Genomic DNA, 144,179 nt, shown 5'->3' on the forward strand with positions numbered 1-144,179 from the left:
GCCAGCAAAGCGCCTCCTGGAGGAAGTAAACGTTTTATCTCAAACACATATATCCAACGTGTGCCTTCCAATCTTAAAAAACTCGCATGTTTGTGCTAACAAACGTAAACGCACTGACACAGTTTATTTAGGACTAAGGGGCTATCCAACTTAACGGAGTCAGGAAGTGCGGATGTGGGGCACACTTTAACATTTATGTAACATTTTTGTACTTTCAGGATTATTTCAAGACATTTTTCACTGTTATGTATCACTCTGCAATCTCTAGAAGCATAAGCGGAGGGTGAACCAACTCCAGGCTCAAAGTGGCCTAATGTTTGTGTAATCTTTTAAAGGGATAGTACACTCAAAAATTTATTCTCTCATTAATTACTCACCCTCGTGTCATTCCAAACCCGTAAGACCTTCCTTCATCTTTGGAAACAAATTAAGCTATTTTTGATGAAATCCGAGAGCTTTCTGACCCTGCATAGACGCAACTACCGCGTTCAAGGCACAGAAACGAAGTAAGGACTTTGTTAAAATAGTTCATGTGACAGTGGTTCAACCTGGAGTTTATGAAAGTATGAGAATTCTTTTTGTGTGCAAAGAAAACAAAAATAACAACTTTATTCAATGCTTTCTTCTGTAAAGGGACAGTGTGGTGCCATTATCAAGAGTGCACAAAAAGTATTCTCTTAGCTTCTTAAAGGTCTACTTGTTTTATATGTTGACGTAATTTCAAGTGAAACCGGAAGAAAGTCCCTTTTTAAATAGCTAATAGTATTTAGTTTATATCACAGCATGGGACAGACTGTTGAACTGGTTAAAGCCACATTTGACAGCATGCGACAGCCACAATCTCATCCATATCACGTTTATATAAGGGTGTGTTCACACTTGCCATGTTTGGATGATGACAAAATCTGTCCTTTTAAAAACATTGTAATATTACAGATGTTTTAATGTTGTTTTATTTATTTCACAGTCACTGGATGCTGAGAATGAACCAGAAGTGCTTGAACCTAGCAGTAGGTTAATGTGGGCATTTAATAAGCGTTTGTCACTTTTAATATAACACAAATTGTAGCCTTTAAATTCTGTCAATTTTATCACAAAATACAAACAATAATTGTGTTTTGTTGACAGTATAAATGCTTGGAAATAATATTTAATGGTTTCAAGTCTATTCATCCTTTGTATCATGCCAGCCACCCAATAATCACAATAAAAGTTTGTTACTTTTAATTTAGTGCAAATCATATCGTTTAAATTCTGTCAATTTTATTATGAAATACAAACAATGAATGTGTTTTGTTGAAGGTATAAAAGCTTGGAAGTAATATTTTACATTTTCAAGCCTATTCATCATTTGTAGTGGGCCAGCCACTCAATAATTGCAATAAGCGTTTGTTACTTTTTAATATAGTGCAAATCGCTTTTAAATTCTGTCAGTTTGATCATGAAATACAAACAATAAATGTGTTAAATTGAAGGTACCATAAATGCTTATAAGTAATATTTAACGTTTTTAAAGGGATAGTTCACCCAAAAATGAAATTTTGCTGTTTATCTGCTTATCCCCAGGGCATCCAAGATGTAGGTGATTTAGTTTTTTCAGCAGAACACAAACGAAGATTTTTAACAAAAACCGGTGCAGTCTGCCAGCCATATAATGGAAGTGGATGGGCACCAGACCATTGAAAGTAAAAAAAAAAAACATGCACAGACAAATCCAAATTACACCCTGCGGCTCGTGACGATACATTGATGTCCTAAGACAGGAAATGATCAGTTTTTGCGAGAAATTGAACAGTATTTATATCATTTTTCACCTTTGATACACAGCCACATCCAACTGTCATGAGCACGAGCTTTTCATCCGGCACATTACATGTGTACGCGCTCTGGCGTAGAATACGCAAACACCGGAAGGGGAAATTGGTGAAAAGTCAACAGTCCCGGATGAGTTTGCACAAGCAAACGTAATCTTTTAGCTTTAAATCAGTTTGAACAATCAGGATAAGTGCAAGTCATTACCATTTTGAATAGCCGCTATACCCACAATCACTGTGCTCTGTGTAAACAATGAGTGTTGTATACACGCGACAGATCGCTTCCGGCGTTTGCGTATTCTACGCTAGAGCGCGTACACATGTGACGTGCCAAACTCATGCTCATGACAGTTGGACGTGGCTGTGTATCAAAGGTAAAAAAATGATATAGATACTGTTCAGTTTCTCGCGAAAACCTGCTGGACAAACAAAGCCACCTACATCTTGGATGCCCTGGGGGTAAGCAGATATCAAACTTTCATTTTTGGGTGAACTATCCCTTTAAGTCTATTCATCATTTGTAGCATTTGTGAAATACAGACAATAAATGTGTTTTTCTGCTCTTTAATGTGGCGTGAGTTCATTGTATTCGCCTCAGTTCAAATAGCATGTGAAACAATTATTATTTTTCTCTTTTCTACTAATTATAGTATGAAATAAACAGGAATTAATATCAAAAGACAGGTTAAAAAGAATCAAAACAACTTAAAACCAATGTCTTATGTAATCAATCAATCAGTGTTTGGAATGTGTCAATAAAACATCTTGCAAATATCATAACAGTTGTAACATAACCTCAGAAACGCCAACAATATAACTTTGCTAACATTGTTTTATTATTTATTATTTATTATCTGCCACAGACCTTTTTTATTTTATTTTTTATCTTTTTGGAGTAGGTGAACTTTTCAGTGATTAACTTTATTCAAGCAATATAACAGAACTGTAATCTCATCATTTTGACTTTATTCTAAAAATATGGAACTAAAACACAGCCACAGTGGCCCAAAATGTGAAAAGAAAGAAAGAAAACAAAAATATCCCTACTAATTAATTTAATTTCATTCTTTTAGCAAATTTCAGAGTGGTTGAGTCTTTTGTCTGGCAGGTCTCCCAAACTGTCTTAAACACGTGAACTAGCATCTTTTTTAGTAAATCCTTTACTGTTTATTTTATAGCAATGAATACAACTCAGAATTGTTGAGTTTTCTGTATAATTCTCTGTCCTGGATGTTTCATGTGTTTCAGGTACTTGGTATCTAATGACTTTGTGCTAAAATATTTATACTCTCATTAAGTTTGTAAACTATTAATGTGTCTGATGGATGTATTTTGATGTAGACATTTACTTATACATAGTAACTATATTTATTTACATTCTATGAATGTAATATTTGTTTTGATGTGGATTTATTGCTTAATACTTGAACTTGTCCAGGCATGCTCTGTTGTCTTTCCACTCCGTAGCGTAAGAGGGCGTCGAAGATTTCTAGTCAAACCGTGAAAAAAGAATAAGCATAGAATGGGGATTAGCATAGCTTGAATTATATGGGCGTGGCTTTGGCCCAGTCGCTGGCTGCCTCTTATTGGTCAGGTATGAGTGTCCCAATTGTCTAATTCTTGATTGCGTGTTTTTAAATCAATTCATATTAAATGTCCCACTGATATTGTTTATAAGTATTTTTATTTTAATTTTGAGGAAAACAGGTGCATCAGTTAACCGTTTTACAATTAGAGCAGGCAATGATGCTATTACAAGAAAAAGAGTGCTTTCTTCATCATGGATATGCAGTATACAAAGAAAAATAGAGAAATGTGTACGTGCATTCGAGTGACAGCAGCCAGTTTGGTACAGAGGAGCATCCGACCCCATTCAGCTACAAAACTGCTGCTGAAAAAGACAGTCACTTCCTGTATCGATTCTGTCCAATGTAAGACCACTTTTGTCATCCACAAGACCAGCCACACAGCCCGAGAAATAAACGCACCTTTTTCAGAACGATACCGAAGTAATGATAAACGGTCATGTGGTAAATGTTACTTTTCTCCGCGCTGATCAGATTGCACCAATTATAGCGCAATATGATTGCATCGTAACGCTTTTTAAAAATTCATTTAATACAGATAGCTCAGGCAGTTGTTTTATATGTCTGTTTGGTATGCCAGATTCTAGTTAATAGATTAAAACGATTAGACTTTTTGGAGTGCAAATGTCTTCATTGATGCAAAAACCGTTTTGAGATTTAAACGCGGATACATTAAGAATTAGACTTTGTGAGCCAGCAAAGCGCCTCCTCGAGGAAGTAACGTTAAGCGTTTGTTTTAAAAAAAAAACATATATGTTATATACCTCCCAATCTTAGAAACTCGTGTTCGTGCTAACATAAACGTAAACGCACTGACAGACAGCGACAGCAGTAAGCATTTAAGTATTGGACAGTTTACATTGACTACAAGGTGCTATCCGATCTAATGGAGTCAGAAAGTGCGGATGTGGTGCAGGTTAGTGGCTATCTCTGTTAGGTAACGTTAACACCCACCACAAATATCCACCAGTAATTTTAATCAGAGTTTTAACACATTGAACAACATGAACAACATTGTCAGGTCCAGTTAGCCCACCTAAACGCCAACATAAGTGGACCAAAACAATGTGGCAGTTTAATCAGTCGAAATATAGTTTAGTAGGACTTCCTGATCACACTGTACAGTGCGTGTTTAGAAATGTTCGATTCGTCAATGAATTCTGAATCGAATCTTTTCGGTGAATCAGTTTGATATGGTTAATTTAAGAAGGTTTTATTAATAAAATGCAATTTAAAGCGTTAGTACGTATCAGAATGAACATAAGTGATGAGATAAATTAGTATGTGTGATATTCTGAATCCAATTTAGAAATTGCTTCGCAAAATGATTCAGTTTCTGAGAAATCGAAACACTGTGTCTAGCGGCACCTGCTGGTCAAAACGGAATAAATTCCAAACCCAAACGTATAATTACGTGATGTTTTCATAAAAGTGATATCTCCTAAATTTATTCTAAATTAATGTAGTAGAGAAAGCACCTTTCACTAATGTTCTTACTGGTCACCTCTAAAGTCACCTCTAAACCAAGCAGTTTCCTGTTGGTCAACATTGCAAATTTGCATGAACAAATGAACCTGATGTGACTGCACCTTTACAGTTTTAAAATAGATATCGAATCACTATTGTGAAGCTTCACTGAAACAAACACAAAACACACTTCTAGTACATAGTACATGGTTGTGAGTGAGTTCAATGTTTACTTTTAGATGTTATGTAATAGCAAGTTCACAAGGAAACCCGTGGTATTTTAAGGTACAGTGTAACAGTAATTGCATTAATCAGGGTTAGTCTATGCACAAATACACTAGTGTTTTAGTGTTGAACGATTACAAATCATTAAACTTCTGTTTATTTCAATACCCATTTTTAGCTGAACTGCACTTGACCAGAATTATACGAAGTTTGTGACATTTGATTTTTGTGAGCAGGCGGTTTTAAGAATCAAAGGCCTCATTCATTTACTCACAGTCAGGATTTAAACACAAAAAAGATATTTTGAAGAATGTTGGTAACCAAAATGGCTGCTGGAAGTCATTGGAAAAAATACTATGGAAGTCAGTGGAATGAATGATAGAAATTCATACAGTTTTAGAACATCCTGAGGGTGATTAAATGACAAAATCTGTCCCTTTAAAAAACACTGAATTGCACGTTGAAACATTGCACATTGTTTTATTTATTCCACAGTCATTGGGTCCTGAGGATAAACCAGCCTCTTCATCTGTGTCAGCTGATGCTGAAAACGACAGCTCAAGCCAAAACACTGAGATGACCAGTAAGGACACTTCACAGAAGGCCGGTCAGACGCAGCAACTGTGTCGCTTCTATTCTCAGGGCAGGCGATGCTATTATGGAAAAAAGTGCCGCTATCTTCATCAGAGAGCTGCGGGTGCACAGAGGGATGGAGAGAATGGCCCAGCTCACAAAGAGAAAGAAGGAAATTTGGATGGTCACCCATCAGACCCAAGTGAAAACAGCCAGTCTGGTACAGAGGAGCATCGACATCCATCCAGCTACAAAACTGCTCATGTGAGGCAAGAGAGAGCCAGACGACCCTGCCGCTACTTCCTGTCTGGGTTTTGTGCAATGGAGGACCGGTGTCGCTTCTTGCATCCACAGCAGTTTCCGCCTGTGGAGGACCAGCCTCATGGCCTTAAAGAGTGGAGCAGCTTCAGGCCTTCAGCTCCAGCTCCACGACCAGCTAAAAGTCAAGAGCAGGTCAAACTGGCCGATCTCACTGAAGAGGTCTGCAAGCAACTCAGAGCCACTGAGATCGCTCAGCTCATGAAGAGATTTCCAAAAGACAAACTCATCGTGCAGGAGCGAGAAGATGGACAGCTGACCTACTACAGAGTCACGGTTGAAGCCACGGACCCTGATTGGGTAAACACTTGTTGTATGGTCCAGGGGTGTCCAAACCTGTTCCTGGAGTTCCAGTTTTTGAGTTTAGCTCCAACTGAAACATCCAGGCATTTGTGTTGGAGATGGTTGGAGCTAAACTCTACAAGGATTGGATACCCCTGGCATAGACCACAGAGTGGATTTAAGTACAAAATAGCAACCAAAGACCAACCATGTGCCAAATAGCAAAGTTCTTGTTAGTATTAATAGCAATTAGGAAGCACAAACATGTTTGCCAATCCTTAATATTAGTATCATACAGCTGATTGAGCAAAACTAAATGAAAGAAGATCAAAGTAGATGTTTTATGTACCGTAATCATGTTTTCAGTTATTACTGAAGAATTTCGTGATTACTGCAGAAAATCCAGATTTGCCATCACAGGAATAAAATAAATGTTAAAATATATTCAAATAGAACTATAAAACTATAAAAGCCTGCTTCTGCCACTGAAATTGAATTGTTATTGCAAATTTTTATCTCCCAGATAAAAATCTCATCAGAATTGTGAGATACAAACTTGGAATTGTGAGAAATAAAGTCAGAATTGCGAGATAAAAGTTCTCAATTCTAACTTTTCTCACTAATGCGAGTTTGTATCACGCAATTACGTTAAAAAAGTCAGAATTGGGAGTTTATATCTCGCAGTTCTGACTTTATAACTCGCAATTGATATAATCTCACAATTCTAACTTTATTTCTCAGAATTGTGAGATTATATCAATTGCGAATTATAAAGTCAGAACTGGGAGATATAAACTCCCAATTCTGACTTTGCAGTTTTGTATTATAAAGTCATATTTGTGAGATATAAACTGACTTTTTTTTTCACAATTGCAAATTTGTATCTCACAGTTCTTATTTTCTCGCAATTCGGACTTTTTCCCTCGGGAATTGTGAAATATAAACTTATAAACTCGGAAAAATTACTGTTCTCAGAATTGCAAGTTTATACCTCACAATTCTGACTTAATAACTTGCAAATTCTGAGAAAAAGTCACAATTGCAAGATTCTGGGAAAAAAAGTCAGAATTATGAGATAACTCACAGTTTAGATTTTTTTCTAGCATTTCTGATTCTTTTCTCAGAATTGCATGATACAAACTCGCAATTCAAATGTCAAGATATATATATATATTTTTTAAATTAAAAAAGTCACAATTGCAAGATATAAACTCGCAATTCTGAGAAAAAAGTGTAAATTGTGAGCTTATATCGTAATTCTGACTTTATTTCTCAGAATTGCGACTTAATTTCTTAGAATTCTGACTTTAAAATTTGCAGTTCTGAGAAAAAAGTCAGAATTGTGAGTTTATATCATGCCATTGTGAGAAAAAACTCAGAATTGTGAAATAAGAAGTCGCAGTTATTATTTTTTTAATTCAGTGGCGGAAACGGGATTTCATAGAAGACAGTTATTTTAAACTGTAATAATCTTTTAATAAGAGAGTATAAGAGAGTGCTTTCCAAAAAAAATCTTAAACATTCCAAACTTTTGCTGGCATGCTGGATACAGTAATGCTGAATTTAAATACTGATATAGCTATGCTATACTGATAATGTCAGCTATTATGTATTTATCTTTTACTGTGACTTTTGCACCACTTTACCTATGTAAAACAAAAGTACAAAACTACATATGTGACCCTGGACCACAAAACCAGTCTTAAGTCGCTGGGGTATATTTGTAGCAATAGCCAAAAATACTTTGAATGGGTCAAAATTATTGATTTTTCTTTTATGCCAAAAATCATTAGGAAATTATGTAAAGATCATGTTCCATGAAGATTTTTTGTAAAATTCCTACTGTAAATACATCAAAATGTAATTTTTGATTAGTAATATGCATTGTTAAGAACTTAATTTGGACAACTTTAAAGGTGATTTTCTCATTATTTTGATTTTTTTGCACCCTCAGATTCCAGATTTTCAAATAGAAGTATCTCGACCAAATATTGTCCTATCCTAACAAACCATACATCAATAGAAAGCTTATTTATTGAGCTTTCATATGATGTATACATCTCAGTTTTGTAAAATTTAACCTTATGACTGGTTTTGTAGTCCAGGGTCACATATATAGATCAGAAAGCATGAACACTTTTGACAAGAACTACATTACTTCTATAGTCATCATTTTTTTCTGTTTTTGCAGCCATTTGACCTTAACGAAGTGGACATCATGGTCAGCTTTCCTGAGCGTTACCCTCAAGAGGTGTGCATTTGTAAAATGTTTCAAAATTTGGAGTTAAAACATATGCTATGTTTTTGCTAATGAAAGCTAACGTATCATAGGTTTTCACTGTGGACATCCCTGAAGATCAGGAATTGCCATCAATCATGGGGAGGTGAGAAGAACTGTTACTGGTTATTCACATGCAATGTGAATGCAAATCAGTAAGTGTATTTATTTTATGCTGTGTTAATGCAGACACGTGCAGAAGGCCTCAGAAGATTGGCTAAAGGCTAAACATGCCACCAATCAACTGATGGGGAGAGTCGAGCTGCTCTTCAGGCCGTACTTGCGCTGGCTAGACCGTAGTATGGAGAAACTTTTTACCGAGGGAGCCAGGCAGGTGAGACTTGTGCTTATCTGTGAATAAAAATCAGCTGGTCATATAAGAATAGGGGTTGACCGACATGTGTTTTTCAGGGGCCAATACGGATTATTATAGCTCGAGTAGACCGATAACCGATATTTTGAACTGATATATACAGTCAAGCCCAAAATTCTTCATACCCCTGGCAAATTCTGACTTAAAGTTACTTTTATTCAACCAGGAAGTTTTTTTTTTATTAGAAATGACAGACGTCTCCCAGAAGATAACAAGACGATGTACAAGAGGCATGATTGAGGAAAAAATTATTACTCATCTTTTATTTACATTTGAACAAAAAGTGGTTTGTCCAAAATTATTCATACCCTTCTCAATAATCAATAGAAAAGCCTTTATTGGCTATTACAGCAATCAAACACTTCCTTTATTTGCTGACCAGCTTTTTGCATGTCTCCACTGGTATTTTTGCCCATTCATCTTTAGCGATGAGCTCCAACTCTTTCAGGTTGGAGGGTCTCCTTGCCATCACCCTGATCTTTAGCTCCTTCCACAGATTCTCAATTGCAAAACGTTAGTGTTTTTGTCTGCCAACCATTTCTTCACCACTTTTGCTGTGTGTTTTGGGTCGTTGTCCTGCTGAAATGTCCACTGGTGCCCAAGGCCAAGTTTCTCTGCAGACTGCCTGATGTTGTTGTTGAGAATTTTGATGCATTGCTCCTTTTTCATGGTGCCGTTTACTGTGATTAGCTTCCCTGGTCCACCGGCTGAAAAACACCCCCAAAACATTAGGTTCCCACCGCCATGTTTGACAGTGGAGATGGTGTTCTTAGGGTTGAAGGCTTCTCCTTTTTTACACCAAATGAAGGCTAAATCATTGTGGCCAAACAATTCAATTTTTGTTTCATCTGACCATAAAACAGAAGACCAGAAGTCTTCTTCTTTGTCCAGATGAGCATTTGCAAGTGGTCTTTTGTGTGCCTTATCTGGAGAAGTGGTGTCCTTCTTGGTCTGCGTCAGTGGTGTGCAGTGTCTGTTGGACTGTCTGCCTTGAGATGTTGCCACAAGTAGAGCCCAGATTCAACAGGATGGCCTTGGTCGTGATCCTTGGATTCTTTTTTTTTACATCTCTCACTATCCTCCTGGCCAGCACAGGTGTCACTTTTGGCTTCCGACCGTGTCCTCTGAGATTTTTCACAGTGCGGAAGGTCTTGTATTTTTTAATAATACTTTGCACTGTAGCCAGTGGAACTTAAACATTTAGATGTGGTCTTATAGCCCTTTCCTGACTTGTGAGCAGCCACAATGCGCAGCCACAGGTCCTCAGTGAGCTCCTTTGTCTTAGCCATGACTGTCCACAAACCAACAGCAGAGAACTTCTGTTTTTCACCTGTTGAGTTGATTAAAACAGCTGTTCCCAATGAATCAGGGTAATTAGGATGCTTTAGAACAGCTTGGATAATTTGAAATGGTATAGAACTTTGGATTTTCCCATAGAATGTGACAGTTTTGCAAAGGGTATGAATAATTTTGGACATGCCACTTTTTTCAAATGCTTAATGATGCTTAATGATGCACAAAAATGCTTAATATTGGTGGTGATAATCGGTCAACCCCTAGATTAGAGCATGTCCAGTTGAGAAAGTCTTTAAGGTTTGTGTAAATGGACTAGCTGTGGTATTTATCAATCTCAAATCTTTCTTCTCAGTTGAAAAAAGATGTTGACCTGGAGAGGGCTGGAATACAGTTTGTCCCCTATGAGCAACTCAAAGTCACCGTTTTCAAGAACACATCCAAGAAATCAGACACTCCTCAGCGTATAGTGTCACTCAGCATGGCTTCAGGGGAGGAGGTGGAGGAGGAAGAGCAAGATGAAGCTGCAGTGGAGGAGGAGGAAGAAGAGGATGAGATTGCTCTCGGCAGTGATGGGGAGGAAGGCGGCCAAAAGGTGGAGAACATAAAAACAAGAGAGCGACGGAGAGGCACCGAAATCAAACTGCTGGGTCTGACACTGGGAGAACAGATAGCTACTGTGGCAGCCAAACAGATCTCAGTGTCCCTGAAGTGCAACAGGTACATTTATTAAACTAAAACTAAAGCATTTCATTATGATTATTAATCATCTGGTATTTATGTCTATCTTCAATAATCCTATCGCAAATAGTGCAGACAGATTGCTTTTTAAGGCCTGTTTAGATCAAGAACAATAACTGTTACTCTGAGGTTTTAATAATTGTTTAATTCTATAAAAATAGGGTCCATACCACAGCTATTATGGCACAAAGGAACAATATCATTTGGAATCACTTTCACAACGATTTGTTCCAGCTGATGAACAATAAAAACGCTGACAGTCAGAACCCACCTGGCTTTGAAGAGTTGAGCAGTTAAGGCACCAGACTACATAACTGCAGTGTGTGCGTATAATAAACAGAATGTTATTGCCTGTTTGCGTGGACGCAGTGTTGTTTTTGACAACCATCTTAGAACCGTCTTAGTCTTTTGGACTAAAATGGTTATTAGTTTTAGTCAAATTTTAGTCACTTCTATATGTGATAGTTTTAGTCCAATTTTAGTCGACGAAAAGTCAAAAAGGTTTTAGTCTAGTTCTAGTCAAAAAAAAGGGGAAAAAGTAGTCTTTTAAGAAATTAATGTAGGTCAGTAAGTATTTTGCTGTTGGGTAGTGTCACTTATAAGTTCTGAAAATAGCAGATCTATAGTTCAACACAATGTGAGCTTCCGGATCGACTATTTTTACCAATAATTACAATAATGAAGGAATGTTTTAAAACATAAAAGACAAACAAGGATGGAATGCTAAAACGGCTTGCCATAGTAGTATGGCAAAGAGAATTTAATGCTAAAACGGCTTGCCATAGCGGCAGATATTTTCCGGTTTTAATTGGCATGCACAATAAGCAGAAATGTCATGCATTTTAAACGCCTGACGGACCACCCACTAACATTTTCGTCTATTCTCGTCTCGTCAACGAAAACTCACACACGTCTCGTCATGTTTTAGTCTTCAACGAGCCAATTTTATCTCGTCAACGTCTCGTTATCGTCATGGAAAAAAGTGGCGTCAACGAAATGATTTCGTCATCGTCAACGAAAACAACACTGCGTGGACGCTTATATGGTTATCGTTGTAGATTTCTTTATAGGTATCAGTCATTAGTAGAAACAGGCCTGTTTTATTGCGTCTATAATCTGTAGAGACAAATTTAAAGGGATAGTTCAGCCAAAAATGAAAACCCTGTCATTAATTAATCACCCTCACGTTGTTCCAAACCCATGAGACTTAAGATATTTTTTGAATTTGATGAAATCCGAGAGCTTTCTGACCCTGCATAGACAGCAACACAACTGACATGTTCACAGATTGTTTTTTAAATGTTTCTAAATGCACTCGTCAATTACTGATTTTGAATTTCTGAAGTTCAATGTCAATACCAGGTCCAAATGTGGCCTCTTATTTTTTTGATGGCTGATTTATTGCAAAATGCCTTCAGGCAAGGGTTCAAATTATCTATGTGCTTCTCCTTGTAGGTGTAAAGTGGCTTCTGACCTGACCCTGAGCGGGCGTCTGCCCTGCACTGCTCAGTGTGAGACATGTCAAACAGGGATCAGTGCTGCCTTCAGACCCAGTATGCTGCACCACTACAGTGATGTTTTGGGCTATCTGGACCTTAATGCAGTTGTGCCTGTAGATCTGGTACTAAAGGACTCTGTATTCACTGTGGGTTGCCTTAACTGCAACAAGGAGGACACGATTCAGGTTTGACCAAGATTCACTAGAGATGACAATTGACATATTACATTATTATTACTTCATATAGATATATTTCATGTGCTTTTTTAAAAAAATAAATTCATACATTTATTCAGCAAGGACACATTAAAGGATCAAAAGTGATAGTAAACACATATGTCTACATTTTTCGTTTAAAGTCTATTCATTAAGGAATCCTAAAAATTTATCAGATATTGAAGACTGCAGTAATAGCTGTTGAAAAAATTCAGCACATGAATATATTACATTTTTAAATATATATAACGTAATTGATATATATTTATAAATTTAAAGTGCTTACACAACAAAAGTCTTTTCAATATTTTTTTGAAGCACGTTTCCGCCGCCAAATAAAAAAAGGACTATTTGTTTTCTTACAGTTTCGAGTTTGCATCTCGTGATTCTGACTCTTTTTTTTTTTTCTTTTTTAAAAATGTAAGATATAAACTTGCAATTCTGACTTTTTTCTCAGAATTGCATGATATAAACACAATTGTGAGTGTAAACTCATAATTGTGAGAAATATAGTTAGAATTGCAAGATAAAAACTCAGGTCTTACTTTGTTCTCGCAAATGCAAGTTTGTATCTTGCAATTCTAATGATTTTATCGCAACTGCAAGTTTATATCTCGCAATTCGGACTTTTTTTCTCAATTGCATAATATAAACTCACAATTGTGAGTTATAAAGTCAGAATACCAGGATATAAACTCGCACCTGCAAGAATTTTTTTTTCAGTCTTGCGAGATAAACTCACAATTGTCAGTTTGTATCTCAATTCTGAAGTTTTTATCGCAATTGCGAGTTTATTTCTCACAATTCTGACTTTTTTTTCTCAGAAATGCATGATATAAACTCACAATTGTCAGTTATAAAGTCTGAATAGTGGGATATAAACTCACAATTGCGCAAAATATAGTCAGAATTGCAAGATAAAAACGCACAATTCTGACCTTTTCTCACAAATACAAGTTTATATCTCGCAATTCTAAGGTTTTTATCGCAATAGTGCATTTATATCTCATAATTCTGACTTACAGAATTTAAGTTTGTAAGTTTGAGATACAAACTTACAGTTGTGAGTTATAAAGTCCAGTTCTTGGCAGGAAAAAAGACTGATATGTTCTCAGAATTGCAAGTTTATATCTCACAGTTCTGAACAATAAATTGCATGTTAGAATTGTGAGAGATAAATATTTCACGGAATATGAAATCTTACACATGTAAAGATGACTTCTGTAAAGCATTCCATCAGTGACAACATTAAAAATAATCAACAGAATTAAATATACATTTAATTATTTACATGCTGTAACAAGAACTTTGACAGCCATACAATTTGACACTGTCAGATAAACATCTCATCACCGAAAAAAAAAAATTCTGGAGGATTTTAAAAATGGAGAAGCATTTAATATTATTGTCAATTTCTCTCTCACTTTTCTTTTCTTTTTTTTCTCTAGAATCTGGCTTACGGGCAAAACTGGGAGCAAAACTGCCAACATTGTCACACCAAGCTCAGCATTTTTATAGAGGCGACACGTTTCCATTTCATTCAGCCGGAGCCCAGAAATCAAACAGGTCTGAACCCTGTCCCATATCCTCACTGATTCTGTCCAGTTCTTGTTTCTTGAGCACTGATGTCCCAGAGTTCGTCTCGTGAAGGATTATTTACCGCCAGCCCCAGGTTTCCCAGTGAAGCTTAGCGAGGTTAAGTCTGATCAGACCTGGAAAGGGAGACCCCCTGGCACAACAAAGGTTGCTGCTAGAATTATGTGCTAGTAATGCCAGCCAGACAAAGGTCTGTGTGGGTCCTGCTGCCCCATATAGGAACGCTATACTGTAAAAAGGGACTGTTATTTGGCTTTAGATTAAAGTCTGGACTCTCTGTGGTTATTAAAAGTCCTAAAGTGTAGAGGAGATTCCTGACCCTCTCTGTAAAGTGAATTGGGTGTGAAAAGCAGCATAAACAGTCAAGCCCGAAATTATTCATACCCCTAGCAAATTCTGACTTAAAGTTACTTTTATTCAACCAGCAATTTTTTTTTTTATTTAGAAATGACACAGACGTCTCCCAGAAGATAATGAGACGATGAACAAGAGGCCTCATTGTGGAAAAAATTATTACTAATCTTTTATTTACATTTGAACAAAAAGTGGCATGTCCAAAATTATTCCTACCCTTTGCAAACTGTCACAGTCTATGGGAAAATTCAAAGTTCTATACCATTCCAAATAGTCCAAGCTGTTCTAAAGCATCCTAATTACCCTGATTCATTCCAAAACAGAAGCTCTCTGCTGTTGGTTTGTGGACAGTCATGGCTAAGACAAAGTAGCTCAGTGAGGACCTGCGGCTGCGTATTGTGGCTGCTGGTTGAATAAGTTACTTTAAGTTACTTTATAGTTAGTAATTTCGGGCTTGACTGTAAATGTAACAAATGATTATTACTTGCTGAATTTAACAGGTGCAGCAGCCCAATACCCTCGACGCTACAGAGACCCTGCAGTTCAGCAAGGGAAACCTTTACCCGATAAAGGAGCCTGCAGGCATTTCAAACAAAGTCACCGGTGGCTAAGGTAACTACCAGGAGCATTTTCTGGGTCCGTAAGAGGTTTATTTTGTAGCAGAAACCTTTGTGTACCACGACGTCCTCTTGTTTGACCTACAAAGTGCCTATATTTAGGACATCCGTCCTGTATTAACAGTCTGTCCTGTTAGGTTTCCGTGCTGTGGTCGGGCGTACCCATGTGATGTGTGCCATGATGAAGATCAGGACCATCCAATGGAGCTGGCCAACAGAATGATCTGCGGTCATTGTGCCAAAGAGCAGGTCAGTGGCAGAAACTCCATCCGGCTGACTGGATGAGGATTATTTTCACCTCAAACCCCTTTAACCCAGATACTGTGTTGAAATTAGAGGCAAATTAGACAGGTTTTTGTTTGTTTAAACCTTAGGTTTGGAAATGTTACAACACTGCGGGTGCAGCAAAAAGGATTTGACCCAAATTTTGCTGAGACAAACAAAAACACAAGACATTTGTTCTCAAAACAAGAACAAGTCAGCAACAGGTTTTGCTTTAGGATCTAGAATTTTCTTCAGACATCAAAAGATGAAACAGGTCCAAACTAGTTTACCCTTCTCAAAGCATTTAGAATCTAAAACATTTCAAATTAAAATATTTTCCTATCAAACTGAATAGAATTAAATATGAAAATAGATTTTTTTAATATCTACAGATTAGGGATGGCGAAAACTAAAAAATTTCTTGACCGACCACCGAGCCTCATTAGCCGGTTGAAACCGGTTAACCGATTAGTTTAATATGGTACGCTATTTGAAATAACAGTCATTTCGAGCCGCGCCTGTCGCAACTCTGTCGCATCTCTCTGCCGCTCTGCCTCCCGCACACACACACACACACACACACACACTGCCACTCGCGTCACTTTTTTAAAATCCACTACAGCGCGAAACACGAGTCCCGCAAACGCGGCGCCGAAGAGCTTGTTGTATGTAATCGTAGGACAAATGGCTCCTTAGTTTCAAATGGTTTGGGTACAAGGTGATCGCTTTGAAAATAAAGACGTTTGTTTTGGTTAGAAGCTCATTTGAAACATTGCCACGGCTCATTTAAGAAAATGACAGCTCCGAAGAGACGCCGCTTTAGTTGAGGTAGTGCTAACCATAATAAAGAAAGATGATGATCATCATCACCTTATCGGTTACCACTGAAATGTAGATGTAATGTATTTCCAAATCTAAGCCCATCTTATGCGGAATGTTGCCTAATAGACTGCAACATGATAAAACCAATGGATAAAACAGGCACCTTCAGAATGCGTAAAAGACGCACCGGCACTTTTTTTTTTAACCGACTACCGACAACTTTGACCGGTTAACGTTGATACGGTCAACCACCGGTCAAACGGTTATCGGTTAACATCCCTACTACAGATTATTTTTTAGAATCTACAGAAGATACTTACATGTTTCCCAAAAGACAAAAAGTTTTCACCCCCGGCTCTTAATGCATTGTCTTTTCTTTTAGAGCAGGGGTCTCCACACTCGGTCCTGGAGGGCCGGTGTCCCTACAGAGTTTAGCTCCAACCCTAATCAAACACACCTGAACCAGCTAATCAAGGTCTTAATAGGTATACTTGAAACTTCCAAGCAGCTGTGTTGAGGCAAGTTGGAGCTAAACTCTGCAGGACACCGGCCCTCCAGGATCAAGTTTGGTGACCCTTGTTTTAGAGCATCAGTGAGTGTTTGAACCTTCTGTAATAGTTGCATATGAGTCCCTCAGTTGTCCTCAGTGTGAAAAGATGGATCTCAAAATCATACAGTCATTGTTGGAAAGGGTTTAAATACACAAAAATGCTGCAAAGCCAAAGAATTTGTGGGACTTGAAGGACTTTTCTGAAGAACAGCAGTCAGTTTAACTGTTCAGGATAAACAAGGGCCTCATGAACAGCTTTCATTATTATTATTTTGGTAAAATAATTCACATTTTGCAGATTCTGCAAAGTGTATGTAGACTTTTGACGACTTCTTTTATTTTCTTCTTCTAGCCATACTGCAACAGTAAACCATGTATTGGTTGTGGAGGTATGATGACAAGAGGAGCCTTCACAAGTCACTGGGAAGGTGGACAGGGCTGTAGAAACAAGGCTAAGATGAGCAGGTATGTGCTGATTTTCCTATACTTTATAAACTCTGTGGCAGTGAAATATAGCATAGTATAACATTTACCTACTGCAACATGTCATATATTTTTTTGTACACTGTCATATTTATCCTTAAACTAATAGTTGCTAACAAGCCTAGAATATAGTAGGTTTAGGTTTAGGTTTATAGTAGGTTTTTTTGCACATATAAACTGTTGGGTTGAATTGGATATGATCTGATCAGACCTCATCTTTTTTTGTCTCTAAACTATATATGAACAGATTATTTTTTATTTATTATCTTATTTATCTTTACAGGAACGACCGGCAAAAATACTCCAATACAAATAAAACGGTGGCAAAGAAAAAGGTTAAAGAAAACAGTAACTAAAGACACCAGAGGATCTACTAATACAGAGATAACTAATCATGTTTACGTTAACAAATCACATTTTTAGATTTTCTTTTCACATGATTTCACAAAATTGCTTTATTTGCCATGTACAATGACTTTATAATCAAATACATATGACAAATTTTACATATATTCAGCATAAAATGTAAACTGTTTCCACTTTCTGTACATCTCCTCTCTTTTTGTTTGCTAGCAGAAAAAACATACTTAGTTTAAAACATTTTTAGTTTACGATTGCTTAAGAATGCCTGAAATGATGCTAGTCAAGAGTCATTCAGATGTCAGAAGTTTGCTAAAGGATACAATCATTATAATGTGAAATTTTACTTTCTTTTAATTAGTCACTGAATATCATCTCACTCTCTCATTTTTCATTGTCTCAAAATGCAACCAAATCAAATTATGGACACTTGTATCCAAAATGTAGTAGTGCAATACGCAAATTAACGAATGCTAAATATTTCTGTGTGTTTTCTATGATTGCAATTGAAATAAAATTATGTACAAAACTATTTTTGTTGTTATTATTATTAATAAAGAATGGGATATGCTAAATATGCATACTGCATACAGTTGTGGTCATAAGTTTACACACCCCTGAATCTGCAAAATGTTAATAATTAAAAAATATATATTAATATGACTGTAGCCAGGTTTCCATCCAAAGTTGCGAATTTAACTTGTGTGCAAAAAACATTTTAAAGTAAGCACCGTTTCCATCCAATGAGTCAAAGAGAAGAAAATTGTCACTTCCTGATAAACTGCCAAAAATAAAAAGTAGGGGAAACCACTGAATTTAATAATATTTAGCCTCAGAGAGATTTGATGTAACACAACAAATGCGGCCATTGTTTTTGGAGGTGGTTGCCATGCTGTGCAAGATTGGTCTGCTGGTTAGTTAAGTTATCCAGTCCCATAGCATGACATGACTTTTTTTCTTGGTGCGCATGGCAGAATTTATTCGCAAAATGCGTTTCCATTTTTCAATGATGTGAGTGAGCTATTGGTGCTACCTGTTGCTATTTTTACTTTAGAATAAATACTGATACAAAACCACACTGTGTGGCTTTTCTTGTAATTTTCAGTCAAAGGGCAACAAGTGAAGCGATGCAAGTCTTCACTGCTTTCCTAGCAATAGTAAGAGGTGAAAAGAATGGGAAGATGCCTATGGATTAATAAAACTTCCTAAAGACCTGCGTCTTTGTTCTTTACACTTTAGCCTTGATGCTTTTGAGGCTTTTAGTAGACCACAGCTACTGAAAAAGCTAACAAACAGCAGAGACAAGAAATGCTAGATGCCATCCTGGCAGTACGTAAACATCGTCCTGGGGTGTTTAGAATCATTATGGTGAAAAATCGATTGTATGGCATTTGGTTTAAGCCTATGCTTATATTCACCACCACCTCTTCGAGTAGCTGTGGTCATCGTATCAGTATTTTATTTTCCGAATTGTGTATTCCGAGTAAAAATGGCAACAGGTAGTGGCAATAGCTCACCAAGTGCAACCATTTCACTTCATCAAAATAATAGTGCCCCAATATGTCCAAAATACATAAAACGTTGTGGTTTTTTTAAAATAAAGTAAATCTTTCATGAGTTTTCAACTACATATTTCAGTAAGAGACATCATTTATGTTATACTAAGCAATACAAGTCTTAAAACCCAAGGTTTTAGGGACAAATGCATTTTTTATTGATTATTTGGTTGTACCAAAGCTACCAGCTGTAGACTTAGAAAAATGGAGAAAAATAGTCCACTCATTAACCCAGACTCGAAAGAGAGTGAGAGACTGAGCTTTTCTTCTGCGCCAGGATTTGAAGGAAGTAATCCAGCATAACTTTTGTTTACTAGCGGTCTCGTTTCATGTCTCGGAAAGGTTGGAGGGTTTTGGCCGAGGAAACCGCAAAGAAATTGCCCTAGCCTGCCTTGATAGGAGGTCCAAGTCTGGCTTAGTGGTATAAATAGGGCTGGGTTACTCCCCATTAGCATTCACTTGCCATTGCTCAATCTAGCAGCAGGATGTGGAACATCACAGAAGTTGCTCTCCAGCTCCCGACCTCCGCGGCTTCAAACCGTCTCCTTCAGCCTCTGTGGGACTACATGATGTTCCGGCACTACGCCGTGGTCTCGTCTCCATTCTTCCCACTGCTGCTCGCCTTCTCCTGCTACTTCATCTTCAGCCTACCCTTCGCCATCCTGGATGTCTTGGGAGAAAGATCTCCTCTTTTCAAATACAAGATCCAAAAGTCACGCTGTCCCACAATTGGGATGATGCTGAGGACTCTGGGAACGGCGGTGTACAATCACCTGGTGTACGTACTTCCGGCTGTTTTGATCACCAATGTGGTGATGCCTGCACCTCCACTTCCGGCAGTTGCTCCAACAGTCTGGGAACTGATCTCTGGTGCCTTGGGTGTTTTGCTCATGTTTGACACCCAGTACTTCTTCTGGCACCTGGTGCACCACAAAAACCCTCACTTGTACAGATGGGTCCATGCCATCCATCACGATTACATCTCGCCGTTCTCCTGGTCCACTCAGCACCTCAGCGCTGTGGAGTTGATGACGGTGGGCTTCTGGAGCAACATCAATCCCATTCTGCTCAAGTGCCATCCTTTAACCATATGGACTCTGAGTGTTTTCAGCATTTGGATGTCTGTGGAAGACCACATTGGTTATGACCTGCCTTATTCGCCTGGCCACCTGGTTCCTTTCGGGCTTCTTGGAGGAGCAATGGCACATGACATACATCACCAAAAACCCAGCAGCAACTTTGCACCTTTCTTTAGTCACTGGGACAGACTCTTTGGCACTGCTGTAACGGTGAAACCGACTAAGAAAACTGATAAAGTCAAGTAGACTGCTTCATTGGTTTTAAACATTTAATCTGTGTAAATATAAAGCATTTCAATTCTTGTATAAATATTGTATTTTTCTATTCTTCTTGTATTTTTGTCTACATTCTGTATGATTGAAATAAAAGACATTTTTGTATATTTTATTGTTAATTTCTTGCAGTGAAGTTTCATTTTATATATATCTGAAATTTGTTCCAATACACAGCAGCCAGAAGGTGGTAGCACATAACAACCCTCATCTTCGCATTAGTTACAGCCAATGGTCTCATATTTTACAGCTTTACAGTAGTTATGTAAAACAACATAATATCTGGTAACTAACCCGATTACTGAGCCAGGGAGGTTTAAAGAGAAAGGCATTTTCGATAGTCTCAAAGCTAGTGCTTTCCTCCAAATCACTAAGAGTTTATTACAGATTAAAAGGTCAAGTATTTCTCTACTGGATATGAACCTTGAGAGAATTTCCTTGCAAATCTCTTTGAAATGGGGATGAATAAAAAATAAGTAACACTTGTATAAGGCGTAAACACTGAAGTGCTTTAAGCTCTATTTTTGGGAAGTGGGATTTGTTTAATGTGGATTAATGTGGCACTAGATCTCAACCAAAAAAAAAAAAAAACGAAAGGAAGAGAAGTTTGGTCATTCCAAATCTGCGATTTCTCAAATATTGCAGGTAAACAATGAAACAAATTCATTTAAGTCCTTCAAAAAGGCTGGTCGTCCACATGAGACAAATGCCGCGAAGACAGGATAATGCAGAGACTCTGATTGGGGAATGGGTTTTACACTGCAGCTAGAATTGTTTGCAGTTTGAAGGAGGTGCATTGAAAGTTCACAGAAGCATGTAGTCTCTGTTACCCTTAATAGAAGAAGTTTGAATCAACCAGGACTCTTCCTAGAGCTGAATCAAATGATGGAGAAGGGCTTTGGTTAGGACTGGTGACCAAGAACCTGATGGTCACACTAGTTGAGCTCCATGATCATATACAGTACAGACCAAAAGTTTGGACACACCTTCTCATTCAAATGAATGAGAAGGTGTGTTCAAACTTTTGGTCTGTGCTGTATATTTTTCTGTTTATTAAAGTTTTTACTCTACATTTGTGCAGTTTTCAGTGGGTTAGTGATATTTTTTTAAATATATATAAATTAGTTTTTCTCCGTTGGTTTGGCTCATTTCTTGAAACAGAAATTACATTCTCAAAATTCTAAGATCATTTGGCAAAACAGTGTTACAGTTTAGCACAACACTATAGCTCACTTGCAAAAGCTTCAAAAACAGTTCACTCATGCATCAAAACTAAATTCCTTTCCCATATAAAAAGTCAGTGCCACAAAAATGGCAAATATCCTTCTCAATTGCTTTGGCTCATTTCTTGAAACAGACCGGACATTCTCAACACTCTTGGTGCTTTTGCCAAAATAATGTGGATGGTTCGGCACAACACCATGGTTCACCTGCAACAGCTCATACCTTTCCCAAAACAGTTCACTCATGTGTCAAAACTAAATTTCCTTCTCATTTAAACAGTCAGTGCCCCCAAAATGCTTCATCCCTTTGGCATTGTGTAAGCACTGCAAGTCAAAATGTTTAGATGTTTTGTCACTATGGCAAAAGGACCACTAAAATATCCCTCATGTCCACCTTACAGTCTTAGCCCAGTCCTTCATTGACAATGGTTACTGTACTGTTTTTGTCTAGCTAACAGAATACAATTGTGTATAAAACTGAAAAAAAAAAAAGAAATAGGATTTTAGGGTAAGAGTAGCCTCCAAGGCTTGACGTCACACATTGCACTCATACTGCCAATGAAATGGTAACTCCTTTTTTGTTGTAATGATCAACCACACACAAAGTAACATCCATATATCCGAGCAAAAAAGCACTATACAGCATAATAAACTGTAATATAAACACACAAACAAAAAACTAGAGTGCTATAAATAAAGCTGGAGTTTCATAACAGTTCTTCACTGCCCGCCGTCCTCACCCTCCTGACCATCCACACGCTGCAGTCTGTGTGGCCACAGATTCTCGTCCACATCACAGCGTATATTCTCCCTTGCGATGCAACGAGGGAAAAAACGGCGTGAATGTACATACACAACAGTTACAGACAATTACATAGGAATGTTCTATGTTCTCCAAAAGTTCAGTATACTAGAGGCCACTACTCCAGTGGTTCCAAACCTGGGGTACATGTACCCCTGTGCAGAGGTAGTACAGGGGGTATTTGACAGAAAGGGGAGGGGGGAAATCTTCAATGATATACTTACTGAAATGTTACAGTAAAACCCACAGTATTAGATTTACATGGGTGGCCCTAATTGCAGCTCTTTAACCCTTTTTCTTATTTTATGTAATGTTCCTCAAAATAAGGATTATACTGATAATTGCATCATATAGTAAGCTGCAGTTTTTAGGCAAAATGTTGAAGTCACATAAATCAAATACTTTCATCCTGGATGACCTGGATACACAAATCGGGTAAAGTGGGTACTGAAGCCAAAAAAGTTTGGGAACCACTGCTTAAATGTAAAAAGGTTATAATGATGGACAACCAGTAACTGAGATGTGTGAAACTCCTCCTTCATTAGTCAAGTTCTAGTTTCACCCGACTGTCAATTGCTGTAATAATTGTTCAATAATTGCAATAATTGTTGCTGTAATAAATGCTGAAATCAAATGTTCCAAGGATTCAACTACTGTATGGTATTCATGGTATTATGGTCTTGACTAATTTTGACAATCGAACAGAGTATTGTGCATGTAATGACTTATACAATGAAATGATGCTGACACATTGTGGAGAGAACAACCATTAGACTGAGAATTAACAATCAGTTTAGATCGACAAGATCTATTCACTTGGAAATTGTGCTAAATGTAGGCTATCTGTACTTAATCATTTGCAAAGATGTACTTAGACATTTGCAATTTGATGAAATGAATGAGAAATTCAATTCTGTTGTGAACTATTGCCAAGTGGTTTGGAGGTTTGTCCATGTTGTTTTGAGAATGTAATTTCTGTTTCAAGAAATGAGCCAAACCAATGGAGAAAAACTGTAATAATTAAATATTTTTTAAATTGTTTTTTATAAAAAACTGTTTTTTATGTAAAATTTACTTCATAAAAGACTCATATTTCTAACTTTAATTCATGGGGATAACATGGATAATTTCAGATGGTTTCGTGTAAGATTTTTGCCCATTTTTTGGAAAATCCAGTTTTAAAAGAAAAAAAAAAACACTACAAAAAACTTTTACCAGTAGGTGGCTGCAGAGCTCCACTATTTGCTATTTGACCACCTGAAAGATATTTTTTCACAAGTTTTTTCAGTTGAATTCATTTAAATGAGAAGGTGTGTCCAAACTTTTGGTCTGTACTGTATGCAGATGGGAGAAACTTAAAGAAGGACAAATATCACTGCAACACTCCATTGATCTGGGCTTAATGGTGTTGTAGCAAGACTCAATCCTCTCCTCATTGAAAACACATGAAAACACACTTGGAATTTTTCAAAAAAAAAAAAAAAGCACCTAAATGACCCTCAGACTGTGAGAAACAAGATTCTCTGGTTTGATGAACCTCAATTCCAAGCATCATGTTTGAAAGAAAGCAGGCACTGCTCATCACCTGCAGAGTACCATTACAAAACTAATATGTGACCCTGGACCACAAAACCAGTCATAAGTTTAAATTTTACAAAACTGAGATGTATATATACTATGAAAGCTCAAATAAGCTTTCTATTGATGTATGGTTTATTAGGATAGGACAATAGTTGGTCGAGATACATCTATTTGAAAATCTGGAATCTGATGGTGCAAAAAAATCAAAATCCTGAGAAAATCACCTTTAAAGTTGTTCAAATTAGGTTCTTAACAATGCATATTACTAATCAAAAATTACATTTTGATACATTTACAGTAGGAATTTTACAAAAAATCTTCATGGAACATGATCTTTACTTAATTTCCTAATGATTTTTGGCATAAAAGAAAAATCAATAATTTTGACCCACGCAATGTATTTTTGCCTATTGCTACAAACATACCCCAGCGACTTAAGACTGGTTTGTGGTCCAGGGTCACATATGTGCTGAGGCTGTTTTTCAGCAGCAGGGACTGAAGGACTCATCAGAGTAGAAGAAAAGCTCAATGCACCAAAATATTGAGATAGCCTTAATGTAAACCCAGTCCAGAGCATTAAGAACCTCAGACTGGGCAGAAGGTTGACCTTCCAACAGGACAATGACCCTAAGCACACAGCAAGAGTGGCTTAAAAAAAAGTCTACCAGCCCCTATCCAACATGACAGAGCTTGAGAGGTGAAGAGAAGAATGGCAAAAAATTGCCAAATGCAGATGTGCAAAGCTTGTCCCATTATACCCAAAAAGAATTGAGGCTGTAAAGGTGTTTCAGCCAAGTAATGAGTTAAGGATATGAATACTTATGCAGTGTACTTATTTCACTTTTTTATTTGTAATACATTTACAGTTGTGACAATTCCATTTTTGCTTTTTATGGTGTATAGTGTGTAGATTGATGTGGAAAAAAGTAATTCAAAGCAGTTTAGCATAAGGCAGCAATATAACAAAACATGAAAAAATGAAGGGGTATGAATACTTTCGCAAAGCACTCTATTTTGAATGTGGAGTCACAGTGCCAAAAAAAAAGACTGTGGACCGGCAATGCAAACAAGTCTAAGAGGTCATGACAGAAGTTATTGGAGTGCATGTTTCTTTAAATTATATTACACCAGATTATAATTTCACACACAAACAGCTGGCTCGATTCTCTAACGGAAGAGTCAATATGGCTCTCCAAACGTTTACATTTGCCCAGAGGCATAAACAAAAGACTTGCATGAAAAACACTTGTAGTCAGCGTCTCAATGAGTTTTATGGTTCATTTCATTAGCCTGCCCAAGTCTAAAGCATGGAAACATCTGTACGTATGCAATGACGACTTTAATCAAATCTTACACTCATTTCAAGGTCTGTGAAGCACTGAAGACAAACATCCAGACAACAGCTGAACGCTTCTCAGCATGTTAGCTGTGAGCAAGGAAAATGAAAGAGAACATAACCTCTGAATAAACTGCACTACATCACTCTAAAAGGTGATGGGTTCATAGGTGATAAGAGTTCCCTTTTATTTTATCACTGGACTAATTTAAATGGATAGTTTACCCAAAAATGAAAATTCTGTCATTAATTACTCACCCTCATGTCGATACAAAGCTGCAAGACCTTTGTTTGCATTCACAACACAAATTAAGATATTTTTGATGAAATCCAACAGCTTTATGACCCAGCATAGACAGCAAGAGTCCTACCACGTTCAAGGTCCAGAAAGGAACCAAGAACATCAACAAAATAGTCCTTGTGAAATCAATGGTTCAACCGTAATTTTATAAAGCTCTGCATCACCCTAGTGCCATTTTGAAGAGTACCATGACGCATGTCACATGGACTATTTTGTTAATGTTTTTGGTACTTTTCTGGACCTTGAACATGGTATGACACATTAGAAAGCTCTCGGATTTCATAAAAAATATCTTAATTTGTGTTCTGAAGATGAGCAAAGGTCTTACAGGTTTGGAATGACATGAAGAGAGTGAGTAATAAATGACAGAACTTTCATTTTTGGGTGAACTATTCCTTTGAGTTCATATCAAGGATAACGCACATTAAAGAATATACAAAGACATTAAAAGAGTTCTAATTTTATTGCACTCAAAACATTGTTAAAATGCTTGAAACTTGAAAACAATAAATATGACCTTAAGAATTAGAAAAACATAAAAGAAACAACACCTGTTAGTGCATACTCTTATTAAGATACTGCACAAACATGTTGGCAATCTGTCCAATGTTCTCTGTTGGATGCATCTTGGTGTAACTGATGAACTGACGTCTGAGTTTCCTCAACTCCACCATGTTAAGACTTCTTGTGAGTTCTATGTGTTGAAGAAGTTAAGGAAACTAGGCAGGTACAGTAATCATTTCCATACACAGTTATGATTATAGCTCCATATGTTTCACTTTCCGGACAGAACAAGCTTTCTCGGTAGCTTAGCTAGCACGGAATTGGATTTAGGATGGGGAATCCTTGGGTACCAATCCCGTGAAAAACATGACTCAGAATGAAAGAGCTGAAAAATGAGAGATCGAAAAACAAGGTAGGTTTAGGTAAAGTGCAAATGGTATGTTATTTTAAAACGTCACAGAGCATTAGAGTTGTAGCACCACTCAAAGGACATTTCAACTCCGAACTACGATGACACGTACAAAAGATACGTCACATTAAAAACTAACTCTTTAAGCACCACTCACTGGACATTTCACATCAAATTATGTCACGAAACGGACATGGCAGTATGTAATAGTATGTAATCTGCATCTTGTGAAAAAGTTCCCACAGGCACGTTTTGAGAGAAAGGTTGAGATCAGGTTTGTGTTAAGTCTCTTGAGTAGGGATGGGAGGATAAATCAATTTGTGTAACGATTCTGAAATCTTCCGAATGCATCGAGAATTGATTCTGAGCTTAGATTTTAACAGCAGATGATGCTCTAATCTAGTTTTTATCCAAACACAAACACTCAAAGAAGAGTGCCGAAGAGCATGAGTCACGTAATTTCACCTCGGCTCAGAATGCTTTTATGACGAGATTAATGTAAACACAGCCCACTGTGAACACCCATGTAATTTGCTTCAACCTTTTCGAAATTGTATGAAAGATTTTTTTAGGTTCAAGTACATGTGAAGATTTGGAAACAAGCAGAGCACAGCTGGTTCTAAAGCAAGCAGCGCCATCTGCTGTTCAAAACTAAGAATCAGAATCGTTTTGAGAAAGAATCGGGATTTATTTGGAAAATCTCAGAATTGATGCAGAAATTTTTTTTTTTTTTTTTTTTTTTACAAATGGCCGGCGCCGATAGACTTGTGGGCAGCGCAGCAACATACAGCGCCGTTGTGCTCTGGGCGTCCCGATCTTTTCAATTCCGCCTCGAGGACCTTTCCCGATCCTGCCCCCCGTCTCTCTCCCACTTCGCTTCCTGTCATTACTAATCTGTCCTTTCATAATAAAGGCAAAATGCCAAAAATAAATCTTAAAAAAAAAAAAAAATGTTTTTTAGAAATGTAAAGTAATCTATTGGATTACATTTATTAGGTAATGTATTTAAACTACTTTTTGATTACTATAATATATTAAATTCTTTGTTATCAACATTATGAAATGTATTAAAGTACACAAGGGTTACCCAAACTGGGGTTCATTAGTTAATGAAAAGCTAATAATTATTTCAAGTATGAACATTTTAAAGTGTAATATAATTAATTAAAGAGACAGTTCACCAAAATGAAAATTCTGTCATTAAATACTTACCCTCATGTCGTTCCAAACCCGAAAGACCTTTGTTTATTGTAAGAACACAAATTAAGATTTTTTTGATGACATCCGAGAGCTTTCTGACCCTGTATAGAAAGCAATGCAACTGACATGTTCAATGCCCAAAAAGGTAGTAAGGACATCGTTAAAATAGTCCATGTGATATCAGTGGTTCAACCAGAATTTTATGAAGCTACGAGAATACTTTTTGTACACAAGGAAAACAAAAATAATGACTTCATTCAACAATTTCTTCTTTTCCGTGTCTATGGAGGGTCAGAAAGCTCTTGGATTTCATCAGAAATATACTTATTTGTGTTCCGAAGATGAACGAAGGTCTTACAGGTTTGGAGCAACTTGAGGGTGAGAAATTAATGACAGAATTTTCTTTTTTGGGTGAACTATCCCTTTAAGCATTTCATTTCTGGAATCTGATTACATAATCCAGATTACATGTAATCAATTACTAACCATCACAAGACAAAATTATGTTTTAAAAATATGGAAATTAAAAATAAATTAAATATATCACAATATTACTACATTTTGGATCAATTTATATGCAACCTAGGTGAGTATTAGGGCTGTCCCCGACTATGAATTTTCATAGTCGAATCAGAATTTTCGAATCTTTCTATAGTCGACCGATAGTCGAATCATCTAGGCTTATGTGCGTGTGTGAATGGGTTGGGAGGGCCACGACACTATAGTCAGCAGGAGGGTAAAACTATTTTTATTTTATTTTATAAGCGACCAAAACTGCCTGCCAACTGACAGACAAACTTATTTAGGTTTAAATAAAAACACAGAACGCCTCTTTTAGTTCTAAAAACGCGAGGCGCACAGCACTGCCTTTTTTGGTGACTTTTAATGAAAGAGCAGTGTGCTGCGGTTTTTTTATGTTGCTAAGCAACGACCAAAACAGCTGTCCTGTCAGTCAATTCAAAGGATTATAGCGCGAGCGCTCTAAAATCTTAGTTTTTTGCTGTTAAGTAAACTGTCATATTAGCAGAAACCCTAAATAATACAGCTCCGGGTTACCCACGATAGACACCAAAGGTTTCTCCTCCATTTCTTGGAGTCTCCGGACATTTTAAGCAACGGTAAACTTTCGCCATCACAACAGAAGGCCCGCCTCTCCATTCATTCGATTGGACAATGGAAAAGAACGCGAATGACGTCGGGCGTTTTTCCGCTCAGAGTTTTTTTTTTTTTCAACTTCAGGCGCTCAGAGCGCTCCTGCAAAACGCGAGGCGCAGCAGGCGGCGAAAACGCGAGGTGCCCTGGGCGCATAAACAGCGTGCAGAACGCTCACTGCCAACAGAAAACCATTAAAAAGAGGCGCCTCCAACTGCAAAAACGCGTTCGGTGTGATCGCCGCCATCCCTGCCGTCAAGATGGTCCTCATCTCGTCATGCATCAGGGAAAGTGAAAATTAAATTAGTCACAGGGGTGGTTGGATTTATTCACAAACACGTTAAAAATATTTATTGAACGCTTCTTTCTTTTCACTTTTGTTTTTACTGCATTATCATAATCAAAGGCTGTATATAACTTAATATAACCGTACAAAACCAGTAGTTCTGTGTGCAATTAGACATTGAGCACCCCCGTATTGGCAAAATGGTATGATGCTCGTTTCACCCGCGAAGATTCGACTGTGAGATCGGTGGTCGAATCAGGCTCCGCATATCGATGCATCGAATCTTCGACTATTCGGGGACAGCCCTAGTGAGTATAATAGAATTTGTTTAAAAACAAAAATCTTACTAACCCTAACTAAACCTTTGAATGGAAGTATATGCTGCAGACCTAGCTGCGAGACAAAGACTTTAAGTGAATTTCTAATAACATCCCATTTAAATCATGCATTATTTCAAAGGGCCACCTGCACTGGTTCATCTGTGTATGTGTCTAAATGCTAAAGCAGTTACAGACAGCCACCAAATTGCAATTGCATCAGAAAGAAATGGCATTCTTTGATGTTTGTGTATTCATTACATTCATATAGGTCCAACTGGTCCTGTTTATTACTACAACGCATCTTCAATTAACATTAAACAGATCAACTTTCTGTCAGGAAGTTGCAGTTGAGCTTATTAAAATTCCAGACTTGATCTTGGTTTCATGTTGTAAGCGTTTCTAATGCTTTCCCCGTGTATGGTAGGACATTTCTGTGCTGTCACAGTGAGAAATACCAAATAGACAGGTGGCTCAGCAAAGCAAGACAACAGTTTTACATTTCCTCGCACTAAAACGGAAAAAAAAAGAAATTCAAAGCTAAAGACATGCTTAACATACAAGAGTAAAGGATATCTTTTCTGTGGCTCCAGGAATGGAAATGAGATCTCCAGGGACGCTGGTCTTCTGTGACTCGAGAACAGCCTGAGACATAAAACAACTCTTATGAAGACACATACCATTGATACTGATGGTTTTGCTATGTAAATGCAAACTATAAACACTCACCTGTAGGCAATGAAACAGAAATAATGATTTTAAATGCTTTCTATTTTTATAACAGAACACCTAAAGGTGATGGAAATCGTACCATTAGGACATCTTGAGTAACTTTGTCCAACTCGTACAGAAAGTTTGTGGATGAGAGTGGTTGCTGTAAAAGGCATAGAGAAACAGGTTCTAATATTCATTCAAAGGCAATAAAAAGTACATAATGTTGCTATGTTCATGCATAATGCATTACTAGCACTCTTACGCTCTGCGTGGACTGATTAGGTGGTGGTGCTTTTCGTTTGAAAAGCGCATCGCAGATGGCTTCAAATGGAAGAGAGTCTTCTTGCTGAATAGTAAAGAGTGGACTATCCCATCTATTCCTGGAATCAGGGGCTTCAAAACGCAGTATTAGCCCATCCAGACTGTTATTTAAAAGAACAGAAGAGATTGTTTCATTTAGATCATATAGACGGTACAAGTTTTTAATTGTCTCTTATGTTCAATAAGGCTGCATAAGTAAAAAAATTAGTAAACACAGTTGTGAACTTTTTTACATATTGTGAAATGTTACAATTCAAAAGAACTTTTAATTTTTTTCTCTTTAACAAAAGATTTTTCTGTAGAAGGCCGTTTCCACCACAGAAAAAAAAGTTATTGCGACTATCTCACAATTCTGAATTTTTTCTTGAAATTGCATGTTTACATCTCACTATTCTTTTTTTTTTCTCAGAATTGCATGATATAAACTCGCAATTGCGAGACAAACTTCCCCTCAAAATTGTTTTTTGCAACTTGTGTGAGTTTATATCTCACAATTCTGACTTTATAACTCTCAATTGAGTTTGTATCTCACAATTCTAACTTGTGAGAAAAAAAGAATTGCGAGAAAGTCAGAATTGCAAAATACAAACTCACAATTGTGAGAAAAAAAAAAAAAGTTTATCTCACAATTCTGAATTAAACCAAATTCTGACTTTATTTCTCACAATCGTGAGTTTATTTCACGCAATTCTAAGTAAAAAAAGTCAGAATTGTGACTTTATAACTCACAATTGAGTTTATATCTCACGATTCTGAGGAAAAAAGTAAGAATTGCGAGAGAAAAAAGGCAAGAATCACAAGCATAAATCTTACAATTCTGACTTAAACCAAATTATGACTTTATTTCTCGTTAAGCATGATTTTTTTTTACACAATTCTGATTTTAAAAAGTCAGATTTGATTATAACTCACAATTGTGAGTTTGTCTAGCAATTCTGACTTTATAACTCGCAACTGAGTTTATATCTCACAATTCTGACTTAAACCGAATTCAGACTTTATTTCTCACAATCTTGAGTTTATATCACGCAGTTGTAAGTAAAAAAAGTCAGAAGTGTGACTTTATTTCCCAGAATTGCGAGTTTATATCTCACGATTGTGAGAAAAAAAATCTGAATTGTGAGATACAAACTGATGATAAATTCTGATAAAAAAAGTCAGATTTGTGATTATAACTCACAACTGAGTTTATATCTCACAATTCTGATTTAAACCGAATTCTGACTTTATTTCTCACAATCGTGAGTTTATATCACGCAATTGTAAGTAAAAAAGTCAGAATTGTGACTATAGCTCACAACTGTGAATTTATATCTCGCAATTCTGACTTTATTTCTTAGAATTGTGACTTTATTCATCAGAATTGCGAGTTTATATCTCACAATTCTGACTTAAACTCAATTCTGACTTTATTTCTCACAATCGTGAGTTTACAGTGCCTTGCAAAAGTATTCATACCCCTTCATTTTATTCACATTTTGTTTTGTTGCAGCATAATGTTAAACTGCTTTAAATTTGTTTTTTCCCACATCAATTTACACTCCATACACCATAATAATGACAAAGAAAAAAACAGATTTGCTAATTTTACAAATTTATTCAAAATAAAACACTGACATAAGTACATTGCATAAGTATAAGTAACTCAGTGCATAGTTGAAGCACCTTTACAGCCTCAAGTCTTTTTGGGTATGATGTGACAAGCTTTGCACATCTGCATTTGGCAATTATCTGCCATTCTTTGCCTCACCTTTTCACCTCTCAAGCTCTGTCAGCTTGGATGGGGGCTAGCAGACATTTTCTAGAGTCCTAGTTGTTCCAATCATCTTCCATTATGGATAATGCTTCTGTGAACCTTCAATGCAGCAGATTTTTTTCTGAACTCTTCCCTAGATCATTGCCTTAACGCAAGTCTGTCACTGAGCTCTACAGGCAGTTATCTTGACCTCAGCACTTGGTTTTTGCTCTGATATGAATATTCAGCTGTTAGACCTTTTCTGAGAGGTGTGTGCCTTTCTAAATCATACTCATTCAAATGAATTTGCCACAGTTTAACTCCACTCGAAGTATAGTAACATCTAGAATCAATAGGAATGCTCCTGAGCTAAATTTCGAGTGTCCCAGAAAAGGGAATGAATATTTATGGAACGGGATCTTTTCAATTTTTTTTATTTCTAATAAATTTACAAAGTTGTTACAAACCTGTTTTGTGCTGTCATTTTGGTGTATGAGATGTAGACTGATGTGTGAAAAAAGGTAATTTTAATCAGTTTAACATAATGCTGCAACAAAACGTGAAAAAAAAAAAGAATGGGTATGAATACTTTTGCAAGGCACTGTATATCACACAATTCTGAGTAAAAACTTTATAACTCACAATTGAGTTTATATCTCACGACTGTGAGAAAAAAATCTGAATTGTGAAAAAAAAGTAAGAATTGCGAGATACAAACTCGCAATTGTGAGAAAAATATCAGAATTACAAGTTTATATCTCACAATTCTGACTTAAACCAAATTCTGACTTTTTATTAAACAGCTGATTTATCAGCTGTTTGAACTCTTATTCTGACGGCACCCATTCACTGCAGAGAATACACTGGTCAGCAAGTATCGCTGAATTTCTCCAAAGCTGTTCAGATCTACAAATGTAGAATGCATTTTCAGCAAATGTTCATGTTTGGGTGAACTATTCCTTTAATATAAGTACACAGAAACAAAGCAAACAATGCTTACATTTCCTGTGTGTACTGAGAATCAGCCTCTCTGCCTTTATTCCATTCTGAGCTCACATCAGCTGACGTCAAACAGTACACCTGCAGGGGTTATAGATTTAGGTGAACTAGTACATGTAAAAATAGTCATTTAAGTTGACTTTTAAGAGTTTACATACCAAGCAATGGGGTGTTTGGGTGTGTTTGATAAGACAGAACAGCTCATATCTGTAGCCTGGAAATGTAACAAAATGATTCTTCAATCGAATGACAGATGGAAATCTAGAGTGCCGTATGCAACACCAGTTTGCAAGTCTGTATGTCAATTAATACATTGTACAGGATCAATCATTTTAAATGTCAAACTAAATTAAACAGCTAACTTCATATAAATATCAAAGGCACAGATGTATTTATTTTAACAGAACATTGATTTACCTTTAATGTAATTCAAGGAATCAAGAAGCACAATGTCGTCTTTACTGACTTTCCTATAAACAAAGAGAGAGAAGTACAAAGGGAAATTATTTAAATCAAAAGTAGGTCACTCTTATGCAAGTGCATAATTACAATTAGCATATAGTTATAATTATGCAAATGTATTATTAAAAGAATTATACACTTATATGTAACAAATATAATTATTGGTGTAAACTTCATCCCAGCAGGATCTGTAAGAGCACATGTTTTGTCTTCATTTTTCTACAACACGTGATATTCCAACTTTAGACCAAACAACACATGAACCCTAATTATTTTCTTAGAATCCATCATGTTAAACATGTAAATATGATTAGACATATTTCCTTTCTATATTACAGGGCTGGTGCTTTTTGGTGCCAAATCTATGGAAGCTTGTTTCCGCCAATGAAAAGAGGGTAATTGCACGTTTTTTTTCTCAGAATTGCGTAATACAAACTCGCAAATCTGACTTTTTTCTCAGAATTGCATGATATAAACTCGAAATTGCAAGTTATAAAAGTTGTATTGTTTTTATCTTGCAGTTATGGCCTTTTTCTGACAAATGCAAGTTTATATCTCACAATTCAGATTTTTTATTTTCTCCTGATTGCGAGTTATCTAAATATCTAGGATATTTTTTCATAAAACTCACAACTCTGACTTTCTTCTCAGAAATGCACGATATAAACTCACAATTGCAAGTTATATATAAGTTATATAGTTTTTACCTCACAATTCTGACCATTTTTCTCCAAATTGAGAGATATAAACTTACAATTGCAAGTCATAAATATCTCACAATTCTTTCTCAGAAATGTGTAATACCAACTCGCAAATCTGAATTTCTTTTCTCAGAATTACATGATATAAACTTGCATTTGCAAGCTATATATGTTAAATAGTTTTTATTTTGCAATTCTGACATTTTTATCTCACAATTGCAAGTTTTTAGCTTACAATTCTGACCTTTTTTTTTTTTTTTTTAGAACTGAGAGATATAAACTCGCAATTCCAGGTTATGAAGTTTGAATCTTATGATTTTTACTTTTTTCTCAGAAATACATAATACAAAACTCACAAACCATAATTGCGTGATATACTCACAACCGCAAGCTATAAAAAAGTCACAATTCCAACTTTTTTCTTAGAAATGCAAGTTTGTATCTTGCAATTCTGACTCTTTTTCTTGCAATGCTAAATTCTGAGGGAAAAAAGACTGATATGTTCTCAGAATTTCGAGTTTATATCTCACAATTTGGACTTTGTAACTCGCAATTTCAAGTTTATATCTCACAATTCTGGGGGAAAAAAATCAGAATTGTAAGTTTGTATCACACAACTCTGACAAAAATGTCAGTATTTTGAGATAAGTCACAATGGCCTTTTCTTATTTTTATTTACTGGAGGAAACTGGTTTCCATTAAGTTCAAATCAATAAATAAAAAATCAAGAATATTAAAAGAAAATTTAATTCTGGACAACTGTAGTAATTCAGAAATCCTAAAATGTTTTTTTTAATTCATGATTCACTACTAGAGTGTGTTCACCACATGTCACCAATTGGCAATACTGGTGCCACTGAATGTCAACAATGCCACTTGTATCAAAACTTGCATATTTTGCTGATTACTGCTGCTGAAAATGGTCAATTATTGTCATGTTTTTGGGCAAAGAGTGCAAAAAAAATGCACTGTATGCATTTATGTATTTAGGTACATTGTTCTAACGTCATCTTTTTTAACATGCTTATTTGCCATTGGCCATTGTCTTTCTTGTGTTTGAGTGACACTTTCACATCTTTAAACGACAGCAGAGATATTTTAAGAGAAAAAAAAATCACCTCTCCACTGCAGCTCTCAATGCTCCTCTCAGATTTTTCTCTTTCTGTGAATCTGTAGTCAAATATCATTATTGCTGCAGTTAGACTCAGATCAATTACACAGAGCTGGAAGCATACATTTTATAATGAAAACCCCGACAAACCAGATTAAACCACATACAGGTAAGACAAGCAAACCATCTCAGGCAGGTTTAAGAGCTTTGTTTTTCTACCAGGATAGCACACATAGGACGTGTTTCTCATTAAGATGTACCCTTGGCTTTATTACTGTCCTAACACACACTTATATCAATACATGACTTTAAACCGCGATGCATCATGAACTTCCCAGCAGCTTCTCACCTGCATATACAGAGTTCTTGTCAATTCCTTGATCTTCTTCTCCGACTATATGAACCTTTCTTTCTGTATTTTGCGTGAAGTACTCTTTCAGTTCACGGGCTCGTCGGGTTTTACCACTACATGGGTAACCACACATTACAATTAAAGGCATTTTAACGCTAAAGTTTAGATGACGGATGGAAATTCATACTTCTCTACAGAGCAGCATGGAAGATTTTCTTCTTCTCGTTCATGTAGTGTGCTGTTGTGGTCAGTGCATTGCTGCCCTCTACAGGTCAGTGGTCAGATAGTCAGAATGCAAAATGTTCCAGATAAAGTTGGAGTGTCAATGTTTTAAACAGTCCCTATAACAGACTACTTGACGACTTGTAATTAAAATGATTTTAGTGGTTTGAGGTGAGTAAATCATTTAACAGAAATGGGTAAACATAAGATCTGCTGTGCTCTCAGGTTTATTATTAAACATGTAAATGCGTTATCACATATGGTCATCTCTGTAAAAAAAGCTAAACTGCTGAGATTTGCTCATTTAATGACTTTTATAACTGACTTTTTAGATATATTTTGATAGCCTTTCTGTTCATCAAAATTGTAAATTAAATAAACACTCGTATATTAAAAGAATGTAAGTTAATTGTATGTCATATATCCACCTTATTTTTCGTTCTCATTGAATATGCGAGACTTCCGCTTTAGCCGCAGTAAAGAAATAACGAAAAAAATAAGTACAGTAAACGCAAAACTGTTAGCAGTACAAACCAGTGTGTTCATAGTTAAGATAATACATCAAAATAATATGATAAGACTCACAAGTTTGCAATATTACGCAGCAAAACGAGTTGTTTACAGCTAAAAAATAGCTGGACGCTGATGAGACCGGAAGCCGCAGACACATAAAACTTACAAATGGCGCGCCCGCTCTTACGATAAAAATAAGGTGAATACTGCACGAATGCAGCATCCATAAATGTGCACATACTCACACAACCACCACACACATTACACACACTCATTTTATTACAGCTATTATCAATTAAAACTTACAACTGCACATTAATTACAATTTATATAATTACATTGTAAATCCAGTTACGTTTTTATTTGTCGAGACTGTTTACAAGGATCTTTCCCTTCACACACACACACACACACACACACACACACACACACACACACACACACACACACACACACACACACACACACACACACACACACGTGTCTGAATTGTGAATAAAATAATGCATATCCATGTTAATGTTATATTAATGTTCATTTATGTATTCTAATAGTCCAAATCAATCTCAATACTGAACTATAATGAAATAGTAGATGAAATAATTGTTAACAATAATAATAAACATTTTGTTCACAGTTAATGGTGCTCTATATTTTACCAAAAAGTGGCCATTGTACCCAACCTCATTACTGTTCAGGAACAATTTTAAAGGTTATCAAGATTCGAATGATCACACACACACACACACACACACACACACACACACACGCACGCACGCACGCACGCACGCACACACACACACACACACACACACACACACAAAATCTTACCATGTAAATGCTCCAAAGCCATCAATCAGGGAAACCTCAGTGCAAATCCAAAGGGAGGATAAGCTGCTCTCAGAGGGAGCTTTTTACTGTAATTAGAGTATGATCCTTCCACTTGTTTGTTAGTTTCTATGAGATGTCTGCTTAGTCATAGTTGCTCATTTAAAAAAAAAAAAAACGTAGGTGCAGTTTCATGTTATGTTTTTTAAAATACAGATTAGATTTTTTAATAACACATTCATTCATCCATCAGTCCATCCACTCGTTCACTATTCTTTGAGACATCCAGCTATAGTCACAGCAGTTGAATGAATAAAATACATCTTAATAATAATAAGCCAAACATATAGATTGCGTACACAACTGTAAGGTTTGTCAAAATAACATTTTATTACAATTATATCAACAGCACTGTCACTATAGGTTCCTTTTTTCAATGTAGTTTTTCAAAAGCTTTACCATGAAGTCCGTATCCTGAAAACAAACGAATGAATAAAATGTATAATCACAAAGCATCGATGTACTATTTTAACTCTTTACCTTTTAACTGACCAATTCCATAAATAGCGCTAATCACCTGATTATAAACATCTCGTGTCCTCTTTGGATCTTCAAGCTGAGCCTGAAGAGCAACTTTCAGCACCTCCTGAGTTATCAGCTCCTTCAAATCCTCCGAACTCCCTGATTCTCCCATAGTATTCCTGGGATGCTTTGAGGAGAATGGAGAGTCTTGGAACTGGCTGTTTGAAAGACTCTTCTTGCCCATGAAATGACCTGTAAGAGGACCAAATATTATGCTGGAAAACGGATTTAGCAGTTTTACAGTAAGATTAAATAACAACATACCTGTCGCCCAGAGATTTCCACGTGGATGCACTTTAAGTTTGGAAACTTTATTTCGCAGCTCCGTTAAATCGAGACTGACTGCGGTGCTTAACGATATGTTAAAAAGCACAATGAAAGCAAATAGTCTATATTTGCAATGTCCATCTTCAGAACTCACAGCCATCTTCTTAAGTAACTGTAGGTGGATTCCTCGGTTCAGATTCAACTGGTCCGATCGCTCTTCGTTCTTTTGCAGGCGGTATTTATACCAGCACAGTGGGGTGGGATGCCAAACGCCTCTGAGGTCATAGTTTTAGTCACTGAACTCCGAAAACGACAGCGAATGCTTAGTCTGGTTGAATGAAGATGGGAAACACTATCTGACGTGCGTTGGCTGTGCGTATGCAGTTTAATTGAATTAATTTAATGGACAAAACGTTTTGAGGCGTTGCGAATTCATAAAGCTTACATTTCAATAGTTTGTAATCGCATGTATTAGCCTACTATGTAGGGGTCCGAGGAACTACTATATTACTTTATAAGATTTTGTTTTGGATATGATTAATCCATATGAATCGTAAGCTGAATAAAACGTTATAAGCTGTACATTTTCTGAGCTCACACAAAGTGTATTATGTCATTTTTATATTTATGATACACATCTGGCTGCAGTATGAAAACTATATGGGCTAATCTACAGAATTGTTGCAAACTGCTGTCCCACAACAACAACAACAACAACAACAACAAAACACATTTAAAAAGCATTTAAGTATTCAAATCTAGATCCTTTTAGTATCTATTGAAACCCTGAATAATATTTAAAATATAGGTAAGCTTAATATATATAAAATCATCATTTAGTTGGTACTTTCAATTGTGAGGTGGCTGTCTTGAACTCCAACCCCTAAATGCCAATTTATGAAAATAATATAAATAGTTTTTGCATTTTATTCTACTGTTGTTTTAAAAAAATATGTTTGATTTAGTAAAGTGAAGTTTTTATAATTAAACACTTTTTGGGGGAGTTATTCCATAACATTAGTTTTTATATGTGCACAGCTGTTCAGAACTGTGCTAGCTAACAATGTGTTGTCTAGCATCTTTGAGCTATGTTCAGAAGTATCTAAAATTGTCAGTAGCAAACCAGTCATGACCAAAACATTTAGTGGCATTTCGGTAGTGACATCTTCATTTTTTTTTTTTTTTTTTTTTTTGAGGGGGCGGGGGTTATCCCATAAAATTGTCACTAAGGAAACTTCACCAAATGCTTCAGTTGTGACAATTCTAATGGGATAACACCCAAAAAAAGCAAAGATGTCACTACCAAAATGCCACCAAATGTTTCTGTAGTGACAATTTAATGGGATAACACCCAAAAAACAAAGATGTCTCTATCAAAATGCCACCAAATGTTTCAGTTGTGACAATTTTTTTGTAATAACACCCAGTAAAACAACTACCGAAGCTTCACTAGATGTTTCAGTTGTGACAATTTTATGGGATGATACCCCAAAAAACAAAGATGTCACTACGTAAATGCCACCAAATGTTAAGGTATTGACAATTTTATTGGGTAACACCCAAAAAAACAAAGACATTTTGGTAGTGACATCTTCATCCCATAAAATTGTCACAACTGAAGCATTTGGTGAAGTTTCCTTAGTGACAATTTTAGTTTTTCTGGGTGTTATTATGAAAAATTGTCACAGTTGAAACATTTGGTGGCATTTTGATAGAGACATCTTTGTTTTTTGGGTGTTATCCCATATAATTGTCACTACCTAAATATTTGGTGGCATTTCAGTAGTGAAATCTTTGTTTTTTGGGTATTATCCCATTAAATTGTCATTACAGAAACATTTGGTGGCATTTTGGTAGTGACATCTTTGCTTTTTTGGGTGTTATCCCATTAGAAATGGTCACAATTGAAACATTTGGTGAAGTTCCGGTAAGTGACAATTTTTTTGGGTGTTATCCCATAAAATCGTCACTACTGAAACAGTCAAGACTTAAAGATTTGGTGAAGTTTCGGTAGTGACATCTTTGTTTTATTGGGTGTTATTACAAAGATTTGTCACAACCGAAACATTTGGTGAAGTTTCGGTAGTGACATCTTTGTTTTATTGGGTGTTATTACAAAGATTTGTCACAACTGAAACATTTGGTGAAGTTTCGGTAGTGACATCTTTGTTTTATTGGGTGTTATTACAAAGATTTGTCACAACTGAAACATTTGGTGAAGTTTCGGTAGTGACATCTTTGTTTTATTGGGTGTTATTACAAAGATTTGTCACAACTGAAACATTTGGTGAAGTTTCGGTAGTGACATCTTTGTTTTATTGGGTGTTATTACAAAGATTTGTCACAACCGAAACATTTGGTGAAGTTTCGGTAGTGACATCATTTTTTTTGGGTGTTATCCCATTAAAATTGTCAAAACTGAAACATTTGGTGAAGTTTCGGTAGTGACATCATTTTTTTTGGGTGTTATCCCATTAAAATTGTCAAAACTGAAACATTTGGTGAAGTTTCGGTAGTGACATCATTTTTTTTGGGTGTTATCCCATTAAAATTGTCATAACTGAAACTTTTGGTGAAGTTTTGGATGTGACATCTTTGCTGTTTTGGGTGTTATCCCATTAAAATTGTCAAAACTGAAACATTTGGTGAAGTTTTGGAAGTGACATCTTTGCTTTTTTGGGTGTTATCCCATTAAAATTGTCAAAACTGAAACATTTGGTGAAGTTTTGGAAGTGCCATCTTTGCTGTTTTGGGTGTTATCCCATTAAAATTGTCAAAACTGAAACATTTGGTGAAGTTTTGGAAGTGACATCTTTGCTGTTTTGGGTGTTATGCATTAAAATTGTCACAACTGAAACTTTTGGTGAAGTTTTGGTTGTGACATCTTTGTTTTTTTTTGGGTGTTATACCATAAAATGATCACTACCGAAACAGTCAAGACTTATTTGGTAAAGTTTCGGTAGTGTCAAATTATTTTTTTTTGGATGTTATCCCATAAAATTGTCACTACCTAAACATTGACATTTCGGTATTTCGGAAACATTTCATTAGTGGTGTTTCGGTAACAGTCATAACCTAAATTTTGGGGAAGTTTCGGTCATCAAACATGTCAAACATCAAATATGTCATCATTGTTTCAGTTTTAGTATGTGGGTTAAAATTTTGTTATGTGATGTGGTCACTACCAATGCATTACTGTCATGACCAGAACAAGGGATGTTTTGTCAAAAATAAAGTATACTAAATTATCAACTAAGATGTTATGATAGTGTTTTGGTTCATTTGCGTTCATTTATTTATTTATTTTTTAAAGATGTTTCCAACTCTGACTTTGCACCAGTTTGGTAGAATAGCCCATATATGTGACCCTGGACTGGGGTATGTTTGTAGCAATAGCCAAAAATACATTACATGGGTCAAAATGTTTGATTTTTCTTTTATGCCAAAAATCATTAGGAAATTAAGTAAAGATCATGTTCCATAAATATTTTTTGTAAAATTCCTACTGTAAATATATTAAAATGTAATTTTTGATTAGTAATATGCATTGTTAAGAACTTAATTTGGAGAACTTTAAAGGTGATTTTCTCGGTATTTAGATTTTTTTGCACCCTCAGATTCCTGATTTTCAAATAGATGTCTCTCGGTCAAATAGTGTCCTAACAAACCATATATCAATAGAAAGCTTATTTATTGAGCTTTCATATGATGTATACATCTCAGTTTTGTAAAATTTTACCTTATGACTGGTTTTGTGGTCCAGGGTCACATATATACTGTAAAAAATGATTTTCAAAGTTGTAAATAAAACAAAGTCTACTGTGTAATCTTTGTTTTCAATTAAAATACCATGGCAGTTTTTCTACTTCAAAATGTTACATTTAATTCAATGTGCTACTTTTTTGATTTGTAACTGTAGGTGAAATTGGAGCAATTTGAGTAAAAATTGTATTTATTTTGAATTTTCATGTGTGATTCCTTATACAATACAAAACAAACACTTCACATATGAAATGAAGAAAAATGAATTTATAAAGGAATACACTTTTAAATTTGGCTCAACATTTTTATTCAATACAAAATTTAGCCTTTAAGAAAGAGTTAAATCATGACATATGGCGGAAATAGAGCTGTAACGTCAGATCAAACAAAAACTGAATTTGGTATGACATGGAAAATTAACAAATACAAATTCTTCCAGTAGTTCCTGTGTCACTGTCATTGAACAGAAAAATGACCATTTGACCTTTGTCTCTAAGAGCAAGTGCAAGATGTTCACAAAAAAACACCATAAAAACTGGTCACAAGAGGGACGTGTGTTCCCTGACGGCATTACTCTTGAAATTCTTCATTCTCTATGTACCAAAACAAACAGCCCGAGCAAACACAGTACAGCATACTGTCAGGAAATATAAAAAAACTGATGTTAGAACAACTGCAACTGATAATGTAACACCTTATTTAAACATGACACATTACATACCTTAAATTTGGGGTAGTCATTCATCAAAATTGTGACGATTCCAATGTAAGGCACAAACCTGTCAGAGAGGAAGCGTAATCAGAAATACAGTAAGATGTGCGAAGCAATGTATGACATGCAATAGCTGGCTTTTAGAAATTAAACTTTCTCCGTAGGGGAATTCATTTTTAACAATAACTTATAAACATTTTTTAAAAAGTATTCTTGTAGCTTCATAAAATTACGGTTGAGGCAATAATGTCATGTGGACTATTTTAACAATGTCCTTACTACCTTTCTGGGCCTTAAACGTGTCAGTTGTGTTGCGGTCTATGCAGGGTCACAAAGCTCTCGGATTTCATCAAAAATATCTTATTTTGTCTTCCACAGATGAATGTCTTTCGGGTTTGGAAAGATGTGAGGGTAAAGTAATCAATTTTTGAGTGAAGTATCCCTTTAAATGAATAGTTTTATACTTCACTATTGTTATTAATTTGATTAATGTCATTCGGAATGTTTAATGGGATTGTAGATCTTTTCCACGCTAAAGCCTTCACTATACCTTGTTTTTTTCTGATTTTTAAATACTTTTTACTAATTTGTAATGTTGCGATTCAACTCATAACTGCTTAAAAAAAAAAACTTTCAGGACCAACATCACTGCAAAAGTCAGACATAAAAGCACTCTAAACTACATCAGATTTGTTAGCTTAAAGATGGCTAGGGATTCTTACCCTCTTGCTCTTCCCACCACATCCTTCTTCTCCAACCAGTGCTGTCCCTGCTTGTAAAGACCTCTGTCATCCACAGAATTATTGTCACCTTTCGTCAAGAACTTGATATCACCGTTTTCTCTGAAATCAGTAGGGATCAACGTTATCAGAAGAAACAAAGACAGACAGTATGATCAGAAAAGTCACACATGGCACTTGATAATCTAAAATCCTCAGGAAGTGAGTTGGACTGCAAGAATTTGATTCTCTTTTAGTTACAAACAAGCACACCATCTTAGTTAAAGGTGCAGAAAGTGATTTCTGAGAAACGCTGTTGATTTTTTAATTCGCCAACCCAAATGCATCACACAAATACAATCACAAACATGCTACGCAACACAGGCAACTCCCCCATCATAAGTCGACTCGTCCCTTACTGGTGATTGGCTAAAAGTCTGATCCACTTTCAACAGCGTTTCTCAAATTCGCATACTGCACCTTTGAAGGATTAGTTCAATTCTGGAATAAAAATTTCCTGATCATTTACTCACTCCAAATGTCATCCAAGATACCATTGTCTTTCTTTCTTAAAAATTCCAGGATTTTCCACCATTATAGTGGACTTCAATGGTAACCAACAAGTTGAAGGATTAAATGGCAGTTTCAGTGCAGCTTCAAAGGGCTCTACAGGATCCCAGCCAAGGAATAAGGGTCTTATCTAGCAAAACAATCTGTATTTAAAAAGAAAAAAAAAACCTTTTTAACCACAAATGCTCATCTTGCAGTAGCTCGACCTCTCACATTATGTAATCATGCACGTGTAATGTAGGCGGAAGTAACGGCTCTTTTGTTTACAAAGTGAACGCGCAAAGAAAGTCAAACGCCTTTTACAAAAAATGTAAATGTAAAATGTTGGATGATTTTGAAGTTGGCGGAGAAAATGAGATGGAGTTTTTCACCCTACTCTCCCTATTTGAACCAAAGTACACAGATGAAGAACTAACCACGAGTGACCTTTCCAACATGATCATGCAATGCGTGAAGATGTCCATGTGCAATAAAGAGCTAGTGCAAGATGAGCATTTGTGGTATTGTGTATATAAAAAGTATGACCGATCATTTTGCTAGATGACAACCTTATTCTTCGGTTGGGATCATGTAGAGCTTTTTTATGCTGCACTGAAACTGCAGTTTCAACCCACTGGCTTGAGATGTTTTCCTCAAAACCCTTAATTTCTTTTCGACTAAGAAGAGAAAGACATGAGCATCTTGGATGACATAAGGGTGAGTAAATGATAAGGTATTTTTTATTCTGGACGTGAAGTAATCCCTTAATATTTTCAGCACAAGCTATAGTGAAAATGTATTGCATAAACTCTCTCATTTAAGAAAATATGCATTGTGATCTTGTAAGTAGATTATACTTACTTTTCATGAATTTTTAGGACTCTGTGTACAATGGGAATTTCTCTTCCCTCAATCCTGAACACAACAATCTCCCCCACTCTGATTGGATCTTCAACACGATTTGTGAGAAACAGGAGGTCTCCTCTGTGAAATGCAGGCTCCATGCTTCCACTACAATAACAACAACGTTAACAATTACACCTCACTGATGTAAGAGCAATAATTGTGCAGCATTACATTCAAATGCCTCAATTAACTTTTAAATATCCTACTTAAGTTCTACATTTGTCTTCCCAAGAAAAAGCTGATTTTAAGAAAATATTTCTTAAAAATAAGATTCATAAACTGATGTCAAAATTAAAACATGCAGTTTCAAAAAAATCTAAAAATCACACATATTTTAAGAAAGTCTATAAAAACAGGATGCAATGTACTGTGTTAAAATAATGGATTTTTCAAATGTGCTTTGCACGTATTTTGAATTATGCATTGCATTGTGTTGTATTTGAGTTTAAGGAAATGCCCATAGATGGAATGGCAATTCACCAGTACCTCTTTTGTTTTTTTTTTGCATATTTTTTCTTACAGTGCAGCAATGCATAACAACACATGCATAAATAATCTAAAACATCGTTAGGGTTTCCATAACTTTTTACTAATGTATTTACTTGACATTTGTGACCCTGGACCACAAAACCAGTCATAAGAGTCAGTGTTTTGAAATTGAGGTTTATACATCATCTGAAAGCATAAATAAATAAGCTTTCTATTGATGTATGGTTTGTTAGGATAGGATTTGAAAATCTGAAATATGACAGATGCAGAAAAATCTAAATATTGAGAAAATCGCCTTTAAAGTTGTCCAAATAAATATCTTAGCAATGCATATTGCTAATAAAAAATTAAGTTTCGATCTATTTACGGTGGGAAATTTACAAAATATTTTCACTGAACATGATCTTTCCTTAATATCCTAATGATTTTTGGCATAAAAGAAAAATCGATAATTTTGACCCGTACAATGTCTTTTTGGCTACTGCTACAAATATACCTGAGCTACTTAAGACTGGTTTTGTTATCCAGGGTCACATTTATCACTTACTTTTACATTCTGACTTGCCTAGTTTGTACAGTTAAAAATGAGATTTATTATTCGGTAAATAAATAACAGTACGGTGCAGTAGAACAGTCCAAGAAATCATTCTCAAAAAAATCATTTTTAACAATTCAATTCAACAAAGGGAACACAGTCGCATGTAGCATGCTGCAAAAAAGTGACCATTTTACCTGAGAACAACCACAATCGGGCTTTCACTCCCAGTTACGACCATCAAGCCTTTCCAGATCATCAAGGCTGAAGATACAATCATTCCAAAATTCAGCACCTGATAGTAAAGCTAAAACAAACACGAGATGCTAGACATCAGATGGTTTTTTTCTTTGGCTCCCAGTTTTATTAAATGGATTTGATGTAAGAACGTGTTGTTAGTAAAAAAAAAAATGACTGCTGCAGAATTAAAATCTCATGTAACGTTAGTGCAACGGCTTAAAGTGAAAGTACATAACGTTAATATATAAATAAATAGCACAGAAAAACAGACTAGCAGCTGTTATAAAAAGCCGACTTCCTTTTTCACACCTACTCAGCAACAAAATATGTAAAACCATTCAGAGCATATTTCATCCCCACAACTCGCAATAAGCAGTACTAATAGTGAACCATTATGTATAAAACGTTGAAGCCACTGTCATTCAAGCTGACGTGTAGTAAGAGAGCGCAAAGCAGAGGAAGCGCCGAGCTAACTGGCTAAATAAATACACACCTGCCGCTTATTCATTCGCCGGACATCGTCGAGGAAGTCTAATGATAACATTTTGACCGTAGATTAAATATTTGTGACAAAAGTCAATTAAAATAATTGCAAAATTCAGATTTTCCTGCAAATGCCTCGCCGCCACTGCTGTAGTTAGCGGATACGCGGCGACTCTACTTGCTGGCGTTACTTCCGGTAAGAAGAGGAAGAAAAAAACGAATGAAAGGTGATATCGTTTCTATTTAAAAATTGTGAGACCTGTATGTATATGTACAGTTGAGGTCAAAATCTTAGATACACCTTGCTGACTTTGCAAAATGGTAATTATTTTACCGAAATAGGAGGGATAATGCAAAATGCATGTTATTTTTTATTTAGAACTGACCTGAATAAAATATTTAACATAAAAGACGTTTTTATATAGTCCACAAGAGAAAAACAAAGGTTGAATTTATAGAATGACCAAAAACTATTCAAAAGTTTACATACGCTTGATTCTTAATACTGTGTTGTTACCTGAATGATCCACATCTGTGTTTTTTTTCTTTAGTGATAAGCTTTTAATGAGTCCCTTGTTTGTCCTGAACAGTCAAAATGCCCGCTGGTCCCACAAAGTCTTTGATTTTTCAGCATTTTTGGGTATTTCAACCCTTTCCAACAATGACTGTACGATATTGAGTCCATCTTTTCACACAGAGAACAACTGAGGGACTCTAATGCAACTATTACAGAAGGTTCAAACACAATGCATTGAGAGCCAGGGGGTGAAAACTTTTGAAATTTGAAGATACAGGAAAAAGTAACTAATTTTGTCTTCTGGGAAACAGGTAAGTATTTTCTGAAGGGCAGGACTAAACAAAAACAAAATGATATTTAGGCAAAATAAGACAAATGTACGCTTATTTATTATGCTCAAAAGTTTACACCCTTGCCTCTTAATACATAATTTTTCCTTCTGGGGCATCAGTGAGCGTTTGAACTTTCTGTAATAGTTGCATTTGAGTCCCTCAGTTGTCCTTAGTGTGAAAAGATGGATCTCAAAATCATAAAGTAACTGATGGAAAGGGTTCAAATACACAAAAATGCAGGAAAAAAACAGAATTTGTGGGACCTGAAGGATTTTTCTGAAGAACAGCAGGCAGTTTAACTTTTGAACAGGTTCATTTTTATAAATTCAACTATTATTTTCTCTTGTGGACTATATGTAAACATATTTTATGTTTAATATCTTACTCAGGTCAGTACTAAATAAAAAATAACATGCTTATTGTATGATCCTATAATGATTAACATTTTGCAGATTCTGCAAGGTGTATGTAAACTTTTGACCTCAACTGTACATTATACTTTTCTGTTTAACAAACTAAAATTACAATATTATGGCTTGTTGTAATAGCTGTTCGGTAAACAAGTGAACACAATAAAACATCCCCTGCTAGTGAGGCATGTTGTCACAAAAGGTCAGTCAGTGTGTGTGTTAAATGAACTGTACCTTTCCTAGGCAATAGCAACCTTTTGTAGCAAAGATTTTAAGGTATGTGCTTGTACAGAAACTGACCTAAAAATAACTTATCCAGAGTAAATAAATGAGGCGTTAACAAAATAACGAAAAATGACAATTAATAGTAATCTTTGTAGTAATAGTAATTTTACATTTGTAAAGGCCCCCAAAACATCAAACCTATGCTGACAGTACAAACTGTAAAGTTGAGTCTCTGATGTCTTTAATATGTAAATTATTTGTTTTTCCATACAAGCATTTACAAAAGTGCTAAATTTGATTGTAAGAATGGCTCATTGAATATAAATGTAATTGAAACTAGTACTCTACATGGAATGAATATGAAAATATATTTTCTCTGAGAGTGCAGATACCTGGGTTTAAGTGAATACCTTTTAGAATAATGTAATCTCCGTAGTAGCAATACAGTTACAGATGTTTAGCTTTGTGATACAAGCACGCTACCTAATAAATATAAAACACATCAGACATGCCCTTCCTTCAAGACCAGCACAGCATAAGCACCACCAAAGATCGACCGTTAAAGGTACTAAATTCTTCAGCATTTTTGGTGACCCTGAAAACAGCCAAATATTACATGGCTGTTTTACTTATGGCAACATTAAGTAACATACATAACATTTCCTGCGTTGTAATAATGTACCCAAGACAGATTTGACGTGGTACAATAACATAAACACTGACGTGATGCTTTTGCAATTACACAAAAATAAATTATGATTATCCACATACGTAAGCGGTAAAAAGTGACAAGTAATTGCATGAATTTAACAGTTAAGTTAATCCAAATAATGCGATAAAACTCTGAATGAGTGTCTGTTTTAAACATTATTTCATATATGTGATAAATGACACAAGATATAGTATTTCTGTAAGGCAACATGTTTGCAGTACCACATTTATCAGCTGCATATTCAGCATTTGCTTGCAACTAAGTTGATTAGCAGCTTTCCATCAAAGTCCTTTCTTCTCTTCAGGCCTTTTCACTTGTTTTGGCCTGTGTGTTGAAAGCACTGTCTGTGGGCTCACTTTGGAGTTGGCTGTCCTCTGTCTTTTTTGCTGAAAGACGTGTGGTTTCATCGTTCAAGTCTGTTGCGTGTTTCCCTGTGTCCTCATCGTTAAAGTCCTCCGTTTCTTTGACCTTATGCACAATGATGAGGTGTCTGCTGAGTGCTATCTGAGAGGTGAAACAAAGGCCGCAGTGCTGGCACTGGGGTGCGTCGCTGTCGGTTCTGTGTTGAGGTATGTGCTCCTGAAACTGGGCCTGGTTTTCAGAGGTAAAGCCACATTTGGCACAGCGATAAAGTGGCTTAAGTCGCTTGCCTGGAACGCTGGACGATGCATCACCATTTCCCGCTACGCCCAGAGCCTCCTCTGCTCTTCTTTTCCGTTTCTGAAAGAGAAAAATGTAGTTGCACGCGCTATACCTGAAGTTGTGCTTCCACAAAGTGAACTGTAATTACCTCGCTTGTGGGTTTGACCACCTCCCGAGATGCTAGCTTTGGCATCTGGCTGAAATCTGGGTTCTTGATTCCATGCATCAAGCTGATGTGGTTCATTAGCACAGAGTGATTAGTAAACGACATCTTCTCACTTGTGCAGTACCTTCAGGATTTTAAAAGAAACAACACATGAAAAAAAAACTTCTTTAAACATTAAATTGTTTAATTACACAGTGCAGTGATTTTACCAGCATGTGTAAACTTTCTTTCTCCCATCATGGTCACTGCGAAGGTGTCGTTTAAGACTCAACGGTGAATTGAAGGACATTTCACACAGTCGACATGGATGCTTTTTTACCGACTGCAAAACACCAGCACATTCAAATGTGAAGATTTTGGATCACACATACAGTTGAGGTCAAACGTTTACAACCCCCTTTCAGAATCTGCAAAATGGTAATTATAGTACTGACCTGAATGAGATATTTCACATAAAAGATGTTTACATATAGCCCACAAGAGAAAATATTAGTTGAGTTTATAAAAATGAACCCGTTCAAAAACTTACATCCCTGATTCTTAATACTGTGTTCTTACCTGAAAGATCCACAGTTTTTTTTTGTTTTGTTTAGTGATAGTTGCTCATGAGTCCCTTGTTTGTCCTGAACAGTTAAACTGCCTGCTGTTCTTCAGAAAAATCCTTCAAAAGGTCCCACAATTTTTTTGGTTTTCCAGCATTTTAGTGTATTTGAACCCTTTCCAACAATGACTATGATTTTGAGATCCAACATTTCACACTGAAGACAACTGAGAGACTCATATGCAACTATTAAAGAAGGTCTAAACGCTCACTGATGCTCCAGAAGGAAAAACAACGCATTAAGAGCCTGGGGGTGAAAACTTTTGAACAGAATGAAGATATGTACATTTTTCTTATTTTGCCTAAATATCATATTTTTTCATTTAGTACTGCCCTTTAGAGGCTACAGAAGATAGTTACATGTTTCCCAGAAGACAAATAAGTTAAATTCACCCTGATCTTCAAAAAGTTTACACCCCTGGCTTTTTTTGAGCCTTCTGTAATAGTTGCATAAGTGTCTCTCAGTTGTCCTCAGTGTGAAAAGATGGATCTCAAAATCATACAGGGTTACACAAAAATTGTTGGAAAACCAAAGAATTTGTGGGACTTGAAGGATTTTTCTGAAGAACAGGTCAGTACTAAATAAACAATTACATGCATTTTGTATGATCCCTCTTATTTTGGTAAAATAATTAACATTTTGCAGATTCTGAAAGGAAAAGATCTCACCTTGCCATGGCTGGTCTTCAGGTGATTGACATAGGTCTCTCTGTCGGGAACCCATAGGAGACATTCTCCACAGGTCCAACCAGCGTTCTTCATACTAACACCAGTACTTGGCTTCTGTGGAGCAGAACTCTCTCTTCCCTTCATGCAGGCCTCATTAATTGGTTTGCTCAACTTTGGTTGCAGGTTTTGTGGTGGCATTTTATCAGATAAAGATGTTGTCTCTGTCTTTTTGGGGCTTATTTCTGCTTCACCTCTGAAAACTCCATCATGAACAGTCTGCAGATGAAACAGAGAATTTACTTCACTTTTTGGATATAAATACTTTCTCAATAGCTGAATAATACAGGACCATGAGACATCTCTAGTGCTGTGGCAGTACAATGACATAAGAAACAGTGGTGGCAGATTAAAAAAATAAATGACCTGCTCTTTTTTCCACAATGCAACCACAAGCAGATTACAAAAATCTCTTGCACTTTGAATCTGCTACAAAATTCCTTTTCTGCTTATTTTTTGTTTATCCTGCAATCACATCCCGTGTTAATGGACAATTGTGACCCTGGACCACAAAACCAGTCATAAGGTTAAATTTTACAAAACTGAGATGTATACATCATATGAGAGCTCAATAAATAAGCTTTCTATTGATGTATAGTTTGTTAGGATAGGACAATATTTGACCGAGATACATCTATTTGAAAATCTGGAATCTAAGGGTGCAAAAAAATAAAAAAACTGAGAAAATCACCTTTCAAGTTGTCCAAATTAAGTTCTTAACAATGCATATTACTAATCAAAAATTACATTTTGATTTACAGGTTTACAGTAGGAATTACAAAAAATCTTAATGTAACATCTTTATATCAACATCTTTGTATCTTTACTTAATTTCCTAATTTTTGACATAAAAGAAAAATCAATAATTTTGACCCATACAATGTATTTTTGGCTATTGCTACAAATATACCCCAGCGACTTAAGACTGGTTTTGTGGTCCAGGGTCACAATTTTGTATGTTTTTGTTACTCTGTGTGTTGACTGTGTTCATCAAGGTACAGCATTCTGCCTTTTCTGTTGTTAAAAGGTATTGTAATTATTTGGCAAATCAAACATATCTCCCTAAAAAAAAAAAAAAACAGAACTAAGAACATTGGTGTCACACTGAACGACCACCTGTCATTTGCAAGCACCCCACTGCAACTGACATACTCTCATCTTGACTACTACATGCCTCCCAGCATGCAATCAAACTCATGCAGCTCATGCAGAAGGCTAGTATTATCTCTTTCAAAAATATTTGGGTTACCTTAAAGGGATAGTTCACCCAAAAAAGAAAATTATGTCATTAATTACTCAATCTTTTGTCGTTCCAAACCCATAGGACCTTCGTTCATTTTCGGAACACAAATTGTTGAGTAGTTGAGTTGAGCTGCACACAAAAAGTATTCTTGTAGCTTCTTAAAACTAAGGTTGAACCACTGATGTCACTATCTTATTGATGTCCTTACTACCTTTCTGGGCCTTGAACAGTTGTGTTGCTGTCTATGCAGGATAAGAAAGCTTTCAGATTTCATCAAAAATATCCCAATTTGTGTTCCAAAGATGAACAAAGGTCTTATGGGTTTAAAACAACATGTGGGTGAGGCTTTGAAATACAAGTTGGAGCACATTTGTGACCCTGGACCACAAAACCAATCATAATGTCAATTTTTAGAAATTGAGATTTATACATCATCTGAATAAATGAAAACTGAATAAATAAATTTTCCCTTGATGTGTGGTTTGTTAGGATAGGACAATATTTGGCCGAGAATCTGAAATCTGAGGGTGCAAAAAATCTAAATATTGAGAAAATCGCCTTTAAAGTTGTCCAAATGAAGTTCTTAACCATGCATATTACTATGCAAAAATTAAGTTTTGATACATTTATGGTAGGAAATTTACAAAATATCTTCATGGAACATCTTCTTTACTTAATATCCTTATGAATTGTGGCATAAAAAATATAATTTTAACCCATACAATGTATTTTTTGAGGTCCAGGGTCACATTTCAGATGATGAAAAAAATGTGACTTATATTCTGGAAAATACAGTATATGTACAGTCGTGGCCAAAAGTTTTGAGAATGACACAAATATTAATTTTCACAAAGTTTACTGCTAAACTGCTTTTAGATCTTTGTTTCAGTTGTTTCAGTGATGTACTGAAATATAATTACAAGCACTTCATATGTTTCAAAGGCTTTTATCGACAATTACATGACATTTATGCAAAGAGTCAGTATTTGCAGTGTTGGCGCTTCTTTTTCAGGATCTCTGCAATTCGACTGGGCATGCTCTCAATCAACTTCTGGGCCAAATCCTGACTGATAGCAACACATTCTTTCATAATCACTTCTTGGAGTTTGTCAGAATTAGTGGGTTTTTGTTTGTCCACCCGCCTCTTGAGGATTGACCACAAGTTCTCAATGGGATTAAGATCTGGGGAGTTTCCAGGCCATGGACCCAAAATTTCAACGTTTTGGTCCCCGAGCCACTTAGTTATCACTTTCGCCTTATGGCACGGTGCTCCATCGTGCTGCAAAACGCATTGTTCTTCACCAAACTGTTGTTGGATTGTTGGAAGAAGTTGCTGTTGGAGGGTGTTTTGGTACCATTCTTATTCATGGCAGTGTTTTTGGGCAAAATTGTGAGTGAGCCCACTCCCTTGGATGAGAAGCAACCCCCCACATGAATGGTCTCAGGATGCTTTACTGTTGGCATGACACAGGACTGATGGTAGCGCTCACCTTTTCTTCTCCGGACAAACCTTTTTCCAGATGCCCCAAACAATCAGAAAGAGGCTTCATCGGAGAATATGACTTTGCCCCAGTCCTCAGCAGTCCATTCGCCATACTTTTTGCAGAAGATCAATCTGTCCCTGATGTTTTTTTTTTTTTTTTGGAGAGAAGTGGCTTCTTTGCTGCCCTTCTTGACACCAGGCCATCTTCCAAAAGTCTTGGCCTCACTGTGTGTGCAGATGCGCTCACACCTGCCTGCTGCCATTCCTGAGCAAGCTCTGCACTGGTGGCACTCCAATCCCGCAGCTGAATCCTCTTTAGGAGACGATCCTGGCGCTTGCTGGACTTTCTTTGACGCCCTGAACCTGAAGCCTTCTTAACAAGAATTGAACCTCTTTCCTTGAAGTTCTTGATGATCCTATAAATTGATGATTTAGGTGCAATCTTAGTAGCCACAATATCCTTGCCTGTGAAGCCATTTTTATGCAACGCAATGATGGCTGCACGCGTTTCTTTGCAGGTCACCATGGTTAACAATGGAAGAACAATGATTTCAAGCATCACCCTCCTTTTAACATGTCAAGTCTGCCATTCTAACCCAATCAGCCTGACATAATGATCTCCAGCCTTGTGCTCGTCAACATTCTCACCTGAGTTAACAAGACGATTACTGAAATGATCTTAGCAGGTCCTTTAATGACAGCAAAGAAATGCAGTGGAAAGTTTTTTTTTTTCGGGATTAAGTTCATTTTCATGGCAAAGAAGGACTATGCAATTCATCTGATCACTCTTCATAACATTCTGGAGTATATGCAAATTGCTATTATAAAAACTTAAGCAGCAACTTTTCCAATTTCCAATATTTATGTAATTCTCAAAACTTTTGGCCATGACTGTACATTATTAGATTTATTCAAACAACACTACTTGCATACGTACACAGGAAGTACTTGATTTAATAATGTTCATAATTGTATCCTTACCATCTGGTAATTATAACAGTCTCAAATGATGCACTTTTTGAAAGCTGGTTAATAACATCTGCTAAATGTCTTAAATGTAAATGTTTGGTAGTGCCAGACAGTAGCATTTTATATAAAATGTTTTAGGAATGAACTCACACCTCAAAAGCAATAAATACATTATTCAGTGAAGTTTTACCTTCATAAGTAAATTATTGTGCACAGTTATAATCTACAGTAGCAACAGCAGGCTTTTGTCTCTTAAAGGAACACTCCACTTTTTTTGGAAATAGGCTCATTCTCCAACTCCCCCAGAGTTAATAAGTTGATTTTTACCGTTTTGAAATCCATTCAGCTGTTCTCCTGTTCTGGCAATATCACTTTTAGCATAGCTTAGCATAGATCATTGAATCCTATTAGACCAATAGCATCGCGTTCAAAAATGACCAACGAGTTTCCATATTTGTCCTATTTAAAACTTGACTCTTCTGTAGTTATATCGTGTACTAATACCAGTGGAAATGCAAAGCTGCGAGTTTCTAGGCTGATAAGATTAGGAACTACACTCCCATTCCGGCGTAATAGTCAAGGAAGTTTGCTGCCATAATATGGCCGAAGCAGGCGGAGTATTATCAGAAATGAGTTCCCAGCTAGTTTAGCATTTGCACATGTGCTGCGTGGTATTACTGCTCCTGCTTCGGCCATATTACGGCAGCAAACTTCCTTGACTATTACGCCGGAATGGGAGTGTAGTTCCTAATCTTATCAGCCTAGAAAATTGAAGCTTTGCATTTCCACTGGTCTTAGTACACGATATAACTACAGAAGAGTCAAGTTTTAAATAGGACAAATATTGAAACTCGTTGGTCATTTTTGAATGTGATGCTATTGGTCTAATAGGATTCAATGATCTATGCTAAGCTATGCTAAAAGTGATATGGCCAGAACAGAAGAACGGCTGAATGGATTTCAAAACGGTAAAAATCAACTTATTAACTCGGGGAGAGTTGGAGAATGAGCCCATTTCCAAAAAAAGTGGAGTGTTCCTTTAAATAGATAGTTCACCCAAAAATTATTTTTTTTTACTCTCCATGCATTCTAGGTGTATATGACTTCCTTCTTTCAGACAAATCCAATCAGTTATGTTAATGATCATGGCAATAGGTGGGTGTTTCTCTTCATCAGTCTAAAGCAAGTCCAATAAAGTGCATCCATCCATAATAAAAAGTGCCTCACACAGCTCCGGGGCGTGAATAAAGGACTCCTGTAGTGAATCGATGCATTTTTACAAAAAAATATCCATATCTAAAGAGTAATTATCACTTTAATCTAGCTTGCACCAACTGGTCGTACACAGAAGCCAATCTGGGTGGACATATGACGTCTGTGTTGCGCATGCGCCAATGTGACTCGAGAGTACCAATGTTTGTTTACAAGAGCAAAGGAAGCAATGTCTCCTCTTGGTTTATATCAAAATTTCCCAACATATTTCCTTTACAATTCCTTGTTTTGTACTTCTATTTCGTGACCGTTGTTTTGTTTTCTCCACGGCACGTCCGCATTCGTCATGTCTGAGCAGTGCATGCGCACTGTTAATAATTTTTTCAGATTGGATTTGTCTGAAAGAAGGAAATCATTTACACCTAGGATGCCTGGAGGGTGAATAAATAATAAGCTAATTTTCATTTTTGAATGAACAAACTCTTTAAGTATACATGACAAGGGCAATGCTTAATCAAATATTTGACATAATATCACAAATTTCATGTCACCCCTGTCTTTTGCAGCAAGTGCACAATGCCAAGACCAGTTGTACTCTGATTAACAGTTCTACAAGGTAGACAAAGCCAAGCTACAATCACACTGTTAGAAATTAGGTCTGCTTGTTCGACTTCACAGAAATCTGGCTGTTACAATTTCTGTCTGACAAAAGGGTTTATACAGTGGAGATCAAAATTAGAGAACCTGTCATTTAGAACAACTTATTAGAATCATATTTGAAGTTATCCTAAGAGTTTTTAAGCATATTTCATAAATTAATTGCATTCTGAAGCACAATATAAAAAACTAAATATTTGAAAAAATCTGGCACCTGGTGCAAATTTTCTTTTGTCCAGGTGAAGGCCAAAGGGATGGCCCTTTCAGCTATTGCAAGAGAAGTTGGTCATTCCGAATATACGATTTCTCAAATCTCGCTGGTTTACAATGACACTATTTCATTCAAGTCCACCAAAACAGCACAGGAAGACAGGATAATGCAGACACTCTCAATGGGGAATTGGTTCAACACTGCAGCTGGAATTGCGTGCCAAGTGGTTACTGTTCTCTAATTGTAACACTTTTCTAAAAATAACACATTTGATGTTTTGTCAAAATTGTTAGTAGAACACTGGTATACCTTAGGGGTGGGCAATATGACCTAAAATTAATATCACAGTATTTTTCATCTTTTGAACGGTGACGGTATAATATCACGGTATTACTTTTTTTGGTACATTTTGGGAGGAGTAGCCTGTCCTGTCCCTTTAGTATGTGAATAAAGTTAATATTTTTTATAATATAATAAGTAAATGGTAGGTATCCTAAATAAAAAAGAGACATGGGAGAGTATTATGCATTCTCAACATATTTATTTTTATTTTTATTTTATTAAAAACCTAAAGATCTTACTTAACAGTGTACAACAAAACAAAAAATATTTTTTATTGAAATTTAATTTCTGCAATATTTAAAACCTTTAAATAACTGGGGAAAATCAACCCATGGCAACAGTTTAAAAGTAGACCAATTCTGTGGGGAAAAACGCGGACTTGGCAACCCTGCATCCAACACGAGCTGCTGGAGTTAATGTCATTGCACACACGAGTACGAAATATCTGTCCTAGATTTTTTCACATTAAAAAAAAAATACAGGTTATGTTAATCGAGTTTACACACTGTCTCTGAAACTTTCGTCCGTCATACAAACATTCGGATCGTGTTTGATTTTCTGCATTTTCTCATCCATAATAAGCATTTTGATAAGGATGGCGAATATGAGAAAACTAAAAAAACAAACGCATACGAAATTCGGACTCAGTGTACAATGACTTTTAGATTTGAATGATCACGGGTCGAAAGTAAAGAGAGATGACACAAATAGACTGGAGGATTTGCTGCAATCTTGTACTCACTGACAAATATCTATTATAAGATGTTCTGCTCCCTTTACACAGAGTGTGCGTTATCGCAAAATCAAAAGTAAAAGTAAACAGCGCGAGCACTCATTTAAAAGCGATTTCTATACCCTGCATATTGAAAGTGCGAAAATTATATACAATATTAGTTCGCCTGTGTAAATCGCTGTGTAAATCCTTCGGCCGGCCGACGGGGAAAAGTCACGTTTTTTTTTTGCCACTCTGCCACTGGTATAGGCTACAGGCCCGACCTTTCTTCACGATGTTTCACCAGTCGTTTAATGGCCACTCCCCTTTTACCTACTGTACCACCTGCAAAGCTGATACGAATATGTTTTACTTTTATATTTACAACAATATATATAGTATAAGGACAGGTATTCAGACCACAACTGAACGTTTGAAGAAAATTTAATGCCTTATTATTTAGAATGAGCTATTATTGATGTAAATGCAGCCGTTCGAGGCACATAATTGATTTATTACGGTATTGACTGTATTAGAAAATCCATGTCGTGGCGCAATGTCACACCGGTGCTGACTATGACACCGGTGTACCGTCCAGCCCTAGTATACCTTAATATATTCCTTAAAATTTTGAGCTATGAAGATTAACAATATTTCAGAGCAAAAATGTTAATAGTCTATTAATAGCATTTTAATAGTCTAAACTAAACTAAAACTAGTTTGATAAGGCAATATGTGCACAAACATTTTCCTCAATTACCCTAGATGACCGCAACTGTGTCAGTTACACATTGCAATGACCAACAGGACTACAAGTAGCTACAAACCTTAAAATGTTGCACCAAAAGTAGTTTCTCTGGGAAGAATGAAGTGCACTCTGGACACTTGAACACACATATCCGATGATGAAAATGTTGATACAACAACTGCTTCCTCTTGAAGACTGTTTCACAGGAACACTTGTAGATCACCCTGCACAGAACAGAATGTATAGAACAGATGTAACTCCTCAACACAGTTCTAAGAACATCTATTAAAGGGATAGTTCATCCAAAAATGTAAATTTGATGTGTATCTGCTTATCCCCAGGGCATCCAAGATGTAGGTGACTTTGTTTCTTCAACAGAACACAGAGCTTTTCATCCGGCTCGTTACACGTGTACGCGCTCTGACGTAGTATACGCAAATGCTGGAAGTGATCTGTCGCATATATACGACACTCATTGTTTACACAGTGCACAGAGATTGTGGGTATAGCGGCTATTCAAAATGGTAATAACTTGCGCTTATCCCGATTGTTCAAACCGATTTAAAGCTTTAAGATTACGTTTGCTTGCGCAAACTCATCCGGGACTTTTCACCGATCTCCCTTCCGCCGTTTGCGTATTATACGTCAGAGCACGTACACGTGTAACGACCCAGATGAAAAGCTTGTGCTCAGGACAGATGGACGTGGCTGTGTATCAAAGGTAAAAAATTATATATATACTGTTCAGTTTCTCGCAAAAAACGAAAGTTTCGTGTCTTAGGACATCAATGTATCGTCACGAGCCGCAGGGTGTAATTTTAATTTGTCTGTGCATGTTTTTTTTTTTTACTTTTAAAGGTCTGGTGCCCATCCACTTCCATTATTTGGCTGGCAGACTGCACTGGTTTTCGTTAAAAATCTTTGTGTTTTGTTGAAGAAGCAAAGTCACCTACATCTTGGATGCCCCGGGGGTAAGCAGATAAAGATCAAATTTTCATTTTTGGGTGAACTATCCCTTTAAGAATGAATTTATGGAATAACAGATCAGCAGATGCACTTACTGATGGTTGGGTTCACAGCCAGCATGCTTGTTTTTTACATGCATCTGACAGCCATCAGAAGATTTGAAGGCTACAGGACAGATAGTGCACTTATAGAAGACCTCACAATGCTTCTCCTCAATGTGACTCTTCAAGAGGGACAGGGACATGAAAAGCATTTCACAATGCAGACACCTGAAAGAAATTTGAGTGGATCAGTGAGAGAGCGAAGAGAAGAGAACACAAAAAACATCTATGGTCTTAGAACGAAAGCTCATTGGTTTAGAGGTCACCGATCAAGGTACTTACGAGTACCCAATTTTACGGGTATAGTGAAGACAATTCTCTTTCACATGCTTCTGGATGTCCACTGAGCGACTGAGTGCCCCACATTCAGGACAGCAATAAGGAGATTTGTGTGAATGAATGCGCAGATGGGCCCTGTAGCTGCACTTGTTGGGTAGCAGCATTGAGCAAACCTTGCACATCTGCATTTAAAGAAAGCAAACATAAGGGTCAATCACACAGAAAAGTATCCAGAAGTAATAAAAGAGTATCTAGAAAAAAACACGTATAACATATTCATATAGAACACGTGACAAGTTCTTAGAAATGTATTCTTTGTATTTACTCCGATTTCATAGGCTTTTGAAAAACTCTCTATATAGTACAATGACCATCAAGTAAAAGGTAATAACATTTCTTCCTGATACCTTCAAAACAATTGAAATTCAATAGCGTAAAAGGTAATGCCAAAATACTTTTCATAAAAATGTAATGAAGTGTTTTTGATTTTATGTACTCACAAAAATATCCTAATTTAATACAGAAGTTAGTTCCTTCATCCTCACAAATTATTTGGTTTTTCAGCATTTCTGTGTATTTGAACCCTTTCCAACAATGACTGTATGATTTTGAGATCCATCTTTTCACACTGAGGACAACTGAGGGACTCATATGCAACTATTACAGAAGGTTCAAATGCTCACTGATGCTCCAGAAGGAAACACAATGGATTAAGTGCAGGGGGGTGAAAACTTTTGAATTTGAAGACCAGACTAAATTTAACTTATTTTGTCTTCTGGAAAACATCTTCTGTAGCTTCTGAAGGGCAATATTAAATGAAAACATATGATACAAAATAAGAAAAATGCACACATCTTCATTCTGTTTAAAAGTTTTCACCCCTGGCTCTAAATGCATCGTTTTTCCCTCAGTCCCTCAGTTGTCCTCAGTGTGAAAAGATGGATCTCAAAATTATTGAGATTGTCAATTGTCATTTTTGGAAAGTGTTCAAATACACAAAAATGCAGAAAAACCAAAGAATTTGTGGGACCTGAAGGTTGTTTTTATAAATTCAATTGTTATTTTTTCTTGTGTACTATATATATATATATATATATATATATATATATATATATATAAATGTCTTTATGTGAAACTCCTTATTCAGGTCAGTACTAAAGAAATAAAATGCATTTTCTATAATCTGTCTTATTTTGTTGAAATAGTTAACATTTTGCAGACTCTGCAAGGTGTATGTAAAGTTTTGATCACAACTGTAAAAATTGTATTGCCATAATCACGACCCATTTCAAATATTTACGTGCTTTTCTTCTCTTACTTCTTTTTGTTCTTAACAACCCCTACTCGCTGTCCTGGAGCAGTTATGAAATATTGTTCTAGTAAATACTTTTCAGCATTTTAGTATTTAATTTTCCAGTAATAAATATGCATGAAAATTACATAGAAGTGCAACAGTGACCACACTGTGTTCGGCAGTGGTCAAAAAAGATTTAAACTGCAAATTTTGATTTTTTTTTTTCTTTTTTGTAAACTCAGAGATGTGGATTCGGACAGCAATTAAATTACCACATGACCTTGGCGTTTGTCAAAAAATAACGGGTGGGTGGTGGGCGAAAACACCATAATTCGGGATTCAGATTTCAATAAAATCAGAGACTAACCCTTGTAAATGTTGAAATATGCTTACGTCCCCAAAATAAATAATTACAGTCCGAATCTTGCTTAAAGGGTTAGTTCACCCAAAAAAAATAAATAAATTAGCCCATCGTTTACTCACCCTCAAGGCTTCTTTTGGACTGTGAAACTAAAACACAGGGCAATTTTTAAAACAACTCTGACTGGATTCGTCTAAAAGAAGAAAGTCATATACACCTAAGATGCCTTCCTTGAGGGTAAGTAAATCAAGGGCTAATTTTCATTTTAGGCTGAACTAACCCTTTAAGTTCCGTTTTGTGATTCCAGTAGTCTATTAATTTGACTCACCAGACCTTCAGCCTCCGTTGACCTCTGATAGTGACCCGCAAGTGCTGTGTAGTCTGACATCTGTTTATTACAGTCCAGACATTTGAATCCATGTTTAATAACTTTGTCGGGATAAAGTGGCAAGACCACTTGGCTTCTGGCTGACTCTGTGGTGGTGTTCCCGCAAGGTATCGGATTTACAGACTGCTTAGGCCTGGTAGGCGCCAGCATCTGTTCAACAGCAATGGGCTTCATAAACAACTGAGTGCACTGCATCACCATGCCTTTGTTTTTGTGATCTCGAGCGTGTGCCAGAAGAGCACATTTGTTAAAAAACACCAATGTTTTGGAGCAGTGGGTGCACGCGACTTCAATATGCACACTCCTGCGGCTGTAATGGTAAGCAAGACTCTTTTCCAGCCCGAATGAGTCTCCACATTCTAGGCAGCAATAGCCTTGTGGTGGGAGCTTGATATTGCTGCCTGGTGGTGGACTCAGGTCGGGAACATATGTTGGCACTGGGTTTGAGTAATTCAACAGTCTGTTTAACGTTCCAGCTGCGGTATTTGGAACAACAGCTCGTGTATTTGGAGAGACTTTTTTAACCTGATGCACCAATGGTACAGAACTGCACAACTGAGAGGGCTCCTGTCTATTGGTGGAAGACCTTGCTGTAACCGAGGCAGCTACGCTATGTGGGACTAGATTTAGGTTTGCTAAGTGTAATGCCTTCGGAAGGTAGTTTGTATTAGCCAAAGAGCCAATCTGAGCAGAAGCAGGCTTCTTTTGCTTGTTGCCACCAAGCGTTGTCTTAAGAGCATGACAGTTATTTTGGGTTTGAGGTTTCCTTACTGATTTCGTGCTGGATTTGCCTCCTAGTATAGGTGTCTTTGAGGCTTCCTGCTTTCCATCTTCAAAAATGACCTCTGAAATAGTATCATTTGAACGATACACAGGTAATGTTTTTGAGAAGGCGTCTTCAACTGAAGACTGAGATGGCGACGAACCAAATGGTGATGTAAGATCTTCAGTTTCAGAGTCTGGCAATATGCTCGTGACGGTGCGTTTGATTTCTCCAGATGAGGTTTTGATTGTCTTTATTCTGACTCGTGGGATGGCTGGAGGCGAGCCAGCAGCGACAGCTGGAGATGCTTTACCGCTGCTGTCACTGCATATACTCATTGGGCTGTCGGGCTGTTTCGCGAAACGTTTCACCACCTCCAGAGGACTTCTTGGGCTCCTAGGCGATATTGGTACTTTTGGACTAATTTTCATGGTCTCTTTTGGGGTGACCGCAAAGTCCTTGGAATTAGTTTGCCCACCTGGATCCTTTTTAGCATTCAGGGCTACTAATGCATCAAGGCAGGAGGACAATCTGGAGCTGTGAGCTTTGACACATGGACGGGGAGAAGAAATATTTTCCTCAGCACAATCTTGCATGCTGTCACTCTTAGTCTCAGAAATTTGTTCAACCGTATCATCACAACCAAGATCATCCACACCTTTTGAATCAGGATTGAACGACAAGCTGGATGCGTCTGGTTTACCATGATTGTCTAAAACAGGAAGAGGCGAAGATGTAAAAAGTGAATCAGATGGGAAGTACGAGGTCTCTGCAGATTTCGGACGGTCATCGATTCCGTTGCTATGAATGTCTTCAGACTCAGGGCTGGATATCGGGCTAAACTGAGGCATAGATGCTGACAAAGAGGGAGATTTTTCATTCTTATAGAGGACAGGAATCTTTTCCATGGAACGTCTTGAGCAGTCTCCGTTGATGGAAGAGCTCTCCAGTCTTGGATAGCTAGAGGGATGTGTATCCAGTGAGCCTGCAGAGCTTTTGAACCCATTTTGTAAAAGGTGCCCCAAATGAGAGCTCTCCTTCTCCACAAGGTTTTCATAGGAGTTCTGGCGGCTAGTATTTTTTACTATAACACTGACAACTGGGGCATCGGTTGCAGGCACTGGGTGAGGGATCAAAACCGTGGCATCCATGCACATCTCCGAGTGCTTAAGGTGTCCCTCTCCCTCATCTTGATTACCGTGAATGGCCTCTTTGGCATCCAAACTGGTCGCATCAGGGATGTCAAAGGCAGCCAGGAGATCATCAAAATCAGGGGTCTTCATATCACCCATGATTGGAGGCTTTCAAAACCTGAAGCAGTAACATGTCAAGAGAAATCAAATCACATATGTGACCCCACAAAACTAGTCATTACGGTGATTTTTTTTTTTTAATTGAGATTTATACATAATCTGAAAGCTGAATAAATAAGCTTTCCATTGATGTATGGTTTGTTAGGACAATATTTGAAGATCTGAGGGTGCGAAAAAATCTAAATACAGAGAAAATCACCTTTAAAGCAAACTTAGCAATGCATATTACTAATCAAAAATTAAGTTTTGATATATTTATGGTAAACATTTTCATGGAACATGATTTCTACTTAATAACCTTTGATTTTTGGCATAAAAGAAAAATCAATCATTTTGACCCATGCAATGTATTTTTGGCTATTGCTACAAATATACCTGTGCTACCTAAGATCTGGTTTTGTGGTCCAGGGTTACATACATTTCAAAACAATAATTTAATACCAGAATTAACATGCATAAAACCACATCTACGATCTACGAAATATGTATATATACATATATGCATATACAAAACTGAATTTCTTTATAATCACCATTTGATTCCTGGTTAATTCATCTCAGTAGTTGATGGTCTCCATCAGCTTTGCTGCTGTACACCTTCATCTGTATTGCACTGACACTTTCAGCAACTTCCATAGTACTGATCCAACAAGCTCAAAGACTTGTTTATGGAAACTTTGACTCCGTTCAAAGCATTTTAACATTAGAATACGGTATTTGACATAACTACACTCGTTTTTTAGCCAATCAAATTTACCTTAGTACAACGTTAGTTACACAGCCTGTCACCCTCACCTAAATTATTTAAACACGCACATTGTCGGAGAATTTGTTTTAGAACGATAGAACACCTTTTCACAGGCGTTACGTAAATAAAAAAACAACATTTAACAAAAGCTACAATGTTTTTTTATACGAGGATGTTACACAGCTAACATTAGCTTATATGCTAACTGAGAAAACAAACCTTCGCCAAGCTAACAAACGTTTTTAAAAACATTGCTCACGGCGTAATTGATACGATTTAATTCCGTTAAACAAGACCTATCGTTTTATATATGTTTTATAATGTTAATACAGATGAGAGAGTATGTATGAAGAAAGTAAAGCGGTTCGTATTGACAGAAGCTTTAGCTGTGCAGTCGGGTGCGCGCTTGCATCCCAGCTCTGTAAATAACGCAAACCTGCGGAAATAATGGAACAGTCTGCGAGTATACAGCCAAAGACGCTTTTAAAGCAACATTTCAAAAGCCATGCAAATGGATGAGCAAGTCAGCGTAAGGTATGATTGATTTGTGAGGTTTATAAAAGTGAGTTGTTTACAGTTGCCCGCTGTCTGCTAGCTAACAGCTCTCTCCCCTTCCTGTGTGCGCTAGGACCCCGCTCTCAACGCCACACACGGGCCGTGGCTCAAATTCTGAGAAGCTACCTACATAGACAGCATTTTGGACAGCATCCTCGAAAATTTAGGTCTGCAGAAATGCAGTCTAGGCGCAAATAGCGACAAATAGTCTCTTCAAACAACAATCAAAGAGCAACTATTGCATATAGCGTGTTTATAAGGGCGTTTGTTTATATGGATGGGACAAATTACATCTTGGAAAAAGTCGTACGACTGAGTGTTGTTTTTTTGAGGCTCTGCTTTAAAAAAATAGTAGCATATAAAGTAACCAAAACCCTCTTAGATTATAGTATGTGGGTGTAAACGTGTAAAGTGTTGTTTAAATTCTTGCTCAATATTAGCAATCTTAAACCTTAACCTTATGTTTGAAATGTTTACAATTTATATATTTTTTTTTTGACAACGCTGGTCTTTTTTTCTACAGATTAGATTAAACTGAGGTATAGACTTTGACTGGGTGGAAACGCTTTCTGTCCACTGAAAACAGTGAAATCTTTCTGAAGAAACTGCCAAGACAAAGGTAGGTAAGATTAGGGTTAACTTGTGCTGACAACACGTGTAGCCTAGGTGTATTTATTATTTATTAAAACACTTATTGCTTTGAGAATACACTACCAGTCAAAAGGTTTTTATGTTTAGATTTTTTTTAATGTTTTTTTTTAACAAACCTGCATTTATTTTCCAAAATACAGTAAAAGCAGTAATATTGTGAAATATTTTTATTATTTAAAATAGCTGCTTTCTATTTGAATATATTTTATTTATTTTAAAATATATTAACTCATCAGATTATTCTGTGCTTCATGACAGTTTCACTATTAAATATGCAGGCTCCTAATGTACATAAGCTCTTAACACTTACCTTAACATTTTTTTAGAATTCTTTGATGAATAGGAAGATTCAAAGATCAGCATTTATTAAATAAGTCTCTTCTGCTCGCCAAGCCTGCATTTATTTGATCCAAAGTACAGCAAAAACAGTAAAGCTTTGAAATATTTTTACTATTTAAAATAACTGCTTTCTAATATGAATATATTTTAAAATTTAATATGTTTCTATGATCAACTTATTATTATTATTATTATCACCAATATTAAAAACAGCTGTGTAATTTTTTTTCAGGATTCATTGATAAATAGAAAGATCCAAAGATCAGCATTTATTTCAAATAAAAAGCTTTTGTAACACTATATACCATTCAAAAGCTTAAAGTTAGTTTAGTTTTTTGGGAAAGAAATGATAGAAAACGTGATGATAAAGATATTTATAATGTTACCAAAGATTTCTATTTCAGATAAATGCTGTACTTTTGAACTTTTACTCATCAAAGAAACCTGAAAAAAATCTACTCAGCTAGTTTCAACATAATAATAATCATTAAAATATTTTTGAGCAGCAAATCATAATATTGCTAAAAATTCAGCTTTGAATTTACATAATTAAATATTTTACATTACATCTTCAAATAAATGCAGGCTTGGTGAGTAAAAGAGACTAAGATTAAAAATCTTACTGTTCAAAAACTTTTGACTGGTGGTGTACCTATTGAAGCAGAGGTTGAATGAGCAGTCAAATTCTGTAATTACTTAATTTCAGAAATAGTTTCAGGTTATCAATTTATATCAATGTCCAAACGATATAGTTGAACTTTTCCAGTTGATAACTCATTAAATTCTTTTATGATTCTTCAAGACACTTCCACTATTAAATATGCAGTCTCCACAAAAATGTAGATAAGCTCCTAATACTGACCTTAATATTTCACATTTTTCATAAAACATTTACTGGTCTTTTCACCCTGCGAAAATAGGCCTACTGTGCAAATACATGTTTAAAAAAAGATAGTGCCTTTAAAAAACAGAGGTCACAATGATAATAAATGATAATGTTTTTTTGTTTTTACTTTATACTATAACTATATACAAAGATAAAATACATTTTAAAGTTTCAGTGATGGGAAAGAACCTTTTTTGTAGTTGAAGATAATCTCAATAGTCTAAAGAACGCTTTGTACATCGGAAAGTTCATTAAACCATAGATGCCAATAAAAAGAGTATATAGATATGGCCATGTGCAAAATTAAATCGCAATACCTTCAGTTTGTGAAGTGGACATAAAATGTGCAGGAAAGGCTTGGTTGATATTAGTGAATCATGACTGCTTGTTCTAACAAAGCACATAAAATGTCTTAATGAATATCTGCTAATGTGTTTTGTACACACAAGACCTTCAATAAAATGCAGTGATGCACACTGCGGTCTATTAAGCTGTGAGTCTGCGTCATCTCGTGTTAACTAAAAGGTATTAGGCATCATTTAATTTTATGAGTTTCCATGAAAGCAGTCATAGATTCCACATATTGTCTGATGGTTGCATTTCATTTATTAATCCTGTAAAGCATTCTATGGAGTCAGGCATAATACCATCAGTTTAGGATCGGATAGCCGCTACATTTTACATAATGTTGAAGTTTAATTTATCTAATTGTGCATTATCATATAGTATAGCTACAAAGACAGCCATACAGACCCTTATGCATTGGAGTAAATGTAGTGGTTCTGAAAAAAAAGGTTAATATAGCCTATTAATTGATTAAGTGGAGGTGAATAATCCTCCATATATTAATAAAGGTATCATAAATGCTCAGATTGCTGCCAATGTGTTTGAATTCGGGGATGAAACTAAATACTACAATGTGCAATAGTGGCATCTAGCGTCGTAATTGTGAAAGACTGGTAGTTTTTGCACACTTTCTTGTGTTTTAAATAATATCACTTTTTCCTTCAGAACGGGCGCGGCCATTTGTAACGTAATGTTCAATTTTATTGGTCTGGCTTCCGGTCTCATCCTCGTTCGCTGTACAAAACCGCTTGTTTTGCAGCTTGATATTGCAAATTGAAGTGTCTTACCATATTATTTTAATATATTATCATAATTATGAACACACTGGTTTTTAGTGCAAACAGTTCTACCGTTTGCTGCACGTTGTTATTCTTCTAGCTCTTCCCCGATAGCAACTAATGAACAGGAAGTCTCGCCCACAGGCTTTGTTTCGCGTTGAAGAGTAATTAAGTGGATATTTTGTGTTAAGTTATATATTTAACAATGCTGTTCTGTGAGCAGGTGTCATTAAAGTGTTATGTGATATACTGTAGATACTTATAAATTATAATAACCAAAAGAGAGATTTATAAGAACTCACCCTGCTGAAAAAACAGCATATGCTGGATAGGTATGTTTTGGTGCTGGGATGCTGGTTTTAGCTGGTTTACCAGCAAAGGACCAGCATAAACCAGCTAAAACCAGCATCCTAGCACCAAAACATACCTAACCAGCATATGCTGTTTTTTCAGCAGGGCACTGATTCAATTAAAATCCGAACCATGACTCTATTGCTGCTTACATTATACTGTAGACTAGTTATACTTGTTATAGAAAATCTGAAAATTCTTTAAAAGGACAGGTTTATATTGTGTTTTTGGCTCTCAGGATTTTATTGGTCATCAGACTCGATTTGGACTAAGTCTGACTCTCATTGTCTTATCATATGGATAGTATGAATGATAAAACTGGCCACTCCTCTCAGGCACCTGTTCACCGTATGACTGCCTCAGGGATGGCCATAGAATTGCAGGCAATTCATCACGTTACATATTTTATTCCTGATAGTTTGTTTTCATTTACACTTTGTATCTTGTTGCCTCTGGAAGTAAGGAGGAGCTTCATAGCAATAAATGATAAGAAGATGCTGTTTCATGACTGCTCTGTGTAGTCATCCTTAACTAGTAATCTGATAGCAACGTGCAAGTGTCTTAAATAAAAACACATTACTATGTAGTTAATTAATGATAAGATTTCCAAGTAGACAGAGTATATATCCCAGCTCAAGGTTCAAGACCCAGCAGTTGTCAACAAGAACGCAGAATGAGTAAGCCATTTATTTGCCTCTCCATTCCTTAGAGATTGATTCAAACTGGTATTTGAACAGGTGGTTTTCGCTATGGTTTGAATAATGGAGGTGTCGGTTTCGTGTATGTGCATATAGTTAATAATTGCTTGGATGAAATGTGGAAACAGATGTGTTTTGAAACTTTTTTGTTGGATCAAGGTTCATTACAGCTGGTAAAAAGTATTCTGATACTTTCTTTACAGCAGACAAAGAAGATTTACAGTTGACGGCTGTCTCAACGGGGAAAGAACAAGGTCTGGACAATCCAGCCTTTGTGAAGGTAGGCTTGAGAAAGTGTGAGGACATTCTCTAAAAAATGAGAAATGAGTTAAAATCATAATTGTTTTTTTTTTTCTATTCTTAGGAGGATACATTTGCAGATGAACTGAGTGTCAGTGACAAAGATGAGTCGGAGAAGGAGTCAAACTCATGCATGAGGTGTGATTGTGAATCTAATCTATAAATACAACGTCATTCAGATTTCATTGTTGCTTTATTTGGAAATGAGATTCCTTTGAAATTACATCATGTCGTGGCAATAAAAAAAAAATAGACCAAAAAAGTAATGTTTTGATTATGTTATAATCAATCAGTGATACTATATTTATTCATTGTTTACCACAGCAAAGCATGCTTACCCATCACGGCCACAGAGATCTTCTGCAAGACACACTCCAAAATAATCAAATACATTGCTTTGGGAATATTTGCTGCAGGTAACATATTTTAATCTATGATTCCATCACTTCCTAAGTGGACAGTGTGTACAATATATGTTTTTGTGTTTTAAATTGTAGGCTATTTGGCATACTTCATTGCTGCATGCTATTTGGACTTCCAGAGGGCACTTGCTTTGGTTATCCTCACTTGTCTGGGGGTGTTTATCATCGTGTGTGAACTGGTGAATAAGTACAAGGGTGACAGCATAAGGAGGTTCCTCAAGCCTGCACAAAGGTGTTTCAAATCCAATATCAGATGGATGAAATGGTGGGTGTGACACTTTAATATACTGTAGTTCAAAGATTTATTATAGATTTTTAACATTTTTGCAAGATAACTGTTATGATCACGAAGGCTACATTTTATTTGATCAAAAATACAGTAAAAAAAGCAATATTGTGTTTCTATTGTAATGTATATATTTCTCAAATGCTGATCTGATGCTCAAGAAAAATGAATATTACTATTACTATTATTATCAGTGTTGAAAACAGTTGCTGTGAAATAGAAATATTTTAAACATTCTAAATGCCACCTGGATTTGATTTCCAGGGGCATTTTATACATTTGTAAGGCCAATTTTTACCACCTTATTATTACAAAAAACATATGTTGTATTAAATGTCAGTAATAATAGACTGTTCAAATGTATCTAAATCCTACATGTAAAAAAACAGGAGCTTGTAGGGCTGCAATATTATGACAAAAAATAAAGATTATTGTAGATTAATTATCTTTTTATTGTAATAATGATTATTAGTATCGAACAATATAAAATGTTTTTGTTTAGTTTTGGGCATGTCATATTCTGGTCTCACAGATAAACATACCGATCCATGACGTTAGCCAAGTTTTTTGCCCCTTTGTCTTAAATTTATGGGGCAGCTTTCTTCAGTTTGGTGGCATTTTTGCCACAAGCCCTCTTTAATTTCTGACCCTGGTCATTACTGTCATTTATGATCAATGCAGTGCACCCCTGCTATTAAGGAATTATTTTTAAAAAAAGGCTCCTGACTCCAAATGCTTGAATGGTAGTGTATATAATTTGTAAGTTGGAATGGTTTGGAGGTAACCAGAAAAGAGCTGTTCAGAAGAGAACTGTTCCCTCTGGAACTTCTTATTGCTACATAATGGCTACAACTCTCACAACAGTATGAGCTATCTATTTAAATAGCAACTTGTTAGCCACTTATGTTTTTAAAGGTCACGGAATAGTTGTTTTAATTGTTGTAGAATAAAACAGCAAAATCAGTCTTTACCATAGACTTTTTTCCTCAAAAATTGAAATTGTAATTCAAAAACCTTGAGGACATTTCTGAGGAAACCCATAGTGAATTAGCCTTCCAAACTGGCTTGCAAAGTACTGTTGTGATTTTAAAGTAGTAGTTCTCAGCCAGGAGGCTGGGGGACCTACTAGAGAACCTCATGAAACTTCTAAGTTGGTCTCGAGATGGAGGATTTAAATAAATAAATAAAAATACTATTAAAACATTTAAAATCTAATCAATAAATTAAAATGCTAAAAACACAGAAAATCAAGCTGTAACTATTTCTAATAATTATTTCTATAATATAATACAAATAATAAAATTGGCTGAGAGGAGTGCGATATTCTAGCGATAACAGCACTCCAACTGTTTAACTGTTTGTCACTTGGCTTGCAGTATTTCTCACAGGGAGTGTTATGGTGGACGCCCAAATCCACTATAATTTTTTAAGTAATACTGGTTTTGTAAGTAGTTTTTAGAGTTTTTAGATGAGAATGTACTTGTTTAGACTTCAAATATGCGGTTTGTTAATAAAGATAACATCTATTTGTCTATTAATGTAAAATTTGCTTCAGTGTTTTCGGAGATGTGAGCTCCAGGGCGTCAGCGGCTGTTCAGCGCTCATGAACCCGCCAAGAGCAGCCTTACCTCGGCCAGATCTTTTGAATTTGCCACTGGCTCTTATGTCTCTATTGTGGTTAAACATGAGATATTATTTATTTCGGATAACACTAACAGGCAGTCTTTGGTCTCATTAATCTATTATTTGTTCCAGAGCAAATAGTTTTGGCTAAGGGGCAAAATCTCATCACATAAAATTACTTAAATTTAATGCTTTATATCAGAGCGCTGCCTTTGTACTTTTGACTGAATTCCCTAGCAACTTTTATGACGGCGGTTGTTGTTTGTTATAAATAATAATGGATTTTAGTTACATTATTCTGCCATCAATTGGTGACAAGAGACTGTTTTTATAAGTGAGTCAGCAGTAAAGACCAACAAATGAGCAGCGCTACAATCTGAAATCACCCTTAACAGATGAAAGGATAGTACGACAAAGATACCGCTTTCCTCAGTGGACATGTAAACAAATGTTTTATTGCGACCTCAAGTCTATGGCCGAATCACAGCTGTGCCATTATACAGCCATACCGCACTGCTACTCGTGTGATATTGCTCATGTATTTTCCTCTTCAGTAAAGATTGAGAACCACTGCTCTAAATATAATAAAATAGCCAATGTGTGCTTTTAATACAGCAACCATAATTATGCACGTGTCATGTGTATCTCTATATGTTGCAGGGTGTTCATAGTAATTGTGCTGGGACTGCTGGTGGCATGGCTGGCAGTCGACACACGAAAGCGCCCAGAGCAGCTCATCTCTTTTGCCGGTGTCTGTCTATTCATCATTGCCTTATTTCTCTTTTCTGCACACCGAACTGCAGTAAGTGATAAAACACACATTCCTCAATAAATGCTTTATTGACGGTGCTTATCTTGTATTTTTTAGACTTTGGATTTCCTACAAACCTTTTCAGATTGTTTATCAGAGATTAAACACCTGTAATTTCCCAACAATAAAATAGTTGTAGATGTTAAAGGCACATTTTTTTGAGTTAGTTTAAATTACTGTGGTTGTTAATGAGAATTTGTTTGCCTTAAATTCTCATTAGGTGAACTGGAGCACAGTCTTCTGGGGACTCGGTTTACAGTTTGTCATGGGCCTGTTTATCATTAGGACAGAACCTGGTTTCATAGCATTCGAATGGCTTGGAAAGCAAGTTCAGGTATGATATAAAGCATTATTATTATGATTTCTATTACATTTTTATGGAAAAAAATGCTAAACAGGAGCATTTGCACAGACATTTGAACACTGCTGTATTGTGTCATATCATACTTAAAAGATATCTCTCTAAATTAAGTTAATATGTTACAATCTGTGGTAACTTATTAAAACCAAACAACAATGAACGATTATTTAAACTACGAAAGAGAAGGAAAAACAATATGATATGACCGCCATGTACTAAATAATGCTTTTCTTTTTCCCCCCAGATATTTCTGGATTACACAAAAGCGGGTTCATCGTTCGTGTTTGGAAACCTCATTGACAACATATTTGCTTTCCAGGTAAATTATGACACATATTTGACATGAAATGCATGAATGGGTTTATTTTTAATATTGAATGTTGCTCAATACTCACAGGCTCTACCTATAGTGATATTCTTCAGCAGTGTCATGTCAGTGCTATACTACCTGGGTGTGATGCAATGGATCATCACAAAGGTAAAGGCAAAACATCCAGTCTTGTATCCATTTAACCTATGAGATTTTCAAGATATGTTCTTCATATGGATGTTTTAATAATGCATTTTTCTCTGCCAAGATTTCTTGGGTAATGCAGGTAACAATGGGAACCTCCTCTACAGAGACTCTCAGTGTGGCAGGGAATATATTTGTTGGTCAGGTAATATTCTGTCATCATTCCTAATGCACATAATTGTTAATAAATGACATTTCTCAAATGTCTTAAATGATTAGTTCACTTCCACAACAAAACATTTACAGATAATTTTCTCACCCCTTTGTTATCCAAGATGTTCATGTCTTTCTTTCTTCAGTTGTAAAGAAAATATGTTTTTTTGAGGAAAATATTTTCAGGAATTTTCTCCATATATTGTACTTCTAAGGTGCCTGCAAGTTTGAACTTTCAAAATGCAGTTTAAATGCAGCTTCAAAGGGCTCTAAACGATCCCAGCCAAAGAGGAGGGTCTTATCTAGCGAAATAATCAGTCATTTTCTTAAATAAATTAATATTTATACACTTTTTAACCACAAATGCTTGTCCTGTCTAGTTTTACGTCATCCTACATTGCTGTTTTACCTTTTTTTTGTAAAGGGCGTAATCTTCTTTGCACGTTCACTTTGTAAACACTTGGTCGGTACTTCTGCGGTAATGTAGGACGATTGCTGATGTAGGACGAAGTTGGAGAAGAAAATGAGATGGGAGTTTTTCGACCCTAACTGTGTTGAACCGGAGCACACAGAGCACAGATGCACATCCCATATTAATTTATTTAAGAAAATGACTGATCGTTGAGATGAGACATTTATTCCTTGGCTGGGATCATTTAGAGCCCTTTGAAGGTGTATTTAAACTGCATTTGGCACCGTTGAAGTCCACTATATGAAGAAAATTCCTGAAATGTTTTCCTTAAAAGACGTAATTTCCTTACGACTGAAAAAAGTAAGACATGAACATCTTGAATGACTAGGGGGTGAGTAAATTATCTGTAAATTTTTGTTCTGGAAGTGAACTAATCCTTTAAAGCATCAATTGTAACTCATTACTTATAATGCTGTAATGTTTTGATTTTTTTCTAGACAGAGGCGCCGCTCTTGATTCGTCCTTATTTGAAGGACATGACCAAATCTGAGATCCATGCTGTCATGACTGGAGGATTTGCCACCATTGCAGGGAGTGTTATGGGTGCATTCATTTCATTTGGGGTATGACAACACGTACTTCATTTTGTTATCGAATTCTTCCATTAAAAGCTAAAATGAAAAGCTGGAGGAAGATAATAATTATTTTCTCTACACAGATTGATGCCGCGTCTCTAATTTCTGCATCAGTGATGGCTGCTCCATGTGCTTTAGCCATCTCCAAATTATCCTACCCTGAAACTGAAAAGAGCAAGTTCACATCTAAGAGTCAGATTAAAGTTGATGGCGGGTGGGTTCTCTTGTCAAATGTGAACTTTGTGCTTCTAAATATTGTGTGTTTCATGTTATAATGTGTTTTTGTCTGTGTTCAGTGGTGAGCAGAATGTCTTGGAAGCTGTCAGTGGTGGTGCATCTGCATCAATAGGACTTGTGGCCAACATCGCCGTTAACTTGATTGCTTTCCTTGCCATTTTGGACTTCATAAATGCTGCTCTGAGATGGTTGGGAGGCATGGTGGGATACCCAGAGGTCACTTTTGAGGTGTGTATTACCCAGTCCTAAATTTTAATTATAATATATGTTTAAATTCTTACTTTTTTTGGAATAAATGTGAATTGTTTAAAAACACTAAACTGACATACATACAGTTGAGGTCAAAACTGTAGGTGACATACACCTTGCAGAATCTGCAAAATGGTGATTATTTTACCAAAATAAGAGGGATCATGCAAAATGCATGTTATTTTTTATTTAGTACTGACCTGAATAAGATATTTCACATAAAAGACATTTACATATAGTCCACAAGAAAAAAAGGGCAGTACTAAATGAAAAATATGATATTTAGGAAAAATAAGAAATAGTAGGCCTACACATTCTGTTCAAAAGTTTACACCCCCAGCTTTTAATGCATGGTATTTCCTTCTGAAGCATCAGTGAGCATTTAAACTTTCTGTAATAGTTGCATATGAGTCCCTCAGTTGTCCTCAGTGAGAAAAGATAGATCTCAAAAGCACACAGTCATTGTTGGAAAGGTTTCAAAAAAATTGTGGGATGTAAAGGATTTTTCTGAAGAACAGCAGGCAGTTTAACTGTTCAGGACAAACAAGGGATTGATGAACAACTATCACTAAACAAATGAAAAAAAAAACACAGCTGTGGATCATTCAGGTAACACAGTATTAAGAATCAAGAGCTTTTGAATGGGGTAATTTTTATAAATTCAACCATTATTTTCTTGTGTGGACCATATGTAAACATCTTTTATGGGAAATATCTTATTCAGGTCAGTACTAAATAAAAAATAACATGCATTTTGTAGGATCTCTCTTATTTTGATCAAATAATTACCATTTAGCAAATTCTGCAAGGTGTATGCAATGTATATGTGTGTGTGCATTACTGTTCAAAAAAGTTTGGGGTCAGTAAGACTTTTTATTGATTTCTTTCTCTGTGGTGCTCAAAAATACTGTAAAACAGTTTTCAGAAATATTATCATTTTGATGTATATATATTATATATTCATGTGATGGCAAAACTGAATTTTCAGCAGCCTTTACTCCAGTCTTAAAACATTACTATTTTGTCGAATCCATAAAACATTACTCCAGGATTCTTTGAACAGAAGGTTCTAGAATAGCAAGTAAACAGACAGTCTTACTGCCCAAAACCTTACGTACTTACATGTTATATCAAGAGTCATAATCATCATGCTACAAATCTTTATTAAATGTGTTTTAAACAGTTGTTACCTTTGTCTCCTCAGTTGATCTGCTCCTACGTGTTTATGCCGGTGGCTTTTATGATGGGAATTCCATATGAGGATTCTTTTACGGTGGCTGAACTTATTGGCACTAAACTCTTCCTCAATGAGTTTATAGCCTATGAGAAGCTGTCAGAGCTCAAGAACAACAGACTTAATGGCATTTTTGAAGATGGCGTAGAAAAAAATTGGATCTCAGTAAGTATTTATGCAAGATCTCATCAAATTGACTATAAATATGTCAAAAGCAGTTTATCAGAAGCATTGTCCAAACTACTTGCAGGTTCGATCTGAAATCATCTGCACCTATGCTCTGTGTGGCTTTGCTAATTTCAGCTCTCTTGGTATCGTGATTGGAGGCCTGTGTGAGTATCTCAAACACTGCAAAGCACTTGTTTGAAATGTGCTTAAATGATTTATTGTTCATGTCAGTGTGTTATGACTTCTTATCGCCATTGTTCAGTATCAATACTTTTTATAACATGTCATTTACTGATGTAATATCATTTACTTATTATTCTACAGCCTCTATTTGTCCAGAAAAGAAGAGTGTCATATCTGCATTAGTGCTCAGAGCCTTGTTCACAGGCACATGTGTTTCCCTGATCAATGCCTGTATTGCTGGTAAGCTATCTGAAATGATTAAAATCTGTGTTTTAAAAGGTTAGTTCACCCAAAAATGAAATTTCTGTCATTAATTTCTCACCCTCATGTTGTTCCAAACTTGTAAGACCTTCGCTCATCTTTCGAACGCAAATTCAGATATTTTTGATGAAATCCGAGAGCTTTCTGACTCTCCATAGACAGCAAGGGTCCTACCATGTTCAAGGCCCAGAAAGGTAGTAACGACATTGATAAAATAGTCCAAGTGACATCAGTGGCTCAATCGTTGAATTGTGGAAGGACCCTTGCTGTCTATGGAGGGTCAGAGAGCTCTCGGATTTCATCAAAAATATCTTAATTTGCGTCCTGAAGATGAACAAAGGTCTTACGGGTTTGCAACAACATGAGGGTAAGTAATTATTGACAGAATTTTCATTTTTGGGTGAACTATCCTTTTAACTTTAGTCAAACACATCAAACAGCACAACTTTATCACCACACACCATTAGGTTAATTTAGCAGACATTTTATTTAAAGCAACTTAGATTGCACATTAATTGGACAGTCTCTGTGATGGGTTATGAATTGCTGTGTTCAAACCTAAAACCTTTAACCTAATATAAGAGACCAGCAATACGAAGCCACATCCCCCTCATCTGGTGGTTTAGATTAAGTGCAATCTGGTATTGAGTTAAATTTACCTTTGTTCTACTTGTAGGTATACTTTTCGTCCCTCCGTTGGACTGTGTGGATCTGTTTAGAAATGCAGTCTTCAATACCTCCACACCCAACATTGACACTTGCTGTTATGATCTTTTTGAAAGGTAAGGACAGAAAATATTGTTGTGTTGTAGTCATCTAAAAGCACTCTGGGCTTAAATGTTAAAGGGAACCCTAGGTATTAAGACTTTTATGGCTTAATGTGACGTAAATGATGTATCTTAGTGAAATATGTAGTAGAAAACCCATGAAAGACTTACATTATTAAAAAAATCCACATTGTTTCATACATATTTTATACTATGGGGGGCCCCATTATTTCAATGATGTCAAATGGTTGCACTTGATGAGCTTGATGACCACAGCTACTGAAAGACCTTACTGGTGGTGATGGATATAAGCGTAGGCTTAAACCAAATGCCGTACCATCGATTTTTTCCCACAAGGAGTCTAAATGCCCCGGATATTGACTGAAATCCAATCTGACAAGCATTGGCATGTTTACATCCTGCTAGGATGGCATCTAGTATTTCTTGACTCTGCCTTTTGTAAGCTCTTTTAGTAGCTGTGGTCTACTAAAAGCCTCAAAGGCGTCAGGGCTAAAGTGGAGAGAACAAAGATGCTGGTCTTTAGGAAGTTTTATTCATCCACAGGCATCTTCCTATTCTTTTCTCCTCTACTTATCGCTAGGAAGGCAGTAAAGACTTCTCTCTTTTTGCCCTTTGACTGAAAATTACAACCAAAAGTGGCACAATGAGGCATTGTATCAGTATTTTATTTTTCTGAGTTGTGTTGCGGTAAAAATAGCAACAGGTAGCGGCAGTAGCTCACCGAGTGCAACCATTTCACAGCATCGAAATTATGGTACCCCCTTTAGTCCAAAATATGTATAAATCGATGTGGATTTTTATAAAATTGCTTAAATCTTTCATGGGTTTTCTAATACATATTTTAGTAAGAGACATAATTTACATTATATTAGGCCATTCAAGTCTTAATACCCTTTAAAAAAAATAGTAAAAAATTGTGTGTTTGTAATAAACAAATCACATCAAGGCATTTTAACTTTAAACGGTTGCTTCAAACTAGTCCTCTATCCATAATATTGCTTTCTGTAGAAAAAAAGTTGTATTGTTTTATTCAGTAGAGAACTATGCACAGATCAACAGATCTAAACAAATATGTTGGTGGATTTTGAACTGGAGTTGTTTAGATTACTTGTGAATGACTGTCATCTTTTTTATCAGCTGTTTGGGCTATCATAAATGATTAGTTCACTTCCAGAATAAAAAATCCTGATAATTTACTCACCTCTAAGTCATCCAAGATGTTCATGTCTTTCTTACTTCAGTTGCAAAGAAATTAAGGTTTTTGAGGAAAACATTCCAGGATTTTTCTCTATATATTAAACTTCAATGGGAGCCAGTGCTTTGAACTTCCAAATTGTCATTTCAGTGCAGCTTCAAAGGGCTCTACACAATCCCAGTCACGGAATAAGGGTCTTATCTAGCAAAGCGATCAGTCATTTTCTAAGAAAAAGACAAATTTATATACTTTTTAACCACAAATGCTCATCTTGCACTAGCTGGACTTCACGCATTATGTAATCAGGTCACGCGTAACGTAGTCAGAAGTACCGACTCAATGTTTACAAAGTGAGTGTGCAAAGAAACAATGATGTCGGACAATTTTGAAGTTGGAGGAGAAAATGAGATGGAGTTTTTCGCCCCACCCTACCTTTTTGACCTTTCCAATGTGATTATGTAATGCATTAAAGGAATAGTTCACTTTCAGAACAAACATTTACAGATAATGTACTCACCCCCTTGTCATCCAAGATGTTCATGTCTTTCCTTCTTCAGTCGTAAGGAAATTATGTTTTTTGAGGAAAACATTTCAGGATTTCTCTCCATATAATGGACTTCTATGGTGCCCCAGAGTTTGAACTTCCAAAATGCAGCTTCAAAGAGCTCTAAACAATCACAGCCGAGGAAAGAAGGGTCTTATCTAGCGAAACGATCGGTTATTTTCTAAAAAAAAAAAAAGACAATTTATATACTTTTTAACCTCAAATGCTCGTTTAGCTCTGTGTGTACTCTGTTTAGAGATTAAAAAGTATATAAATTGTAAATATTTTTAGAAAATAACCGATCGCTTCACTAGATAAGTCCCTTCTGCCCCGGCTGGGATCATTTAGAGTCATTTGAAGTTGTGTTTAAACTACATTTTGTAAGTTCAAACTCTGGGGCACCATAGAAGTCCATTATATGGAGAGAAATCCTGAAATGTTTTCCTCGAAAAACATAATTTCTTTACGACTGAAGAAAGTAAGACATGAACATCTTGGATGACAAGGGGGTGAGTACATTATCTGTACATTTTTGTTCTGAAAGTGAACTACTCCTTTAAGCATTTTGAGCATTTATGGTTAAAAAGTACATAAAGTTAAAAAAATTTTAAGAAAATGACTGATTGTTTTGCTAGATAAGACCCTTATTCCTCATCTGGGATAGTGTAGAGCCCAATTCGGACCTTTAACTTGTTGATCCCCATTGAAGTTTACTAAATAGAGAACAATCCTGCAATGTTTTCCTCAAAATACTAAATTATCAGGAAATTTTTATTCTGGAAGCAATCTAATCATTTAAGTCAGATTGCATCAATCTAATTATTATTATTATTTTTTTTATTTATTTATTGCAGCACTATCAACAATGGAACACTTTCTTTCGAGGGCTCCTGGAGTGAGGTGAAAAATGCAACAATTTATTTTGCAAACTGTTGTGGTCTCTTTCAGGACCCCGTTTGCATGTAATTTGGCCAATAGGTAACAGTACGAGTGCAAGAAAACACCTCTAAACTAAATACAATGACATTATTTATTAAATTCACACATTATAAAGTATGATATATGTATGTGCAGAGCATATTTGATTTTATTTAGTCATTTAGCTATTCATACATAATTTCTTTATAGTTGTAACACAATGTGTTAACACAATGCATGTACTGCAAGTCTTTTTATTATATGTAAATGCTGTAAATGTTCTGTCTTATGTAAATGTTATAATCATTTTTGGAATTTACATCCAATGACATGGCAGACATTAAGACTTTGTGCTGTGCAGTTTTTTATTCTGATGGTTATATGCTGACTACTGCATTGCAGGGGTGAAGCCAACCAATAAGAGCCAAAGGGCTCTTTGGTCAGGCAAGCAGTTATTTTAAGATATGAAACACTGGATGATGCCTTTGCATGGTAAAATGAGTCAAAGAAGTTTCTGCTGTTATTTACACATTTATTTTACAAAAACAAATAACACAACGCAAAAAAAAAAAAAAAACTAAACTAAAATACTGTGTACCTCTAATCTTCTCTCTCTAATACACTACAATCCATTTAGCTTTTATAATATATATACCTACACAGAACACAGTATGGCCTATCTTATCACTTTTACCACAATCTGTGGTAACCTTTAATATACATCTAAACAAGTACTTCATTGATATTTTATGAGTTAGTTTTTTCAGTGAGCCATTTCTGCTAAATAATGGTTAGTTACTAAATCTTGTAAATGGGGTAAAGGTTCAGATAGCTACGTTTATTAATTTTGGTTATTTTCAATTAACACACATTTCAAAATATTAAAACCTGTAAACATTGAGCATCCAAAGGTTTGGGGTGAGTTAGATTTTCAAATGTTTTTGAAAGTCTCTTAAGCTCACAAAGGTTTTTTAAGCACAGTAAAATAATGTGAACAATTATAAAACAACTTCTATTTTAATATATTTTAAAATGCAAAGCTGCTTCATTTTGTGTTGCTTAATATTTTTGTGTAAACTGATTTTTTTAAAATCAGGATTCTTTGATTCTTTTATTAGAAATGACTTTACTGTCACCCTTGGTCAATGTATCCTCACTGAATAAAACTATTAATATCTGACCCCAAACTTTTGAATGTTAGAAAGTATATAAAATATGTATTTGTGATCCTGGACCACAAAACCAGTCTTAAGTAGCACAGGTATATTTGTAGCAATAGCCAAAAATACATTGAATGGGTCAAAATTATCCAAAAATCATTAGGATATTAAATAAAGGTCATGTTCCATGAAGATATTTTGTAAACTTCATACTGTATATATATTAAAACTTCATTTTTGATTAGTAATATGCATTGCTAAGAAATTCATTTGGACAACTTTATAGACAATTTTCTCAGTATTTTGATTTTTCTGCACCCTTAGATTCCAGATTTTCAAATAGTCGTATCTCGGCCAAATATTGTCCCATCCTAACAAACCATACATCAATGGAAAGCTTATTTATTCAGATGATGACAAATTGACCCCTTATAACTGGTTTTGTGGTCCAGAGTCACATTTATAGTCCATTTGTCTGAAGTTGGAGGGTTCCAAAGATAGATGACGCATGAACAGTCTAAAAGGTCAGTAGTAAATGGCTTTACTGTGACAATAAAGCACACGATTTTCCCTTTTAGGAGACACATGTAAGATAAAAACACATCTGCAATGATCATATTGCCCATATCCAACCAATATCGGTGTACTGGTGTTGAAAAATGAATGGCCATAGCTTTAAAAGCAGAACAATCCACTATAAAAAGCATCTCAGCGACAGCTACGAAAAATAAAAGCTGTATTTCTACGCAGCTGAGACATGTACATCACAGATGTTTGAGGATTCCTTTAAGATCCCTCTCTTGCGGTTTCTCGGTCATATAAACGTGACAGGAACGTTTGAACAAATCAAAACAAAGTTCCAGAGTCTATCTGAAAGCATTGTTCATCCGTCTACAGGCAGTCCGGTGTTGTATTTTCTCCAGTCTTAAAAAGGCCTCAGTTTAGCTCTTAAAAACAAAGCAAAGGTTCTCTCAGGAGGTATCGATGGTGACTTATAGCTGCAAAGCAGTTCACAGTAATATTAAAAACGGCCAAACACCTCTGGTCATTCATCCTTGTATCTATAAAGCCAGTTCCTTTTTATTTGTTGCAGTTTAGACACTATGTGCAAAGACAGAATCGGTTTGTCCTGTACAACAGTAGCTATAGATTATTATACAGGCTCCAAACCAAAGTTTGGTATGAAAATCAAAAAAAGTATGCCCTAGTTGCTTTGCATCCTTGTTTCTACCTCGACCTGACAGGTTTTGGGACCTCCACAGCTTTGTGTTTAGTGGTGGAATTGTTCTCCCCAGCTTCCCCTGTCTTTTTAGCCACTTTGGGGCTGGATGTGGCTTTTCTGGTGGACTGTGGGCTGGTTCCTTTCTTCTGAAGCTGAGGGCTGGATGAGCCAGTACCGCCCCTCCGGGCCAATAGAGGGCTCCTGGAGGTCTTTATTTTAGGCTGTTGTAGAGATTCCATTGGCTTTAAGGGTCTTAGTCCCAAAAGTCCACAGTAGTAATTACACTGATGTTGAGTAATGAACTGCTCGATTATCTTTGGGGATCCTTTATCGGTGAGGCCTTGATACCTGCGGTAGATATGAAAATTTTAGTCTGTGCAAGAAAAATATCAGAAAAATGGGTAAGCGTTATCCACCGTATTCTTTAACATGGAAGTAATCCTATGGGTGAGACTTCTGGTTCATTAGCCGCTATAGGGAAAGTAAACTGTTTGCACTACAAACTAGAGTGTTAAAGAAGTAGTTCACTTTGAGAACAAAAATTTACAGATAATGTACTCACCCTCTTGTCATCCAAGATGTTCATGTCTTTCTTTCTTCAGTCGTAAGGAAATTATGTTTTTTGAGGAAAACATTTCAGGATTTCTCTCCATATAATCGACTTCTATGGTGCCCCTGAGTTTGAACTTCCAAAATGCAGCTTTAAATGGCTCTAAACGATCACAGCTGAGGAAAGAAGGGTCTTATCTAGCGAAACGATCGGTTATTTTCCAAAATAATTTATATACTTTTTTCACCTCAAATGCTCATCTTGTCTAGCTCTGTGTGTACTCTGTGAAGAGATTAAAAAGTATATAAATTGTAAATGTTTTTTAGAAAATGACTGATCGTTTCGCTAAAATAAGACCCTTCTTCCTCGACTGGGATTTAAAGCCCTTTGAAGCTGCGTTTAAACTGCATTTTGGAAGCTCAAACTCGGGGGCACCATAGAAGTCCATTATATGGAGAGAAATCCTTTAATGTTTTCCTCAAAAAACATAATTTCTTTACAAAAGAAAAAAAGAAAGAAAGAAAGAAAGACATGAACATCTTGGATGACAAGGGGGTGAGTACATTATCTGTAAATTTTTGTTCTGAAAGTAACCTACTCCTTTAATAATTAGGATAATACATTAAAATAATATGGTAAGACACACTAATTTGCAATACCAAGCAGCTAAACAGTTTTGTACAGCTAAAAATAGCCAGACCCATAACATTTAGAAATGGCTGCTCTTATGGAAAGAAAAAGGTGGATAATCTCATAGTAAAATATACCAACCCTTTAGACTTAGTAACAATTTCAATGCTTGTAATCTTTGTATCGACACCTGAAACAAACAAAAGAGTTGATTGGATTATTTTAATAAGTAGAATTTGGCAACTTGCTTAAAAGTACATGTGAAGTACTGCAGTGAGTAATTATCTTTTTACCTTCTAACCGGGTAACCAGAAGGTTTCCATTGGTCCACTGATGGATCCAGTGCTGGAAAGCGCAACACTTCTGCTCCACCTCATTGGTGGCTCTGGCAATCAGTCTTCCTGTGCTGTCCATCAGACAGTATTTCACATAGACGCCATTCAGATCAGTCTCTACTGTAGCATATGGAACTGTATTGGCGGGGCGATACATCAGATGAAGAGGGATGACTCTGAATTTGTTCAGAGGAGCAAAGAAGACTGAAATTAGATCATTTGGACATCTCTTATTTGTGCCTTATTTTCAGTCAATATTAGTTCATAGAAAACAGTTATAGATATCACACTGACGTTCAAAAGTGTGGGATGTTTTTTAAAAGTCTTTTATGCTTGTTAAAGTTCAATTATGTGATCAAAATACAGAAAAAAGTAATATTATGAAATATTAATACAATTTAAAATAAGTTTAAGATATAATTTATTCCTGTGATGCAAAGCTGAATTTTCAGCATCATTACTCCAGTCGTCAGTGTCACATGATCCTTCAGAAATCATTCTAATATGCTGATTTATTATTAATGTTGGAAACAGTTGTGCTGCTTTATATTTTTTAAGAAGCTTTTTTTCAGGATGAATTAAATGATGAATTAAAAGTCTACTATTACTTTTTAGCAATTTGACACCTCCTTGCTGAATAAAGGTATTAATTCCTTTCAAAGAAAAAAAGAAAGAAAAAAAATACTGACCCCAAACTTTGGTAACAACATGACAAGTGTATATTGTTACAAAAGATCTCTATTTTAAATAAATGCTGTTCTTTTTTATGTTTTATTCATCAAAGAATCTTGAAAAAATTATCACTGGTTCCAAAGAAAAATTAAGCAGCACAACGGTTTCTAACATTGATAATAATCAGCATATTAGAATTATTTCTGAAGGATTGTGTGACACTGAAGACTGGAGTAATGATGCTGAAAATTCAGCTTTGCATCACAGGAAAAAAATTATAAAGTATACTAAAATAGAAAAACACTATTTTAAATTGCAATAATATTTCACAATATTACAGTTTTTTTTTTTTGTATTTTTAATCAAATAAACACAGCCTTGATGAGCACAAAATACTTTTAAAATCTTACTGATCCCAAACTTTTGAACAGCAGTGTATATACAATTAGGGTCAAAAGTTTACATACACCTTGCAGAATCTGCAAAATGTCAATTATTTAACCAAAATTAGAGGGATAATACAAAATGCATATTATTTTTTATTTTCAGTACTGACCAGAATAAGATATTTCACATAAAAGACGCCTACATATAGTCCACAAGAGAAGATAATAGTTACATTTACAAATATGACCCTGTTCAAAAGTTTACATATGTGTGATTCTGAATACCATGTTGTTATCTGAATGATCCACAGCTGTTTTTTTTTTTTTTGTTTAGTGATAGCTGTTCATGAGTCCCTTGTTAGTTCTGAACAGTTAAACTGACAGCCTAAATATAATAGTTTTTCCATTTAGTAGGCCTAAATGTTTTTTATGTGAAATATCAGGTCAGTAATTATTCAGGTCAGTACTAAATATAAAGTAACATGTATCTTGCAGATTCTGCAAGGTGTATGTAAACTTTTGACCTCAACTGTATATATATATATTTTTTTGACACAGTATTTATATTTTGAAATAATGTTGTATTCCATGACCTACTCTAATGAGAATCCAAAGTTCTCGATCACTCTGGCCTCAGCTGCAAATATTTTGCAGTACTCTCGAACAGTATTTTGGATTTTACAGTCCTGAGGATAAGAAAAGGAAAACATTTTTTTGAAAGAGCAACAAAAAGACGGTAAAAAAGCAACAAACTAATGACTGAATATTTCAAATATTTAAAAAAAATACAAATAAGGGTTTAGAAGTAGAACACCATTGTACTGACAACTTTTATGATATTTTTTATATATAAATATCCACTTTTACTGTACAGCAAACATAATTTCAGGAGATCTTCTTTTGTCTTTTACATTAGAAAGAAATACATTGTTTCCATTTTATCCACCTTTTTCTTTAATGCAGAAGTAAGCCTATAAGACTTCCGGTTCATTATAAGACACACCAATTTGCACTACTAGAAGCCAGACCCATAAAATTTACAAACCCACTCTTACGAGAAAGAAAAAGGTGGATAGCTTTTGCGGTCTCAATATAAATAGAATTCGAAGTCTCCAACCTGTTTGGTGATCTCCAGATTTCTCTCAACCAGGTTGCTCTCCTCCTTGGCCCCATATGCGATGGGATTTCTTACTTTAGTAATACACGTGCTGCCTGACTCAAAGATAGGGTCCAAACCATAGATGACCTTTGCCCTGCAGGCCTTGTGTACGCATCCCTCTCCAATCTGAACCTCCGTCGTCATGATGCGACCAAAGAATTTTTCACCCCAGTAACCCGAGTCTGCCAGGCCTTTGGTGAACATCATTGGTGTCATCTCAATCTCTTCTCCAACTGAGAAGACAGAAATACAGCATGTAGGTAAACAACAAACATCTTGACGTATAATTTGTGGAAGCCTTTGCAGAAGTCTTACCTTCCAAATCCTCCCTTAGGAAAAATTCTGCCAGTACTGGCCAAAAACAAAACAGAGTGAAAGTGAACAAAATAAATAACACATTCGCAGATTTCTGTTCATTAATGGACCAATGAGTTATAAATTACTGTCTGCGCTGAGTAAGTAATCCGTAATGTCAGTCCCATATTCATTCTTGATTGAGCAGCCATAGACTGCACAGTCTCTGCTGGAAGCCTGGACTATGGCCAAGGCTACTGGACTCTCATCCCCAGCACTGAGATGGAAAGAAAAATAATTGTGCATTAAATGTACAAGATGCACTAACTGATATCCTAATACACACTTTATCATTAAAGTAAATTGTAGAGTAAATGAACCAGGCATAAAAAGTTGAAGTTCTTTTCTACTTTTTTTTGTTGTTGTAAGAGCCGTAAGAGCGGATGTGGCCATTTTGTACATTTTATGGGTCTGGCTTATGGTCTCATCTGCATCCAACTATTTTTAGCTGTCCGAAACAGTTTGTTTTGCTGCTTGATTTTGCAAATTGATGTGTGTTAACATTATTTTAATGTATAATGCAAACAGTTTACTGCACGTTGTTATTCTTCTCGTTATTTGCGGCTAATAAACCGGAAGTCTCGCCCACAGGCTTTCTGCGTTGAGGAATAAGGTGGAATACACACATTATTACACTTTTTCCCAACCCTATTTTACACTATATTAATGGAAAGTAGCATAAACTTACAGCCACACGAGGGCAGTGTGTTACAAACACAAGCACAGATGACACATTTCAGGATGTAGCCTATGCGTGCCAGTACGGCGTCATTGTGCTGATACAGCACTGTGAGAAACAAATTTAGATTTTAATATCCCCTGATGGTGCAATTGGGCAGTGTTGGGTTACATTCTCTCTGACTGGAGCCTCACCAGTAACAGCTGTGGTGTTCATGGTCGAACACAAATAAGTGAATATCAAGTCTCCTCCTCAAAGCAGTTAACAAAATAGCTAATAACTTTTATCAGCCATTAAACGCTTCTGACGGTAGGATACATTAAAGCAGTAAAATATGCGCGCTGTAATCTCTAAATCTTTGTTAGATGACAACATTTTGGTCATGACAGTGTGCTGGGCTTTTTTTTTTTATTTTCCACAGATTTATTTAGCATTATTACACGGCTCTTTGGAATGCTTGATTCTGATTGGTCAGTTGAGACATTTGCAGGTTCGTTCTTTTCAAATAATCACCGCTCCAAAGTAACGCATAGCCGGTGTTGTGCCCAATTCTGACCCCCGCCAGATTACTACCCCCCTAGTATAGGTAGGTTTAGGGTTAGGTGTGGGGGAGGGGTTAGGATTAGGGGTGGGGTTAGGATTAGGCAATCAGGTAGCGCTTTCAATGAGAGGGGGTCATAATTTGGCAGGGGTCGAAAAAAGGCACAACACCGGTACTACTTGTATGTTTATAATCCCTCCGTGCCAACAAAGATTACCGTTTGGCGCCATCTTGTGACAAACACTGGACAACCACAATTAACAATGGAAAATTTCGACATTAATCTATTTAGGGCTGCCAACTCTCACGCATTCAGCGTGAGACTCACGCAATTGACACTTTTCACACGCTCTCACGCCACACATCCATTTTCTCACGCAGTCAAAAGCACCCTCAGTTAAAACTATAATAATATAAGATATTGGCTAAACAGATTTGGTAAAAGCTTCAGGGCGTATTTGTGTTTGTGCTCTGGAAATCGCCAACAGACAAAGTGTTTTCGTAGCGGAGCAATGTAGCCAATCACAGACATTTCTGTTGATCTAGAACGCCTGTGATTGGCCATTGCGTCCTGAATTCACTCACCAGATTTTTTCCCTGTACACTTGCCAGTCCTCTCACTGTAAATAAGCGGTTCGTTGATTATAAAGGGATTTTTGCGATTAACTGAAGCGACACGTTTTTAGTGATTATTAAGGAAGGGCTATTGCGCACTCCAAGGCTACGTATAATCCGTTTAGAATTTGAATAAAAGTTTTGTTTTTCGTCCTGCTAACAGCTGTACTATACCCGGTACAAGAAGCAAAATTTCGGGAGTGATAAATCCCTCATGAATGAAGGATTAATTTTCGAATATGAGAAAAATATAATTTCTCAGAACAGCAGACTACAGAAAAATATTTGAATTTTAGTGTCAAAATATATATATTTTTAAATGCAGTTGCAATTATTTATAATGACTAAATCTAGGAATATTTTACTGTACATAACTTTTTACCACAACAAGAAAAGTAAATAGTTTTGCAGCACTGCGACAGTTATTTTACATCATTTTATGATGAAAACACAGTATGACATTTTTCTAAATATAACAAATAATTTCACAATGCTGAAGTCAGACCAAATTTAAATAAAAAAAAAAACTGCTCATGCGAACATGTGTGTAGTATCTTTTTTGTATCATGATTAAAATGCAGTGTTTAGTTCTAATTTTCAATTTATTATTATTATTATTATTATTATTATTTTTAAATGTTTAGTTGCAAAAACAGTTTCATTGCCAGAAAAAAATATTTATGCCTGGTAAATTCTCTCAAATCACCAAAAAATTTCGTTTGTATCATGAATAAAATGGCAGATATGGCAAAAATGTTTTAGGCCCTGCTTGCAAGTGTAGAAATTACAACAAAGTATTGTAATTCCCCTACTGTAGAATAAGAGAAAATAACATACTGGTGAAATACTCATTTTTATTTACTTTACAGAATTGTTTTCTAATATTACTGTCGTTGGAATAATACTATAAAATTATTATTATTATTATCATTATTTTTTTTTTTCGAATTATTTTTTATTCTAATTTAGACTGAGACACCATATCACAACTAAAAAGAGGATTAAGTCCCCTTTAAACCTCAAGATCAAGTCAATTGACCAGCTTTTTTCTTTGTTTAGTTTGCACACTGAAACTGTATTGGAGCTCTGAATTGTGAACTCTCAAAGTGCACCAGATAGATGAATTTAACTGTAAAATGTACAAAATTTTCTTGCGGGGGAGCATGCCCCCGGACCCCCCTAAAGAGACTGCTGTGGGAATTCTCACTCCAAGCTGGACTCAAAAGTTGGCAGCCCTGAATTGTCTTACTAACGTACATAGTTTGAATGTTAGTCACGTGGTACTATATCGTTTCGCGGAAGGATAAAAATGTTAATTTAAAACAAATATGCCAATAAAAGGTTTCAAATTCATATTCATGTCCAGTTTTTTTACCTTATGTGGCAAGTAGCCGACCCTTCGCGTCGGGTCCTGATCACACTGTCGGGGCTTATTTCTGCGATAACTACCGGCTGCCTGTACATTATCCCTTACTTATGTCATCTATAACTAGTCCATTGATTAACGTGTTAGGTTTTAAAAAGCAGTTTAATCTTTTTGCCCTATGTCAGCAGTGTTGAAAGATTGCAGGGGAATTTACCGTCTTTCCATCTCCAGAATTTCCTCTTCGTCTCTGTACCACTTGATGGTGGAGTCACTAAGAATGTTAAAAAACTGGCACCACAGCTTCAAGTGGCCTGAGGCATCTGAGAAGGGCTCTCCCCTAATCTTGCGGATAACCTGAGGAGCTGAATGGAAAGAAGATCAGGGCTAATTTGACAGATGCAACAAGGTAAAGATATGTGGTGTTTACTCTTGGCCCATATTAGAAGTCTTGGTGTCAACATGATAATGTCTGAACAGTGCAAATTTAGAACACTTGCTTAGAAAGTTGGAGAGTAACCAGAATGAAGGTCTAAATGCATCCTAATGTCATACATAAAGATACAGTTGAGGTCAAAGTTTACATACACCTTGCAGAATCTTCAAAATGTTAATTATTTATTAAAATAAGAGGGATCATATGAAATGCATGTTGTTTTTATTTATATTTATATTTCACATAAACAATGTTTACAAGTAGTCCACAAGAGAAAACAATAGTTGAATTTATAAAAATGACCCCTTTCAAAAGTTTACATACACTTGATTCTTAATCTTGTTACCTGAAAGATCCACAGTTGTGATTTTTTTTTTTTTTTTTTTTGTTTAGTGATAGTTGTTCATGAGTTCCTTATTAGTCCTGAACAGTTAAACTGCCTGTTGTTCTTCAAAAAAATTATTCAGGTCCCACAAATTCTTTGTTTTTTCAGGTTTTTAGTTTTCCAACAATGACTGTGTGGTTTTGAGATCCATCTTTTCACACTGAGGACAACTAAGGGACTCATATGTAACTATTACAGAAGCTCAGACGCTCACTGATGTGTTAGAAGAAAACATGATGCATTAAGAAAAAATGTAAAGATTAGGGTAAATTTGACTTAGGCCTATTTTGTCCTCTGGGAAACATGTAAGTATCTTCTGTAGCTTCTGAACTGTAGTACTAAATGGGAAAAAAAAAAAAAAAAAAAAAATCATATTTAGGCAAAATAATAAAAATTAACACATCTTCATTCTGTTCAAAAGTTTACACCCCCGGCTCTTAATGCATTGTTTTTTTCTTTTGGAGCATCAGTATGCAGTTGAACCTTAAGTAATAGTTGCATAAGAGTCCCTCAGTTGTCCTCAGCGTAAAAAGACGAATCTCAAAATCATAGTCACTGTTAGAAAGGGTTCAAATACACAAACATGCTGAAAAACTAAAGAATTTGTGGGACCTGAAGGACTTTTCTGAAGAACAGCAGGCAACTGTTTAGAGCAAACAAGGGTATCATGAACAACTATCGCTAAATAATAATAAAAAAAAAACACAGCTATGGTTAATTCAGGTAACAAGGCAGTATTAAGAACCATTAACTTTTGAACAGGGTCATTTTTATAAATTCAACTATTATTTTCTCTTGTGGGCTATATGTAAACATCTTTTATGTGAAATATCTTATTCAGGTCAGTACTAAATTAAAAAAAAGTACCATGCATTTTGTATTAGCCCTCTTATTTTGGTAAAACAAATTAACATTTTGCAGATTCTGCAAGGTGTATGTAAACTTTTGACCTCAACTGTATATACACATACTTTAATGACTTCTTATGTTTGTGTCAAACGTAAGTGATATTAAAAATTGGGGGTTTATCCAGGATCTAAATATGGAACCTCTAGCATACATTTTTGATATTATTGACAACCTTTTGAATAGATATAAAAAATGTCAGTAGGTTCCTGCTGGAAAAACTGCAATCAAACGCAATAAACCAGTATAAAATGCATGTGTTACCTTTGAACGGGTCCAGCTTCTCCTTTTCTGCTGGTTTGCTTTCTGTCTTTGTGTTATCTGTCACCTCTGCCATCTCCTCCTTAGGTTTCGGTACCTCCAGCATGGCCTTGCGTCGGGCCATCAGTGGTGAACGTCTTTCAGTGGGTGGTGTTTGCTGCCCACTTTGAAGTTGAAGGAAAGCTGCCCTACGAGCCTGACTGGGTGACATATACGGACTATCCCTCTTACCCTGCGTGTCAGATCCCTCATCCTCAGACTTGGTTTTAGCAAGGTAGATCTTGCGGCGAGCACCAGAAGCCAGCTCCTCAGGGGTGGCGGAGGGTATTAGGGTGAGACTGTCTCGTCGCTTCATCTTTGGGCTACTTTCACAGGAGAGAGTAGATGTGGGTGTACTTCCTCCACTTTCTTCCCCTTTCTTCTCAGCTCCATCCACTGATGCTGCAGAGATGGACCCCTGACTCTCTAAGTTTGGGTTGTTCTTTGCCATTAGCCTTCGCAGACTAGCAGGACTTAGTGGAGGGAGTGTGGGTCCCACAGGGGTTGCTAGGCTAAGTTTCTCTATTGAGGGTTTGTCTTTTTGAAGCCTGTCAGATTCAGATTCTACTCTTGCGTCTTTCACCTGAAGAACCTTGTCTGGGTCTTGATTTGTAATACTAAGGGTATTTTTTGTAGACATATCAGGACTCAACTGGGCCATGAGCTGCTCTTTTGGTTTCTCAGAATTAGCAGCTAAACCGTGTTGATTGCTTTCACTCTTCAGCATAGTAATGAAAGTCTCAGAGTCATCTTTTTTGTTATTGGAGATGGAAGAAACATCTTGAGGGATATCTTGCGAGATTACTATGCCAGGAAGTGAGGGGTGCCCATGAGTTTGGTCTTGTTCAAAAGTGGTTGTGTTATCATCAGCACATGCTATGTTGATTATAGGGATGTTATTGGCATCTTCCCTGCCTCGCCCACTGTTAACACTTCCTTGTTCTTCTCCACCTCTCACTCTTGCTTCTAGATTTTGTGGTTTGACTTCCACAGAAGGTGATGATTGAGTGTTCCTCGTCACGCCCAGAAGATCTGGAATAACTAAAGCACTGTTGGAGGATGATTCACCTGGTGCTCTAGTTGCATCATCCGTTTGCCTTTCCTTTTCTCGAAATATCTGTGCCACCTCTTGTGTTAAAGGTTGCATAACTCTCTCAGGCTCCAATTTCAGAATTTCACTTCTAGGCGCAATAACAGGTTCTTCACGTTTGACTCTTTCTGGCAATGTGACCTTGATTTCTGGGATGACTGGCGTGGATCTCTTCTTTGCCACATTCTTGATGACCGTTTCTCTTGTGTCGGGGAGTATTATGATTGGTTGGACTGCTGCTTGGTCCTTCTCGGTCAAACGTTTCTCTGCTTGTGCTTTTGTAAGGAGTTTTGGTGATTTTTCTATTTTGTATGGCCTCGGTTGAGTTTCTGTAAACTCAATCTCACCTCGTCTTGGACTTTTGGGGATTTCCATTTCTGGAATTACGATAGGTGCTTCTGTCTCTGGAACGACATTATTGTTTCTCCTTTCAACTTTCTTTGGTTGACTGGAATCTTCCTTGAGTTTTTCTGCATTAACATTGCCTTTCTCTGTGTTTTTCTCTTCACCATTATCTTTTCCCTTATCTTCAGCACTCTTACCCTGACTTGGAATGCTTTTATCATCCTTGGTTTCCTCCATATTAAAGTCATTCACTGTAGCAGAGTCAAATGCAACTTCTTTATTGTCTGCGAAGCTTACATTTAGTGCTGGTATGGATTTTTCATCTGGTTTAAAATCAGTTTCCATTGAGTTGTCAGACACAAGAGCGACAGAGTCCCTTTTTTGACTTAGCCCCAATGCTGGGGCTTGATCATTCATTTCATATTCTCTATTACTCACTATAACTACAGGAAGGACTGACTCTTTTATGACAAAGTTACTCTCCAACTCATTTTCCCCTGCAGTGTAAGATTTCCCTTCTATTGCACCATTCATCTCCTCTTTATTTTGCCCTGTCAGGGAACCTCCCTCTAGCATTTTCATAACACTTTCCTCCTCCAAATGAGGAATTACTTTCTCATTCGACTCGCACAGCTCTTTGCTCTCTTCTACCTTCAGCTCCGCTGACTGGGACTCGGTGTGCACTTCGGTAGGGACAAAGTCGGCAGGCTGTGAAAGCTGAGACTCCGGCTGGCTCTCACAACATTGCGTGCTTTCCAGGTCTGCCATGATGTGGTCTGTCATGGGGGCAGCTGAGCCCCCCTGTTCCTCTAAAATATGCATTTCCTCAGCACCTCGCATGACCTCATCTGCAGGACAGGTAAATTCCAGCCTTTCAGTCTGGAATGGAGGATTAGCCAAGTCCACAGAGCCAGGAACATCAGTTTTGCTAGGTTTAGTATGATCATCTGTAGCCTTGAGACATAAACAGTTACTTGTTAACATGTTGGCTCATAACACTGAATTCACTACATAGTTTTAGACTGTCCTCTTTGCATGCATTAGATCTGTATGTTAATGGCATGTGGGCCATTCCGTGTCAACTCCACCAGAGGTCCCCAGGTCAAATTGTTTGATTTTGATTTTTTCTGAAGAAAGATGGAAATGTGTAGTGATGAAAGCTAAAATGTTAAATGTCATGGATGAATATTTACTGAGTAATCCACTATTTTGTAGAGGGGTGTCAAATGGCAGTTTTCACCTGAGATTCAGTAACAAAATTAAAGGGGGGTAAAAATTACTTTAGAAAGATGGCAGCAGAGATTGGTAGGTCTGTTAGTAAAATCTGTTGACTTTAGCTATCTTTGTTGCATTATGTGCCAATGGTGACCATTCAAAAATAGCAAAACAGCACTTTTCAAGTTTTTTCTCTAATGTTTGCATGCCTGTAACTCAAGTATTTAAGTATTAAAGATATCTTAATGCCCTTTTAGATATTGGATCTTAACAATCTTTCCTTTTGTTATCTTTATGTTTAAGGCCCTATATGGTTCCGTTCCAGAAAAATTGGAATTTTAATATGGCTTCAGGAGTAAATCATTAAAATGTACACATTTTTAGTGTTCAAAAACCAAATGTGGGTCAGTTTGAAAAATGATGATACTATTATTTTAAAGAAGAATTTCTGAGGAACAAATAATGTTGAAACTAGAGATGTATCTTGTTTTCTTCTGTCAAGACAACTCCATTGAACCAGTCTAGGTGCCGTATATATAATTTTTTACAAAGTTTGCGTGCCTATAAGTCAAGACGTATTAAAGATATTGCAATATGATTTTAGATTCTAGTTGTTAATAAAGTTTTCTTTTGAAATCTTAAATTCTCGAGGCCCTACATCATTCAGTCCCAGAGATATGGGGATCTCAATGATCTCAAGATTGTTGAATATCACCAATTTTTAGTGGTTGAAAACCACATATTGTTCACTTTGTATTCATCTGATACTTATTTTATTTAAAGAACAATTTCTGAAGAAGAAATAATGTATAATCTTTAATAATCTTTCTTCAGAAAAAAAAAATAGCAAAATCAAAAATTTGGCACAGAATGACCCATATGATATTAATTATGAGATAAAGTGAAAAATAATCACTTTTATGCCTGGATAGATTTGCTCCTAAGATCATAAAATAAATGACTGAGGCAGAGGTTTTTATAAAAGCTTAGATTTTCCTCTGAATTTTGTTCATTTATGAATATAAATGAACATATGTTTTTGATATAAAATGTTGTATTTATTGAATAAGCATACACCTTCACTATTTTTTGTTTACTTGTTTTTTAAACTGTTACATTTGAAACAATATACACATTTGTACACACAGACTACTAATCTTGTGCAACTTTCCATGTACATAGAAGGAAAACAACATGTATTTATGGCCTGTCAGGTCAACTTTACAATGCCCCCCGTATGACTAGTGACATATGATATAACTAACACCACAAAACCACACTAGTAATGTGTCAAAAACACTTAATATCAAAAAAGTTTAGGAACATGATCAGTTATACACATCATGCCCATGTTTTTATTTTTTTAATAAAATGAGTAACATTCTAGCATAGGGGGCAAAAAAATATGTGATTTTTTCCACACGTCTTTGTTATATTGAGGGATATGATTTTTCGGCCACTACTTGCAACAAGCTAAATTGCCTAAACTAGTTTATCAGACAGACAGGTATATGTTGAGCCAGTGTTGTTATGTCTGAACCAGCTCAAACAAACATATTGTAATTCCATTTGGTGTTGCTAGTTGCCGCTAGTAATTACACACTGCACCTTTAAATGAATATAAAATAACTGCCTGAATATATGTTGCTGTTTTTTTTTTCTGTACTCATCTGCTAATTTAATACTACTTAAAAATAAGCCTTAAAGCCCCCATGAAATCAAAATTGAAGATTTTGGCTTTTAGTATGAATATGTTAGCCTTAAGATTATCTTTCAGCTAGTGTGCTCCAAAACAATGACAACATTTGCATTTAGAAGATATAAGCATTTAAAACTTCCAGTCTCTAACTTCCGCCAATATGAATCAATGATTTTGATGACATCACCCTGCACTTCAGCTTCTCATCAAACTGTCTGTCCAATCAAATGCTCTCTAGAATCAGAGGCATCCCACCCCCCACACTATAAATAGATGCTGAAGCTGTGGTTGAAATTGGTCACTATATAGGGGATAGGAAACGATTCAGACAGTGTAAATATGCATTCCGTCGGAGCAAATGAAGTGGCAACAGTCTGGTCTGGTCCAGAGACATAATAGCATGGAGCGGATCATATGCGCGAGTTGGCACAGACCACAAAACATATCGGACATATTTTAATTCTACACAGAACAGTCTTTTATATATAGATAACGCGCTAAAATGAGATTGTGGCTGTCCTACACTGTCAAATGTGGCTTTACTGAGCTCAATGGCTCTGCCCCAAGCTTTGATATTAACAAAATGCTATTGGCTATTTTAAAAAGGGGGCGGGACTGCTGGATATGCCCCATCCTGTCTTCCTGGTTCAGTTAAAATTACGTCAACACACAGAATCAAAGCACTACAGTGGACCTTTAAAGTGCTCCATTATGCCATTTTAAATATTGTCTTTCATGCAGTGTGTAATGTAGCTTTATGTGAATGCAAACAATCCACAAAGTTGTGAAGGCAGAAGTGCACGGCAAATGAGCAATATCACAAGTAGACGTGAGATATGGCTGTGTATGAGCACTGCTGTGATTCGGCCATAGGCAAGAGGCAGCAGGCAGGGTGCCGCAGGTAATCACAGCGTGCCGATATTTAGCCATATTTCACGTCTACTCATGTGATATTGCATTTATACAACAGTTCGACGGCATGAGTGTGTAAATACATAAGAAACAACAGCGGAGTGTCTTTAAAAACCGTCTTTTGTGCAGAACTACTTCCTTCCGCCACAGATTCAAATCTCAGTTTGACAGTTGAACAGCTGAGCCTAAGCCTCCTTTACTAATCCCAAAATGTCATTTTAGAACTAGTAACGTACAAACGTTGAGTTGCTTCATTGAAAACTTATTTTATTACTCTTTTAAAAGCTCAGTGTATTATGTAGAGTTTTATGAGAGAGATGATCTGAGCTATCGTGAATACCTGCATCTGATACAGCATTCATTCTTCACATTCACAATGTAGTTTGAATATCCGCTGAGGAAAGCATTTTCGTAAATATCCTTAATATTATCTTTTAAGGGTGATTTCTGATGACAGGCTCAGTGCATTTGTTAGCATTTGTCAGTGCATTTGTTAGCATTTGTCAGTGCATTTGTTTCAAGCTGTTGTTGAAAGTAAAAATGAGTTTGGTTTCTATTTTTTTAGTATAAAAAAATTAAGTCTTTACTGCTGACTTGTAAAAAAGGTCGGCATCTAACATCGGAACAATGTAACTAAAATCACCATCACAAACACACGCACTGTTTCTTAATACTAAACACTTTTAAATACAACTATTATATACTATTAACTATTAAAATATTATTTATTGAATAATAATATTTAATAAACAACAACCATCATAAAAGTTGCTAGGCAATTCAGTCAAAATTACACAGGCAGCGCTCTGATATACAGCATTGAATTTACATAAACATGATGACATTTTGCCAAAACGATTTGCTTTGGAACAAATAATAGATTAATGAGACTAAAAACTGCCCATTAGTTTTGCCCAAAATTAATTATATCTCATGTTTAACCACTACAGAGAAATCAGAGCAAGCGGTAAATTCCAGAAGGTCTGGCCGAGTTAAGGCTTCTCTTGTGCGGGTTCACGAGTGCAGAACGGCCGCTGACGATCCGGAGCTCTCACGTCCAAAAACATCAATGCAAATTTTCAAACAGATGTTATCTTTATTAACAAACTGCATATTTGAACTATAAACAAGTACATTCCTGCCTGAAAATCCCACTCCCATGACGGCTGCACATTACTGGGTGAGGATTTGGTCAGTTTGGTAAGTTATTTTTAAAAGCAATGAATTACAATATTGAGTTAATTACGTTACTTAGTTACTTTTTTTGGAAAGTAATTCGTTACGTTACTTTTGCATTACTTTTTAAATCTGGGCAGGGCTTGCTTGTTCGTTTTTAATATAAAAAGTTCTATTTTTTGCAAATGTAAAAGCCTTTTCACACCAAAAGCCTCAGGCTTAGAGAAAAATAAATTCATGTCTGTACAGTAGACCACAGAAGAAAAAATGTCAACTCTTTAGCAGTTAAAAAGCAGTAAAAACAAATGTTAGATTATCTTGAGTAATTTTTGCTTATTAGTATGGATGAATTGGATCATCAAAGGTTGGCAGCAAAGACATCGGTTAATAAAATGGGATTAAATACATAAAGGATATTTGTATTATTTACCATATTTAATTATTGCAGGTTTGTGTTAAATTTCACTGTTTTTATTTATTTTGAGGAATACTGTATCTGTCTTTTTTAGTGAGTGAGATGAATTAATGCATGTTCACTAAACTAAAGTTCTAGAATACATACTCACGATTTCTCTCAACATGGGGACAGTAGAGCTTTTAATCAGTAAATGGGGGAAAAAAGTAACTCAGATATTTTCTTGTCAATTAAAAAGTAATGCGTTACTTTACTAGTTACTTGGAAAAAGTAATATTATTGCATAATTTGCGTTACTTGTAATGCATTACCCCCAACACTGTTGAAAACTGCTGGAAAATGAAGTGATATTTGAGAAAACTAAGGCGTTTCTTGACCTTGCTTGCATGTAAAACTATTGTAGGCGACCCCCAAAACAATATTAGGAAGCTGCATTTATGCATGGATGAACTGTTCACAATATTTTGAAAACAGATAGGTGAATTTCCGTTTCATGCCAACTTTAAACTATAACTACAAACATATTATACACTTGGGTTACACTTTAGTAAAAGGGACCAATTTTCACTATTAAAGGGATGGTTTGGATTAGAATTGACTTCATTGCTATGCACTCCGAAGCCCATCTAAATACCCCATCCAAAGTTTTTTTTTTACCTTAGTCGAACATTTATGGAGATATTAAGAGTTTTTCGAATTGCTTGTTACAGGAGTGAATGGTACATGTGATGTATCTCGTAAATTGCACCACTAAACGTGCAAGTAATCTTACCAAACTTGTACAGTAGTGTAAATAGGTTATGTACTCACAAAACGCTGCATCAGAACATTTGTAAGTCCACCATGAGTGTTTTAAAAACACGTTACCCGAGAACTACTAGGCTGTATCCGAAATCGCCCCCTATACCCTCAAATAGGGCACTATTTGAGGGGACAGCCATTTTAAGTGGTGTTCGAAACCATAGTGGACGTTCTCGAGTGCACTCATTCAATCCCACAATGCACCGCAAAAACGAGTGTACAACCGATGTACGCTCAACAGCTAGGAGGAAGAGGTCTCTGCAGAGCAAACGTGGGCGTTTCTGAATTTTGTGGGTGTTTTCAAACTGCTGGGTGTTTCTAAATCATGATATCGAAATGATTCCCTTTACCTAACCCCACCCCTAAACCTACCGTCACTATGACGTCAGCCAATCAGGTACCATGGTCTAAAAACGCCCCGATCTAGTAACTCCCATTACTTTCCTGCAGAGACCTATACTTGACAGCTAGAGATAACCCATAATGTACTGTGAGAGTCACGCGCCGACTGAATTCCCGCGTCTCACCAGACGATGGCGCCCGCAGCTGAATCATCCATCAGTTCATTTTACAACGCGCTCCTCCACTGCGTAATGCAGTGTACAACACAGGTAACGTTACAAATTTGTTGTAAATTGATTATTAAATTGTTTAACCAAGGTTTATACATAAACTCCTTGACATAGTTCAAGATAAATCCTTTAATCTTACTACTCGAACTGTCCGTTTTAAATGATTGTTAAACAGTAAGCAATACTATGCAAAAGCGTCAGTCCTTCCGGTGCGCTTAGTGTCCGAATTCACTCACTCGTTTTCATTCACTCCTTCAAGTGAACTGTACGAGTGGACTAATGTAGGGAATAGTGAATAGGGTGTAGGGGGCGATTTCGGGTACAGCCCTAGTCTCAAAAACTACAAGTCGACGTCACTTCCCTGGTTTGAAAAAAAAAACACGTGCATGTCAACTTGTAGGAGGACTTTTACGTGCTTTTTTCAAACCAGGGAAGTGACGTCGACGTGTCGCCATTTGTAGTTTTTGAGACTAGTAGGGATCGGCTAAAACGTGTTTTTAAAACACTCATGGTGGACTTACAAATGTGCTGATGCAGCGTTTTGTGAGTACATAACCTATTTACACTACTGTACAAGTTTGGTAAGATTACTTGCACGTTTAGTGGTGCAATTTACGAGATACATTACATGTACCATTCACTCCTGTAAACAAGCAATTCGAAAAACTCTAATATCTCCATAAATGTTTGACTAAGGTAAAAAAAACTTCGGATGGGGTATTTACATGGGCTTCAGAGTGCATAGCAATGAAGTCAGTTCTACTCCGAACCATCCCTTTAACTAGTTGCTTATTAGTATGCATATTACTAGCATATTGGCTGTTCATTAGTACTTATAAAGCAGATATTCTGCAAGACCATATGTGACCCTGGACCACAAAACCAGTCTTAAGTCGCTGGGGTATATTTGTAGCAATAGCAAAAAAAATACATGGTATGGGTCAAATTTATCAGATTTTTCTTTTATGCCAAAAAGTATTAGGAAATTAAGTAAAGATCATGTTCCATGAAGATTTTTTGTAAAATTCCTACTATAAATATATCAAAATGTAATTTTTGATTAGTAATATGCATTGTTAAGAACTTAATTTGGAGAAGTTCAAAGGTGATTTTCTCAGTATTTAGATTTTTTTGCACCCTCAGATTCCAGATTTTCAAATAGATGTATCTCGGCCAAATATTATCCTATCCCAACAAACAATATATCAATAGAAAGCTTATTTATTGAATAAAATTAAAATTTAACCTTATGACTGGTTTTGTGGTCCAGGGTCACATATTCTGCATCCTTAATCCTACCTTAAATTTAACAGCTACCTTATTAACTATTAATAAGCAGTAATAAGGAGTTTATTGAGGCAAAAGCCGTAGTTAATAGTGAGACTTTTACCTTAAAATAAAGTGTGACTGTTATTGGTTTACAATGTTATAATGTTATGATTATTGAAAAACTAAAAATGGAGTGTCATTTCAGTAGTGACAGAACTGGCTCGTCACATTCATAGGCCCTTCCTACGAGAGCGTTCTTTTAACAGAAGTTCCTCTGTTGTGATTCAGCACACAGAGTTCACATGAATGTGCAGGGTTCCTCTAACTGACACACCACAACAACTAACATTAACTTCCCACGAGACGCTAGGGTGGTTGCACTTCCACTTTGCATAGGAAATAAAACAGCTGAATGCGTTACATGCCAGGTGCAACGCTATCACATGTTTGTCCTGTCTGAGACTGGAGAGCACATGTGAACCAATTAAAGGTGACATTCACCCTGTTGACTAACAAACGTGAATTCATTATTTGCATTTAGCAGTGTCTGGTTTAAGCAATGATGCAATCGCTGTGGTTCCACATGCCTTTCTAACTGCCTCATTTCTCTCTAATCTTCAGCCATGGCATTTTGAAAATCATGTGAGGGCTGACAGAACCTCTGCCATGTGCACATATTTGCCAAGAAAGAAGCTCAGCTACTTTTTACAGTTGCCTGTGCAGTACGTAAACATGTTTGTAATACAATCTAAAACCAAAAAGAAAAATAAGGCATCTCGGGCAATTAATCATCCATTAAACACATACCAAGATAAAGGTTTTACATGCAAGTGGAAAATTTTCAGTGACGATGAGTTGTCAGCTGACTTTGGTTTCTCTGACATAACGTATACAAGTTTAGCAGTCAATGAGCTCTCTTTGTATGGTATGGCTTCGCTCAGCACAGATTAGAAACTGGTTTATTTTAAGACACAGGGAACCAAAGAATTTAGAAAATGTGAAGAGGTTTTGTCTTGTCTTAGTGTCCAGCATCTGTCCTTCATCTTGTCCTGACCTGCACTAACATTAAAACACGTCCATTTAAAGTCAACACGAATATAACAAAGGATAGTAATGTAAATTGAATGCAATTTCATGTCCAAGTGAGTAAATACAAATTCCCAAAAGTTTATTTGTCATGCTTCCTTATGACATGCTGTTGTTCTTAAGTTCTCCTGACGCATGAAAACGCATTCTTTAACTATTCTAGATAAGCTAAAATCCAGCTAGTCTGACTCATGCTCACTCTGCGCAGTATTGATCGTCCTTTTAAAGGGCCAGTGGGCCTTATTCAAAGTTCTGGAAAAGAGAGCCGTAAATAAGACAAAAGCAGAGCACAGAAAAAATTGGGTGTTGTGAAAAGTACATTTTTTTAAAAGAAAATATACTTTTAATAAGCAAGGTTTCATTTAAATGATTAAAAGTGACAGATATATATATATATATATATATATATATATATATATATATATATATACATATATATATATATATATGTTTGTCCTAAACTGCCCGCTGTTCATCAGAAAAGCCCTAAAGGTCCCACAAATTCTTTTTTTTTTTTTTTTTGCATTTTTGCATTTTTGTGTATTTGAACCCTTTCCAACAATGGCTGTATGATTTTGAGATCCATATTTTCACATTGAGGACAACTGAGGGACTCATATTCAACTATTACAGAAGATCTGATGCTCCAGATGGAAAAAAATCCATTAAGATCTGGGGGTGAAAACTTTTGAACGGAATGAGGATGTGTACATTTTTCTTATTTTTCCCTAAATATCATATTTTTTCATTTAGTACTGCCCTTCAGCAGCTACAGAAGATACTTAAAAGTTTCCCAGATGACAAAATAAGTTAAATTTACCCTGATCTTCAAATTAATTTTTTTTTTAACCTCTTGGCTCTTAATGCATAATTTTTCCTTCTGAAGGATCAGTGAGCGTTTTAACCTTCTGTAATAGTGACATATGAGTCCCTCAGTTGTCCTCAGTGTGAAAAGATGGATCTCAAAATCTTACAGTCATTGTTGGAAAGGGTTTAAATACACAAAAAATTGCTGAAAAATCAAAGAATTTGTGGGACCTGAAGGATTTTTCTGAAGAACAGCAGGCAGTTCAGGACAAGCAAGGAACTCATAAACAACTATAACTAAAAAAACACACAGCAGTGGATCATTCAGGTAACAACACAGTATTTAAAATCAAGCGTATGTAAACTTTTGAACAGTGTAATTTTTATAAATTTAACAATTATTTTCTCTTGTGGACTATATGTAAACATCTTTAATGTGAAATATCTTATTCAGGTCGGTACTAAATAAAAAATAACATGCATTTTGTAGGATCCCTCTTATTTTGGTAAAATTGTCAACATTGCATATTCTGCAAGGTGTTTGTAAACTTTTGACTTCAACCGTATATATAGTAAACAGTTAGGTTTTTAATATTGTAAAAATATTTCAGTTTTTATTATATAAATAGAACATTTTAACATTTTAACTTGTGCTCTCAGACTTTAAACCCCACTTCATTTGTGTCCTGTATCCCAAACACTGCGGTTGCAGTTTGACCAAGAAAATAGTCTATAAGAACAATGCTGACACCTTAAATCCTTACATAAGAAAGTCAAAGACCAAGTAATCTCAAAGCTGCCTACTGTGATCTCTTGGGTATAGTTAGTTTCATCATCTTGGCTGTGGACTGGTGTAATTAAACTCAAGTCTTGTCGCACAAATGTACTCTCTAAAAATAACCCCCATGTGCTGTGGTGCAGGAAGCCCTGCACTACAAATGGACAAAACCGGCAGGTTGTAAAATGAGAGGTGTTATGAACTTACCTTGAACAGTAGCGATTGATCAATCTGTGGGACTTCCTCAGGACTACTCTCCTCCTTTGGCCTCTCCTTGTCCGCTACAGAAAGTCTAAGTGTTGCTCCAATGCTTTCAACGTACTCTTTTTCAGGTGTGGGAGGCACATTCTCAGGCTTGTTTGCATGAAATTCAGAAATATGTTCAGCTGAATTGGAGTTTATAATATCTGAATCTTGTGTTTGTGGTAAAGACTTTGCTTTTACTTCCAAGTCCACCATTTGAGATGATTCCTGGATTAGCTTTGGTGCCTCAAGCTTAGAGGCCTCACTATTGACCAAAGACTCTTGAGAAGGTGTTTGTGAGGCAAGGATGTGTTTCTCATGTGGAATTTCTTTTTCTTCACTAGTTCTCTTTGTGGTTTCGGCTGTCTCTGTAGACTTCTTGCTTTTGCCGAAGAAAATGTCCTTTAGGGAGTGAAACACCGAGGTTAGAGATGACTTGTGTTGAGCTTCTGGCTCTTTTTGTGATGCGGCTTTGGTTGAAGGCCCAGATGTAATTCTTTGTTCTTGTTCTGTTTGCCTAATTTTCTCCCGCTCCCTCTCTTTGGCTCTCTCTCGCTCTAGTTCTCTTGATCGGTTTCTCTCCTCTTCTTTTAATCTCTCCCTTTCTATCTCCAGCTCTCTTTCTCGTTCTTTTTCTTGGACAGGAGTAACATCGACCTCCATGATCTCCTGTGATTGATTTTGCTCAGCAGCTTGTGACTGCACGGACTCAGCTAAGTATTTTGCCAGGCTCATTCCTTCATTAGCATCCTCTTGTTTTCTGTTGCTCGGGGTGGGTTTTGTAACACCCACCTCATCAAATCCATTGGTAATACGCATCTTCTTTTCACCTGGTTTCTCCTTGGAGGACTGCTTAGTGGCGACCACCTCCGTATGGTTAAGTTTCTCATTACCGTTCTCCGTTATCATCTCTGTTATGCCTGCAGAAGCCTGTACTGTGATATTATCAGGCTTATCATTCATGATTGCAGGCTGCTCTTCATCTTTCGCTTGGGAGGCCGCATTCTCCTCTCCATCCTGGGTTGTGGGAGAAGAGCTCAGGGTGTCGTTCCCAGCAGGAGTCCTACGCTTCCTTAGTAAACGTTCCTGGTTAATCACATTCAATTGTTCCTTCTGGATGTTCTCCTTACCCTGACGTCGACTCTCTTCCAACTCTCGCCGCTTGTTCTCAGCCTTCTGTTTCAGTTTGGCAAAGAACCTTTGGTGGATCAAGTACTCGCTCATGGTGCCCACCTCTAGTACCCCGGAACAGGAGACGATGCCCTTACTGTTCCTCGCTGAGGCTTGATAAATGGCTGCATCATCTTCTGTACAGCTGCCAAATGACAAAATGTAGTTATAGTCACTAGTACTACTTACTTTATACTGAATGTATGAAATAAACTTTAAAGTGCCCCTATTATGCCATTTCCAATATTGCCTTTCATGCATTGTGTAATGTAGGTGTATAGGTAATGTAGGTGTGAACACAAACTATCTGCACAGTTGTAAAGCCAAAAGTGAACGATAAACAAACCTATTGTCTCCCAAAATTTAGAATCGACTCTTAAGTATTCAAATCCCACTTAAGTAACACATTTGCATAATTCCCGCCTATTTTCTCCATTGGCCGGCCACAAACAACTTGACCCGCCCTCAAACACATCAGTTTACTGACGACTGCTTCTCTAATCTTGGGGAGTTAAATGATGAAAGATGGCTCAGTACCCTGTTTATTTAGACCAGTTGGCTCCAATGAATTACAACCTGTAAGTATGATAAGTAATAAAAGTTTATATTTTCTATTGAGTGTTCGAACTACAGAACTGTGGCAATTGGCGTATCGTTTCTGAAACGCGCTGTATGCGGTAGACCAATTACAACAGACTGGGCCATCTGACCAATCAGAGCAGAGTAGGGGCACGGAAAGGCGGGGTTTAGAGAGACTGAATCTTTGAACTGCTTAGAATGAATCATTTGAGAAAATGAGATGATATTGAATGTATATTTTGAGAAAACTAAAGCGTTTTTTGAGCTTGCATGGATGTGAATCTATTGTAGGAGACTCCCAAAGAAATATTATAAACCCTAAAAATGGCATAATGGAGCACTTAAAAAGAAACGTATTGTTTTAGAAATACAAATATGTGTAGAAAATAAGCAGTCATGTCATACTTGTAGACGTGGAGTGTGTGAATTTTTCCATTACGAAATATTTCATATTTGGGAAGACCACAATATCGATCTAACTCCATGTCATCTTTGTACCAGGTCAACTCAGGAGCTGGGTAACCTGGTGAAAACATGAATAAAGTAAAGAAAGTTTGCACTTATTAAATGGAAATGGTAAAAGTCAAAAGTTTTTGAACAGTAATATTTTTAATGTTTTTTAATGTTTATAGTTTCTTCTGCTCACCAAGCCCGCATTTATTTGATCCATAATAGAGCAAAAGCATTTTGTGAAATATTTTTACTATTTAAAATAACTGCTCTATTCAAATATATTTTAAAATGTAATTTATTCCTGTGATTTCAAAGCTGAATTTTCAGTATCAGATTCTTCAGAAATCATTCTAATATGCTGATTTGCTGTTCGAGAAACATTTTTTATTGTTATTATCAATGTTTAAACAGTTGAAATAAAAAGCCGTAACATTCAAAAGCTTAGAGTCAGTATAATTTTTTTTTGTAAAGAAATTATAGAAGTTAATACTTTTATTTAGCAAGGGCACTTTAAATTGATCAAAAATGACATTCATAATGTTACAAAATATTTATGTTTCAGATGCTGTTCTTCTGAACTTTTTTAAATCTTATTTATCAAAGAAATCTGAAAAAAAATCTACTCAGCTGTTTTTAATGTAATAATAATAAATTCAGAATATTAGAATGATTTCTGAATGATCATGTGACTGGAGTAATGATGCTAAAAATTCTGCTTTGAAATCACAGGAATAAATTACATTTTAAAATACATTCAAATAGAAAACAGTTATTTTAAATAGTAAAGATATTTCAGAATTTTACTGTTTTTGCTGTACTTTGGATCAAATAAATTCATTCAAATTCAAAACATTAAAAATCTTACTGTGCAAAAACTTTTGACTGGTAGTGTATATTGAACATTAATTTGTCCTTGAAAATCATATTTTAAGGGAAAAAAAACACTCAAATATTGCTAGACTTCACTCACCAATTAACATTATATCTTGTATATATTTACAATGCCGAAATGTTATAGAACACACAAAAAAATATTCAGTATTTTTATTTATTTTCATATTTATAAAGCAACTTACCTGTGACCACACAAGAGAATTTGACATTGCACGATTCTGACACTGCCTTTGATTTAATGGTGGTTTCAAAACATGGCTGGGTCTCTTCAGTCAGCTGAGCCATGACGGTACATAACGTACTCCTGGAGATGGCCAAAACAAAGTGTTGGCTTATTATATAAATTAATCCAAACATTATTATATAAATCAATTAATTAATAAGCAATATCTAAAGCAAGGAGTATGTACTGACACGAAAGTATATTATTAATATCAGTAGTAAAACATTAAATTATAATTATTGTTGTCATTAGGAGGAAAGGCTGCAAGGTATTAAGAGGGTGAGAGGATTTGATATTAGCTTGATAATATTAACGTAAAAACTTGTTTTGGAATCATTTATGGTCTATTTTTTTCATGTACAATATGCAGTGGTTATTTGGGTGGGTCACAGTATTGATCACGTCGCAATCAAATGCAATTTGCCATAATTTGGTATTTCTAAATCTGTAAAACAAACCAAAAAAAATAGGGGGAATAGAAATGGTTATTTGAAGTGTAGTTAGTTTAGGATTGACCTTTTGGGTAGCTTTTATTACCTTGGCGGCCTGTAGTTTGAATACCTGTGAGTTGAAAAGCTATTTAGAAAAAAAGGCAAATCAAATGGACACTCAACAGACAAGAACATCTAAACTGTGTGACCCTGATTTTAATCACAGCCAGGAGCATCTGTAATACATCATACAGTAATCGCTGTTGCTAAGGGTGAGAATGTTGTTGTTGTCTCTCTTGGCATAACCGTAGTTGAGCAAACACAATACAACCAATGTGGAAACCAGAGTTACATCAGTATTTCAGCAGGAACAAAAACATTAACTGAGGAAATTGAGATTTTGTCATTGTTTTTAATCGCAGTGCGATTGATTGATTGAACCAATGATCATGTTCTAACCAAAGGCACTTTTTTATTTTTTACTTTTTTAAAGGCACAGTATTATTTTTTATATAATATATATGGATTTTTGATTACATTTCAGAAATATCAGTGATTAGTGAAATATTTATGTATTTCTAAAATATTTATTATAACCATCATAGACTTTAAAACCAACATCCAAACTGAATTTTTGGATAGTTCTGACACAAGCAGACAGGCTTTTCACAATCAAACAAGGCACTTTGAATCAATTTTAAACATTTTTACCTGTTTTCAGGCCTAACGTTGGAAAGATAGTTGCGGCTCTCTAACCTCCCGCTTGCCGATGAAACATCCTCCCCATTTTGGCTTCCCGATCTCCCATTTCCAGAGTAAGAGCGGGTCATGGGCCTCCTGGATGTCATTGTCCAAAGGAAATAACTTCAACAGTCCAAAAAACCCACCAGTCTCTTTAAGTGGGGTATCAGTAGTTCTGCAGAATAAAATTCAAGTCTGTCTTCAGGCGTTTCGAACCAAATGTAAAGTCCCGCTTCGTAATTATTTGACCGACTGAAAAGGAAAAAAAGTACAAATTAATCCAATTGAGAAATACACACTCTAAAAGTAATAATGTGTAACTGAAATTTAAAAATATAGTTTAGAAAGAACCATTTTGTTTTGAGGGCAGCTGGCTAGTCTCAACAAGCAAACCATTTGAACTAAGTTATAAATAGGAACTGCTGTTTGATACTTTTAATTTTGGTCAAACGCAGTAATTTGCATTTGATTTCACATCATTTCAAACACATATAGTTTGAACTCTGAATTGCTTGACAAAACAGTATAACGCTTAAAGAACTCACCATTAGTGTGTTTCTTTGCCTGTTCTTTAGAGCCTGCTGTCCCAGTAGCACTAGAATTGTCAATCACAGCAGAGCATGTGTTGCCAGCAGGACTATTTATAGCAGGCCTACAAATAGGCGCAAGAGCACATCACATTTTCCAGCTAGCCATTGCTCTAAAGCCACTTTGAAGGCAGTGTCCGAGAAAAAAACAGCAAAAACTTCTAAGCGCAGGTTAAAGAAAATATCTCCAGCTTTAATCAATCGAAATCTGCCAGCCTTATGAAATCCTGTCATTCTCTTTTTGATTGATTGATCGTGCTGGATAGGGATACGTGAACGTATGTAGAAATGGCCCAATGTGTGTAGATATTTAGTCAAATGCATCCAGTATGTGGTGTGGTGAAAGTGATCTGTTGCAAGTGGCCCTTTGATGACACAAGCTCAAAGCATGGTCCAGGTTTAATTAGGACGGCCCCCTCTATGTCATTCTGTCTGTACACCCTCCCCATAACAGTCAACAACCTTTCCCACCGGTCATGTGTCATTGCATCATTTTCCAATCATAAAAGGGCTCCGATTACACGCTGTCAAGCAACCACTCTCACAAACATACCGTGAATCATTCAAACAAGAGATGAAACACAATAACAACTACAAAGATGTTAACTTGAGTAAAACACTCGGAGGATTCAAGTCACATGTAAGTAACAAATCATTGAATTAACAATTAATACAGAATTATTATTGGTTAATAAGAGAACTGCAGAATAAGATTTTGAAATGAGGAGAAACTAAACAACAAAAACTGTAAAGTCCTGTTCATACCAAGGACGTGGCCATTTGTACATTTTGTGGGTCTGGCTTGTGGTCTCATCCGTGTCCAGCTATTTTTAACTGTACACTACAGCTTGTTTTGCTGCTTGATATTACAAATTGGTGTGTCTTACAATATTATTTTAATATATTATCTTAATTATGAACACACTGGTTTGTACTGCAAAGTTTTACTGTTTACTAAACGTGGTTATTCTTCTCGTTATTTCCCTATAGCGGTTAATGAACCGGAAGTTTCACCCATATGCTTACTTCCACATTGAAAAATAAAGTGGATAACTCTAAAAAAAATCTTTCTCACTGTTAAACTGTTCTCATTAAACGTTCGCACTGTGACTCATATGCAACTATTACAGAAGGTTCAAACGCTCACTGATGCTTCAAAAGGAAAAACAATGCATTAAGAGCCGGGGGTGAAAACATTTGAATAAAATGAAAATATGTATTTTTTCTTATTTTGCCTAAATATCATATTTTTTTCATTTAGTACTGCCCTTCAGAAGCTACAAAAGATACATACATGTTTCCCAGAAGCCAAATTAGTTAAATTGACCCTGATCTTCAAATTTACCCTGGTGAAAAAAATAGCTAAAACCAGCCCAGGCTGGTTGGCTGGTTTTAGCTGGTCGTAGCTGGTCAGCAGGCTGGTTTTAGAGGGGTTTGGGTCACTTTGCCAGCCTGGCCAGGCTGGTCTTAGCTGGTCAGGCTGGGAGACCAGCTAAAAGCAGCTACTTCCAACTTAAACCAGCCAACCAGGCTGGTTTTAGCTGTTTTTTTCAGCAGCGTAATGCAAATTTAATGCATAATTTTTCCTTCTGAAGCATCAGTGAGCGTTTGAACCTTCTTGTAATAGCTGCATATGAGTCCCTCCATTGTCCTCAGTGTGAAAAGATGAATCTCAAAATGAAACGGTCATTGTTGAAAAGGGTTCAAATACACAAAAAAGCTGAAAAACCAAATAATTTGTGAGACCTGAAGGATTTTTCTGAAGAACAGTGGGCAGTTTAACTGTTCAGGACAAACAAGGGACTCATGAACAACTATCACTAAACAAAAATACACAGCTGTGGATCATTCAGGTAACAACACAGTATTAAGGATCAAGTGTATGTAAACTTTTGAACAGGTTTTTTTTTTTATTTTTAGATATTTTTACAAAATCAACTATTATTTTTCTCTGATGGACTATATGTAAATACATTTAATGTGAAATATCTTATTCAGGTAAGTACTAAATAACAAATAACATGCATTTTGCATGATCCCTCTTATTTTGGTAAAACAATTAACATTTCGCAGATTCTGCAAGGTATATGTCAACTTTTGACCGTGGTTAGCTTTATAGTTATCATTCTTGGTGTGAACCAAGACATTAATAAGTGTATCTGTAATGTTGTAAAGGGTAAAGCCAGTCTAATGTTCTGAAATATTGCATCACAATAATCCCTCATCTGTTTTTCATTGCTGACAGTAAAGAAATACAAAAACAAAAAGGGAATCCAAAGAGCAGAGCACAACTACAAACAACAGACAAACATAAACAGTGTGACATCCAGTCTCAAGTCACACTTAATTAAAAAAAAAGTATAAGTAATTATAATAATGCAATAATGATTTAATAAGCCATTTATATGGCATTCGTATTTTTATCTAACTTTGTTGTTGCTGAGAGCACTGAGACAAGAAATAAAATACAGAATATTATTTATTTCTGTTTGATAAACCAAAAATTTGAGGCACTTTTTACTTATGAATTAAAAGTATATACATGTATGACTGCATCTACCTTAGTTTTCAACGTGGTACGCAATGTGTGAGACTTCCGGTCATTAGCCACGGTAGAAAAATAACGAGAAGAGAATATCAAAGTGCAGTAAACGTTAAAGCTACAAACCAGTTTGTTCATAATTAAGATAATACATTAAAATAATATGGTAAGACACACCAGTTTGCAATATCAAGCAGCAAAACGAATTGGAATAGCTAAATAGGAAGCAAATGACACCTGAAGCCAGATGCATTTAAATTTACAAATGGCCTGCCCTCCCTTACAGGAAAAATAAGGGTTAACTAGAAATATTACTTACTAATAACTGGGTGTGTTATTCTTAGTAAACTCATATACCAGTAATCAATCATCTTTCCATGACATCAGCCTCTCATTAACCTGAAGACGAAAGAAAAACTATGTTCAGTCTGCTGTACCTGCTCCAATGTGCAGATGTTGAGGGCGCATCTACACCAAACACAGCGGTAGTGGGAGGACTAGGCTTGTCATTATTACGGGAAACCATTCATTTTTCAGCCAAACTCTATCGCAGCATGTTGAATATCTACATGTCGACACAGCTGACGCTCTGTGCTTGTTTGCATGACGGGTTTTAGGAAGAGAGTGTGATATTTAGTCGCAGTCAGCCGGCATTCACACCACACAGCAATGAGCGTTAGGACAGGTGAGTTAACAGCCCTCTACATCTATACTGCAAGCGAACGACGCCACAAATTAGGTGCTGTCACCGTCTGGGGCTTTTGTCATACAGGGAAGTTATTATAAAGCGTTAACGGTAAGGGTTTGAGTCAGAAATTCACACCCCTATTAAATTGAAATCATTTTGTTGACATATTTTCAGACATGAGTCAGTGTAATAAAGGCAGATTTAAAGTTGCAGTTTGTAGTTTAAACCGCTTTCAGTTGTAAAAATAAAACTTTTTTAGATGTTTATACAGTTATTAGTATCTGTTGGCCAAATTATTAGTGCATGTACCTTAGCAAAAATAGTTGAAAATGTTTGTAGCCAGTGCTGTACATGCTTACAGAATGCAGAAAGTAAATTTCACAACTCTACCTACTTAGTTAAACTTGTGACAATATGCCCCAGTCTACTTATATTTTACATATTGCAGAATTGCTTAAATATTATAATAAAGCTGACATAATTGCTAATGCAGTTAAAAAGTAAGGTATTTCATTGTGTATATTTAGTTTTGTTGTAGATTTTAAGTCTTTAGAATGATAACTTTGCAATGGCTTTAAAGCATAAATTTAAATTTAAAGCGGAAATTTAAAATAAACCTATATTTTATAAATTGCTGAAGAGACTTCTAATTTTCCTTTAAAGTGTTGTAATTATTCAATGATGATTAATACCTTTGCTTGACATGACTGTACAAACATTGTCGAAATCCTGATTTGCTTCTTTTAATAATTAATCTCTGGACACTTAGCTTAACTTGTCTGTGTATCATTTTGATTCTGAATGCCACTTTTGTTATGTTATACCACTATTCATACTTCTGTTTTCTTTTTACACAGGTGGTAAAATTCTGAAATGACTGACTACCTTAAAAGTGTAGCACTATTGCGGTCTAGGCCCTTACACACTAAAGAGTAGCACCGACAGTCATGAGAACTGGTGTGTATATTATATTTATCCTTATGCGTATTAGTTCCACAAACCTAAATAAAATAAAAGTGTAGACATACTGTACACTACTAGTCAAAAGTTTTTGAACAGTAAGATTTTTAATGTTTTTTGAGAAGTCACCAAGCCTGACAAAAACAGTGACATTTTGAAATACTTTTACTATTTAAATAACTGAAATAGTTATTTCCTATTTGTTTATATTTTAAAATGTAATTTATGTCTGTGATCAAAGCTACATTTTCAGCATCATTACTCCTTCAGAAATCATTGTAGTATTATAATAATAATAATAAATGTTTTTTGAGTGGCAAATCACAATATTAGAATGTTTTCTGAAGGATCATGTGACTGAAGTAATGATGCTAAAATGTCAGCTTTGATATCAGAGAAATACATTATATTTAAAAAAAATATTAAAATAGAAAACAGGTATTTTAAATCGTAAAAATATTTAAAAATTGTACTGTTTTTGCTGTACTTTGAATAAATGCAGGCTTGGAGAGCAGAAGATACTTCTTTAAAAAACATTAATATCTTACTGTTCAAAATCTTTTAACTGGTAAATTGTTTATTATATATAATTTTTTTTTTTTTTTTTTTTGTGGGCAGAAGTTGTTATTCTGCAGCAGCCGTTGTCTGTGTGTGTACCACCAAACCATGAGGTGACCTTAAGAGTTCAAGCAAAAGGCACTGGTGTATTGAAGTATCAGTGGTTTGATAAACAACAGATAGAGGTTTGTTCAAATCTTTGATTCCTTTTTTTTAAAGGTTAATATCAATACTGTGAGAAATAAATAACATAATGTTTAATCTTTACAGGTCATAGGTGGTACAGAGCCTGAGCTCACCGTCTCTCTCCAGAGATCTGGAAAGTATATTTGTAGAGTGAGCGACCTGTACTGTAACTATCAGTTCACAGAATGGGTAAAAGTGAGAATCCTAGATGAACCAGGTACTTTCCATTATCTAATTTCATTTTTATTAGCATCTGCATTAATCATCTGGTCCATGAACCTATTAGTTACACCGAGACTGACATTTACTTATCAGTGATCAGTGAAGGTTTGGCTCAGTGTGCCAGTTTTAGGATTGTAGTATCTGTTTGATAAAGTGATGCATTGTGTTTAGGTGTTTCTCACACATGGAGAGGGGAACCCCATATAGTCATTCACCCGATAAGCCAAACAGTAAAACCAGGGGAGACTTTCACTCTGAAATGCACAGCTCTAGGCAAGCCTGCGCCTACCTACCAGTGGTACCGAAACGGTCGCGCTCTTCCTAAACAGACCACAGAAACGCTTAGGGTAAGGCCACTGTACCACTCTTTGTCTCTAGCTGTTTTGGTATCGTATTGATTCATTTTTCCAGTTGAAGTCACACCTTACCTTACAGAATCTGCAAAATGTTAATTATTTTACCAGAATAAGAAGGATCATACATCATTCATGTTATATTTTTGTTTAGTACTGACCGGAATAAGATATTTCACATAAATGGAAAGGAAAGGAGGTGAAGTGAGGCCAAGTATGGTGACCCATACTAGGAATTTGTGCTCTGCATTTAACCCATCCAAGTGCACACACACACACACACACCGTGAACACACACCCGGAGCAGTTGGGGGTACGGTGCCTTGCTCAAGGGACTCACCTCAGTCGGGGTATTGAGGGTGGAGAGAGTGCTGGTTATTCACCTTCCCCACAGACAATCCCTGCCGGACCTGAGACTCGAACCCGCAACCTTTGGGTTACAAGTCCGACTCTCTAACCATTAGGCCACGGCTGCCCCCTGTAAAAGATCGTTTATAATAATTTGTAATAGTTCGGTTTATAAAAATTTCCCTGTTTAAAAGTTTACACACACTTGATTCTTAATACTGTGTTGTTACCTGAATGATCCACAGCTGTGTTTTTTTGTTTAGTGATAGTTGTTCACGAGTCCCTGGTTTGTCCTGAACAGTTAAACTGCCTGCTGTTCTTCAGAAAAATCCTTCAGTTCCCAAAAAATGCTTTGGTTTTTCAACATTTTTGTGTATTTGAACCCTTTCCAACAATGACTATAAAATATTGAGATCCATTTTTTTCACACTGAGGACAACTGAGGCACTCATATGCAACTATTACAGAAGGTTCAAACAATCACTGATGCTCCAAAGATAGCATCATAAGAGCCAGGGGGTGAAAACTTTTTGAATTTGAAGATCAAGGTACATTTAACCTATTTTGTCTTCTGTGGAACATGTAAGTATATTCTGTAGCTTCTGAAGGGCAGTACTACATGAAAAAAATATGATGTTTAGGCAAAATAAGAAAAATGTATATATCCTCATTCCAGTCAAAAGTTTTCACCCTCTGGCTTTTAATGCATAGTTTTTCATTTTGGAGCATCAGTGAGCATTTGAACCTTCTGTTATAGTTGCATATGAGTCTCTCAGTTGTCCTCAGTGTGAAAAGATGGATCTCAAAATCATACAGTCATTGCTGGAAGGGATTCAAATTCACAAAAATACTGAAAAACCAAAGAATCGGTGGGACCTGAAAGATTTTTCTGAAGAACAGACTTATTCAGGTCAGTACTAAATAAATAAAAAAAAACATGCATTTTACATGATCCCTCTAATTTTGGTGAAATTTTGCAAATACTGCAAGGTGTATGTCAACTTTTGATTTTAACTGTATGTGCAAGTTGGGTTTGGTCATTGTTTTTAAATGTGAGCAATTTGTTTTGACTGTAATGACTGACTCATTGGTACACAGCTGCCTAAAATAATCATGTCATGCATTTGGTTTTCTTTGTTTAGATAGAAAATGCTAGTGCAGACACTGTTGGCTCATACCTCTGTGCTGTGTCAAATAGTTTGGAGGAAAGATGGTCTGAAGCATCCGAGATTGAGATTGGTAAGAGTCGCCAACGGCTGTTTATGTCAAGCTTTTCAAGCCTGTCATTGACACAGCTTCCATTTTGGAATAGTTTTTTTTAGAGACTTTAGAGGCCATTCATACAGCTTGTTCTGGACGTATTGTTCTTTATCAGCATCTCTGCCACATAGGGATGATTCGATACGTGTATCAGTCATTCGCTTCCAACTGTTTTTTGCTGTGCAAAACAGCTCGTTTTGCAGCTTGATATTGCAAATTGGTATGTCCTACCATATTATTTTAATGTATTATCTTAATAATGAACACACTGGTTTGTAGTGCAAACAGTTTTACTGTTTATCGCACTTATTGTTATTCTTCTCAATTATTCCCTACAGCGGAATGAACTGGAAGTCTCGCACATTCACAGGAAATGGCTTACTTTCACATTAATAAAATAAGGTGGATAGGCCTTGAATGGTTAAATATACATACTTGTATATGTCAAACTGCCTGTCTTTGCAAGTATCCTCAAACGCAGTAATTTAGGTTTTAAGTAAAAGCAAACAGCTGAGAAAGAAAACCCGTGTACAGTATATTGCATTCGGGCAGCTCTTAAAATGATAGCAGTCTGTTATTCACGTTACTCAAACAACAAAGGAAAGAAAATCTCTTACTGCTCTTGACTAGATCACTTTTGTAATTATAATAAGACATATATATTTGATTTACACAGTGAAGAATATGCAGTGTTTTTTATACATTAGTTTTTTTGTCCTATTGTTTTTGATTACTTATATTTCAGTAAACTGAGCTAGTATTAGTTTTCTGTGAATTATGAAACTTCTAAACTTAAATAAATATATTGTGATAAATATAGTTACCATGAAATAAAATGACTCGTGATAAAAGATTTTGGTCATATCGTGCACCCCTAGATCTTGCACTAAATTATTGCATTAAATTTGACAATTCTTTCACACTTTCATGACTTTGTGCCATCATGATTCGATTTGACTTGCACATTAACACTGTCAGATCTTCTTAGCATCTTGCTGTGTGATGAAAAGCAATTTGATGACAACATTAATAAAGGAAGCCATACAGTCTTCAGCTCTGGGTCATGAATTCTTTGTGCTCAGTGTAGTTCCAGGCTAGTTTCAAATTACTGGTACTTTCCGCAAATTGTTGAGTTAAGAACAATCAGGAACTGAATTGTATTTAGAGTCTAAACAGGTCCTTAGATACATGAGAGTACAACTAAAGTTAGAATGAAACCAGCTCAGTGAAAAAACTTCCCTTTTTGACTTGTCACTTTGTGGAACACAAATAATGTTAACGTTCTGAGAGTTTTTTTTTTTCCATAGTGAAACTAGTAGAACACAAACTAACATCCAGCGGCATGGTAACACTTCTCATGCTCTTTCAAAATGTTTCCCTCTGGTTCCCCCACAGCGCCTCCAGATCAACAACCAACGCCCACGCTTATGGGTAGGTCACAGACAAAAGCTTTTTTCAGCTCATGTCAAGTTAAAATTAGACTTAGTACTTAACTTTGTTTCACAATACGCCCACCTTTAATATTTCCCCTAGAAAACAAACACGGCCAGTTATATAGGATTGTCACAGTTGTGGAAAATCTTGACATATCAGGGGGTTTTCAAATAATGAATTGGAAGCCTGCCCCAGTTATGGAAATTATTAAAAGTTTAAAAGTCGTTGAGATTTAAGAAATCCTAGAAAGTCAAATTCTTCATTGAACTTCATTCAAAGCTAATGCAGGATTCCATTTAGATAATTTTTTTAAATTACTTTTAAGATGTAATAAGTAAAATAAATGTACACATGTGCACTACCAGTCAAAAGTTTTTGAATAGTAAGATTTTAAATGTTTTTTTAAAATCTCTTCTGCTCACAAAGCCTGCATTTATTTGATCCTAAGTACAGCGAAAACAGTACAATTTTGAAATATTTTTACTATTTGAAATAACTGTTTTCTATTTGAATATATGTGACCCTGGACCACAAAACCAGTCTTAAGTCGCTGGGGTATATTTGTAGCAATAGCCAAAAATACATTGTATGGGTCAAAATTTGTGATTTTTCTTTATGTAAAAAATCATTAGGAAATTAAGTAAAGATCATGCTCCATGAAGATTTTTCGTAAAATTCCTACTGTAAACCTATCAAAATGTAATTTTTGATTAGTAATATGCATTGTTAAGAACTTAATTTGGACAACTTTAAAGGTGATTTTCTCAGTATTTTGATTTTTTTGCACCCTTAGATTCCAGATTTTCAAATAGTTGTATCTCGGCCAAATATTGTCCTATCCTAATAAACCATATATCAATAGAAAGCTTATTTATTGAGCTTTCATATGATGTATATATCTCAGTTTTGTAAAATTTCACCTTATGACTGGTTTTGTGGTCCAGGGTCACATATTTTAAAATGTAATTTATTCCTGTGATTTCACAGCTGAATTTTCAGCATCATTACTCCAGTCTTCAGTGTGACATGATCCTTCAGAAGTCATTATAATATTCTGATTTGCTGTTCGAGAAACATATTTTATTATTATTATTATCAATAATTAAAACCGAGGCTTTAAATTGATCAAAAGTGATGATAAAGACATTTATCATTTCTATTTCAGATAAATACTTTCTATTTATCAAAGAAACCTGAAACACAATTTTCTCAGCTGTTTTCAACTTAATAATAAATAAATGTTTTTTGAGCAGCAAATAAGAATGTTAGAAAGATTTCTGAAGAATTATGTGACTGTATTTATGTGAGTAAAGATTCTGAAAACTCAGCTTTGGAATCACAGGAATAAATTAGATTTTAAAATATATTCAAAATCTTACTGTTCAAAAACTTTTGACTGGCTATATATTTAAAATGTAATAAAATATGGTTTACAAATACATTTATAAACAACTTAATGAAGCCAAACTAATTCTTTCCCTTAGCAACCGACAAAGTGGCATTATTGATTGGGAACCTGAACTATAACTACCATCCTGGTCTGATGGCCCCCACCATGGACGTGCATGAGCTGGCCAATCTTCTGCAACAGCTAGGCTTCAGAGTGGTCTCTCTGCTCGATCTCACCCTTCAGGAAATGCAGGCTGCTATTGACAAGTTCTTGCAGCTCTTGGACCATGGAGTGTATGGTGAGTCACAAGTTCTGGGTTTGCTGGAGGAGCCAGTAGGAAAGGCCTGGTGTGTTTCACATGACTTATTTAACTAATATAATTTCTCTCACAGGATGTAGAGTTTGCACTCATGCAATGGCTTGTTTGAGGTGAAAGTTTCAGGGTGAGACGGCAAATAACGTGCAATCACATGCTAATTTCAATCTTCTGGATTTCTCACTTTGAATTTGTGGTTATCAGTGCTACCCATTGTGTCTCCATAGTGTATGTTTTCTGCTGATGGACGTTTTTTCCAGTGCTGGTCACTACAGAGTCCATTCAAATATCTCCTGAAAAAGTTTAATTTTATTGTTGCTCAATGTCAACATCAACTGGAGCGTCTCAGTGACGAATCAGAGGAAGTTCCATTTCAGTGGAAAAAAAGGCTTTGTTTTCCGGTGATACAGTATCAGTGCATGTCATGGTTAAAAAAAACCACAGCACTTTCAGTGAAAGGGCTTTTTTCAGAATGACATTGAAATGCTGTAGTTTGTTGATTGGCTGATAAGAGATGTGTGGGAAGAAGTGTGCCTTACTGCTTTTATCTTAAGAAACCTAGCCAACAGATTTAGCCAACAGATTTCTACTGGTTGCTTAGCTAGCCCACATTGGACTTTCCTTTTTCAAATTAGAATTGCAAACCACCTCATAATGAAGATCATTTTGGCACGTGGTGTATTCAATATGAGAAGTGTGTAGTCATTAGTAGCCTCTGTACTGTTGTCAATGCAGGTTACATGTCACTGATGTCGTAGTAATAGTTAGTCACAGAGCATCATCAAAATATGAAGTGTTGTAATTAAAGTTGTGTAGTTTTCATGTTTCACCCAGAAATTAAGATTACTTTACTCATTACTTTGTATCATTATGAACACTGAAATGCAACCCTGGAGTTTCAGATTTTGACGGTCAAAAACAGCGAAGTGGTATAAACGTCAGGCGCAACCGTAGCAGATGTTATGCATTTTAAAACGAAAATGCACTGGTGTAAACATAGCCTCATATACGTTTTGGAAAGTTTTTTTTTTTTAGTATAGCCATGTATGACATCATAATGACAGCATTCCCATCAATGTTCTTCATTCAGGTTACAAAAGTTGCCAGAATCTGATTAAGGATCGAATATATATGGCTGGATCTGATTTTTAGCGATAGATAATTCAGGTTTTTGTTCCTGTTTGATTTATTTCACGCGCCTTTGGGAGCTCGACTGTTTTCGGAGAGAAGCAGTAGCTGTATCTGTCTTTTGTAAATCTGATAAATCTAAAGACTCTTGGGAGATACGAAGGATGTGTTACTACTCTATACAGTGTCATGCATAAGTATTCAAACCCCTTTATTTTTTTTTTACATTTTGTTATGTTGCTGCCTTATGTTAAACTGCTTTAAATTACTTTTTTCCACATCAATCTACACTCCATACACCACAATGACAAAGCAAAACAGGTTTTTAACAGCTTTGTAAATTTATTAAAAAAATAAAAATATTCCATTGCATAAGTATTTTAACCCATATCTGGGACACTTGAAATTTAGCGCAGATGTTCATATTGCTTGTAGATGTTACTACACTTTGAATGAAGTTAGCCTGTGGCAAATTCAACTGAATGGGTATGATTGGAAAGCGCCACACGTCTTAATAAAAGGTCTAACAGCTGAAAAAAGGCATATCAGAGCAAAAAGCCCTGAGGTAAAAAGATACCTGCCTGTAGGACTCAGAGATAGGATTGGATCAAGCCACACATCTGGGGAAAAAGTAATTGAAGCTGCATTGAAGTTTCACAGAAGAATGTAGTCTCTGTTACCTTTAATGGAAGAAGTTTGAAACAACGACTCTTCTTAGAGCTGGCCTCCTGGCCAAACTGAGCAATTTATGGAGAAGTGCCTTGGTTAGAGTGGTGATCAAGAACCTGATGGTCACTGTAGTTGAGTTCCATGATCATATATGCAGATGCAAGAAAACTTACAGAAGGACAAACATCACTTCATCGATCTGTGCTTTATGGTGGTGTGGCTTAAGAGAGACTCAATCCTCTCCTCAGTGAAGACTCATGAAAACACACTTATAATTTCCAAAAAAGCACCTAAAGGACCCTCAAAACTGTGATAAACAAGATTCTGTGGTCTAATGAACCTCAATTTCTAGCATCATGTCAGAAGAAAACCAGGCACTGCTCATCACCTGCAGATTTCCTTCCCAAAATTAAAGTGTGCCTGTGTGCTGTTTTTCGGTGCCAGGGACTGAGGGACTCGTCAGAGTACAAGAAAAACTCAGTGCACCAAAATATTGAGAAAACCTTAATGAAAACCCAGTCCAGAGCATTCAGAACCTCAGACTGGGCAGAAGGTTCACCTTCCAACAGGACAATGACCCTAAGCACAAAGCAAGAGTGGCTTATAGACAACACTGTAAATGTCCTTGTGTGGCTCAGCCACAATCTGGACTTGAACCCACTCAAACGTTTCTGGAGAAACCTGAAAATGTCTGCCAGCCAGAGTTAAAGAGTTGCCAAATGTTGATGTGCAAATCTTGTTGCATCATACCCAAAACAACTTGAGGCTGTAAAAGTGCTTCAGACGAGTACTGAATTAGGGGTATGAATACTTATGCAATGTACTTGTTTCAGTTTTTTAATACATTTCTTAAGTTGTGACAATTCTGTTTTTGCTTGTACATTATGGTGCATGGAGTGTAGATTGATGTGGAAAAAAAGTTATTTAAAATAGTTTAACATAAGGCAGCAACATAAAATGTGAAAAAAAAAAAATGAAGGGGTATGAATACATTCGCAAGCCACTGTACGTACTCTAGATTAACATGTGATTGGGAGAAACTGCGTATTATGTCCTCTGTAAGTTGTTATTCACTGATCAACCGGATCAGCTGGTTCTGAAAGCAGTCACTGGAGTCTAAAGAACTTTGATGATACTTTGATGCTTATAGAAAAAGAATGGCTTGGATGTTCTTCAAAAAATCTTCTTTGTTCCTTTGAAAGAATGAATGTCATACAAGTTTGAAATGCCATGGGGGTGAGCAGATGATGACAGAATTTTTCTTTTTTAGTGCGCTTTCCTTTGAGATGAAAGATTTGACAGTTACAACACCAGTTTTCTTTGTTTCCCAAGATTTGAATCTCCCTTCCTGTGAACTTTTTCAACCTTTTTACTATATGTAATACAAGTCTCAGGTGTCCCCAGAAAGTGTCCAGAATAGGGCTATGCCTTTACAGCTTGAAGCTCAGATACTCTGCCAAAAAACATCTGTTTGGTTTTGAATAACATGTCTATCGTGCTGAAATCATTAGTTTTAAACCATATTAGTTTAAACTTCTGATATATGGTCTTCTAAACGCACACATGCGAAGCACACAGACAGAAAGTGGCTGTCACACGGCATGTAAATACTAAACTAGTTCTCTTTCATGTCTTATTGCGCTTAAACTGTCAAATACACACAAGTTTATGTTAAAAAACACAAGAGTTACAAAAACAGTCAGTTATGTCTGTGAAAGTAAACAGCTGGGAAAGAAATCACATGTTTATATTAGATCTGTGTGGAAGCAGCGTAATATACAGTAAATAAATCAGTAAATCCACTGCATTCTTTTCTCCTCTGAGGCTGGGATTTTAAACAGTGTCCTGTGCTTGTCTGTGCATCCAATGACAGAACAGTTAGCGTGCTTTGCTTGAACTTTCGCCATGGCGTTATAACTGGTACACCATTGTGGGGGAACGAAATCTGCTTGTTTTTTTACAAGATTGCAGAGAAAGTTTATTGGGTTGTCTTTTTCACTGGGTTAGTAGATGCACTGGAGATCCGATTATAGCACTTAAACACTGGAAAAAGTCAGATTTTCCTGATGTGTCATCTTTAAAAAAAGGCAGTGTTGTATATAAAAGACACTCAACAGTATACCTAAAACAGAAACATATTACACAATATTGTAGACCATCAAAAACACACTTTCTCTTTCCCCAATTTCAGCTCTTTTTTACTACGCTGGCCATGGCTATGAGCACTCTGGCAGAAATTATCTAGTGGCTATCGACGCTCCACGACCCTACCGTACGGAAAACTGTGTGTGCGTACAAAGAGTGATGCACAGTATGCAGGAGAGAAAAGCCCAGCTCAACGTCATTCTCCTGGACACTTGTAGGAAATGGTAGGCCTGCATGAACATGATCTTGTGCAACTTCTTTTTTGCTAGGAAGTTACCCGTCTATTCAGAATTCCGGATTCTTGGAATTGTTCTGGAAATGTTACAAGATTATTATTTGGCAAGCTGCTACACTGTTACAATTTTATATCCTCCAGGTACAAGCAAAAAGGTCCTTCCTCTGAAATTAGGCCTTTGGCTCCTCTGGGCAACACTGTGTATGGATACGCCACGTAAGTACTGTCATAACTAGGCGACAGTTCTTCTAGCAAAGCCTCTAGCAAAACATTGTAAACAACAGTGATTGTTGTATACTCTCACAGGAGTGAAGATGCAGAGGCGTTTGAGGTCCAGGATGGTGGGAAGAGCACTGGGATCTTCACCAAGTACCTGAACAAACATGTCTTGAAGCCAGAGAGGGTGACCCATGTCTTGGAGCAGGTCTCTGAGGGTGAGTGCTGCTACCAATACTCGTCTTTTCCGAAACTTGGAGAGCTGCCTCACCGCCTACTGCCTACAAAGGCAGCTTCCTTCTGAAGGTGCCGTGCGGTTACATGTTCGTGGGCGAAATAGTCATTTCAAATGGAATGCACACGATCGTGAACTTCGCACAAGGATGAAAGATTTCCCCATGCAGATTTTGCGACAAGTTCAAGATAGTCTTGATAGGATAGGAGTTTTGCTGTGTTTATCAATAGAAAGCTGCTTGGTGTGAAAGTGACTTCTGTGTGAGCCGGTAAAATTTAAATTTAAATGTAAAAGTCTTACATTTGGGGACAAAGAATAGTAGGATCTTATGATTTCTGTGATGTAGTGGTAATTTTGCCAGCCATTTTTAGTTTAGTCTTAGTCTTTTAAATTAGTCTTAGTCTTATTCTTGTGTCAAATCGTCACCTTAGAATTATAAGGTTCTATCTGACATTTTTGTCAAAATTGAGTTATTATATATATTCTTATTCTTTGACAACTTTTTTTTACGTTATTTGATGTTTATTTTGTAAGCTGTGTACATTTTGGGCCTTTATTTAGAAAACAAAAATGGTTCTATCTACAGAAGTCTATGGATTGCAAAAACTTTGAAGCTCAATATCTCGAAAGTGCTCAGAATGCAGATAGAACCTTATAATTCTAAGGTGACGAAATGTAATGTTTAATTATTGTTTTTAGTCAACCCTGTTTTTGCTTTGTCAAGTTTAGTTCAGTAAATGTCTGAGAGTTTTGGTCTAGGTTATTCAGTTAAAACTTAAGTAACATTTTCGTCACTTGATAAACTGATAAAAACATTTTTTTTTTTTCAAAATTATAATTGCAATGATTGTTGTCATTTGAGAAATTACTTTTTAGATTTCAGATGTTGCACTTGATTTATTATAGGATATTTAATATATAAATTAATATCAGAGACTTGCACTCTCTCTGTCTGTATTATGAAAACTGGTAAAAACAAAAAAATTGTTTAATTTACAATTTTAACTCTGAAATTCCTAATAGCAATTCCAATAATTCCAATTTGCAATAATGTTTCTCTATTAAAATAACAGCGGTTGAGTAAGTGCATTTTTTCCGCAATCCACAATCACAAAATAGTTGAGATCTCAAAACACAGACAGGCTGAATGACACTGCCATTTAAGCCTGTTGGTGTTTTTAGATCATTTGTCGGCGTTTCCGTATTGAAGATCAAGCATGTGGTTGCCAGATTGCAAAAAATAAGCAAAACACTGGTCAGAAAATGAATCCATTTAATAGAGAAACACTGATTCAGGGATTTTAACCGCAAACATGAAAGCTTTGAAAGTACATGAAAGTAAAACAATAATTTTTAAAGAATGCCACAGTTTATAGACCTCTGTTATTATCTTATTGTCGTTTCTTCATGGTTTTGTTTTAGCCATAGAAAAAAGGCTTGTCAACAAACAGTTTTTGTCATAGTTTTCATTAACAAAATGAACACTACTGTGATGTGAAAGAAGTGGACGGAATCACAGAATCCAGTCATAAAAATTAAATTTACAGTATAACGTGTAATGTCACAGATTTTGGCTAAATATGTATGAATTAAAATAGGGCTGTCCACTTAATCAAACTGAATAATGTCGGTGAATAATAAACAGCAAAAAGCGATAAAGATTTGTCTTACTGTATGTACTCAAGCACACACGTTTTTACTGTCTCACTATATGAGGACATCTACACGTAAATTCCAGAGCTGCTCTTAGAGTTTACTTCATGAGCATTTTACTATTTCTTTTGATAAAACTATTTGGTAGAAAGTACCTTTCAAAGTAATAAAAACAATTAAATATTACAATTTATTAAAACATTACTTTTTCAATTGAATATTTGGGTATGCACTGGGTATAATTGAAATATATTTAATATTTACTGTATAATGTGGAATGTCACAGAATTTGTCAAAATTTGGATGAATTAAAAGTAGGGCTGTTCATTTAATAATATTAAATATAGACAAATGTCTTTTTTTTTTTTTTAGTGTCTATGTGAATTTCATCTCCAGAGCTGCTCTAAGAGTTTACTTCATGTGCGTTTTGCTATTTCATATGATAAAACCATTTTGTAGAATGTACTTTTCAAATTAATAAAAACAATGCAATAATGCAATTTATTAAAATATAATTTAAGGAATGTCACATGATTTTTGAAAACTACACCTCTATTGTGCAGCACTTTATTTGCCAAGCCAGTTGTTTAAATTTAATTGTATTATATTTAAAGGTTAAATTAAATGATTAAAGTTGTATGCAATTATTTGATTACTCCTGTATTTGGTAATAAAAAGCTATAAGCTATAATAGCTAATAAAAGCTAAATAATAATAGTTAATAATATAAACTTTTATTGGTGAAATTTCAATAAATTATTTAACAAATTGAATCGATTAGACAAGGTTTATTTCACTTCTAAATAAAAAATTCCTGATAATTAATTTACTCACCCCTATGTCATCCAAAATGTTCATGTCTTTCTTTATTTCTTTGTTAAGAAATTAAGTTTTTTGAGGAAAACATTCCAGGATTTGACTTTCTTTGCACATTCGCTTTGTAAACACTGGGTCGGCACTTCTGCCTACGTCACGTGATTACGTGCGTGATTACGTAATATGTGAGGTTGAACTAGTGCAAGATGAGCATTTATGGTTAAAAAGTATATACATTTTACATTTTTACAAAATTACATTTTTTCGCTAGATAAGACCCTTATACCTAGGCTAGGATCCTATAGAGCCCTGCATTGAAACTGCAATTTGGACCTTCAACCCGTTGATCCCCATTGAAGTCCACTATATGGAGAAAAATACAGGAATGTTTTCCTCAAAAATCTTAATTTCTTTTCAACTGAAGAAAGAATGACATAAACATTTTGTATGACATGGGAGTGAGTAAATAAAAAATCAAACCCTAACCAGGATGTATGAGCAATTTCAAAACAGTGGTGCCTTGCAAGCACTGTAATAACAAGATATTGTCATATTACATCATACTTCACCCATGTAGTGAGATGTAATGAACAAGGTCACGGTGTCTTTCAGTGCTTTCGATCATTAGCGGATTTAAACTTGGCGCACTTGTTAGAGCAGCAACTGGTTGACATCTACTGTATGCCAGACACTGGTTTCCTTCCTTGATCCGTACGCTCCATGGCATGATGTGAATGTGGATTTATGTTTTAATGGTTGAGATAATCCCCCCTCTCCCTGCAGAGAGCTTATTTGGTTGTTTGATTGGTCTCTTTGGTAACAGCACTTGGCTTTTTATATTGTAGCTGCCAAAGCATGTGACCTCATTTTCTGGCTGCTGTGCTCAGGTGGGGAAATTTGAGAGCGCTTAACCTAGGGACGGCTGTGGAGTGCCCTACTTACCCTCCCTCCTCCTTTCTCGTATGGTTGTTGCTCTGTCTGCACCCTGTCCCACTGCCATTATCACTTTGTTTGTCATGCCCACAAACACTATATGCTGCTTCCTGTCTCAATAACTGTCTTTGATCATAAATCAGTGCTTCGACACTGGTTACTGGTAAAGCACAGCTCAAAACTCGGCTGTTTTACTGTTTTTACTCTGTATTTCTGGCTAGTAATTGTTTTTTTTTGGGGGGTACAAGTTTTTGTATGTATTTATCTACACTATTATTCAAGTTCGGAGCAGTGTTGTTTTCGTCAACGATGACGATGACGAAATCATTTCGTTGACGCCACTTTTTTTCATGACGATAACGAGACGATGACGAGATAAAAATGGCTCGTTGATGACTAAAACATGACGAGACGTGTGTGAGTTTTCGTTGACGAGACGAGAATAGACGGAAATGTTAGTGGGTGGTCCGTCAGACGTTTAAAATGCATGACATTTCCACTTATTGTGCATGCCAATTAAAACTTAAAAAGTATCTGACGCTATGGCAAGCCATTTTAGCATTAAATACTCTTTGCTATACTAGTATGGCAAGCCGTTTTAGCATTCCATCCTTGTTTGTCTTTTATGTTCTAAAACATACCTTCATTATTGTAATTATTGGTGAAAATTGTCGATCCGGAAGCTCACATTGTGTTGAACTATAGATCTGCTATTTTCAGAACTTATAAGTGACACTACCCAACAGCAAAATACTTACTGACCTACATTAATTTGTTAAAAGACTACCTTTTTCCCTTTTTTTGACTAAAACTAGACTAAAACCTTTTTGACTTTTCGTCGACTAAAATTGGACTAAAACTATCACATATAGAAGTGACTAAAATTTGACTAAGCATTTTAGTCCAAAAGACTAAGACTAAGACTAAATCTAAGATGGTTGTCAAAAACAACACTGGTTCGGAGTGAGTATTTTTTTTTAATGTTTCTTATGTTTACCAAGGCTGCATTTAATTGATCAAAAATGTCCTATAACATTGTGTAATATAATTACAATTTAAAATAACATTTTTATATATTAATATATATTTTAAAACGTGAAAAAAAAAAAATTCAGAAATCAGAAATCATTCTAATATGTTGATTTGGTGCTCAGGAAACACTTACAGTTGAGGTCAAAAGTTTTCATTCCCCTTTCAGAATCTGCAAAATGTTAATTATTTTACCGTTAATTTATTTTATTGTTTATTTAGTACTGACCTGAATAAGATTTGTTAGATAAAAGATGCTTACATCTAGTCCACAAGAGAAAATAATAGTTTACATACACTTGTTTCTTAATACTGTTCTTACCTGAATGATCCACAGCTGTGTCCCTTGTTTGTCCTGAACAGTTAAACTTCAGAAAAATCCTTCAGGTCCTACAAATTCTTTGGCTTTTCAGCATTTTTGTGTATTTGAACCCTTTCCAACAATGACTGTATGATATTGAGATCCATCTTTTCACACTGAGGATAACTGAGGGACTCATATGCAGCTATTACAGAAGGTTCAAACACTCACTGATGCTACGGAAGGAAACACAATGCATTAAGAGCCAGAGGGTGAAAACTTTTGAACAGAATGTGTACTTTTACATTTTGTGTACATTTTTCTTATTTTGCCTAAATATCATATTTTTTCATTTAGTACTGTCTTTCAGAAGCTACAGAAGATAGTTCCATGTTTCCCAGCAGACCAAATAAGTTCACTTTACCCTGATCTTCAAATTAAAAAAATTTCACCCTCTGGCTCTTAATGCATTGTTTTTTTTCCCTAAAGCATCAGTGAGCGTTTGGACCTTCTGTAACAGATTCCCTCAGTGTGAAAAGATGGATCTCAAAATCATACAGTCAAATACACAAAAATGCTGAAAAACCAAGAATTTGTGAGACCTGATGGATTTTTCTAAAGAACAGTGAGCAGTTTAAACAAGGGACTCATGAACAACTATCCCTAAACAAAAAAACCCAGCTGTGGATCGTTCAGGTAACAACACAGTATTAAGTATCAAGCGTATGTAAACTTTGGATCGGGGTCAATTTTATAAATTCAACTATTATTTTCTCTTGTGGACTATATGTGAACATCTTTTATGTGAAATATCTTACTCAGATCAGATCTTGATCAGATTTTAATAATGTTGTTGTGAAAACCATAATACAATTATACATGTATTTACAGTTACTTTTGATCATTTTAATTTACGTGTATTATCTAATAATGTTATATTATAAATATTTATTTGGTAATAAATTGTACAGCTGGAAATAAATATACAGTGTGGATTTTTGTGCTACTACAGAAAATGACCCGGCTTGCATTGCTTACGCAATAAAATTTATATTACAGTTGTTAAATCCTGTAAATTCTTAGGTTTCTGCACTAAAAAAGAGCACATCTCAAGTCTACTTTTCTTTTTTGAGAGCAGAACTTAATATGTGAGAATTGCTATTTTTTTTACCCTTTTTTGCAATTAGGGAACGAACCTTATACCATGTTCCTCAAAGGTTTTTAACTTCCCTATTATCTGGACAATTTGCTGAGTCATGTTTCAGTGTCTGATAATCATGATAGACATCGATCATATTGTATAGTGTGTAGAGAACATATTAACTGTATTATGTAATAAATATGTAAAGTATTGTGTGGTTTGTAATGAAAGCTTTTGTTTTATAGATCTGGGGAAGGACCAGCTGGTTCGTGGCAGGCAGGTAGTAGAGATCAGACACACTCTAAAGGAGCCACGGGCTTTGACCGATCCTGTGCGAACATCTGGACACACTATGGAGCTCCGCCGACGCGATGCTTGTTGGAAACAGGCTAATGGTATTTACATATTCTTTAACCAACTTTATATTAAGTCATCAAAAGTTCTTTTCTCAAATGCATCCTGTGTAAACAAACAAACAAACAAACAAATATGCCCTATATCTTTATCTTTATCTATATCTTTATATTTTTTTCTACTTGAATTCCATTTTACTGGTTAAAAGTTTGGAATATTTAAAGAGATAGATAGTTCACCCAAAAATGAAAATTCTGTCATTAATTACTGACCCTCATGTCGTTCCAAACTAAGATAATTTTGATTGAAATCCGAGAGCTTTCTGACCCTGCATAGATGACAACGCAACTGAAACATTCAAGGCCTCGAAAAGTAGGAAGGACATCATTAAAGTAGTCCATGTGACATCGGTAGTTGAGCCATAATTTTATGAAGCTAATATTAAGAGTACTACCTCTGATCATTGCCTTAACACAAGTCTGTCACTGAGCTCTACAGGCAGTTATCTTGACCTCAGGACTTGGTTTTTGCTCTGCTATGCATTTTCAGCTGTTAGACCTTTTCTGAGAGGTGTGTGCCTTTCTAAATCATACTCCTTCAAATGAATTTGCCACAGTTTAACTCCACTCGAAGTGTAGTAACATCTAGAAGCAATATGAATGCTCCTGAGTTAAATTTCGAGTGTCCCAGAAAAGAGTTTGAATACTTATGCAACAGGATCTTTTCAGTTTTTTATTTCTAATAAATTTGCAAAGTTGCAAAGTAATTTAAAGCAGTTTAACATAATGCTGCAACAAAACAAAATGTGAAAAAATGAAGGGGTATGAATACTTTTGTACTTCCGAAACTTTCGTCCATCATAAAAAAAAATCAGATCAGGTTCGATTTTCTGTGTTTTCGCATCCGTAACAAGCATTTTGACAGGAAAGCGAAGAACGATTTATGAAAATTTCAGACTCTGTGTGCAAAAGTCTTTTAAAAATGTCTTTTCTGTCACTTTTGAATTACTTATATTGTCCTTGTGGAGTAAAAGTACTATTATGTAAGTATTAATATTATTTTAGGTAATTTTTGATCTTACCAAAAACTTTTGAGTTTTCATTTTCTACAAACATACTAAGCATGGGAAAAAGTCTGCTTGTTAGAATGTTTTATTGTAACATTTCCTTTTTATTGTAACTTAGATCAAATAAATGCAGCCTTGGTGAGCATAAGAGCCTTTCAAAAGCAATAAAAATCTTAATTATTCTAAACCTTTGAAAGGAGGTGTATATGTAACCCTGGACAACAAAACCACTCATAAGGTTACATTTAGGTTTATATAAGGTTTCTATTATTGTATGGTTAGGATAGGACAATATCTGAGGGTGCAAAAAAAATCGCCCTAAAAGTTCAAATGAAGTTCTTAGCAGTGCATATTACTAATCAGAAATTAAGTTTTGATATATTCGTGGTGAAAATTTACAAAATATCTTCATGGAACATGATCTTTACTTAATATCCTAATGATTTTTGGCATAAAAAATCTATAATTTTGACCCATACAATGTATTGTTGGCTATTGCTACAAATATACCTGTGCGTGTTATGACTGGTTTTGTTGTCTAGGGTCACATATGGGTGACGTGTAGTATTTAGTTTTATGGTACTGTACATAACCAGTTTCCACACAGTTTTTGATTCTGAGAATTCACTGGCCAGTTTTTACTGCTGTACTTTTTAAGGTCTTTATTTAAATGATTCAAGATTCATTGATTCATAATGTGACCCCTTTAAAATGCAGGATTCACCATCATTAAAAGAGACGCACATTTGAATACAGTCAAAAAGTAAAAGTCAGTGTCTACAGTCAAAAGTGCTCTATCACCCGTAACCATCTCACAGTTTGTGACTTCCGTTTTGGTTTCATTGTGGGCTAGATTGTGATACATGACTCATGGTAAGATCACAGCCGAAGGATCATTCATAAACCATGTCTGCGTTAAAAGGAAATGGATTTCCTCTTAAAAAAAAAAAGAGCCAAATTTTCCTCACTGAGTTGATTCAAACGGATTCCATTATTCACTTTAGACTGTGACAGATTTTATCTGTCAATTTAAGAACTTTCACAGCTGTCATTTAAATATGAGAGCCTCATTTTGTTGATTTGTCCTTTAAACATGCTTGCATCAGCTTATTGTACCAGCTTAATAATAATAATACTTGATGGTCTCTGTTATGTGAATAGACCTTTTCTTCTCATTAATTAAACTAATATTACATTGCTATGTATTTATGTGATTGCTCATGTTTTTCTCAGTTCTTCCTGGACGGAGGTCTCTGGACTTTCAGTACTGTGGTGTTAAGGTGGAGCTGAGTTTCTCTGCCCTGTTCTCCAATGTTCTGGTTGTGTTTGGTACAGTGAGAAACACAAGCGCCATGGCCCAGGACTGCACTTTGATTCTTGAGAGTGAACCAGTAAGTCAAAGCTTTTCATGTCCTCTTTTGCTGACATAAACACATACACATAGATACACAAGGGGATATGAGAGTCAGGACAGGAGAGCCCAGAAAAGGAAAGAGGGTTCATTACATAGTGTTTTGTATTTGAATTATTACAAAACATCATTCTATTCTTGTTAATGTAATATGAAGGAAGTTGATGCAGTGGCATTAAACATTAAAACCAATAATAAAACAAAAAATGTTTCACTCCTTTCCTGAGTCTTTTCTAGACAAAATAGGTGTTGAGTTGAAACAGACAGCGTTGGGAAGGTTACCTTGAAAATGTAATAGGTTAAAGATTACCCTATTTAAAAAAAGTAATAAGTAGTGTAACTATTTCAATTACTTTTTGATTATTATTTTTTTTTACATTTCTAACGAATGTTTTCAACTGTTAATCATTTTTAAACATTTAAAGCAGGCAGCGTTAACCTTACAGTAGTACTCAACACTGATTACTGTCAGACTTTCAGAATCCTTTAAATTCCAAAAATTTGAATTTTACACTTGACCATGTTTTGTTACATTCCTTTCTATGAAGGTTATCTGGCTTATCAAGATGAACTTGTTCTGACACATTTTAGCTCTTGAGCTCTTGTCATATTTTATTACCATTTTCTAAACTATAGTGAATAAACTGTGATAATGTGAGAAATGTGGAAGGTATCTGAATAAATTTGGTTTGACTGTATCATGTATTTAGCTGCATTTTTGTTTCCACAATACATTGAAACGTTACGATTTAACATTAAAAAAATTATTACAAATCAAATGTGAAGTTCAAGAAGTTCACCAAAAAGAAAGCAGGATGAAAACAAAACAGTGCGTCTACTGACCTCTAGGGGTGAAAACATGTAATTGTCCTTAGTATCATTAATTATTAACTGTTAACATTACCATTCACTTGTGTTGTATATGTTAGTTTGATTACAATTTAATCGGTAATATTTATTTTATTTTATTTTATTTTATTTTATTTTTTAGCAAATGCAGGACATTTTCTCAGCCTCTGGTAGATCAGAAGAAATGGACAGTCTGCTTGTGAACAGTGGTGAAACTCCTGACTGCACACTCAGATTATGTTGCCTTCAAAGACTCCAGGTACTTTTAAAGAGTTTTCGTCTTTCAAATAAAAAAAATGGCATATTGGTATAGAACTAAAATGCATTTTGAAACACTGAAAACTGAAACATGATTGGTTTAAAACACTTGGTTGTCAACTGGTAGATCATGAACCTAAAATGGGTCACAAAGTTCAAAAGTTTGGGATCAGTAAGATTTTTAATAGTTTTTAAAAACGCTTTTTATGCTCATCAAGGCTGCATTTTTTATTAAAAAAAATGTAATATTGTGATATATTATTTCAATTTAAAATAACTGTTTTCTATGTGAATATGTTTTAAAATGTAATTTATTCCTTTGATGCAAAGTTGAAATTTCAGCATGATTACTCCAGTCTTCAGTGTCACATGATCTCTCAGAAATCATTATTACCAATGTTGAAAACAGTTGTGCTGCTTAATATTTTGTTGGAACCTGAAGCCACCTCCCCCAAGGATACTTTAACAAATAAAAAGTTGAAAAGTACAGCATTTCTTTTTTTAAATAGAAATCTTTGTTTTCAACAACATAAACTATCATCTAAATGTTTGGGGTCACTTTTTATTCTTTTTTTTTTTTTTTTTTTTTTAGGAAATTAGTACTTTTATTTACCAAGGTTGTGTTAAATTGATCAAAAGTGATAGCAAAGACTATTGTTAGAAAAGATTTAAAATTTAAATTAAATGCTGTTCTTTTTAACCTTTTATTCATCAAGAATCCTGAAAAAAGAATCATAGGTTTCCAAAAAATATTAAGCAGCACAATTGTTTCCAACATTAATAATAACAGTAACTAATCAGCAGATTAGAATGATTTTTGAAGAATCATGTGACTCTGAAGACTGGAGTAATGGCTGATGAAAATTCAGCTTTGCATCACAGGAATAAATTATATTTTAAAATATATTAATATGGAACATCATTATTATAAACCGTAATAATATTTCACAATATTAGATTTTAAATGCAGCCTTGGTGAGCATATGTATATATGTATGTATATATATATATATATATATATATATATATATATATATATATATATATATATATATATATATATATATATATATATATATATATATATATATATATATATATATATATATATATATATATATATATATATATATATATATATATATATATATATATGTATATGTATATATATGTGTGTGTGTGTGTGTGTATATATGTGACCCTGGACCACAAAACCAGTCTTAAGTCGCTGGGGTATATTTGTAGCAATAGCCAAAAATACATTGTATGGTCAAAATTATAGATTTTTATTTTAAGCCAAAAATCATTAGGAAATTAAGTAAAGATCATGTTACATTAAGATTTTTTGTAAAATTCCTACTGTAAATATATCAAAATGTAATTTTTGATTAGTAATATGCATTAAGAACTTAATTTGGACAACTTTAAAGGTGATTTTCTCAGTATTTTGATTTTTTTGCACCCTCAGATTTCAGATATTCAAATAGATGTATCTCAGCCAAATATTGTCCTATCCTAACAAACCATACATCAATAGAAAGCTTATTTATTGAGCTTTCATATGATGTATACATCTCAGTTTTGTAAAATTTAACCTTATGACTGGTTTTTAAATATATATAACAACAAAACTATACAGGGTAAAAGAAGACTAACATGAATTGGAACAAGGATAAACAATATGAAAGCCCATTTCCGCCACTGAATAAAAAACTAAGAAAAGGTTATCACGACATTAAAATGAAATTGCTATTGTGTGATTATTAAGTCAATTGTGAGATAAAAGGTCACAATTTCAAGGAAAAAAGGTCAGAATTGTGAGATATAAACTAGCAACTCAGAGATATAAAGTCGCAATTAATTGACGCAAAAGTCGCAATTGCTAGAAAAACGTCAGAATTATGTAATATTAACTTGCAATTGTGAGTTATAAAATTGCAATTCTGAGAAATAAAGGCACAATTCTAATGAAAAAAAGTCATAATTGTGTAATATACAGTATACTGGCAAATGCAGAATTGGGTGATATAAACTCAATTGTTTGTTATAAAGTCAGAATTGCCAAATTTAAACTTGCAATTGTGTGATATAAACTCATAATTGTGAGGAAAAGTCAGAATTGTCAGAGATATAGTCTCAATTCTGAGAAATAAAGTCAGAATTGTCGCAAAAGTCGCAATTGCGTGATATAAACCAACAATTGTAAGAAAAAAAAGTCAGAATTGTGAGAAAAAAGTCAGAATTTGCTGATATAAACTTGCAATTGTGAGATATAAAGTCAAAATTATGAGATATAAACTTGCAATTCTGAGATATAAAGTCACAATTCTGAGAAAAAAAATCAGAATTGTGTGAGAAACTCGCAATTGCGAGAAAAAAGTCAGTTGTGAAAAAAGTCAGAATTGTGTGATAACCTTGCAGTTGTGAGTTATAAAGTCAGAATAGCAAGATATAAACTTGCATTTCTGAGAAAAAAAGTCTGAATTGTGTAATAAACTCAATTGTGAGAAAAAAGTTACAATTTCGAGATAAGAAGGCAGAATTTAGTTATATAAATAAACTCGCAATTGCAAGTTATAAAGTCAGAATTGCGAGATATAAACTTGCGATTCTGAGAAATAAACTCACAATTGAGAGCAAAACAGTCAGTTGTATGAAAAAAAAAAAAGTCTCGATTTCAAGAAAAAATTCAGAATTGGGTGATATGCAATTTGGAGAGAAAAAGTCAGAATTGTGAGATAAAAAGTCGCAATTACTAGGAAAAAAAGTCACAATTGGGTGATATAAGGTTTCAATTTCAAGAAAAAAAAGAATTGTGAGATAAAAAGTCACAATTGCGGGGAAAAAAAAGCCAGGATTGGGTGATAAATTTGCAATTGCGAGTTATAAAGTCACGCAAACTTCTTAGTCTTTATTATTTTTATTCAGTTGTGGAAACGGGCTTCCATAATTTGGGTGGTGGGAATTAGAAAAATCTATACTATATATAATATTATATTGTACATTTAAAGTTCTTTTCAGGACTGTCATTTTTGCTGTTGAGAACCATTGATGTTGAATAATGCATTATACCTGAAAGTCCAAAATACTGTTTAAAGACATGAAATAATTGCAATTTATTCAAACTTCCTAGGGATCTCTGGTGATCAAATTGACACTGCACTACACTCACACACAAACTAAAGAACGTCTCACTGAGAGGAGAGAGCTGGACATAGGCAGGCCACTCATTGCCTCCTGTAAACTGAGTCAGATGAGGCCAGTGGACAGGAGACAAGACAGTCGTGTCCATACTGTGGACCACACGGCCAACATGAGATATCCTCATCCTCAGAACCATCCTCGACTTGGTCGGCCCCACACACGCAAGGCTGACAACCGATTACAGAGTTCAGCCAAATCCACCTCCGTGAGCAGCAATGAACCAGAGGAGAATGATGAAAATGACTCTAATGAATTCACTATGTGATGTTGCTTCAACTTGGAAACAAACAGTAAGACATTGTTTTGATGCAACAAAGGATTTTTCTTACATTAATTGTTTACTTTTTGCTTACTAATTACCAGTTGCGATACAGAAGATGTGTGTGTTTGTGTGTGTGAGAGAAGAGAGAGAGAGAGCATTGAAAGGAAGAAGTTCTCATGCAATATTTATACAAATGATTTGTAAATCAAATTAAGTGTAATATTCTTATATAACCAATAAATTACTACTTCTGAAGTTTCCCTGTGAAGAAATTTCATATTCAAATGCCATCATATAATTTAAATATATTTGTATTAAACTCATTAAATATTAATATATTTGTAGAACTTACCTAAATATGGAAAAATAAATTCAAAGATTACAGTTATATTTCTAAGATTTTTTTTTTTTACAAAAAATGTGGGGAAAAAAGGTGGTATGTATATCATAAATTCATTTTTGTATTTTTATTTGAACAATTCCCTGTGTGATGAAATTTCATATTCAAATGCCATCTTGCATTTTAAAGATATTGATATTAAAGTCATTAAATATTAATATATTGTAGAACTAACCGAAATACAGAAAAAATGAACATGAAAAGATTACAGTTATATTTCTTTTTTTTTTTTTTTTTTTTTTTTTTTTTTTCAAAAAATGTTGGTATTTTAGATTAGGTCATAAATATGTTTATATAAATAAATTCCCTGTGTGATGAAATAGTTTCAAATGCCAGCTTGGAATTTAAAGATATTTATATTAAAGTCATTAAAGTTTACAGTAACATTTCCATTTTACAAAATCAGGATGTATTTTGGATTTGGTTATTATTATTTTTTTAAACAGTTCCCTGTGTGATGAAATTTCATATGCACGTTATTTGTTTGGAGGCTATCCAGGACCGGCTTTGGAAATAACGATGTCCAGTGACAAGGTAGAGTATGTTGTATGACTTTATAAAGTATGAAAACCTTTTGTGAAGCCTGCCGTAAAGCAAGTCGCATTTGTAGTCTCATTTGAACTACAAAACCGCGACCCGACGACCCAAACTTACATAGTGCTGTTCTGGCCGATAGAGGGTCGCAAAGCGAATACGAAAGTGCCGTTTCACCCTGTTATGAGTTGATGAACCACTGACATGAGTTCGGAAACATTATTTTAAGGTAAAAACAACTCTTTAGTGTTGACAATTCCGCTTCCAACCTGTAGAGGGAGCTTTGAGGGTAAAGTTACTTAGTGTTGCTTTAATAAAATCAATTTCATATTTAAATGCTGTCTTGGAATTTAAAGATACTGATATTAAAGTAATTAAATATAAACATTTGTAGAACTTACATTAATAAAAAAATACATATACAAAAAACAGTTATATTTCTAAGATTTTTTTTTATAAAAAAAAATGTGGAAAATCTGGTATTTTGGAATAGGTTTTAAATTATTTATTTTATTTTAACAATTCCCTGTGATGAAATTTCATATTCAAATACTGTCTTTAAATTTAAATGCATTATTACTGTTACATTTCTATTATTATTTTATTATGATTATTATTTTTTTTTACAAAAAAAAAAAAAGGAAAATCAGCATTTTGGATTAGGTTTTAAATTCATTTTTTATTTTTATTTGAACGATTCCCAGTGTGATAATTTCATATTCAAATGCAGTCTTGGAATTTGAAGATATTGACATTATGATTAAATCTGTAGAAAAAAAATAATATTAAAAGATTACTGTTATATTTCTATGATTTTTATATTTTTATGAAAGTTAAAAATCAGTAGGTATTTTGGAATAGGTCATAAATTCATTTTTTATTTTTATTTTACCAATTCATTTTAAAGGTATTTTACATTTAAGTCATATCATATTTACAGATTTTAAAATTAACCTTACATTAAATGCATACAATTATAGCAAATGAAATTATAACAAAAGATAACATTACCACGTAAGTATTATATATGTATTTATTTGGTTACGTTCACATTACTGTTTTCTGTGTTTTTTGTTTGTTTTCATGTGAAAAAAACATTTATATTCAATTATTAAAATATAATATATAATAATAAAATATACAATAAAATAAATAATAATATAAAAAAAACATACAAATTTGCTCCCAATAAAATGTTCTAAATAATTTAAAAAGAATCTTAATTAAATATTTAACCACAATAATAAATGTTTCATTTTTAGTTCCAGATTTTCGATACATCTTTTTGTTTATCCAGGCAAATCTTGTAAAACACTTCTTTGATGTTTGATACTCAGTCATACCAAAGACCGGACATACTGCCAAATAACGAAAAAAAACAAAACTGAATCAGAGTATAGAATATTCCTCAAAACCTTATTACTACCTTCGTCCAGCAGCTTATTGGACAACAATGACCTCCAAATACGCAGCAGCACCCCAATCTTTCATTGTCCATTTCAAACGCGTCCTTATTTGGAGATCCCAACCATTGGCTAGAAGGACTGTCAATCAGCTTCCGTGGTCCCGCCCCCTTGCTCAAATATCAAGCGGTGAATGGTCAACAGTCGGGCTGCTACTGTCTGCTCGTAACCACAGCGACTTAATCTGGACCTGGATGCGTGCTGGAGGAACCTGTTCGCGATAACAGAAAATAAACCGCTCGCTCGAACATCTGCGGCGTTCATGTCATCGGTTAAAGATGCTGTCGGCTTCGGTTAGCGCGCTTCACCTGGGCGACCGGAGAGTTTGGTCGATGTGACATTGCTTGAGCTTTTTGTTCTGGTCCCGGACGCAGACCAGCGATCGTGCTTTGAGAAGATGTTGAGTCGGCTCATGAGTGGCAGCGTCAGAAACCTGGAGCGAGAATTCTTGTGCACCGTCAGACTGCTGGATGATACGGAGTATACCTGCACCATTCAGGTCAGTCTCACCAGCGGCACCTGTGCTGCCGAAAAACAGCCATCAGCAGACCTTTTGTTGCAGGCTCCGAGAAGCGTGCGCAGTGGGTTTTAATAGCAGGTGCCAGCAGCATCCCCCCTAAAAACCAGCTCCTTAAGAAAAGCCCGCAACGCTCTTAGCTTGGAAAAGCAGTTTTGTTTTTGGATGGAGTGGGCTTGTTCTGCCTTGATGTGCTGGATTCCCATCAATCAGAACACCACACTCAAGTGCTGCTGCTGCTATACTGGAATGTAAATGTTGTAGTTAGCATCTGGTTTGTTTATTTAAATGGCTTTGCCTGTTTTAAAGCAATTTCTTCTTTGTAAGCTTTGTTAGAGCAACCTCAAATGTGTTTGGAGCCATAATGGGTGAGTTCAAGATGTTTAGAAGCATCTAGTTGGTGTGAAGGAACAGTGCACCCAAATCTAAAAAGCCTGTCATTATTTACAGACACAAAAGAAGATGTTAATGACAGCTTCTGAGGCTTTTGTGCACCATGGATGACAGATTGGATGTCTGAGAGCAGTCTGTAGTAAACACGTCAGGACAGACTTCCGAGAATCAATTTATTCAGTGCACGTGTCCCCTTTACAGTTTATTATCATAGTATTGGAAATGCTCCATAAGCAGGAAAGTGTTGTATGGATTCTGGCATGATGTCAACACTACACATCCATTAATAATGTACGCTTTGGTCTCCAAAACTGCCCCTTGGGCACTTGTAAATCAAGCAGTTTAGCAGAGCAGCATGGATGGCTGGCTGCTAAGCACTGGCTGTACAGGAGTGTGTGAAATCCGGCAGATTATGGGAGGTCTGTTACTCCGCGATGAAGGGAGGGTTACATCATAAACACTGCAACCAAGCCTAACTATTTCTCAATGCAGTGTTGAAAGTAATTTTCCCGTTTTATTTTATTATTATTTTTAATTTAAACATTACTCACATTTGTAAATATCGTTATTTTTAACATCCACACATAATATTTTAGCAAAAGGTTTAGTTTATCACCCTGCTTTCCCTGAGGGAAATACTAATTGTTAAGTTCCTTATTTATTCAATGAACTTCTTTTTTTACAGTTTTTACAGATATTTTGCACAGTTGACATTGTGATTTGGTGCGTTTTGGTAAAATTACGCTGTAGACTATTAAATTAAAGGGATAGTTTCCCAAAAAATGAAACATGTATATTACTTTCTTCTTTCAGATGGCTACAATCAAAGTTATATCCTGGCTCTTCTAAGCTTTATAATGGCAGTGAATGGCTGTTGAGATTTTGAAGTCTAATAAAGTGCATCTATCCATCGTAAAAAGTACTCCGCACGGCTCCAGGGTGTTAATAAAGGCCTTCTGAAGTGAATCGATGAGTTTGTGTAAGAAAAATATCCATATCTAAAACTTTACAAACCATAATCTCTAACCATTTCTTTTACAGAAAATGTGGGAAATCAGCAGGTCATATTCAAACGCAGTCTTGGAATTTAAAGATATTGATAAGTCATTAAATATTAATATATTTGTAGAACTTGCATAAATACAGAACAAAATTAATATTAAAAGATTACAGTTATATTTCTATGATTCCTTTTTTTTCTTGACCAAAAATGTGGAAATCAGTAGGTATTTTGGATTGGGTCATAAATTAATTTTTAATATTTGTTAACAATTCATATTTACAGGTATTTTAAATTTAAGTCATATCACTTTTACAGATTTTAAAATTAAGCTTATATGAAAAAAAAACAACAACAGAAAATAGATAAAATTAAGTAGATTTTTCTCAAAAATCCAGCGTTGAAAGTAATTTTCCCTTTTTCTTTCTTTTTTTTATTTAAACATTACTCACATTTGTAAATAGCATTATTTTTTACATCCACACATAATACTTTAGAAGAAGGTTTAGTTTATCACCCTGCTTTCCCTGAGGGAAATACTAATTGTTTTTCACAGTTTAATTTCTTTATTTGATTAACCTTTTTTTCAGTTTTTATACAGAGACTTTTCACAGCTGACATTGTGATTTGGGGCGTTTTGGTGGGAATAAAGATTCTTTGTAAAATTCTGCTAAATATTAAATGGATGGTTTACACAAAAATGAAAGACTTTCTTCTTTCAGATGAATACAATCAGAGTGTAATAAAAATATCCTGGCTCTTCTAAGCTTTATAATGGCAGTGAATGGCTGTTGAGATTTTGAAGTCCAATAAAGTGCATCAATTCGTCATAAAAAACTCCACACGGCTCCAGGGGGTTAATAAAGGCTTTTTGAAGCTTGCTTTATGAACTCTAATCTCTATCTTTTTTTTTTTTTTTTAATAAAATGTGAAAAAGGAGGCATTTTGGATTGGGTCATATATTAGTTTTTTATTTTTATTTGAACAATCCCCTTTGTTATAAAACTATTTCCATGTGTGAGAATTTCATGTTCAAATGCAGTCTTGGAACTTTAAAGTCATTATATATTAATATATTTGTAGAACTTGCAAAAATACAGAACAAAATTAATATTAAAACTAAAAGAGAAGAGTTATATTTCTATGATTTATTTATTTATTATTATTATTATTATTTTATTTTATTTTTTACAAAAAATATGAGAGATCATGAGGTATTTTGGATTAGGTCATAAATTAATTTTACCAGTTTATATTTACAGGTATTTTAAATTTAAGTCATACCACTTTTACAGATTTTAAAATAAAGCTTATATGAAACTTAAAAAAAAAGCTATTATATTAAAGCTGTAGTTCACCTAAAAATTAAAATTACAGCATTATTTACTCACCCTCAACCCATCAGGTGTATATGGCTTTCTTCTTTCAGACAAATGCAATTGGAGTTATATAAAAAAAATGTCATGGCTCTTCTTAGCTTTATAATGGAAGTGAATGGGTGTTTAAATTTTAAAGCCCAATAAAATGCATCCATCCATCATAAAAAGTTCTCCACGTAGCTCCGGGGGGTTAATAAAGGCC

General features: G+C 35.6%; 10 protein-coding genes across 10 annotated transcripts in view; 5 read left to right on the top strand and 5 right to left on the bottom strand.

Moving 5' to 3' along the window:
* The first annotated feature begins 4,286 nt into the window (after positions 1-4,286).
* LOC141346159 (uncharacterized) lies at positions 4,287-18,242 on the top strand. The gene is made up of 12 exons (XM_073851073.1): positions 4,287-4,316; positions 5,588-6,283; positions 8,457-8,516; positions 8,597-8,649; positions 8,733-8,877; positions 10,565-10,929; positions 12,406-12,634; positions 14,113-14,230; positions 15,115-15,226; positions 15,369-15,480; positions 17,220-17,332; positions 17,634-18,242. Exons 1-12 carry the CDS (start codon positions 4,287-4,289, stop codon positions 17,704-17,706), a joined length of 2,106 nt encoding a protein of 701 aa, XP_073707174.1. The 3' UTR covers positions 17,707-18,242.
* Positions 18,243-19,751: 1,509 nt separating this feature from the next.
* Positions 19,752-20,591, top strand: ch25hl1.1 (cholesterol 25-hydroxylase like 1, tandem duplicate 1). Its single transcript, XM_073851074.1, has one exon. It carries the CDS (start codon positions 19,752-19,754, stop codon positions 20,589-20,591), a length of 840 nt encoding a protein of 279 aa, XP_073707175.1.
* A 4,460-nt stretch (positions 20,592-25,051) lies between these two features.
* On the bottom strand, positions 25,052-36,334 carry kti12 (KTI12 chromatin associated homolog). Its single transcript, XM_073850851.1, has 9 exons — positions 36,122-36,334; positions 35,780-35,831; positions 33,916-33,968; positions 33,657-33,712; positions 33,500-33,579; positions 30,706-30,865; positions 30,541-30,603; positions 30,306-30,374; positions 25,052-26,559 (listed from the first exon to the last, which is right to left on the bottom strand). The coding sequence occupies exons 1-9, from the start codon at positions 36,270-36,272 to the stop codon at positions 26,416-26,418; spliced, it is 828 nt and encodes a 275-aa protein (XP_073706952.1). The 5' UTR covers positions 36,273-36,334; the 3' UTR covers positions 25,052-26,415.
* A 1,607-nt stretch (positions 36,335-37,941) lies between these two features.
* nmba (neuromedin Ba) lies at positions 37,942-38,733 on the bottom strand. Its single transcript, XM_073849970.1, has 3 exons — positions 38,534-38,733; positions 38,265-38,461; positions 37,942-38,161 (listed from the first exon to the last, which is right to left on the bottom strand). Exons 1-3 carry the CDS (start codon positions 38,694-38,696, stop codon positions 38,105-38,107), a joined length of 417 nt encoding a protein of 138 aa, XP_073706071.1. The 5' UTR covers positions 38,697-38,733; the 3' UTR covers positions 37,942-38,104.
* Positions 38,734-42,476: 3,743 nt separating this feature from the next.
* sec11a (SEC11 homolog A, signal peptidase complex subunit) lies at positions 42,477-47,129 on the bottom strand. The gene is made up of 6 exons (XM_073850521.1): positions 46,942-47,129; positions 46,406-46,515; positions 45,140-45,289; positions 43,733-43,852; positions 43,020-43,077; positions 42,477-42,935 (listed from the first exon to the last, which is right to left on the bottom strand). The coding sequence occupies exons 1-6, from the start codon at positions 46,990-46,992 to the stop codon at positions 42,885-42,887; spliced, it is 540 nt and encodes a 179-aa protein (XP_073706622.1). The 5' UTR covers positions 46,993-47,129; the 3' UTR covers positions 42,477-42,884.
* Positions 47,130-48,551: 1,422 nt separating this feature from the next.
* Positions 48,552-65,679, bottom strand: LOC141345786 (zinc finger protein 592-like). Its single transcript, XM_073850685.1, has 9 exons — positions 64,838-65,679; positions 62,169-64,302; positions 60,189-60,367; positions 59,901-60,074; positions 58,919-59,063; positions 51,206-51,481; positions 50,145-50,257; positions 49,918-50,059; positions 48,552-49,847 (listed from the first exon to the last, which is right to left on the bottom strand). The coding sequence occupies exons 2-9, from the start codon at positions 64,281-64,283 to the stop codon at positions 49,428-49,430; spliced, it is 3,564 nt and encodes a 1,187-aa protein (XP_073706786.1). The 5' UTR covers positions 64,284-64,302; positions 64,838-65,679; the 3' UTR covers positions 48,552-49,427.
* Positions 65,680-69,719: 4,040 nt separating this feature from the next.
* Positions 69,720-81,271, top strand: slc28a1 (solute carrier family 28 member 1). Its single transcript, XM_073851075.1, has 18 exons — positions 69,720-69,738; positions 69,860-69,936; positions 70,021-70,094; positions 70,281-70,372; positions 70,454-70,643; positions 72,948-73,089; positions 73,319-73,432; positions 73,704-73,778; positions 73,857-73,937; positions 74,038-74,118; positions 75,036-75,161; positions 75,257-75,387; positions 75,470-75,638; positions 76,864-77,058; positions 77,144-77,225; positions 77,386-77,484; positions 78,182-78,287; positions 80,887-81,271. The coding sequence occupies exons 1-18, from the start codon at positions 69,720-69,722 to the stop codon at positions 80,996-80,998; spliced, it is 1,965 nt and encodes a 654-aa protein (XP_073707176.1). The 3' UTR covers positions 80,999-81,271.
* A 1,639-nt stretch (positions 81,272-82,910) lies between these two features.
* alpk3a (alpha-kinase 3a) lies at positions 82,911-109,640 on the bottom strand. Its single transcript, XM_073851042.1, has 13 exons — positions 109,513-109,640; positions 108,330-108,451; positions 107,206-107,323; positions 105,016-106,366; positions 92,608-95,032; positions 90,834-90,981; positions 87,508-87,635; positions 87,380-87,415; positions 87,023-87,297; positions 86,503-86,591; positions 84,806-85,023; positions 84,654-84,702; positions 82,911-83,680 (listed from the first exon to the last, which is right to left on the bottom strand). Exons 1-13 carry the CDS (start codon positions 109,629-109,631, stop codon positions 83,338-83,340), a joined length of 5,421 nt encoding a protein of 1,806 aa, XP_073707143.1. The 5' UTR covers positions 109,632-109,640; the 3' UTR covers positions 82,911-83,337.
* A 3,568-nt stretch (positions 109,641-113,208) lies between these two features.
* Positions 113,209-138,563, top strand: malt3 (MALT paracaspase 3). The gene is made up of 15 exons (XM_073850845.1): positions 113,209-113,356; positions 114,217-114,316; positions 114,938-115,062; positions 115,148-115,280; positions 115,457-115,632; positions 117,129-117,225; positions 118,642-118,677; positions 120,165-120,368; positions 124,375-124,552; positions 124,705-124,779; positions 124,870-124,997; positions 131,133-131,282; positions 133,541-133,698; positions 134,710-134,826; positions 137,959-138,563. Exons 2-15 carry the CDS (start codon positions 114,307-114,309, stop codon positions 138,292-138,294), a joined length of 1,923 nt encoding a protein of 640 aa, XP_073706946.1. The 5' UTR covers positions 113,209-113,356; positions 114,217-114,306; the 3' UTR covers positions 138,295-138,563.
* Positions 138,564-140,895: 2,332 nt separating this feature from the next.
* frmd5a (FERM domain containing 5a) overlaps positions 140,896-144,179 on the top strand; it is a 161,882-nt gene continuing 158,598 nt past the window's right edge. Inside the window, exon 1 of the mRNA XM_073850104.1 lies at positions 140,896-141,187. Within this exon, the coding sequence (XP_073706205.1) occupies positions 141,086-141,187 (102 nt within the window). The 5' untranslated portion in view covers positions 140,896-141,085. The remainder of the gene's footprint in view (positions 141,188-144,179) is intronic.

Source organism: Garra rufa, chromosome 11 (genome assembly GCF_049309525.1).
Source record: "Garra rufa chromosome 11, GarRuf1.0, whole genome shotgun sequence".
Taxonomy (NCBI): domain Eukaryota; kingdom Metazoa; phylum Chordata; class Actinopteri; order Cypriniformes; family Cyprinidae; genus Garra; species Garra rufa.

Excerpts from the sequence above, each read along its gene's own strand:
- LOC141346159 (XM_073851073.1), top strand. The coding sequence starts at position 4,287 with ATGGAGTCAGAAAGTGCGGATGTGGTGCAG. Across the intron at positions 6,284-8,456 it reads AAGCCACGGACCCTGATTGG|CCATTTGACCTTAACGAAGT; the intron begins GTAAACACTTGT and ends CTGTTTTTGCAG. Across the intron at positions 8,517-8,596 it reads CTGAGCGTTACCCTCAAGAG|GTTTTCACTGTGGACATCCC; the intron begins GTGTGCATTTGT and ends AACGTATCATAG.
- ch25hl1.1 (XM_073851074.1), top strand. The coding sequence starts at position 19,752 with ATGTGGAACATCACAGAAGTTGCTCTCCAGCTCCCGACCTCCGCGGCT.
- kti12 (XM_073850851.1), bottom strand. The coding sequence starts at position 36,272 with ATGCCTTTAATTGTAATGTGTGGTTACCCATGTAGTGGTAAAACCCGA. Across the intron at positions 35,832-36,121 it reads CAAGAACTCTGTATATGCAG|ATTCACAGAAAGAGAAAAAT; the intron begins GTGAGAAGCTGC and ends ATTTGACTACAG. Across the intron at positions 30,375-30,540 it reads TTACTCAAGATGTCCTAATG|GCTGTTCTCGAGTCACAGAA; the intron begins GTACGATTTCCA and ends TTTATGTCTCAG.
- nmba (XM_073849970.1), bottom strand. The coding sequence starts at position 38,696 with ATGGCTGTGAGTTCTGAAGATGGACATTGCAAATATAGACTATTTGCT. Across the intron at positions 38,462-38,533 it reads TGGAAATCTCTGGGCGACAG|GTCATTTCATGGGCAAGAAG; the intron begins GTATGTTGTTAT and ends GTCCTCTTACAG. Across the intron at positions 38,162-38,264 it reads CACGAGATGTTTATAATCAG|GATACGGACTTCATGGTAAA; the intron begins GTGATTAGCGCT and ends GTTTGTTTTCAG.
- sec11a (XM_073850521.1), bottom strand. The coding sequence starts at position 46,992 with ATGTTATCATTAGACTTCCTCGACGATGTCCGGCGAATGAATAAGCGG. Across the intron at positions 46,516-46,941 it reads GGCGAATGAATAAGCGGCAG|CTTTACTATCAGGTGCTGAA; the intron begins GTGTGTATTTAT and ends TGTTTGTTTTAG. Across the intron at positions 43,078-43,732 it reads GTGGTGGGAAGAGCAAGAGG|GTTTGTGCCTTACATTGGAA; the intron begins GTAAGAATCCCT and ends CCTCTCTGACAG.
- LOC141345786 (XM_073850685.1), bottom strand. The coding sequence starts at position 64,283 with ATGGGTGATATGAAGACCCCTGATTTTGATGATCTCCTGGCTGCCTTT. Across the intron at positions 50,258-51,205 it reads TGAAGACCAGCCATGGCAAG|TCGGTAAAAAAGCATCCATG; the intron begins GTGAGATCTTTT and ends GGTGTTTTGCAG. Across the intron at positions 50,060-50,144 it reads AAGAAAGTTTACACATGCTG|GTACTGCACAAGTGAGAAGA; the intron begins GTAAAATCACTG and ends AAAATCCTGAAG.
- slc28a1 (XM_073851075.1), top strand. Across the intron at positions 70,095-70,280 it reads GAGTCAAACTCATGCATGAG|CAAAGCATGCTTACCCATCA; the intron begins GTGTGATTGTGA and ends TGTTTACCACAG. Across the intron at positions 73,938-74,037 it reads TGCAATGGATCATCACAAAG|ATTTCTTGGGTAATGCAGGT; the intron begins GTAAAGGCAAAA and ends TTCTCTGCCAAG.
- alpk3a (XM_073851042.1), bottom strand. The coding sequence starts at position 109,631 with ATGACCCGCTCTTACTCTGGAAATGGGAGATCGGGAAGCCAAAATGGG. Across the intron at positions 107,324-108,329 it reads ATTCTCTTGTGTGGTCACAG|GTTACCCAGCTCCTGAGTTG; the intron begins GTAAGTTGCTTT and ends TGTTTTCACCAG. Across the intron at positions 84,703-84,805 it reads TCTGGTTACCCGGTTAGAAG|GTGTCGATACAAAGATTACA; the intron begins GTAAAAAGATAA and ends TGTTTGTTTCAG.
- malt3 (XM_073850845.1), top strand. Across the intron at positions 120,369-124,374 it reads CTTGGACCATGGAGTGTATG|CTCTTTTTTACTACGCTGGC; the intron begins GTGAGTCACAAG and ends CCCCAATTTCAG. Across the intron at positions 124,780-124,869 it reads ACTGTGTATGGATACGCCAC|GAGTGAAGATGCAGAGGCGT; the intron begins GTAAGTACTGTC and ends ATACTCTCACAG.